The sequence below is a fragment of the Miniopterus natalensis genome, chromosome 10, assembly GCF_054644295.1.
Source record: "Miniopterus natalensis isolate mMinNat1 chromosome 10, mMinNat1.hap1, whole genome shotgun sequence".
Lineage (NCBI taxonomy): Eukaryota > Metazoa > Chordata > Mammalia > Chiroptera > Miniopteridae > Miniopterus > Miniopterus natalensis.
In genome coordinates this window covers 61,112,615-61,256,793 of record NC_142090.1, presented here as the reverse complement: position 1 = coordinate 61,256,793, position 144,179 = coordinate 61,112,615, and the positions used below count along the sequence as shown (strand labels likewise).

General features: G+C 39.5%; 2 protein-coding genes across 2 annotated transcripts; one reads left to right on the top strand and one right to left on the bottom strand.

The window, feature by feature from the left end:
- The first annotated feature begins 10,972 nt into the window (after positions 1 to 10,972).
- Positions 10,973 to 21,886, top strand: PDK4 (pyruvate dehydrogenase kinase 4). The gene is made up of 11 exons (XM_016218907.2): positions 10,973 to 11,115; positions 12,013 to 12,154; positions 13,366 to 13,437; positions 13,589 to 13,773; positions 13,951 to 14,037; positions 14,489 to 14,566; positions 16,381 to 16,457; positions 18,258 to 18,356; positions 18,549 to 18,659; positions 18,959 to 19,072; positions 20,466 to 21,886. Exons 1-11 carry the CDS (start codon positions 10,986 to 10,988, stop codon positions 20,607 to 20,609), a joined length of 1,239 nt encoding a protein of 412 aa, XP_016074393.2. The 5' UTR covers positions 10,973 to 10,985; the 3' UTR covers positions 20,610 to 21,886.
- A 33,375-nt stretch (positions 21,887 to 55,261) lies between these two features.
- On the bottom strand, positions 55,262 to 107,462 carry ASB4 (ankyrin repeat and SOCS box containing 4). Its single transcript, XM_016218792.2, has 5 exons — positions 107,276 to 107,462; positions 97,565 to 97,864; positions 66,078 to 66,568; positions 57,045 to 57,158; positions 55,262 to 55,648 (listed from the first exon to the last, which is right to left on the bottom strand). Exons 1-5 carry the CDS (start codon positions 107,460 to 107,462, stop codon positions 55,460 to 55,462), a joined length of 1,281 nt encoding a protein of 426 aa, XP_016074278.1. The 3' UTR covers positions 55,262 to 55,459.
- Between the last annotated feature and the right edge of the window lie 36,717 nt (positions 107,463 to 144,179).

Sequence of the window (144,179 nt, the reverse complement as noted above, 5' to 3'; positions counted from 1 at the left end):
ACCTGATTGTGGACTCCTCAGGTCTGCAGCCTCCAAGCTTCTTGGTATGCCCAAAGGGGTTAGAAATAGAAGGCAGGAGAGCCACTGACCCAATTCCCTGTCCTCATTCTGCCTTCCAATTCAATCAAAAGTTTCTTTTGAATAGATAATCTGCCAAATTCTTCTGCCTATTCTTTTGCTACATCTATTTTAATTTCAACTCTTGAAATAACATTTATTTTCCTTATAATTAAGAAGTAATACATGTTTCATTCTTTAACATTTGGAAAAACATGAAAAAAAAAAAAAGCAATGTAAATATTGATAATTCTACTACCCAAAAATTACCACTATGGACATTCTGGGTATTTTCTTTATACATATGTTATACATACATTTGTGCATATAATATTCAAATTATTAATCATATATGTTTTTTGCCAACATTTCTTATAAACCCATGACCTTCTCTCCCTCATTTGGGCAATTGGAGTATGACTCACAGAAGGAGCCAAAAAGATTTATACAAGTTTGGGAATTCTGGGGAATTAAGATATAGGTTTTCTTTTTTCTCAGATCCATGAAAACTGTGTACTGTTCTATGATCCATACATTAACCACCTCTTACGGTTCATTTGAGCTACTGGCAAGTTTCCTTCAACTTTTTTCTATCCTGCAACCCCCTTTCCCCCCCAACCACAGAATCTCTTCTAGTTTGAAAGATAATAGTGGCAACCTTGATATGATTCACTGCATATTTATTGTGCTTCAAATTCCTTCAAGGCCTAGGCCTTTGAAACTAATTTTCTGTAACAAGACCCTAGGAACATGGCAAAAACAGAAATGGCTACATGGAGGGTTGGGCAGACAGGCTTGAATCAGCCCCCTAGTTTTCTGCAGCCTGTGGTAGAGTCACAAGAGAGGGGCACTGAAGAGGATGGATATGAGACTCTCATCCAATATGTTTCAGGAACAGCAGAATGAAATCTGCCCAGGTACCCAAGGGCAGATGAGGCCACCAGACCCAAATAGATCTTTTGGATGGGAATAAGAAATGCTGGAGCAGCAATTTGCATTAATAAGCAACCTAGGGCCAGATTTAATGAGAAATATCTCAATGGATGCTAGCATGGCTAGATAACACCAAGCACTAGATCCTGCCCTGCATCCACCTGCCCTGATACTTTGGGCCTATATCACCTCCTGGGAACATGCATGAAGCCCTGGGGAAAAGAATGGTCAAACCAAAGGACCTTAGAATAGACATTAAGCTGATTTATAGGAAAGCAAAAGAAAATGCCAACATTTGCACATTTGGCATTTATGGACTGAATTTTGTACCCACTCTTCCTATTTTGAATTGCTTAACTAGGTTTGGTTTACCTGGTGAGTAAAAGAGAGAGGGAGAGCGAAGAGTTTTCCCAAGAGTGAAATTATGCTGTTGGCCATGGAGTCCACAAAGGATAAGAGGAGAAGACCTGAGAGGGATGCAGGAAGGCAAAGGAGAGTCCCAGTGAGTGAGAGGTGTTGTTCTTGAGATGATAATTGAGTCAAATACTCTAGGAGCAAGGGAAGGGGTACTTAAGGAGTATGATGCTTATATTTGATATTTTGGATGTGCTGGTGTTAATTTTGAAGATAAATTCTAGGGTGTGATCATGGGAATGGGTAGCTGAGGTGGGCTGTAGATAGATACTGATAAGGTGAAGAGCTTGATGAATTGAGGGGTGAAAGTATTGATGGATTATTCATAGTAGTGTTGAAATCAATAAGATGACAGAAATAATAATGGCAAGGAAGTAGCCAGGTACTCCATAAAGGGCAGTGATAGAAAGGTAGTTAATGGTATTGCATCATGTCTTGTATTCAAAGATCCTATGATTTTAAAGGAGAATAGAAGAGTGATGTCTTGAATGCAAAGCAGTCAGAAATAAGGTGTGAAAGGTGGAGGACACCCCTCTCACCTTCAGAGAAGAAACAGAATGCAGGAAGTTTGAAGACAAACACTGAATTCCAGGAGGCAAAATGCAAGTGTTGGAAGAAGTGCAAAGAGAGTGAGAGACTAGGTCAGATTGGGGGAATCCACAAACAACCCAAAGAAGAAACTAGCCAAAGACAGATGAACTGAAGAGAATAAATGTCAGGTGGCCCCTGAGTTAAATCAGAGCTTGAGGCATCATAGGACTGGCCCCAGGCAGGCTATGAGGTCTGATGGTACAACATAGAGTCCATAGAGCCATTTAGCTGAACTATGTGAAACTGAATGGCCACTGTTCACATCGGCACCTAGATGTGTTATGACAGCCTGAGGGAGAGGGATCCTACCAGGAACACAAGGCTTAGGAAAGGCTGGGTGCTTGTTATCTCCTACAGTGCTATGGTGTGTTAAACGGGGGGGTGGAGGGAATAAAATAAAAATACCTGCTTATTTTTTAGTAAAACAGAAGCAGCAGAACAAGAAGCAGATAGAGGAGAGAATGAAAGTAATGAAGCAGGGGATCTAGGGCAGGTAGGGAAGAAAAGGAAAGCGGATGAATGACATATCATTTGCAAAGGGGATGGTTAAGGCAGCAGATTTTCATGAATCACAACAGGATTAGAGGGAATATGCCGAATGGAAAAAGTAGACAGTAGGTTGGCTTCAAGGAGAAGGGAATCACAGACCTTCATGTTTTCAGAGGTGAGGTGATGCTGATTCATAATTAGGCCTGTGAACTAGCCAAGAAAACGGGTAACAGAAATGCAGTAGGTGTCAAGGTCACACTGAGATTAAATAATTCCAGGAACTGTAAGGACAGAAAGTTAAATAATTCATCCACCTGACATTTGAACTTGCCTAGGATTATACTGCTTCCCAGAACCCCAATTCTACCTTTCAGTTTAATTACAGTAGGCCAAGATACCCATGGCTGGACCATCACCACTCACTGATTGCATGGCATTTGTTTCTAGAAACACTCTCTCCACCTTACCTTCCCAATCCTTCGCACTCAGGCAAAACTTGGTCATACCAGACCATCAAAACTGGCAATAGCATACTTAGCCATAGCAGTGGTCTAGTTCAACTCGATGTCCCTTCGTCCCAGAGTCCCATGGAAGAAGAAAAACATAAGAGCAAGTAAGTGCTGGGGAACAACCTTTCCCAGAGCAGTGTGTGCCCTATACTTTTGCTGGTCAAGAACCATTACTTGTTTTAGTGTATAAAGCACTGAGACATGCAACATGAAGAATATAATATGGAGGTATAAAGTGAGAAGTGAGAATTCCTCCTTCCACACACCTCCAATACCATGGCTGAGAGTTTGGGGTGGTTCTTTCCCAGACTCTTTATATGCATATGTTAACTCATATTGACATATATAGTTTCTTTTATTTTCCCCTTCTCCTTCCCTCCCCCTCACCTCTCCCTTTCCTTCCCTTTTCCCTTCCCCTCCCCTCTCCTTCCCTCCTTTCTTAAAGTTGTAGCATACTATATAAAAGTTGTGCCATACTATATACATGTTGATCTGTGACATGCTTTTACAATTAACAATATATAGAGAACAATTTTCTAACATAGAGGATGTCAGCCTAGATTCTCTGGTAAGCAGATGCTGAGATTGAAGTGCAAGACGGTTTAGGTTTTGTTAGTTAGTTAGTTAGTTAGTTAGTTCGTTAGTTAGTAACAAAAGCATACATTCACCCAACCTGGGGCCATATTAATCTGCTCTAGCAAAAATGCCATGTCTAGTACAGCAGTTGCTATCAGGCCTACTACTCCATTGGTTTATAGTAGTTTACAGTCATTCTCAAGGAACAACCCAGTTCCCACAGATGGATTCAGTGGAACCCATCTGTGGGATACAATGGAACCACCGCCTGAGATACTAACCAATCTCTGTCATTGGCACTAGGATACCACATTGTTTTTGTATTTGCTATCTTAGTCAGGAGCAGCTTCAGAGGTTTATGCTTGGTCTTCGCCACTATGACAGCTAATGTGGGATTATTCCAAATGCCAACTGCCAGGTCTATAAATTCCAGTTATACATACATCCAAGGACCAGAGAAATGACCTCTATCTCTGCCCCATATAGGACTAATGGGAAATATTTGCTGTGGAACTCCCAGCTGGGTTGGCTGAGGGATGGCTTGTGAAAGGTTAAGGGGGAGGAGACAGTATTGGGTAGGGAATGCTTTCAGACTGTTCCTACAGGTAATATTCCAATGAACAATCGTTTTTTTTCTTTTTTCTTTTTTTCTAAAACCTCAGTGGCTTCTGGGATTTAGAATGATTACTCTTTTTTTTAAAATATATATTTATTGATTTCAGAGAGAGGAAGGGAGACGGAGAGACAGAGATAGAAACATCAATGATGAGAGAGTCATTGATCAAGCCCACAACCCAGGCATGTGCCCTGACTGGGAATTGAACCCCGATCGCCTGGATCCTAGGTTGACGCTCAACCGCTGAGCCACGCCTGGCAGGGCTCCAATGAACAATCTTGTACATGTATCTTTATGTTCTCTGTTGGCAAAACTCTAGGATAGTTGTTTTCTTTGTTTTCTTCAAAATATTACAGATGTCCCATTTTCTCCCCATTGACCCCTTTCACCCCACCCCATCCTCCTCCCCAGTCCCTCACCACACCATTGTCTGTGTCCTTGGGTTATGCATATATGCATATAAATTCTTTGGTTAATCTCTCCCCCCTCTACCCCCTTCCTTCCCTCTGAGATTCAATAGTCTGATCCATGTTTCCATGTCATTGAATCTATTCTGTTCATCAGCTTATTAATTTCTTTAGATTCCACATGTAAGAGAGATCATGTGATGTTTGTCTTTCTCTGCCTGTCTTATTTTGCTTAGCATAATATTCTCCAGGTCCATCCATACTGTCCCAAAGGTAAGAGATCCTTCTTCTTTACAACTGCGTAGTACTCCATGGTGTAAATGTCCCACAGTTTTTTAATCCACTCATCTACTGATGGGCACTTGGGCTATTTCCAGATCTATGGTAAATTGTGCTGCTATGAATATAGGGGTGCATGTATTCTTTCTGATTAGTGTTTCAGGATTCTTAGGATATATTCCTAGAAGTGGGATCACTGGGTCAAAAAGCAGCTCCATTTTTAATTTTTTGAGGAACCTCCATACTGTTTTCCATAGTGGCTGCAACAGTCTGCATTCCCACCAGCAGTGTACCAGGGTTCCCCTTTCTCCACACCCTCGCCAGCACTTGTCATTTGTTGATGGCAGCCATTCTGACAAGTGTGAAGTGATACCTCATTGTGGTTTTAATTTGTATTTCTCTGATGATTAGCAACATTGACCATTTTCTCATGTGACTTTTAGTCATCTGTATGTCCTCTTTGGAGAAGTGTCTATTCAGGTCCTTTGCCCATTTTTAAATTGGATTGTTTGTCTCCCTCTTGTTGAGTTGTTTGAGTTCTTTGTACACTTTTAGTGGAAAAGCTGAAACATGAGGTACCTATCCTTAAATTTTTTTCGATTCTACCAATTGCCCTCCAAAAAATTTAGCCTGTTTTACATTATTACAAATAGTATAAGAGAGTGTTCTTTTCCCCCAGGACCTGCCAACATGAGATGTTTTTAGCGTTTTTTGTTATTTGTCAATCTGACAGTAGAACAATGATATCTAATTATCTCATTACATTTTCCTACCTACTCATTAGTTAGAACATGTTTCCATATGTTTATTACACATTTGTTTTTCTTCTTTAGCTAATTTTTCATTTCCTTTGCTCACCTTCCCTTATTTTGTAAAACCAAACATCAAACTCAGTTGAGATATTTCTGAGGGGGGAGGCAGAGGAAGAATGCTAAACCTGTATTTGGAGTTAAAAAAAATTCTTACTGTCTTTGCACAAAAAGTCAATATGTGTTAGGTTCAGGATTCACTAGCTTTTTTTCTGATAATATTGGAGCTACAGATGCAAAAAAAAAAAGAGAGCTGTTTTGTTTTTGTGTTGCTTTAGTGAAGGGAAGGCTTTGGTCTTGATAAGTAACTGTAAGGAGGTCAAGAATGAAACCGACTGCTGCTCCAAAAGGAAATACTGTGCACAGGAAAAAGCGTGAGATATACGTGTAGGCTAACAAGAGAGGGAAGCCTGGTGTACAGAAAAGGAGGAGAGACCCATCTATCATCACTTCTCAGCAAAAGCTTAACAGCCTTTGAGCTCTCACCTCCCCTTCACCAGTAATGACAGTCATGACTGTTTCCTCTGTGGTTTTCATTAATCCACAGTGTTCCCAAACAAACTCATCATTTGTGTCCCTGCTCCTCAGTCAGCCTATCCTTTCCTCCTGATCCTTTTGACTTCCCTGCTTCTATAATGAAATCACCTCCTCCCAGTAGTGCAGGCTTAGAACACCAAACATCAGAGAACTTTTAAGAGTTTTTCCTTCTCAGATTTGACAAAGATCCTACCACCAAAGTGGCTCTTCTCATTCTCTCTGCCATTGCCCCAACACTTTTCCTCTTTGTCTGCCTATGAACTTCTATTCACCCTCCATAACTCAAATGACATATCACCTCCTCCAAGGAAGTCTTCCCTGACTACTTGCCCCCCACTCCCACAACACATACTTTATATGCATCACACAGGTTTTCTTTAGATTATTTACATGCCTGTCTCCAATCCTTGAAGACAGGGACTATGCCTTCTTCATCTCTGCCCCAGAGCCGATATATCATAATGCTTGGTACACAATGGGTGTTCAATGAAGTTCAGTTACATTAAATTGTTTAACTGCTAACAAATTTGAGCAGAGAGAAATATGCTCCCTGCTTAATAAGTTTCAACAGTTTCATGTTGCCTATTCCAGGAATCTCAAAGTCCTCATATCAGCATTTAAGGCTTTCATGATATAACCCTGGGTGCCCATTTTCTCCTTCCTTGAGGTACTCTAGATAGCAGCCAGACTAAATTAGTCATCCTTTCTGCACGATATTCTCTAGCTCCCACATCTTTGCTTTTGCTCAGACTTAGACATACTTCTCCACTGTCTACCAATCATTTGCCAAATCTAGTTCACCCTTCTAAGATCATCACAAAAGCCAATTCTCAGAAGAAGAATTCCCTGATTCCCAACAAAGCTCTTCCTCCAAACACCCCTGAGCCTAGCATCACCACCATCCAGTACCATTACTATCACCACCAACATGACAACATTGAAGTGTTTTTTCAATGCACTTAATTGTGAAGTTTTTGCCCTGAGGATTAAATAAAAGTCCCATAAATTAAAAAAGAAAAAAGTTGGCCATTGTTTTCCATCAGCCACTATTAGTCTGAGACACTTGAGAGAAGATGCTTTTGTATCCACCAAGGCATCTAGTCCAGCTCCTGGAACCTACCATCCCCTAAAACACTAATTATAAGACATATCAGAGATCAAGTAGTGATTTCAGCCTGGCTTTCCCCAATGTCTTCACCAATATGCTTTCACAAGTATTCCCTTCTCATTCCCCAATAGAAGGATGTGCCATCTCCTATAATTGTCACTTTCTCAGAGAGAATGTCCTTGCCCACTAAATGGAAGGTAGTTCCAGCCCATTATAGTCTTCCTGTGCATTTTCTTCACAACCCTTGTCCTAATTTAATGTGCATACTTATAGTCCATTGCTTTGGTAGCACCCGTTTTCCCTACAAGTCTATAATCTCCATAAGAGAACAGATCATAATTATATTGTTTCTTGCTGAAATAGCCATTTCTTAAATAATCAGTGTTACATACACATTTTGTAAATATTTTCTCCAAGTTTGCTGATCATTTTTAAATTTTAAATATTCTATAGTCAAATTTGTTTATCTTTCCATCATGGCTCTTGAAGTTCCTCTTAACATGTATTTTTAATTGCTTCCTTGGGATATGTACCTACCGGTGGAAAAGTTGAATAGGCATCTCTTTAAGGGTCTTTGTCCATTTTATCAAATTGAACATGCTTAGCCCTCTGGCAAAAGTTTGACTTGCATTCTTAAAACTCTACCAGTGGCCTTATGCTATTAGGTTTTTCCAGGCAAGCTGGCTAGAATTCACTTAATGCTAGGTAAGCATACCTCTAAAATTTTCAGGAGCTGAGTGCCTCTAGCAGAGATGCTGTGTTTAGCACTGTGTACAAGAGGGGAAACTTTCATACTCTCCCCTGATCATTAGGACCAAATCATTTGATAGTCCTCTCATGGTTTACTTTTACTCAAATGAATGCACAGATTTATCCGTACAGATTGTCCCCAAATGATTCTTTTTGCTTTATTTCTATAGCAACTAGATCACCTCCAAGATCTGTGGTCAGCCTGAAAATATGTGTCACTCCCTTTCCTGGTCACGAGCTTAACCATGGTACAGGTTTCCCCTGCTACCCAAAAGTAAAGATTTTCTATGAAACCTTTCAAAAGCTGAAATGGCATAAAGTAAAGAAGCAATTACCATTAACTCATATGGAAAAATCTTTAAGAGTTCCCATACCCCAAAATAACCTACCAAATCATACCAAATCCACTTAATTACATCCAGTTTTAAGCTAACACCCTTGTAAACTCTCTTAGGCTTTTCTGATACCTTAGGACACATCTTGCTAGCAGATGCACAAAATAAATTATGATAAAGGGCAGATGTTCACAGGCAGTTCAAAGCCATGGCGCCTTGACGCTGAGACGTTGAGTGTAGTTTGTGGGGAAGTTGCTCCAGGTGCCTCTATTGAGCTTGCTGGAAAACAAACACTAAATGCTATTTTTGCTTTTTCCCTTTCCTCATAAAAGCGTAAGGTCCTCCTCCGATTTCTTTTGGTGAGAGAAAACAGGTACAGGTCTTTCAAAAAAACCAAAGTGATGTACCACAAACTTTCCGGAAAGCAGGGGATACCGGTAATGCATAGTGTCTTAGCCAACTGGGTAAACAATTTGACCTGGCTATTCCAGTCTAGCTACCATAAATGCTGCCAGTTATAACAACAGTTCCCATCATAGAGAAATGTCACTAAAGAATGTAGTCCACTGTGAGAGTAACCTGATAAATATTATTGGATGAGATGACATGGAGACAAAAGTTTGGTAACTTCAGTTCACATTTAGCCCTTAGCCATGCCTGTGATCATAAGGCTTCACCTGACCTTTAATCATCCATCACACAACACACAGGGGAATAGTGCTGGGTAAGCCCAGCCAAACACTCAGTGGGGTTTTCCTAAATTAGAACTGCCTGTAATATATCCTTTCCACTGCCTTTCCTCTGCAGATTAAAGAGTGTAATTCTTTATAATATATATATCTTGCCTATTCCAGGTCCCAAACACATGGTAAAAAAACAAAACACACACACAAATGCACACTTTTCTATTGCTTCTGTTCTTAGGATGTAATCCAGGAAAAAGAAGGGAGTTTTACCTTAAATTTACTTGCTTCATCAAAGAGAGTTTTATTTGATCCTTTGGCTCCTGGAACACTTGTTGTTGTTTGTTTTATCAAGTTATGAAAATATGTAACAAAGGATTCAGGATACAAAAAAAACCCCACAAATCATAGTAGTATTAAGACCCATCTCCAAGTGGAGATGCAATTTGTTGCTGTTCAAACCATGTTTCCCCAGTTTGAACAGCAACAAATCAGGGTAGGAATCACCAAGATGCATCCGGCATCGTCCCAACCCTGATACCTTTCAAGGGAGGGAGCCCAGGGTGGAGCAAACCATGTGTCTCAGTTGGTTGAGCATTGCCCCATGCACTGAGAGGTCTGGAGCTTGATTCCTGGTCAGGGCGCAGGCCTGCCTGATCCCAAGTGGGGGCATGCAGGAAGCGACCGATGGAGGGTGATGGTTCTCTCTCATCTTTCTCTCTCTCTCATCGCTCTCTCTTTCTCCCCCTTCCTGTCTCTCTCTAAAATCAATAAAAAAAATTTTTCTTTAACATAAACAGCTGCAATACAATGTTGTGAGAATGGCCATATTTGGAAGGGCGGAGAGAAGCAATCAGGAAAGATCTCTTGCAGCACATAGTTCTTACGCTGGGCTTTAAGGCTAGAAAATAATGTTTTGGGTCAAGATTTGGATTCAGGACATTTCATACAGGGGAACGGAGCCAGCAAATTCTTGATGGGAGAAAGAGAAAGCCAGTCAAGTTCACAAGCTGATCCTTCTTTTAAATTTTGTTTTTAATTAACAGAGTTACACCCACTGGAGAGAGAGAAATGAAGAGCCTTTTATTGCCACAGGAAAGTCAATGTATTTTGGCAGCTTCTCAAGCCTCAGCGAAAAGGTACCTGCAGTTCCCGACGCCCACCATTCTCTCGCGGGACGGGCCCCTCAGGTGGCTTCGCCCTCGCGCTGTCCAATGGCAGAGGAGCCCATACTTTTGAACGCAGCTCATTGGCTACTGTAAAAGCCCGCTCTGAGCAAGAACCAATGAGCTCCCGGAGCCCAGATTCTTGGAAATAATTCCTGGCCAGGAATGCGTGACATTGAGACCGCCTCGCGCTGGTAAACAAGGACGGGCCTGGGCGGGCCTCCAGCCCACGCGGTCCGGGGCCCGGTCCCAAGCGGCTGACCTGGAGCCCACTGACCTCCAGATGCCCCCTTCGGCTCCCCGCCGCCCCCTTTCCCTCACACGCTCGGGCACCTGCGCCCGGTCCCTCGGCTGCGACCCTCGCCCCGGGGGCGGGGCCCAAAGTTCTTCATCCGAGCGGATTGGCGGGGTCCCGGGCTCTGGCCCGCCACCAAGTCCCTGCGACTCCTCCCCCTTGGGGCTGGGGAGGGCGGGGCGGGGGCGCGCGGGGAAACAAATAAAAACCGCGCGAGCCGGCGGTCGTGCAAGACCCGCACTAGAGTCTCAAACAGCCCCTCACTGCTCCTCTGACTCACCGCCGGACTCCTCTTCTCCCAAACAGCCCGGCCCCTCAGCCGCCCGCGGTGCACAGCCGGCCGGCACCTCCGCGCGCCCCTCGGTCCCAGGCTCTGCGCTCGCGCCCTCCGCCCTCCGAGCAGCCCAGCCCCTTTCCCAGCCGGCGGCAGGATGAAGGCCGCCCGCTTCGTGGTGCGCGGCGCGGGCACGCTGAGCCGCGCGCGGCTGGTCCCGCGCGAGGTCGAGCACTTCTCGCGCTACAGCCCGTCCCCGCTGTCCATGAAGCAGCTGCTGGACTTCGGTGAGCGCGGGGGCCGGGCGGGCGCCGGCGCGGGGGGCTCGCCGTCGCTTTCAGTCCCGGCGCGGGGAGGGCTGGCGCGTGGCTGAAAAGCAGCTGGGGCCCCCTTCCCGCTGAACCCCGGAGCCTCCCCGCCCGCGCACCTGCCTTTTCCCGCACCCGGCTTCCCCTTGACGGGTAGCGGCCGCTAGCAGCTCCGCCGAGGCTGGACGGGGGGCGCTCAGCTTTCCTCCTCTTTCCGTCCAAAGCGCCCGTCAGAATACTTTTTGCTTTCGGTCAACATTTCACCACGAACGGGAAACTTTATATCCCCTCGCGGCACAGCACCTCCTGGGGAAGATTAATAATATTATAGAGCAGCCCAGAGTCACTGAGATTTTACCCCTTGGCCACCCTGCACAGGGTCCATGGTGTTCCTAACAAATGTCTTTGTTTCTTTGCCATCAAAGCTTGTCTTATATTTGCATCACTGCTGAAAATATTTACAGACTTTCTGCAGTAACCTTACAGGGAAGATGTCAAGGATTTAAGTGTGATATTAGTTATTACTGGCCTGGAAACATCACGACTTCCCCCCCGCCCCAGTTTCATATCTAGAACTGAGCGTGCGGCGTTGCTGAAACCCCGCACTTTTATGAACATTAAGAGCGGTAGGACAGTGTGACTTCTTGAAAGTGAGTCCTCTTAAAAACACACGCACAAAACAGTAATTCTCATATTGGTGACTTTAAAAAGAGAAAAAGAAAAGATACTTCTGAATTATCTATAAACACGAAACCAACCAAGGGTGAAATATAATTTTATCATATATGTGTGTTTAATATTGGATAGTTGATGCTATTCAAATATATCATTTAGACATACTTGTTTCTAAATACTAAATAAATGTTACTGATACAGGTTCGGAAAACGCATGTGAAAGAACTTCTTTTGCATTTTTGAGACAAGAATTGCCTGTGAGGCTTGCCAATATCCTGAAGGAAATTGATATCCTCCCTGATCGATTAGTAAATACCTCTTCCGTGCAGTTAGTTAAAAGCTGGTAAGTAGTGAACCGTTCTTAAACAGTCTCTAGTTTTAAGACAGTTATCTGAGGATGAATTCTTATAATTAATATATTTACATCATAGTTGGAAAACAGGTGGTCTGAATAGTAAATACTTTTGAAACATGTAAAGAAATTTTTTATCAGTTTGGACTAAGTTATCATAAGGGCAGTTATAAAACTAGAAACAGACATTTTTATCCTGAAAAAGTAGATTCTTTCACAATATAATTTTTATTTCTAGAAGAAATATGAAAACTAATTGACAGTTATAATTTATTTTGTATTTTAAATAATAAAAGACAGTTTGATATTGTAAAAAGGAATCCTATCTTAGAAATAGATATGAATGACTACTATTCAGAGAGGGCCACCTGATCTTTTTTTATTTACAAATCAATTAATAGAGCAGGCCCTGGGTTCAAATCCTGATTCTGTCTCTTCCTCATTGCTGTGGAATTCTTGGCAAGTGTCTTAAATTCTCTATGCCTCAATTCCCCCATTGATTATTGAGGAGAATGAAGTATATGTCTCCAAGGGATATTTGAGTGTAATTAAATGAGGTAATCCATTAAAAAGCACTTAGAAAAGTACCTAGCACACAGCCAGCACTCAGCGTCAGTTATTGTCATCTCATTTTCTAGATAAGGATATTGAAGCTTAGAGAGATTAGATAACCCAAAGGAGCAGATTTTCAGAGACTAGAGCCAGGATATGCACTGAGGCGGATGTGCACCAGAGCCTCACCCTAGTCCACTGACTGCACAGTTTATTGTTCATTGACTCAAGAAAAACATGTATTATGTACCCATTAAATATTGAAATCTGAAATACATATTCAATCCATACTATTTATTGCTTTCAAGACTTCCAGTCATCTATGAATGGAGTAGGAAAAAATATGAAGTCTTTTTTAAAAAGTTGTTTTTAAATCCTTTTGCTATTTAAAAAAAGTTGCCAAACAAAACAGAAAAATGAATACTGATCCTGATCTGGAATAGTTAAAGAAATATAAATTTTAACCTAGCTAGTTAAGGGTTAAAGTTGTACCTTTTTTTAAAAGAGATATTATTTTAAAAATGTCTTGGAGTTGTAATTTTAAACATAATACTTTCTCTTTTCAACTCATTTGAAAAAAACACTCTGTTTTCAGCCGCTTGTATCTGACTATTCAATTTAAAAACTTAAAACACACCTGTCATTTACAGGTACATCCAGAGTCTGATGGAGTTGGTGGAATTCCATGAGAAAAACCCAGAAGACCAGAAGGCATTATCAGAGTAAGTTCTATGCATTAGAATAAGTGTCTAAAACTTTGACTATTTCCAGACATACTCTTGTAATAAATGGTATGTACACTTATAATCTAAAAAATACAAGTGAGTGAACCTTACTTGAACTTTCACTAAATGTAAATGTGTTTTGGCTTAGATTTGTAGATACTCTCATCAAAGTTCGAAATAGACACCATAATGTAGTTCCTACAATGGCACAAGGAATCATAGAATATAAAGATGGCTGTACAGTTGACCCAGTCACCAATCAAAATCTTCAGTATTTCTTGGATCGATTTTACATGAACCGTATTTCTACCCGGATGCTAATGAACCAGCACAGTAAGTTAGTTTATCATAATCATGATATACAGAGACGGGTGTAGAGTATAAGCCATACTCTAACTAGATGTTTTACTATTTGGTGGGTCACATTCTTTGTCAGTGGTAGTTCTAATCATTATTATCCTGATTTTCATGTAATATTATGTAATATTTTTTGTATTTATTTTTCAACAGTCCTTTTATTTAGTGACTCAGAGACAGGAAACCCAAGCCACATTGGGAGCATTGATCCAAACTGTGATGTAGTAGCAGTGGTTGAAGGTAATTTCTAGATTTCTTCATTTCCCTTATTGAAAATGTTCACTATATGATTGACATATAGTTGAGGTGACTCTTTGAATGAATTGATATTCAGAGTTTTCCCTTTATATTTTTATAAGTACTGTCATGAAGTTCCTTTGCTTTTGAGGCTCAAGAGTTTAAACATGCATTTATAATATAATAAAAAATCCAAACATCAGTGGTTAATGTGGCATATTTTTATATATTGTATTTAATCTCTGAAGTGTGCATATTCCTATTGCTATAGTTATAACTTAAACATTGTTGGAATTCTTTCTTCAAGAAAATATTTAAGTATTTTTTTCATATACATAAACTTGTACTCTAATGAATATTTTAGATTAAGTGTAATGTACACACTGAAGATCACTTGAAAATTTTACTTGACACAAATTCATTTCAACATTATGATAAAAACTTTCTATTCCAGATGCCTTTGAGAGTTCAAAGATGCTTTGTGATCAGTATTATTTAACATCTCCAGAATTAAAGCTCACACAAGTGAATGGTAAGCTCTAAATAAAGTATATTTTATTCTATGGAAAATTAAGTGTTCTCCCAGTAGATTACTACTGTAAATACAGAGCAACTTCTGTGTTCCATTTTTTCCCTTCTGGACGTGCCTCGTATTTGTATACTTCTCTTTTGACGCCAAGGTTCTCTTTATCTCAGCTGGAAAGTTCCAACTGAGCATATTCAGTTCCTAGTGAGGATTTGTAAAGAAGGATTCTTTGAACAAATAGTTTGGGATATTTAGTAACAACTTAGTTCCAGTATCTTAGATCAAAGAAAGATTCCTTACTACAGAATAGGGGGCATAGTAGACCAGATGTAGGAGGCACCACTTGATGATATCCTCCTAATGAGGTTACTCCTAAGATCTGGAAACAAAAATACTTCAAATTGCACTATAAAGAAATAGGCCAGTCACAGAAGGACAAATAACCGCATGATCCTGCTTATATGAAGTATTTAAAGTAAGTCAAACTCATGGAAGCTGAGAGCAGAATGGTGGTTGCTAGAGGCTGGAGGAAAAGGGGAAATGAGTCACTATTCAATGGGTATAAAATTTCAGTTATGCATGATGAATAACTTCTAGAAATCTGTACAACATAGTGCTTATAGTTAACAATACTATATTATACACTTAAATATTTAAGAAGGTAACTCTCATATTAAATGTTCTTGCACATTTTTAAAAAATTATAAGTATATACCAGTTTTGGAAGCAGAGCACACTTTATTTAACAGCTTCAATTGTAGGGTATCTGAAAAGATACAGTCTTTCCACATTGACTGAAGTGATTACATGAGGAATGCAAGGCACTATTTTATCCTATTTCATAGTTGCTTCTCAGAGCATGTCAGTGTACTTTAATTGGAATAGCATTCTCCTTTCAATTCAAAGTAAACATCTTTTCCAAATAATACTTACATATAAACAGTGTTTGTTGGTGGTGAAAGTGAAAATCAAGTTGCTCAAATTATGAGTAGCCTAACTCATGCAATATGATTGATTGCTAAACTAAAAATAAAAGTACAAATAAAGATTGAAAAATATCTCTAAACATTGACAGCATTGTTGCATAACTTGTAGATAAATTGCTTGAACTGTTTGGTAAAAGAAAGAGGGCATTGAGCCAGACCTTGTGTTTTCTGATTCAGACTTTGCCAAGGCCTGGCACACCAAAGAATAATACTTTTATTTTTCTTTTCAAGCAGTATTATGAGGTTTTTGTTTTTCATGTTTTCTTTAGCCTCTTGGTGAAATTTGAGCATATTTAGTCTAGAAGATTTAAATGTTTGGGTGATAAAAATCAAGAATAATCAGACATGTTATTTTCCCATGCATTATTGTGCAATTTTCCATGTGTTACTTCATTTTCAAAATATGAAAATTACAGCTAGCATTAATTTTGATGTTATACTATAGATACATTAACTTTTTCTTCTTTCTTACAATGTATGTAACTTTAACTCTGAGATTGTCCTGTACAAAAGTTTTGAAAATAGAAGCAAATAATTCATATAATCTAACTTATAGCGCCCTTCTTGCACACTTCATCCACTTTATACATTTGTAGAGAAATGCAAAAATTAATTCTAGAGCACTAGGTAGCAACTGTAATAGCACTGTGAAAATAAGCCAGTTGTGTTTTCTGTTTAAGAGGGAAGGAAGGTTCTAGGGTAGGATTTTGAAGTGAGGAGGATGGGGAGTATTGCAATCCTGTTTTGAGTCTAAAATATTAATCAAACAGATATGGACATTCATTTTAATGGAATATTTGTTTGCCGAGTCTAATGAGTTTAATTTGTTTCTAGGAAAATCTCCAGGGCAACCGATTCACATTGTGTACGTTCCTTCTCACCTCCATCACATGCTCTTTGAACTATTCAAGGTAGGACACTTCACAGTGATTGCAAGTTTGTTTGTTTTTGACATTCACTGGTTACATTTTAATTTCCTTTATCATTTCTGACTAAACAACAGCCTACCTCTCTTTTCCCAAGCAAGCTTCCTGTGCTCCTAACAGGAGACTACAGTTAATGTTTGGAAGGGTACATAGAGTTCCTTGTAGTATCAACGAGATTGAGAATGTGCAATATGATTGATTGCATAGGATGATTCATGATGTCTCAAGGGCTCCCTAGTCCCATTATTTGTTCAGGTGTCCAACAAAGCACTAGTCATCCATGCATTCATTAAGAAAGTTCATGGGGTGAATGCTTCAGGGAATGAGGTCTTGTTTCTTCCACCCCCACAAGGCTGATCCAATTCCAAATCCAGAGGTTCAGGTTCAGAATTACTCTAAGTGGCAAGGTCTCAACCTGAGTCTAGACTATACTCAGAGGAAAGTCCGTTCCTTCAATGATCTACTTTAATGTGCATGTGAATCACCTAGTGGTTTTGTTAAAGTGCAAATACTGATTCAGTGGGTCTGGGCCGGGGCCTGAGATTCTGAATTTCTAATAAGCTAACAGGTGCTGCTGCTGGTCCACAGTCCCATTCTCCATGGCAAGATTGAAAGGCAGTGCTTCTCACACTTCCATGTGCTTCAGAATCACCTGCAGGGCTTGTGAAAACACAGATCCTTACGCTCCGCCCCAGACAGAGATTTTGATTCTTTAGATCCGAGAATTTGCATTTTTAACACACTCTCAGAGGACGCAGATGTTACTGGTCTGGGGTAGCCAGGTGCTAAAATCAAATCCTGTCCTGGGTTCTAAGACCAAACTGCATCTCTGTACTTACATCAAAAGATAGAAAAACACCTAAAGCTTTGTGATGCTTCCAAGAGTCCCCTGAACTGGGGAGGAGGAAGCCTAGAGAATGTGAAATTTGCTTCTAATTTTGATATAACTCTTCTCAGAATTTACTGTTTCCTAACTTATTCTAGTATTAGCACAATGAGGTATTGATTATACTGCAAGCATCGGATCTATTTTATTTCACTTTAGCTAATGATTAGAACTTAATATTAAACGGAAAGCAGAAAGCAGATAATTTTCTGGAAATTTAGAGAGGAAAATGGGTGAAATAAACCAAAACTGTATCTGTATGAGATTCATCCAGTTGTCTGAAAACTTGAGTTTCTTCTCTGTTAAAGGACAAAAGATACTTTTTGATGATTTGATTTACTGTTAAATTGAGTGGTCCAACTCACAGATTTATTTTGCCATTACTGGTAAAAGTTAAGGTGATAATCACACGCAATTGAAATTTAATTTAGAATTACTATCCTTTTAAATAGTAACAACTTTTTCCCCAGCAGATTTTATAAAAGCCAATAAATTGGTTCAATGATTCACTCTTCATTTGTGATGTAATAGTTTTTGGTGTTTGGATATAAAAAGGAATGGAAAAACAGGAAAAGAGTGAGACAGGAAATAGACTATAAAAAGCAATTTCTACATTTAAATTAAGCTTACAAATAAGAACTTGACAACTAGCAGAATTGTTCTTCTATTAGACATTACTCCCAGGAACTATAATACGTGGTAAATGAATATTTTTCATTATATATCCTACATGACATATTCATAAAGGACTATTTGCAGAGCTGTTTTAACTACGAACTTAAAAGAAACAGGAACTTCAAATTACCCTCTTGCTGCTTTTATTTTAAACATAAAAATGCAGATATTTGTTGTCTCTTATTCTTCTGCCATTGAATTTCATATATTTTTGTTTTCTTTAGAATGCAATGAGGGCAACAGTTGAACACCAGGAAAGCTGGCCTTCCCTCACACCAGTTGAGGTGATTGTTGTCTTGGGAAAAGAAGATCTTACAATTAAGGTAACCATCTATTTTTCTTTTGAGTCTCTCTTGAGAGAACTTTAAAAGTCACCAATAATAAAGCCCTCTGCTTTGAGCAATAGATCAAAGCCGTATACCAGGTGACTTTTCAATAAAGGAAAGACATTTTTGTAGAGACAAATGCATGTTGTTTTTAATGTATAGCTCTGATGACTCATTTGTTTGTTTAAGATTTCAGACCGAGGAGGTGGTGTTCCCCTGAGGATCACTGACCGCCTCTTTAGTTATACGTACTCTACTGCACCAACGCCTGTGATGGATAACTCCCGGAATGCTCCTTTGGTAAGACCAATTATATGGCAAAGTTCATCCCAGTCCACCTAGTTCTAAAGGTAGAGCCAGGATTACAAGGAAGTATTTAGGCAAGTTAATCAGTTTAAATAGGGTGTGGGGAATATGAGAAAGAATGATAAAGTAAGCTAAACATGGTGAAACAATTCAAGGGGTCTCTGATTGGAAGCAGAAGATGTTTATCTAGATTCTAGGATACTAGTATCAAGCAAAATAATAACTCCTTCCTACATTTTGTATTCTAGTGATCATGGCCATCTCTTTACCAATGACTGATCTTTTCTCTCTAGGCCGGTTTTGGTTACGGATTGCCAATTTCTCGTCTTTATGCCAAGTACTTTCAAGGAGACCTGAATCTCTACTCTTTATCAGGATATGGAACAGATGCTATCATCTACTTAAAGGTATACTTTAAATTCAATAGAAAAAACCATTTCTGGAAAGATTGCTTCTTGTATAGCCCTGAGTTCTATGGTCCATAGTGAAAAGCCCCAACTGAGTTAATGCAAATAATAACTACACATAATTCTGTTTCCTGTTTGGTATGCATATATACTGTTTAATATTAAATATGGTAACTTACCAACAAGGAGGTGGAGCCAGACTATCTACCTGAAGTAAAGCAAAATTGTTGCCCAAGAAGCCCTTAAGTTTCAGAATGAGGACATGCTCATGTGAATTTTTTAAGGCAACTCCTTTGGCATCTGCGGGCATAGCTGTACTTTTGTTTTGCTTCAACTTGTGAGGAAAAGATGGTAATAATGTTCCAGCCTCAAAAATAACTGACATCAAGTTATTCAGACCTTAAGCCGACATTAGAAATCCAGGCAAAAGAAAGCTGACTGCTCACAAGTTGTCAGCAAGATACCTGGCATTTTCTGTTTAAACTTTAAAGCTTGGTAAATGTTTTTTCTATTTCTGATAAAGCCTCCATTTATTTATTAAGGTCACTGTCCTGATTCTGTTTATCTTTTGCCAGCTATTTCGACTGAAAATATATTTATATATATTAGCAACTAAAACATTAAGCTTCTAGGCTCCCATTCTGTACCAGGGAATTATTTGCCAAGTGGCCTTTGACCATCTGAAATAGCTAATGCATTCATATATATATATTTTAAAGCATGTTATCTCTCAGAATTTTTTTTATAGTTTATTGATTTTTTTTTCTAGAGAGAGAGGAAATGAGGGGGAGAGAGAGAGAAACATCGATCAGCTGCCTCCTGTATACTCATAACCAGGGATCGAGCCTGTAGCCCAGGCATGTGCCCTGACCAGGAACTGAACCAGCAACCCCCTGGTGCACTGTATGATGCCCAACCAACGGAGTCACGTCTCCCAGAGCCCATTCATTTCTTAAATGAGCCAAAGTCTTCATAGCATTGGGAAAGATTAATAGCCTATAGATTTATAGTATCTGATTAGGACTCCTACTTTATCACCAATACAAATGTTTTGCTTGGAAAGGAAAGCTTTGCTATTCAGCTCTGTTATATCGGTAATATCCAAATGAGGGACATGTGTGAATATTGAACGCAAATTCTACTCCTTAATTTAAATTGTGTGTACACTGTTGCATACCCTATAGGGTAGAGAGAATATTTACTTTTTAATTTCCTTTTATACAATGCCTAACATACTGTGGGCTTCGATGTGCTCTTATTACTAAATTAATTAGAAGAATGAATTTGAATGGTTGGCAATTTACTTCTGAATTTCTTTTGAGTAACCAGTTCAGGTACAATCTTGCCATGAATAATTCCTTTGGTTTGACTTGTTTCCTTACTCTCTTTTCAGGCCTTGTCCTCTGAGTCTGTAGAAAAACTCCCGGTCTTTAACAAATCAGCCTTTAAACATTATCAGATGAACACTGAGGCTGATGACTGGTGTATCCCAAGCAAGGAGCCAAAGAACCTGGCGAAGGAAAAAGTGGCTGTGTGAAGAGGGACACTTGGGACACTTGAAGGGATCAAAGTGGGTCTGTGCCGGTGCTGCTTTCTGAATGTCTGCATGTGAACCCCTCTTCCCTTGAAAACAAACAACAGCAACAGGAACTCCTTGTTCAGAACCCCAAGGGGAGAGGAGCAAAGCTCGTTTCTGTGACCCAGGAGAGCACAGAGCGGGGCGATGGGAGCTAACGGGTGGCCAGCTCTTTATTCTTTCAACATAAAATAATGCTTGGGCTTGTATCAAACCTGAAGAAGATGTAAGCCTCTCAGTTTCTCATCTCTTTATCAACGGGCATGGAAGCAGGAGCCAAGTGAAGATAGAGGTATCAGTTTCAACCGACTGATGGTTTAGACCTTTGGTTGATGTCATAAGATATTAGTATTTATTGAACATCAAGTGTCAACTATAGCAGAATTTTCCTGCCATTCAAAGGAGTAGGGCTTAGTTTATACTATATGACTAGAAATGTATGTAAATGTCCATTTCCTATATATCTATGCCCTCTAGGGAGGAAAAACTGGTGACTAAAATAACATTCACTTTGAATGACAAATGAGTCAAAACATTTTATTCAAAGTTGTGGCCAAGGCATTGAGCCTAAGTAAAAACTTAGAAGAAAGCCTTTTCTGATAAATACAGAGCCTTTAGTATGCTGCTTTCTCTGTTCACATGACACATAGTAAGTGAACACTTATTGCCAGGTGCCTAGTCTTGGATGAATTTTGAAATATGCACTGAATTCAGAATGTTGGCGGTTGGAAGGAGAGAAGAATTGCCAAAGTGAGAACAAAACTCTCTCTCATCTTGCTTTGTTTATAGATGAAACACAAGACTGGAATAACTGACGTTAGGGAAGGAAATCATGCATTCAGAGCCTAACTCAGAGAGAAGGGCTGTTCTCTACCCTGCAGTGGTAGCAACCCAAAGGCATCCATTTTCTAGGTTTAAAAAGATGTGTTTTTGATATACTTAATTATACTCTCTACACTCTGACATTAACATGTCTGTAAAAAAAAAAAATCCTAATTATCAAGTAATTCAAGAACAGTATAATTGAAATACTTCTTGGAATGTCTTTACCAAGGAGCCTGGGAGTAAGAGGATTTCTTGCCAGGATATTTTCATTTGTGAATCATCGAGGTTGAGAGCGAATGAATGACAGCTGCAATGCATATGGAACTTTTGGGGAGTTCTGGTATAATATGCAGGCTGATAGGGCAGTCTCATACATTGCTCTTAGAAAAGGAGTGAAAAAACAAAAGAAGGAAAAAAGGAAAGGAAGGAAGGAAGGAAGGGAAGGAAGGAAGGGAAGGGAAGGAGGGAGAGAGGGAGGGAGGGAAGGAAGGAGGGAAGGAAGGAAGGAGGGAAGGAAGGGCATTTTGCTATATTCCCCACAAATTATTTTAAGAAATGATCCATATTTTCATGGACAAGTTATTGGCAAGAGGATGACTTGGTGTCTTTCAAAACAGTATGGCTTCTGTAAATGGCTCTCTCACTCTTGCAAGGTAATAGGCTTTAATGGGAAACTCATGTGTCACATTGATGTTTAAACTGGGATATAGAAAAAACTAGACTTTCTGCATTGGAAAATAATCAGTACTGTCTATGTGTTACACTAACATTTGTGTTTAATTGGCTGTGGCCTAGTGTTGTGGTGCTTCTGGGAGTGGCCATAGAAGCCTCAAACTATTTGTTGCAAATTTCAGATTTTATCATCAGAAATCCTAGATGGGGACTTTTCTTGATGATGGGATTCTGGCTTGTGCATTTATTAATTACACAAAATGATTTGCAATAAGTTATTTGAATTTTCACTTTTTACTGAAATTTAAACATTTTTGCATGTAAATACTTGTATTTACCAAAGATTTAAAGCAGTTGATTAATTAATTAACCCAATCACTGTGAACTATCATTAAAACACTAGAGAAAAAGAAATGTTATCTCAATGACATCAGCTGTGTAAATGGAGTTCTATAAAGTAGAAATAGACTACATTGGTATTTGTAAAATTTATGGAAGAGCTTTAGGATTCTACTGAATATATACTGAATGTTACAGACCCACTTAAATTATTATTGTATAAATTGTATTTTTGCCTTTAGGTTATGTACAGAGAAATGTGATAATTTTGATAATAAATATTTTTATTACAATAGTAGACATAGTCTTTTAAAGTTCTCTTAAATTAATGGCAAAGTACTAAGAATTTGAGGTAAAGGTTTTCCTCACTTTACATTGAAATCTAATTTATCTACATATTGGATATAATCTTTTAAAAGTATTAAAAGCAACTTAAAATCTTAATTTTTAAACAAAATATAAGTACTTGATAACAGTCCAGAAATTTCTAATTGTTCTTTGCTTTCTTGTGTATGCCCCAATAACACATAGATAGTACAATGTGTGTTTATCTACATGAAAAATGATTATTGAATCATTTTTATGATACATATATTCTCTATATATTTTTGGTAAATTTACTTTGAAGTTTCACTTAATGACTCTATTTACATAACAAATACAGTGGAGCATCGAAATAATTACTTAGCTAATTTAGGTTCCCAAACAACTTCTGGATTAAATATCTGAATAATAATAAAGTAGAATTAGGATACACATTACTAAATTAAGTGGTGGCAAGTTTTGTCTTTGCTATTTCCACACTGTCACTAATTTAATTCTACTCTATCTTTAAACAACATCCTTTGCCCACCTCCACAGTGCCCCTATTTGGTAAAATTTTGCAAAGAAAAAAGAAAGGGAGAGGATGGAAAGGAAAGGAAGGAGAGAGGGAGGGAAGAAGGGGAAATTCAAATAAAATAAAATTAGTGGACTGAATTTTCCAAAACTAAATCATAAAACCTTGTCAGAATAATCGTATTTGAATAAAAACTGCCATCAACCAAGACATTAGACCCTAAAGAAACTATACTAAAGCACTTCATCAGGGACACTCGACACTGCACCTCATCTGAAGGAAGTACATGTGCGTATGCATACACACAAGCAAGCATGTACACATGGGATTTAGTAGTAAAGTCCCTTGGATTAAGCTGCTTGGGAGGTAGGGAATTCATTCACTCCATAGGCTCAGAATCTTCATCCACATTTCCATAAAAACTGGAAGACATCAAGTTCCACAATCCTTCATTTAGACACACATATATCTTTCTGACACAGTCAATGTGTATACCCCGAAAGATGCTAATTTTCAAGTCCAACAAAGTGGGCTGAATCAAAACTATCTTTATACTGTTTCTCTTAAATTTCAAATTTGGCAAGAAATGGTGGGAGCATGTGACCTTAGCTACAATATCATGTGCAAAGACAGAAAGAGAGATCATGGTGAACTGGTAGCTTGTTTGGGCATGGACCTTGATAATTTCTTTCCATGTTCCCCTACTATACTTTCAGGTATTGCACTTACACTTCAGTGTGCACCAACAGTGCAAATGTACTTGGTCTGTCCTGGTGAAACAATTGAGGGACTTTCATAATTTCACAGGAGCCTATGTAAAAAGTCCCTAAGCCCTCAACCGTGAAGATTTAGAGCAGTGGAATGCTATCCCTATTAGCATTCTATCCATACATATCTTTTTCTGATTTTCCACTTTTTACATTACATCACAGTTACTTAGGCACTCAAAGAACATTCTCCGGGTAAATAGCTGAATAAACACGTAAATAAACTTCTGCCCGTAGAACAGCATCCTTACATTTAAAGGCAGATTGGAACTCTGTGTTAAATAAATGCACATCAAATTTTATAAGATTTTTTGCTTTAAATGGTATATAAGAAGTTTTACAACATTGTAGAAACTCTGTAAAACTTTCTAAACTAACTTTTTTGAAAAGTTAAATTTCAACTGATTTTTTTTTTTTTTAAATGCTCTTCATTGGTGGCCTTTGGCCACTGGAAATTATTCATATTTCAATAGAAATTAAATGCTGGATAAAAATTATTAGGAGTAAGAAAATTTCTTGGCACTCAAAGAACAAAATGGGTTGGTGTTTCGGGTTTTATAACTATTCTTCCCTTTTATTCAACTTGGATTAAATGAAAACTATTTAATGGAAATGAGCAACTGTCTTTTAGATTTTTCAGTTTCTACCCAAGTGCAAATAAACATTAAAAGCTACTCAAAACCAACAGAAATGTCAGTAACCTTGAAAACATGTTGGACTTATTAAATGATGTGAAAATTATGTGAGATGTCTTTGTGATAAATCCAGCAACAAAATAATAGTTTGTCAATGAATTATGAGACATCATTTTTATGTTTACTGCTACTATTTAACATAATGAAAATAACATAGGACTGGTTGTCAAATAAAGCAATATAGCTAGGAATTATTTATTAGTATACAATTTCCCATAAATGTAAAGGGATGCTTTAATACTTAAGACAAATAGTCTATTGAATGACAAAGTCTTCAGTTTTAAAATCAATTCCATTAAAACTATGCCCTTTAATGTGTTTCCGGCCCCAAAATATACTTTGATAGTTTTGCCTTTAACTCAGTCTTTTTTTTTTTTTTTTTATGTTTTTATTGATTTTAGAGACAGAGGAAGGGAGAGGGAGTGAGAGACAGAAACATCATCAATTGGCTGTCTCCTGCACACCCCCTACTGGGGATTGATCCCCCAAAACAAGCATGGGCCCTGACTGGGAGTCGAACCAGGGACCTTTTGGTGCATGGGACGATGCTCAGTCAACTGAGCAACACTCTCAACTCAGTCTTTTAAATTCATTATTAAGGTCAACAAAATTTTTTTAAAGTGTAAGTTTGTGATCTGAAAATAAAATAAAAATTTGAAAACAGAAAGAAAAGCCTTCTACTATGTTCTTTATGTATTTGCATTGCAGTTTTCTCTTCTAGCTAAATGAGGTCTAGTTGTTTAAGGAAGGCACTTCCAATGCTAAGGTTTTTAAATCTATATTTTCTAATGATTCTTTAATGAATACTCAGCCTCCAATCTCTCTTCAGTCCAAACTAGGCTTCTTATAGTCACTATTAAGCTCAACTCCTTTACTGGCTTCCCAGTGCCTAAGAATCTGATATTTATAGTTTTCTACAATCCTACCTACATCCCAATCTTACAACTTATATCTTTCATTACTGAACTGTTCAGTATATTGTCTTCTAAATAGAGAACAAACGTTATTTCCTTTTTCTCATTGTAAATATGCCTGCCTGGAAGCCCTTTCTCTCTTCTCTGTTTGTTTGTTTTTTCCAAATGCTGCTCAACTCCACCTCCATAGACAGAGCATCCCAGTTTAAAGTGCCCTCTCTTTCAACTTCCTCCTCTAAACTCTCACATGCTCAGGACGATTTTAGTATTTATTACATAATTCCTTAGGTTGCTAGCTAAATATTATAGAGATGTAAAATCCAGAAACCCTACTAGATTGTGTGTTCCCTACAACCCAGGACCATGAATTACACATACCTACTTGAAACCACAATATTAAACCTGTTTCATGTAGAATAGATATTGAGCAATATTTTTTGATTAATATATTTTTGATGAGTTGGGAAGACAGAAGATAGCAATGAAATAATTCTTAAGTGAGCAGATTATTCTACTGATCTAAAACCAAAGCAACCCATTTTAATAGTATTTCTAATGACCCACATCATTTCTTCTCAACCTGGGAAAGATTCACTTTTATTTCCAGATGGATCATGGCTGTAATATATACACACAAACTAAATTAAATATTCTATTTCAAGCTTAAGACTTCATCTTTGCCCTCCTGGAGCTCAGAGTTCCATTAAACAGTTAAAGAGGCACAAACAAGTGAGAAGTTGACCAAAGATTTTAATAACAGTTCAAGTTAACAATAGAGGAGATTCCAAAATTTCTAATATACAGAGTCAGGCAAATGCACTATCATTAATTGCTGTAGAAATCTGAAGAAGAAAAGGTGATTACAGCCTAAAGTGAATAGGCCGAAAGAGGACAATTTATGTGAGGGAAATGGGAGGACCACGAAGAAAGTATCTCAGGAGAGGTTGGGAAGGGTACGTCTGAATGTCTGGATGTGGTACCTATGGCATCAAGGAGACATTTACTAGGATAGTAAAAGGATCGAAAGAGTTCTGTTTGCTAAAATCTTAAGATCATGTGTTTCACTGTCAGTTTATTTACAAAATGCAATGTGGCAATTAACACAATTTTCTCAAATGGGAAATTAATTTAACACTCAAATAACTAAAGAGAGCATCTGTGGTATGTTCCTTGACGTGTGAAAACAGCAGATTTTCACCTGAGTGTCACAGTGGTCAGGCATGTAGACTCTGCAGCCAAACTTCCCTAGATTTCCATCCCTGCTCTGCCACTTAATAGCCACGGAAAGTTACATAACTTCTCTCTCTGTCTTAATTTTCTGATGTGTGAAATGGAGATAATATTACAGCATCTTCCTTAGAGGGGTGCTGAAAAATTAAAATGAGTTAATATATGTAAAGCATATATAACATTCCTTCACACATACAATTTGTGTAATATTAGCTATTTTATAAACATGTTCTTCAAGTATTAAATACTGGATCCTAAGCTCCTATACAAAGTTGATAGAAAAAAAAAATGAAGTACCATCCTTCAGGTGTGAGTTCATATAATGTGAGCATGCACTATCATTGGTAACACATTTGCTCTAATATCCCTCCTTGCCTGATTATGACTCCAGGGTTAGATTTTTAGGTCAAAGTATAGTCTGTGACCTGAAACTGCTGAGCAAGGCTGAAACCTGTTCAGGCAGACGTCAAACCTGGATCTTGATGTCTTTGGTAATGCTATCCAACCAAAAGCTGGGTGAATGGCGGGGCCAGGTGTTACATAATGCGATTTATGACCCCTTCTAGGTCCCTTTCAGGTCACTGCACAAGGCTGTACCTCCATGAACACTGAAGAGAAGCTGGCTCACTACACATTATAAATCAGCACATAGACAAACACAGCACTTTACCAAAATAATTGTTTGTCAAATGGATAAAAAGAAACTTAAGCCATTAGAGTAACAATTAGGCTTCAGTTGTTTCCAGGCAGCCTCTTTGCTCTTCTAGCTATCATATTTCATCTTGTGAGATGATAACAAAAACAAGCACAAAACATGAATTTTTAAAAGCCTTTGAAAACAGTTCCCTGGCTTATTGGAAAGTAGATAATGTTTTCTTACTTTTTTTTTAGAATATCTCACAATAGTTCTTTGTAACTAAAAATATACCTGTAGTTTTAGTTGTATGGAGTCAGATGTGATTCTTATTTTTACATAATCCAGATAGTTCCGGGCAAGATTTCACTTATCTTGCATTAATTTAGGGGTAATTATTTTAGGGATAAAGCTTACCCGTTGAACTTGAAGACATGATTTCTTAAACAAAGATAATCTGTGGGTTATAATATTGACTTGATTTTCAAACTATAATTTTCATTGGACCAAAATAATGATTTCATGTATTAGAATACAAATTGGTTTCATTAGACTTCTTCTTCCTCTGAACCTTTTTAAAATTGAATACTAAGTAGGCAAAAAAAAAAAAAAAAATTCTATAGAACTTACTATGTGACAGGTATTTTCCTAAGGATTTTACATTCATTCATTCATTTTTTTCCCTTACAACACATTATATTAACTCCTTTACATAAATGTATTTCTTTTATCCTCACAACATCTGTGATTTAACCCACTTTACATCTGGGAAACTGAGCCACAAAGAATCTGGTAAATTGCCTCTATCAGGGACAGAGCTGGGATTTGATTAGAGGTGCCATGTACTCCAGGGCTTTGCTGTATACTTTGCTCTGAGGAAACTGTGTTTCTTTGAGGAATGTACCTGGCACAGCAACTAATCAGAGTGAGGTCATGCAAGTGAGTGACACTTAACTAATCTACAGGGGACAAGGAACACTGCCACTGGCTGCATCAGCACTGAGCCTAACCAACCAGTTGCTGGCCCCTGGATTTCTTCAGATAATATGACCCGAAGGCCCTATGTACTTGCAGAGCCATGGAAGCTTTGCATTGTTAGGCCAGCTCTCACTTTCTCCTTGCTCACACTTAGCTATTCTGCAGGCATTGAGGCTTTGGACAAAAAAGGGGTTCCATGGAAAGTAATTTCACAGATGAGTTGATCATAAATCCCTAACTGGGCAGGTCTTGGTGGCTAGTCATGCCCCAGGCATATAACTTTCAGTAAAAGGTTTATTTTTGCCTTAAGCAAGCCCTGTCCATTGTTTCTGTGCATCTAGTTTAGTGCCTTTTTGAAATGCCTCTTTTCAGACCCCTGCTTCTAGGCGTGACCATCCTCAAGAGAACACAAAATCTTGTTAACTATCCTGTAATCCAGTCCATGCCTTGCTTTCTCCCACCCTTCATGTAATCTTCCTTAGATTCACTCCTTAATTTCAAATGCATAAAAGGAACTGCAAAACTGTTATTCTTTGGAGCACTTGAGACCTTGCTTTCCCGGAATAAGTCATCAGTTTGGCTCAAATAAACTCTTATAATAATTCTCTACAGGTTTGGACATTCTTACATCAACAAGGCAATTCACTTACTTATTCAACAAGCAGTCAACAAAGATTTCTTGAGCACCACGTGCTGCCAGGCACTAGAAATACTGTCATGAGTCACAAAGATTCCTTTGCTCAAGGACAGTATAGTCTATTTGTGAACATAGAGATTAAACTTGTAAATGTTGATATGTTTTAATATCAATATTTGTTCATACCATCTTGAGAGTTAGATACAGGATTTCTGGGGCAGGGATAAACTCTTTGTACTTATTTGTAGTAAAAACTGCATCAGTTCCCTTGGTTCCAATTTGTCCCCCTTCTGGGGTGATGCAGTGAGAGCCAGATGTCACCTTATACTTACTGGAGTCTGTACTAAGGTGAAGAACTCCTCACAAATCTGAGAGTTAATATAGAAGAGGGATGGCTGTTCTCCCTTTGTGTGACAGTGAAAGGAAACTTTGCTCCCTAAGGTACCCAAACTCTCTTTTGGGAGAGAATAGGAAGTATCCATGGTTCTTATCCTTTGGAATATAACACACATTTCTCAGAGTTTACAATTCTTTGAATGTCTCCAGGCCTCAGGGCCTTATCCCTTGAAATAAGCACATCTCCAGAGAGGCAAGTCTCTTACTATTTATTCAGTTATCTTTAAGTTTCAAGACCTAGCCTTTAACATAAGTCCAGGCAAAATTTTCCCTGAAAGCCCTAACTATGCAGACACATAAATATGTTCACTTCTTGACAATTATGAAGACAGTGACCATCCCAAAGGATACATTCAGAGTGTCATGGAAAAGTAAAATAAGATCTAATCTACTCTATAGTGGGGAAGAGGTGAATCATGGAAGATGTCCCTGATGAGTGACATTTAGCATGAAGTATGGATAAAAAATTAGAGTTAGCAAAAGGGAGGGTTAGTGGAGGAGGTGTAGGTGGGGTGTAGCACACAGGGTGCAGCATGTAGAACGATTAAGGCAGATAACTGAATGGTGGTTTCAGTGAAATGAAAGAAGAGCTGTGTGGCTGATACCTGGAGTAGAAATGAAATTCGTAGGTAATGAAATCGGAGACATAAGTAGAGAACAAACCATGAAAGGCCTGGTAAACCTCGCACATTTCTTTTACGATCTGTTAGTAAGAAGTCAAGAAAAGTGTTTAGGTGGAGATAGTGGAAATGATTTCTGGTTGTTATTTTTAAAAGTCAGTTGGAACTACATTGTGCAAAATGGATTTGTTTGAAAACAGAATGAAAAATGGGGAGGGGAGACAGCAACAGTACATTTATGGCAGTGAGAATAAAGAAATGCAGCCAAATTGGAGGAATGTGTGGGAGTTGGAGTAAACAGAGTTTGGTAATTGATTGGATGAGAAAGACAAATTGGAGTATTGCAAAAATCCGAAGTTGGAGCATGAAGGTAGATGGTTGTTCCACTCACTGAGACGTAGATATCTTGAGGAGAGGCAGGTTTCAGGATGGAGGTTATGAAATTGGTTACTTTCGTGTTGGCTTGAAGTGGAGTTAATGATGTGAATCAGATCACATTTCTTCCCAGCAAAACCCCTGCAGTTCTTTCCCATTTTTCTTGGAATCAAATCAAAACTCTTTGCTATGTTTTGAAGATCTGGCCTAACTTTCTCTTCAGACTGACCTCCTACCACTCTCCCCCTGACTCTTTCCTCTGTAGCCACACTGGCTTCCTTGCTGCTCCTTGAGTTGGCCAAGTGTGTCCCCACCTCTGCATGTTTCTTCGGTCTTTGCTCTTTAGACAGGCCCTTCAAGAGGAAAAGATAGTGCCATCTTCCCCAGGACAGTGACTGCTTTGGTCAGGTGCCTTTGTCAACAGGAGAGTGGAATATTCCGATAGTTCAAAGCTGGGTCATGTGTCTCCCCACAGGGGTAGAGGAATGGGGTGTGGAGACAGTGGGCCCAATTTGAACCGTACAGACTGAGCAGGATAACATGAAATAGGTAGAGATGTTTCCCTGCAGGAAAGGACGGTGGCAAACCAAAAGAAAGTCATCACTGCAGGAAAGGCTGAGGTCAGAGTGGAGGTGGAGGTTAGGAGGGATTTCCAGTAGCTCTGGGGAGAAACAGGTCCTCCTTTACAGCAAGTGGTAGGTGGATCATGTATTTGACTGTGAAGTTTATTTGTAGAGAAGGGAAAGATGAAAGGATCAAAGGTGTGAGGACAGAGAGATTTACTCCAGGTATGCAAAGCTGGTACAACATTCAAAAATCAATCAATGTAATCTACCATGTGAACAAGCTAAAGAAGAAAACTCATGTAATCATATCGATTAAAGAAGAGTAACGACTCTGAAGTTATAATGAACAAGACAGTGTGATGTTGGTAAAAGCAAAGACACATAGATCAATGGATCAGAAAACAGAGCATTCCAGATAGACCCAAACAGTTAACTGACTTTTGACAAATGTGCAAACGCAATCCCATGGAGAAAAAATTATCTGTTCAACAATTAATGCTGGAACAATTGGGTATCCGTATGCACACACACAAAATTTCTTAGACAAAAATCTTTCTTACACAAAATTTAATTCAAAGTGGATTATAGACATAAACAAAAAAAGCCACAAAACTGTAAAACTTTTAAAGGAAAACAGAAGAAAAAATAGGTGACTTTGGTTTTGGTGATGAGTTTTTAAAACATAACATCAAAAGTCTGATCCATGAAGCAGAAATATTGATAAGTGGGATTTTATTAATATTAAACCTTCTGCTCTGTTAGGGGAATCTACTGAGCACGTTCTAGAATGACAGTAACAGAGAGGGGTTTCTGGTATGACAGTAACAGAGATTGATGGAAGACAGCAAGGGGGAGATTGGCAGGAGCTGCAAAGTTATAGGGTATTTTCATGAAAAGGTGGAGGAGCTGTGACATGAGGAAATGAGGAAGACATGGACTTTGGAACTGCACATCTTAACCCTGAGATACTTGTGTTATGAAACCTTCAGGAGAACTGATTTTGAAATGTCAAGTTCATATGAATGTAATAAAGTAAAGGAATGTTCACTTAGCTGGTGTGTTGGGCCAAGTTTCAGAAGACAGAGGGAAAGAAGTAAAAGGACTGATATTGTCAAAAGAGATGCGTATTATGAAGGTCAGAACACAGATGATGATAAATTGAAGGTCTTGCATCAAAAGATTACTGAGGAAAATAGGGTTTATGAAGAATTGTTATTTTAGTCTTGATCAGTGCCTGGAGAACAGGTCTCACAGAATTCAGACTTAGAGAGAGGCAGAGTGGATCTGATGGTGGGGAGGGCTGGTTGTTCTTTTCTTGATCCCTGGGGATGGTGATAGCTATGAAGGCTGCCGGTGAACCTGATCACCCTTGTCCACCCAGGAGAAGGGGGTTGATGGGCATTTTTGGCAGCTTGGGTTCCTCATATAAGGATGCTTTGTATTAAGTCTTTGCTGCAGCCCTCTCCAAAGAGGTAAAAAGGGAGTTGTTGAAATTGAATGTTTGTTTATTATGCTTCATTATGTGCCCAGGACTGTGAGAGATATAAAAGAAGCTTAAAAATTATAACACAGCCTATATGTTCATAAAAAATTAGAAAGCACTATAAAAATGGTATTTAACTAACACTGGAAAGATAGTCTCATGCTTAATAAGTAGCAGGAAAAATTGAGATAAATGTCATCAGGGTAGCTTCCTAGAGGAAAGCAGAACTTCCTAGGAGGATATTGGGGTTTTGAAGAAGTTTAGAATCTGGGTAGGAGAGAAAAAACTTAGAAGCAGACAGCAGAAAAGGGGGAAAATGTAAGTAATAATCCCAGGGCCAGAATATGAAATATGGAGTGTGTGTTTGAGTGAGTATTGTGTGTGTAAACTCATATGTATTGAAGTTGACAGGGGAGGAGGGAGGCAGTAAACTAAAGGTAATAAATTTTATGATGGGGAAATGTGAAATAAAAATTTGGGGTAAGTAGAGATGATCAAGGATCTTGAAAAGTGCAGACATGATCTGACACACAGTAAAAACCCATACTCGATTTTGACCAAGGAGCTGAATGATCAAAGTAGCATTTTATAAAAATTAGAAATGCATTTGTATACAGGATAGTCTGGAGAGGAGACAGGGAGTTTTACAGCTCTGTAAAAGTGTCTTTGCAAGTCAAAATATTTTTCAGTCTCTGTAGAGCTAAGTTAAAGAACTTCCAACAACATATCATTTTCTTTCTTTCCTCTCAAAGGAATGCTGACATGGTGAGCAAAATAATTTCACCATGTCTTTGTATTTTCTTTTTCAAGGGAATATTAAATAGCTGCATGTGTTATTTTTATCTGATGAGCTTGTGTACAAGGACTTTAACTTCCATCTAGAAATTTTGTGGGAAATTTTCCTCTCAGCATGCAAACTAGTTATTTTTACTTGATGCACTAAAAATTTATTTCCAGTTGGTTAGTTTATATCTTTTAAAAATATTAACCTTTTCTCATCCTTGGAATTTTTTTAAAAATTAAATTTATTGGGGTGACATTAGTTAATAGGATCATATAGGTTTCAAGTACACATTTCTATGATACGTGAGCTGTATATCGCATTGTGTGCCACCACCTAAAGTCAAATCATCTTCCATCAGCAGATATTCGGCCCCCTTTACCCTTCATTACCCTCCACCCCCTTCCCTCTGGTAACCACCTTCTTGTTGTCTATGTGTTTCAGTTGTATATCCCACATATGAGTGAAATTACATGGGTTCTGAGCTTTTTCTGACTGACTTATTTTGCTTATAATATTTTCAAGGTTCATCCATGTTGTCGTAAATGGCAGTCCCTCATCCTTTCTTATGGCTGAGTAGTAGCCTCTAGTGTATATGAACCACACCTTCTTGATCCAATTCTCCATCAAAGGACACTCCGGTTGTCTCCATGTCTTGGCCACCGTGGAGAGTGCTGCAATGAACACAGGGGTGCATATATCTTTGTGAATAAATATTTTCAAGTTTTTCGGGTAGATGCCCAGAAGAGGGATGGCCGGGTCCTATGGTAACTCTATTCTTAATGTTTTGAGAAACGGCCACACTGTTTCAGTGAAAAGAACCCTCATTCACTGCTGGTGGGAATGAAAAACTAGTGCAGCCACTCTGGAAAACAGTTTATATCTTACCATGGAGCAATTGATGAGGGTTCCCTCCCTAAGAATTCAAATAACTAAAAGTTGAAATCCAAACCTTTAAAATGAGAAGAAATTGGGTTACTTGGTGAAGACTGGGGAATAACTTAAAACTTTTCCCCCAGTGAACATACATTTATCTTATCACAGCTTTTATCTCTACTAAAGATAATGCAAAAACACACACTTGCTTTGAGCTATGATTTCAAGGAGAACCCCAAAAGAATATTCTTTTTTAAAATTTATCTTTATTGTTGAAAGTATTACAAATGTCTCCCTTTTTTTTCTCCCCATCGATCCCCTCCACCCTGCATCTGCCCCACCCCCAGTCCTTCCCCATACTATTATCTGTGTCCATGGGTTATTCATTTATAGAAGCAAAATAATATATAATTTTTTCAAATCTTTATTGATTTCAGAGAGAGGAAGGGAGAGAGAGAGAGAGAGAGAAACATCAATGATGAGAGAGTCATTGATCAGCTGCCTCCTGCACACCCCCTGCTGGGGATCAAGCCCGCAACCCCAGAATGTGCCCTGACCGGGAATCAAACCATGATCTCCTGGATCATCATAGTTGAGCAATGCTCAACTGCTGAGCCACGCTGGCCGGGCAAATGAATATTCTTAAAGGATGTGATTGACAAGGAGACAATTCCGAGAAGTTCTCAATTAAATTACAGCAAGCCTGAGGGTGGAAGAGACAAGAGAGGTTGATCAGTTAACGACTGCAGGGCAAAACCAACAAAAGACTGTTTACATTCCTGAGTGTATGTTGGAATTAATTTCTAAGTGGCTATTCTTGCAACTATCTAAAGAGAATAGCCAGACACCAGGGAACATCAGACGGCTCTGCTTCTTGCTTATGCATAAACTTTCTAGACTGTTGCCTCGAACCAATCCAAAAGAACAAATGTTTCTCCCTTACGAACTATGCACCTATCCCAGAACTAGCTGGGCTACACCCTCTCTCACTCCCTTTATCTACAGCCGACATAAATTCTTTCAAAACAACTTATATCTTTCTTCCCCCTTCTAGATGTGTAAGAAAGCTGATCAACTCCAGGACCACAGATGTATTGTCTCCTCCATCTAGCTCTGCTGCTGCTGCTGGTTCAGATTTCATGCCCATGACCTGGTGCTTTTCTGGCAAGCATATGTCTCAATAAACCCATTGTTTTGGAAAGGCTTTTGGCTGTGAACACTTTTGTTTAATATGATACACTGGAGCAAATTATTAAGGAATGTTATAGATCTTCCCAGAAGAGTTTCGCTTAGGTTGAGAGGTCCAATTTGAGTTTAGGCGAAACTCAAATATATCACATGCAGACTGTGGCAGAGGTCTAGGGAAATGAGAGTTAAATTAGGTATCGATTTAAATATTAAAAATAAAACACCTTTTGACTTTTACATTTAAGAGACACTCAGAGTTACCAGCTTAATATTAAAACCTACTACAAGTGCTTTGACTTCAACTTTTAAGCATTGGGTTCTATTTGCACTGCTCTGAAACTCCTCTTTTGGAAGGTAACGGCGAAGGTCCTCCCCTACTGTGTGAGTTTCCAGGGGATGTAGTAAGAAAGTACTGCAAACTGGGTGGCTTAAGCAACAGGAACTTATTGTCTCACAGTTATGAAGGCTATAAATCGGAAATTAAGGTGTCGAAAGTTGATTCTTTCTGAGGGATGTGAGAGAGAATCTGTCCCATGCCTCTCTGCTACCTTCTGGTAGCCTTGGGATTCCTTCACTGGTGGATGTCATTCTTCCTGTGTCTTCAGGTCACCTTCTTCTTTCTGTGTTCACAGTTCCCCTTTTTATATGGTCACAGTTATATTGGATTAGGGCCCACCTTAATGACCTTATTTTAACTTGATCATCTGCAAAGACCTTATTTCTAAACAAGATGACATTCACAGGTACCTAGGATTAGGACTTCAACATCTTTTTCATGGACACGAGTCAACCCATTGCACCCATCATCATCTACCTCACCACTCACCATACCGCAATTTTGGCACCAAGAGAGTTCCAGTGCTTCTGAGGTGGAGGAAATTCAAGTGTGGGGAAAGTATCGGGTGAAACAGGAACAGAAAATTGCTGACAACAAATTTAAATTCTTAAAAATATTGAATGGCCAAAGCAAAGTTGGCAGGAGCTGAAGGTAGTGGAGATTTTGTTAGCTTGTATAGAATCTTGAATGTTATGTTAAAAATTTGATCTGATAATTATTGGACTTATTAAATCCCAACTACTATATTAAAATTTGGATTACAGGTGGAAAAACACAACAACATTGGGTAGATTGAAACTATTTGGTGAATATCTATGGACTATCGAGGCTCACCAGTTTGAAAAGTCTGCACCTAAAGTCTGCCAGGCCTAAAATACTATGGCTGCTATTTTGGTACTTCTCCTGTAATGTTCCTATTTTCTTCACAGGACCTACGTGTGACTTTTTAAAAATCTCTTATTTAAAATATGATATGAGGAAATTGGTCTTAATTCAACTTAAAATTTTATTTACCTTGGGGGGGAAAAGGCTGCCGCTTTAAAGGAAATTGTATTAAAGCTTTAGCTTTCTTTTTCATCCCAAAAGAGAAAGAAAATCACTTTATATATCAAAACTATGCTTCTGGGAAGATACTGTAATTAAACCTAATTTATAGGAAACAACCAACAGCAAGGAAAATATTGGATATTCTAGAAAGTTCTATGAAACCTCATGTAGAGAAAAATCATGTAAAGAAAAATCTCCAGAAGTTAGCCCATTTTCCTCTTTTTGCCAGAAAACAAGGCACTCTGAATTGATATTACCTTGTAAAAAGAGGAGCCAAAGACATTTCCTCTTTATCAACCCACGTCCAACTTCTCAAAATCTGGCTCAAAATATCCCCCTCCATAGGAGCCCATACTTCACTAATCATTTCACCACTCCTTATGCAGCCTTATTAACTCTTCATTAATTCTTGAATGTTTTCTATGACTATCCTAATTCGTGCCTTTCTTTACTTATTCTGCACATACTATGTATGATTTCCCCTCTTCCTCAAGCTTTTAAGAACATGGACTATCTCTTTTTTAAGATATATTTTCTTAGTTGAGCTTAATACAAGGTCTCTGTAATACGTGCAGGTGGAGATGTGGTGGTAGAGATGAGATGGTGGAGATGAGGTATCCACTCACCCTCCAGCCCTTTCCTGTGTTAAAGAAAAACCATGGGCCTCAAATGGAATCATGCTAAATAAGCCCATGTACAAGACCTAGATTTAATACCTGACCTAATTGCAGTTTCGACTCCTTCCAGAAATGTAATCTTAACCAGTCTGGAATTGTCTGGTCAGCACCAATGAGGTCATCTGTCCTGGGCCCTCTCCATCCCCCAGAGGAAGAAGAAAAAAAATAGACTTCTGCGATTCCCTTCCCCTCAAAAAAGAAGACCTAGCCTAAAATAATCTTTTCTTTCATATGTTAATAGGTCCCTTGCCCCACCCTTCTTCCTATAAAAACCTTTTATTTTGTACAACTCCTTAGAGTATCTCTCTACTTGCTAGGTAGGATGCTGCCTGATTCATGAATCATTTAATAAAGCCAATTAGATCACCAAACTTACTCAGTTAAATTTATTTTAAACACCTGACTCCATCAGCAGTTCTCCCAAGTCTACCTTGCCTTCAGGAGGCAGCCCAAGATTTTCCAGGGCCAATCTGCTACACGTCACTCCTCAAGTTCTACCCTAAAATCATAATTATACTCCTCCTTACACGCTGTTCTCTCTCCCCTGTCCATCCACAAAGAATGGACTTGGTCCGGGTCTCATTCTTGACTACTTGGCTGATGAACAATTTATGCCAAGTCATTAAACAGTTGTCTTAAATCAATGTGACTTACTCTAATAAAGGAATTTAGACACTATAGTCACTTAACGGAGGATGATTTCTGAGCAAGATGATTTTAATTAGGGATTCAGTGTCAACTCTCAATTTTTCAGAACTCCAGTACAGCATGCCATTAAGTACCAAAGCATCAATATTTTGTTGGTGTTAAGGGGAGCAGTTTGCTTCCCTGAAATCTGCTTGTTTGGAATATTGATTATTTTAAGCTGGTTATTTTTTAAGAAAGAGAAGACTCTGGAAGAACCTTTCTTCCCTCTAACTGCCTAAAAGAATTTAGATAGAAGACCTGCTCCAGGAAGAGAGCTATTGCCATAAATAATGTTGATGTAAGAAATGGCCAAACTTGAAGAGAATTTTTAAAGAGTTTATTTGAACCAACCTGATGATGTATTCCAGAGAGCAAGCTCTCAGATGTTCCAGAGAATAGCAGTTTTGCAGGTTTTGTTTTGTTTTGTTTTTTTATGCATTTGAAATTAAGGAGGAAATAGGAAGAGTACCTGAAGGTGGGAGACACCAAAGTGGGGATCAGACTGCAGGTTAGTTAAGATTCTGTGTGCTCATGCTTCAGAAGGGGCCTGAAAGGTGTCTTAACCTAGATGCACAGAAGAGTAGACAAGGCTTGCTTAAGGCAAAGATAAACCTCTTATGAAAGTTATATGCCTGAGGCATGGTTCTCTGTCAGGACCTGTCCAGTCAGGAACTTATGACCAGATCACTTTGTGAAGTTACTTTTTATAGAACCTCATTTTCTTCCACAATAACCACAGCTAAGTATGACCTAAGTGAGCAGACAGAAAGGAGTCTAGCAAGTCTGTTTGTTAGACTCCTGCTTGTGTCCTGCTGTTTCTGGTTGACAAGGCAAGAATTTGTTCACGTAATGGTCTCATTTACCTGTAAATTGTCTTCCTTCCCTTTGAAGCCCCCCAAATCATTCCCTTTCTCCTTAGCTCAAGATAGCATAGAAGCTTTAACTGCCCAATTTGTCCCAGTCCTTATAGTTTTATGAAACCCCCCGTATGTACATATGTAATAAATTTGGCAATCAGTTAATCTGTCTTATGTCAATTTGATTATTAAATCAACCAGAAGAACTATGAGGGAAAAGAAGGGAAAATTCCCCCTCCCCCACAGTATGCTACCATTATTTCAGTATTTTAAAAATCTGAAATCTGAAATATTTATGCTTTGAGAAGTACCTAGAGAGTTAAACCCAGCATTAAAAGGGAGACTTGATAATCTCTCAAGGTATTTGAGTGAGTGAGTGAGTGAGTGAGTGAGTGAGTGAGTGAGTGAGACTGGAACACTAACCCAGATTTTCCCAGATCAAATTCGCTCTAGTTTCACTTCTTTTAAGAAGCTGGGTGGGTTTTTTTTTCCTTTTTAGTGTTTCCTGAATATGTAAAGAAAGAAAGCCTTCCTAAAAGAGAATTATAAAGAACAAAGACTTAGTCTTACCCTTGAGATATCTGCACTTCCAATGGTGTCAGTTTGATAGGGAACATAATCAGTGTCTAATAGTGGAAACTTCTTATCTGTCAGATGGATTTATTTTGTGTGTTTGAACAAAGGCTGTTTCATAGCACAAGCCAAGAGCCAGGTGTCTTGCAAATTGACTGCTGGGCCTTAGTAACAAAAACTATAGTCAAGAAAATATTAGTCTTTAATAAAAATAAAAATTTCTAAAAGATTGCCTTTATAGTATCACATGAGATTATTTGCAGATAAAAGTTCAGGGAAAGGTATTTGGATTTAATTTATATTTATCTCCTCACTATTCCTCCAACTAGTATAAAATATGCAAAAGCTTTTCCAGTGATTGAAAAAATTTGCCCAAACAATAGGCTCACCACTCAAGAAGACGCCATTGATACATATTGTTCTTAATATCATACTTGCCAAAAAAAAAAAAAAATCAAATAATTCATTTTGTTTTCAAGACTGATTTTCTTCATTTTATGTAATGTTTAGCTTATTTTGTATATTTACTTTTATTGTTTTCCCCTATCATTAATTCAAATTAGAATAATAATTTATGTTTTGGAAATTTAACTTTTGTTCAGTGTTATGTAAAATGTACTTATACATTTTATATGCAAAATATATCAAATATTTAGTTTCAATAATTTTACTTTTTTTTTTGAATTCTGAACACCGTTTTTAAATAAACTATAGTAACACCAGGATAGCAATATGTTATGAAATACATGCAAAAATGCCAGTATGTCATTCTGCTCCAATAGTGTCTTGATTTTCTGTGGCTCCTCCTAATACTATCTAATAAATGACCATCAGCTCTAGATGGCAGAACATGCAAATGAATGGTCAGTGTATTTTTTCTGATGCTTCCCTCCCAACCTGGGGGTGTCTTCTGACCCTGCAAACTTAGAAAGGGGAAAACAGTTATTTCTGGAACATCACCTGTGTGCCTAGGCCTGTGCTACATGCTTTACAAAATCATCTCATTAACTTTCACAATTATTCAATGTGGTCCTTGTCAAAACTCCCATTTTATAGTTGAGGAAATGGATGCTGGGCAGGTTGAATAGCACATGAAATGCTGCATTTGTTGTTCAATATTTAAATGATGTAGATCTTTTCTGAATATTAATTTTCTTTAGGTGACTAGGAATAATATCTTCCATTTGTGTAGCACCAAGTGTTTACTTGCTAAGCATTTTTCATTTGTCAGCAGTTTATTGAACACTGTGAGCCCAGGAGGGTTCAAGCCGTAGGGTTTTGTTTTTTGCCAGTCACTGCTTGAAAACCTGCTACATCGAATCTCCCCTTCCCAGGACTTTATGACATCCCCAGCAGATGCCAGTTTTCTTACCTTTTCAGGTTGTAAAACTTACATTCCAGTGCCATCCACTTCAGTCTTACCCAAATTAAATGTTCCTCTCCTCCCATAGACCCAGGGACAGGCCTGAGGCATGGATGTGGCCAAAGAGAGGGAGATTCTATTGATGCTTCACCCTGCATCTTCCGGGGCCCTTTCTATGTTAAGGACAGAGAGACAGAATTCACAAAGGAAGCAGAAATGCTTTTACTTACCAGTTGCTGTTGTGATCTCTGACCTCCCCCATGGCAGCCATTCAAACGCTGCCACCCCTCTTGGGAGACACCTGATGATCCTCTGGAAGGCCCTTTGGGAGCCTCTCGGGAAATCAACTCCAGTGGACCTTTTCCAGGCTCCCTCAGCTCCCTTTCCGATATAATCCTCCCTGCAGACTTGCTGCTGGGGCTCCTTTTCTTAGTGAGTCACAGTTTAAGGTAGAGTTTTATCACAGTAACTCAAGCCTTTCATGACATCCTCTTGACCTACAAGAGGACTTGTGAGCTCTTTTCCTGCCAGATAATGGAGTGTGTCCTGTTTTCCCTACCCTGAGTGCTCTCCCTAAATCTCTTTCCCATTGCTCAAATTGGCACTAAGAGCAGTTCAGCAAGTCCATTGCATAAGTCGGTAGCCAACTGAAAAATAAAAATCCAGGAATAACTTCTTGCCAGCACCTGCCACCCCCATCTCTATACATCATTTTCTTGGAACACCCCAATGGGCTTCATTTAGAAGGCCCCCCCCTACACACACCCCCACCAGTGGAACAAAAAGACACCAACTCTGTCGGAGGCTGAAGATTTACAATACAATTGTTCCCTCAAGGTCAGATTAGTGACTAGAGAGTGATAACTGGGGCAGCAGAATGAATTTACCTCTTAATAAATCCCAAACATCTATTTATCTTCCACTTCAGAAGCAATTCCGAGACAGGAAGAAAAGTCCCACTCCAAATCGTATCACAGTACTGTGTACACAGACTCCACACCCCTCTGCGTGACAGGTACTGTTAGACCTTAAGAAAGTGAAGCACAAATAATGTTATGCTATGAGGGCAGGGGCATTTCCATCACCTCACATCATGCTTGGCGCATAGGAGGGTTCAATAAATATTACTGAATAAATATTGAATAAATAAATAATATGAATGACTAGCCCAAAGTCATGCTTTGGAAATGTGAAATCACATTCAAACTGAGTTGTTTTTGACCATCAATATCTCCCCAAACGAAGTGTCATCCTCACACTGACACTGATTATAGCCACAGCCCAGTGTCATAGCAACTCCTCCGGTCTGACTCAGACATATCATTCAGTGAAATATCTCATTTCTCTCCCCATATTAGAATCTAGCCCAGGGAGGGTTCCAGCCACATGCATGTGAAACCAATTAGCAGGTCCCAAGCCCAAAATGAGCTTATCCTGCCTGGGCTTGACTTTCTATATTTTGCAGTTGGCTATGGTTGGTGAAATCTCTCCATGGCAGAATCCTTAACATTTACACAGCTCATTCTCCCCTGAGCTTTTCTATTTTCAGTGGCTTAATAAGCAAGAAGGGTCTGTGAAATTTATCATCTCTTAATTACTGTAAGTTCTCAACTTCAAGGCTATAGAAGCTGGTTAGTTGCAAGTAGGGACTTTAAACTCAAAAAGTATTGGATGGATAGCCCTAACCAGTTTGGCTAAGTGGTTAGAGAGTCGACCTGTGGACTGAAGGGTCCCAGATTCAATTCTGGCCAAGGGCATGTATCTCGGTTGCAGGCTTGATCCTGGCCCTATCAGGGCACATGCAGGAGGCAACCAATAGGCATGTCTCTCACATCAATCTTCCTCTCTCTCTCTCTCTCTCTCTCTCTCTCTCTTCCCCTTCCACTCTTTCTGAAAAGCAATGGAAAAAATATCCTCAGGTAAGGATTAAAAAAAAAAGTGTTGAATGGATGGATGGACAGGTGAATGGAGTGAATGCCTATATTTCAGGTAGTTGACACCATGTGAATGCATCTTGGTTCGTGTCAATTTCATGAACCAAAAAAGTAGTTAAATATTAGAACTTAAAGAACTATGCAAACAGTTTCAAACGAGAAGCTATACCTTATACAAATATAGGGAATATATAAAAAACTTAAAAATATTTATTTAAATTGACCCTTGATTCTTACTATTATTAGAGAGGAAGAAACATTTCTAAATATTTGGTTTTAGGGCTGGCCAAGATGGAGACACTGAGGATTTAGAAAGACTCTGGTGAAGAGAGCAAAGACACACGTGTCACTTCTGAGAGAAGATTAAAGTTTCCTCTCCACTTTGCCTGCACTGGCAGGATTTCAGTTAATCTTTGTGTTCCTTGCTGAAGCTAGAGCACAGGGAGGGCAGCAACTCAGACTTTGCCCGGACCTGTTTGAAATGGGAAAATATGGTGGTTATTTTCCTTGGGTGCTGCCTCCAAGGTCCGTGGCCTGAGGCTTTGAGGTGCAAACCAAATAAACATAGAGAGAACATATTTGCATTTGGCTTTAGATAGCAACTACAGTTATCCATAAATGTATAGTCATCTCTAGTAATCATTTAAGACCTAACCGAGGGGTTGAGAAGTGCAGGGAAACAGTGTGTACTCTTGGTGTGGAAGGAAGGCTAAAGGAGCAAGGAGAGGCCGTGGCAACCCAGCACCACACAGTGTCCCCTTCTGAGGCGGTAGAGAGGCCTTGATATCTATTCTTGGCATTGATCTAACTCTCTCATAAATTTCTGGCAACCTCCCAGAGAGAACAACATGTTCCCTGCTGAGTGTATAAAGGGCTTCAAAAACATGTTTGTGTGAGCAGCCCAGTAGGCAGGGCCTAGCTTAGTCCCTCCCTGTCACCTACTGTCTCTGGGGTGTCAAGAGGAAGTCTTGGCTCAGCCGTATTGTGCAAGTCCTCACAAGCTGGGCTGGCCCCTGGGTCCAGGCTGGGCCATTGCTGGTGGTTCTGTGATGCCCATTTAATTGGCGCAGAGATAAATTTTTAGGGAACCCAAATGTTCCTGGAGACCGTGGTCCAAAAAGATATTGTGTTGCAGGGAATAAATATAGATTGAGTTTCAGCAAACCTCCTGTTATGGTCACAAAGGCCTCCTTTGGAAATTTGCACCTGTTTTCCAGGGTTAGATCTCGCTAGGCATGATTACTCACCCTGTGGGAGCTAAGATAACGCAGATTAACACCAGCTCTGGGCACTGCCAGTTTGAAGAGACTGACTCACACCCTGCTCTTCACACTACCTTTTCAGGGGAGTGAAATCAGATCAGAAGGAGGGATTAGTCAGACTGGCTTGAGGTGTCCCTGAGGGGCCTCCTGAGGTTTCCAGGAAGTAGAAAACGGGTTATCAGAATGACCATGAGCTCCTGGGCCCCACGGGCAGGCAACCTAGATCCACTTCTTCAGAATTCGAATAGCAGCCAAAACATTGTGGAGTGTCTATGGAGAGACTTAGAGATCATAAGATTGCATCATTACAGACCTATTCTTGAGGACAAGGTAGATCCATGAAAAAAACAGGGTCACCATAGAACTTTCTGGGAATTTCTCCATCTTCTAATGTATCCAGCACTTTCTTTAACCACTCCTAACACACCTTATCTAGTATGGTCTTGCATTGTAGTTTACTAAATACATAGTCTGAGACACACCCTTACTCCCCAGTAACTCTCTTTGAAGTGTCATAGTTTTACTGGACTTCTCCATCCTGTTGTCCCATAAGCCCCTCAAATTCAACATGATTAAAATTAATCTTATTATAAGAGACAGCATAGTGGTTTCAAAACCCAACAAAACAAAACACATTGGCTTTGGTATGGGAGTTTTTAAGCCTGAATTCTATCTATACCTCTTAATCAGCTGTGTGATCTTTGACAATTGCATAACCTCTCTGTACTGCAGCTTAATTATCAATAAAGATAACAGTACATTCCTCATAGGATTGCAGTGAGAATGAAATGAGTTAAAATAAGTAAAATAATTACCATCATTATATTTGCCATAAATAATAATTAAAAGAATTAATGAAGTAACATATTTAATGATGAGTCCAATATTTAATTGATCAACTTACTACAAACAAAAAAAGCCAAAATACTAGACCAAATACACGGAACACAGGAGTTATTGCGTAAATACTCAATTAAGTGAATGCTTCTAGGAAATGTTCCTGCCACACAGTAAGCCTGGGACACAGACGTATGCAAATGTGTTCACGGAACTGCTCTTATACTGGTCACAACAACACTACCAAGCCCAGGTGTTTATATCTGTGAAATGTGGCCACCCTGGAATCTTCTGAGAACTCCTTAGTTCAGAAAAGTTTCTTCAAAACCCCAAGACTGGCCCTAACTCCCTGAATTGTCAGTTCTCTTGAAGTTGCCTTAGCATTCATCTTTTTAGGTCTTTGCCTTTGATGAAACTTTTCCTTTAAGAAATCTGCAGGCTTCTTTCAATCTCAAAAATTTCATACGAAAACATGTAAGATAAAAGATTTCAAAAATCGCCCGTGACTTGTAGCAATTATGAACCTTGAAAGAGACAGGTCATCAGATGGTTCTCACAGGCTGCTCCAAAATTAAAGCTAACAATTCCTCTCATTCCACCACCCCCTCTTAAACCACTAACTTCAACCCAACACTCACACGCACGCACACACACACACACACACACACACACATGCTGTAAGTAATGGGGGGGGGGGGTAGAGGCCATGTATCTCATCTCCCATCCTGCATTTTTCGTGTCAGCAAAAGACTGCATTTTTATTAACTGGAGAAGTTAAATCATGGGGACTTTGTTCTCGGGGATACCAGGAATTGCTAAGGGCAGAAGTGCCCCAGTGGAAATAGGATTAAACGAAATATTGTGTACTGAATAAAATACCCCCCAAATCATTTCTCCAACTCAGCTTAGAGAAAAACAGTAGTCAGACTTAGACCCTATACGCTGCAAAATGCTGGATTCTCTTCAATTGACCTGTCAAGAGAAAACACAGGTCCTAATGAGTGGAGTGGACATCCCCACCCAGCAGGCCAGGCTTCTACACAATCACCCCGCAGTGAAGACCCCGACACAGACCTTCCCCACAGCTCGTCAGTGTCTCATTCCTAATTACCAAGAGAGCCAGGGATCATTAGTCTTAGAGAAATGAAATGAAACACAAGGAAGACAGTAACATAATAAAAAGAAATGAAGAGGACCGAGAGATGATAAAGGAAGCCAGGACATTTTCCTAAAATACTCAGTGATGCTTTTGTGACAGCATGGATGCCCCTGGAGAGCATTATGCTAAGTGAAATAAGCCAGTCAGAGAAAGACAAATAGCATATGATCTCACTTATGTGTGGAATCTAATGAACAAAATAAACTGACAAAGTGGAGACAGACTCATGGATACAGAAAACAGACTGACAGCTGTTGGAGGGGGTGGGGGGGTGAGGGCTGGGTGAGAAGGGTGAAAGGATTAAGCAAAGAAAAAAAGAAAGACTCATGGACACAGACAACAGTAAGGTGATTGCCAGAGGGAAATGGGGTAGAGGGAAGGAGAGTGACTTGGGGTGGTAAATACACAGTACAATATACAGATGATGTACAGTACTGTAGAATTGTATACCTGAAACCTGTATAATTTTATTAACCAGTGTCACCCAAATAAATTTAATAACAAATAAATGTTAATAAGATGAAATACTCAGTGATATAAAAGATGTTGCATCAAGAAATAAGAAGAGTAAAAAAACAAAGCCAAAACATGAAATATAGAACTTGAGAATCTCAGAACTGAGCAACAATGTTGACAGTTAATAATTAGGTGACCTTGGTCAAGTTACATAACTTTTCTGATTCTTATTTCTTCACATATAAAATAAGGATGGTAGTTAGTAGTTACCAGTTGTTGTGTCAGGCATTATGCTCAGCACTTTATAAGCATTATAAATAGAGATCTAATCATCATATTAGATTAATCACCACTGATAGATAATATAATGTTCATTCATTCATTCAATAGTTATGTGTTGAATGACTACTAAATGCTAAGAGTCAAGATTTAAAATATAACAAATGGCAAAATATTTGAACAAACAATCCACCAAAGGAGATCTACAAATATTCCATAAGCACATAAAAAGCTGATTAACATCTTTAGTCCTCAGAGAAATGCAAATTAAAATTATAAAGACATATCACTACACACCCATCAAAATATCTAAAATTAAAAAGACTGACACCACTAAATGTTGACAAGAATGTGCAGCAACCAGAACTCTCATATATTGTTGTTGGAAGTGAAAAAAATGTGCCGTACTTTGGAAAACCGTTTGGTGCTTCCTTATAATGTTAAGTGTATGCCTACTGACTGAGCTTCCCATTTTTACCCAAGCAAAATGAGGACATATCCACAAGAAGACTTAAGCAAGAATGTTTATAGCATGTTTGTCTATTGTATTAGCCAGAGTTCTCTAACAACACAGGAAATGGCTCATGAGATTGTAGTGGCTGGCAGTTCTGAAATCTGCAGGGCAGGCTGGCAAGAGAAGACCCAGAGAAGAGTTAGTATTTCAGTTGTGAGTCCAAAGGCTGGCTGGATGCATAACTTTCTTTCTTTGGGAACTTTAGTCTTTTTCTCATAAGGACTTCAACTGATTGGACGGGGCCCACCCATGTTATGGAGGGTAATCAGCTTCCGTAATATGGAGTATTATGAGTTTGGGTCAATTCAAAGTCAATTGATTTAAATGTTAATCGCTTCTAAAAAATGCCTTCGCAGCATCATCTAGATTGGTGTTTTACCAAATATATGCCTAGAGAAATTGACATATAAAGTTAATCATCACAACCATCATTACCTCAAACTGGACAACTCAGATGTCTATCATCAGAAGAATGAATAAACATATTGTGGTTCAATGGAAAAATACTAAGCAATAAAAAGGTACAAACTACTGATACATGCAAAAATATGGATACATTTCCAAAATACTACGCTAAGAGAAAGAAGGCAGACACGAAAGGATATATGCTGTATAATTCCATTCTTATGAAGTTTAAAAACAAGTAAATCTAACCTCTGATGATAGAAATAGTATTGCCTATGAGAGGTGAGGATTTCCTGGAAAGACACAGAAAGAAACATTCTGGGGTGATAAATACATTCTTTATCTTAGAGTGTTGATTATAGAGTCTATACATTTTGTAAAAATTTATCTAATTATATATTTAAAGGTTTCATATTTTGCTGTATGTAAATTTTACTTTAATTAAAAAATAAATAAAACTGAAGAGATTACAGTTCCTTCCTTTAAGGAGGTCCCAGGTTAGTCGGAGAGACAGATCTACAACATGATGTGATGAGGGAGGCACTTCCCCTAATTAGCTTATTGAGACTTTTAAACAAGTAGGTGGGGAGTGGGCACTAGTATATATAAACTATACAGAGGCAGAACTTATTAAATGAGTCATTCAGTCCTGTACCAAGGCAAAAAAATATATTTAGAGATTATTAAAAAGCAACTAAAATATCATACATTGAGAGAAGGCCTATCTTGATCTATTTAGATGTGTCCAGTGTCTACAAATGGGCGGGTTTCCTCCTGTGGGCTGCAATACACACTGATGGCATATCACTGAAGAGCTACATCAGTATATTCTATTCACATTTGTTTGTGAGATGTGTGTGTGTCCAAGATTTTCTGGAATCTGTGGGTCTATCAGTTATTTATAGAAATCTAGAATTCGGCTGGGTCAACTGAAAGTCTATGCTTTAAATGTTAATCATTTGAAAATCAAACAAAGTAGGACTATAATAGTAATTTATTAAATGTTAGCCATGTGCCTGGCATTGTACTCAACATGCTCAAGATATTTTATTTACTCCCCCATCAACTCTACCATGAGGTCATTATTGCCCCTAGTTGCAAAGGGAGAACCTGTCTCAGAGGGAGTAAGTGGCAGACAGGGACTGGAACTCCGGCTTAGCTGACCCCGTTTGTACGTCTGTGTGACCAGCTATTCTGCTAGATTGTCTCAGAAAGGTATTCTCTTGTGCTTTTCCAAAAGGGAGTACCTCTAATTCCTTACTGACAGAGTTTTCTGACTGTGTAGCAAACAATATGTGGGACACCAGGAACCCAGATCAGATACGGGCATTGCCAAGGCAGACCGAAGCATGCTAGCCTCATTTTGGAAGGTCTCCTCCTTGTTACTTCTTTAGTAGTTTTAGCTTCTAGCTTGGCCCTGATCTCTCTCCTGTACTCTATTGCTAAAATGAAATCAAACTCTTCCTTAGTTGTGGCTTTCAGACTGGGAACAAAGAATTAAAGAATTAGAGGAGAAAGAAGCACACCATTTCCCAGTTTCTGGGTAGCTTTAGTGTCACCTTCATGCAACCAAAGTAAAGTTTTTCAGAAGACATCGGTCCCATCAGTCATTGGCAATCCCCAGGGATACACCAGCATGGCCTATGCATTGCTCACACTGAGGTCCTGGCCACGGAAACAGACACAACAACAACAAGAAGAAAAATGAGTACAAGAGACAAGAAGGGAAGGGAGAAAGAGAGAGGAAGGGAAGCAGGAAAGAAAGAAGGGAAGTTAAATGGGTGGGATTACTAATGAAGTTGTTTGTTTCAGTGCTACACAGAAAGAAACTACCTGCATTTTTTTTCCTTCCAGATTCTGTAACCACAAGATAGAAACCCTTGGTTCTAAGATCCCTTCCTGATTCCCAGATATCTTTCTAATGAAGGGCAGAGCAAAGCTGTTTGACACTGCAACCAGGACATTAATAAAAGTAGCCCACAGAATACCTTTTTGCCTTCCTTGAGCTTTCCTGTTTAATTTTCTTCTGGGCTGCATTTTTAGAATTGAGAGAGGCCAGCCGTTCCACAGCTCTCATCCATGGCAGGCAGAAAGTTCGCCTACACTGCCTCCTTCGGGCACAACTGTGAAGAGCAGAGAGCCATTGGCAAGTCACCATGCAACAGTTTGCCTCAGAAAGTTTGTACCACAGGAAAAGCGTTGTAGTTAAAATGCAATAAAAAACACAGGTCACTTCTCTGTCCAGTGCTCATGAATGTCTTAGAAACTCTATGTTTACATAATCCCTCCACATACCAGACACAGGTACCATCTGAACATTTATTGAGGTTCAACTACATCCAAGAAACTGCTTTAGATGCTTTACATACGTCATTCATTTAGTTATCAAAAGACCCTGTAAACCAGGTAGTTTCATCATTACTATGCAAATAAAGAAATTGACAGTTGGATTAAAAAACTGGCCCAATTTTACACAGATATTAAGTGGCACAATCAGGATTAAAATTCAAACTATCACATCTCAAAATCCATAACTTCCCCCTGTGCCACACTGCATGGCTTTGCAGTATATATATATATTTATCTGAGAACTAGCCAAAGGTTACTCAGAAACAATTTGCTCTGCCTAAGCTTTCCCTAATGGACCATCCTAAGCAGAAGCCTGTCATCTTCTCTCCGACTTCAGCAGTATTGGGAGTCCCCGGGCCCCTGCAGGACTGCAATTATGTTCGTGCTTCTGTAAGCAATTTATCACTTGAACACTGCCTTGGCGAGACTTATAAGCAGTCCTAGAACTCCAAATTTTGCCTCTGTTCCTTCATCCTTTATTGCAGCTATTTTAAACCAGTGTGCCGCAATAATTTTTAAAACATGCAATATCTGACTATTTAGTCAGGGGCACTGAGCTCTTTTCCCTTAGACTGTCAAATGGAAAAATGACAACAGCCAACAACAATAGCTATCCGGTGTGAATGAATCAAACTATACTTATTTTTTTTGTCAGATCGGCAAAAAATATATTTTTTGATGTGAAGCAGAATTTTAGTAATTAGTTTATGTGTGCCATGAGATGAAAAGGGTTGAAAACCATTGCTCTAATGTATTGGTAGAGAGATTTCTTTTTTTTCTCTTTTTTTCATGCAATTAAAAATTATTTTAGCTTTTTACATTAAAAAAAATCAAGATTATAATCCTCGTTTTGCTTGAGTAAATCAGTCCATATGATTAGAGTGTTTTACATGAGAAAAGGGTTAATTAATGTCATGTTTAGCTTTCTCTTTCATATCTAAATCTTTAGAATTGTTTGTTTTTTTACATGGAAGAGAGCGGAGGGTATTGGTAAAGGCTATTATCTGTAATAAGCATCATGAAGATGTTCTGAAAATTATAAAATACTGTATGAGTGCTATGTGGTTTTATCATAATTATCATTACTACAAAAGTTATAGGGTTGAAAAAAGAGTAATTATGATAATAATCATATTGCATTGGTTTCCCATGGTGCTTCCCCATGGTCAAGACATTTCATTTGATCCCACTCAGCCCTGCCAGCCTCACCCTCTACTCCACAGCAAATGTTCATCTTCTACTACAGTCAAGCTTGTCTAATTGGTGATGGTAATACTCATTGTATATTCCAACTCTAACCTTTCACTGAGGCTACTCATTTATCTTAAATGCCACCCTTTCTATTGCCCTACTCTTACTTAAATAATTACCCAAACCCCACCCTTCACAGCTCAAGTCCACCTGCCTGACAACTGGTCCAATGTGACCTCTATCATCCCTCAACATCATCAGCACTTACCAATACCCAGGCTCTCACTAGGTGTTTGTATCTTGTGTGTGTTTGTGTGTCTGTGAAGATTCCTAGAAAAAATGACTTACACACTCAATAGGGGTGATTGAAGAGCACTTCATCAAGGAGTATTTATAGAAATGTAGGTAGCAAGGAATGATGAAGCACCAAGACGAAGGCAACAGGAGGAAACCTTGACTAGCCTGAGGTCTGAAGGAACAAGTGGAGGAAGCAGTTACTATAACCCAGGGAGAACAGTAATAGCGTAGGAGAAGGGCTCCTAATAGGAGCTGTGGCCTTGGAAAAGGAATTCAGCCACTATCAAGAGGAAGCCCACCAGGGAAGTTGCCAGGAAGTGTCCCAATCTCTGTATCCTCCTGTCCTTCAGCCCCAGCTGGCCTTCCCATACACTGAATCCACCAAGAAGCCAGGGGGGCAAGGAGTTCAGCAGATGAGGCCAAGAAAGTCGGTTCTTGAATGTCTCCCATTTCTAACTTTCTTGAATATCTTCCATCTCAAACTGAACATTTACCATCTCAAACTTTCTCAAATGTCTCCCATCTCTAACAATTTGGTTCTTCACCAAGTTGCTCACTGAAAAATGTCTCAGTTGTCAAACAAAACTTCGATTCTTGACCAGACAACCCTTTCATGCTGATACCTGTATGATCTGTCACACGTCTCTTGGGCGACAAAAGAGAGAATGCATGAGTATGAGTCAGTTTACTGCTAAACTTCACGTTGTTAACATCTCAGGAAATTGTGCTGTGAATATTTTTGTGGGTTTTTTTGCTTTTGTTGGTCTGGAATGGATTAATTCAATTTACATTATTTCTAAAGGGAAAAAAATGATTCGGTTTTCGAACAGCTTTCCAGTACAAATTAAGTTTGAGAACCAAGGTTCCACTGTAATTGGATTCTTTTAAAAATGTTTTGAATGTGTGCCAGTTTAAAACTTCATGAAGTGTTCACAAACAATCAGATGAACAACAAAAACATAAGGCTCAGTTGCTTTTTCCCACATTGCTAACCCACTGCAAATGGTTTGCCACTTTCTTTATCCCTGTAATCAGCTTTGACTGCTGTGCTATTTATTAGAAGTCACTGGGTTCAGGAGGGCAGGACAGAGTGGCAATGTAACGCTATGTGATTAAAAAACCGAACACAAGTGTGTCTAGATCCTGAGAAAGGGAGAAAACCAGATAGGCGATCTTATATCAAAGATGCTTCCTCACATGAAACTTACAAAAGAGAGATTTTCTTTTAGGCTCTTAAATGACTATTTACAGAAACTAACAAAAGCATCATGAGGATATAATTTCCTCTGCTGCTATTGTCCAGAATTGTGTGAATGATGATAATGAAGAAATTTGAAAAACCCAGGAGGAATGAGACAGTGATAGAAGAGAATGACCCTATAATTTCTTTACTGTTAATAAAACACTGTTGTTCCTACCACAATAGCTTGCATTTTGTGTTTACCCTTTTCTTTTTAAATTTTTTTAAGATATGTTTTTATTGATTTCAGAGAGAGGAAGGGAGAGGGGGAGAGAAATAGAAACATCAGTGATGAGAGAGAGTCATTGATCGGCTGCCTCCTAAACGCCCCCTACTAGAGAACTAGCCCTACACCTGAGCATGTGTGTGCCCTGCCTGGGAATGGAACCCTGACCTCCTGGTTCATAGGTCGCTGCTCAACCATTGAGCCACACCAGCAGGGCGTGTTTACCCATTTCTTTCTTTTGAAAATATTTTTTATTTCCAGGAACATCTCATTCTCTTTTTCTTTCAAAATGCCGAAGAAAGCCATGAAACATGCGGAGTTCTTCAGTGCAACTGCTGAAAGGTCAGTTAGGGAAAGGTCTCAGTAAATTGACAAACTCACGAAGATGAAAACAGAAGAGCTTTATTTAAGTCCTCTCAATAAAAGATCTAAGATGAGGAAAGAGAACTTTAAGTCCATGAATAAACAAGAAGTCGTGTGTTATATATCAGATTAACACAAAATGTTTAAGCACAGACAAGCTGACTGAGAAACAATATTTTCCCATGGGAGGAACATCGCCTCTCTCGTCCGCAGCATCGGTTTATTGCCTAAGTCAGTGCATCACAAATCTGTCCGCCAGAATATTCCTGAAGGGGTCAGCAGCGTGAGCCTCCCCTCAGCATCCTACCATGTGTTCTAACAATGTGATGCAAGCGAACTCTTTTCTGAAGGGTCACATTTTACATAAACAATTCACACAGATTCTATTCCATATTATAGGTCTTGTTTTAGTACAAAATATTTCTCCCAAATATTTAAGTAAAACTGATACTTTGAAAAGATTATTGTATCCACTTAAGGTTTTTCCTCCATGGCCCTGGAATATGAGAATGCCAGTTTAGAAGCACATTCTAAATGGAATATTTCACATCATCTCTACACAAAACTCAAGCATCTAAAGTTAAATAAGATGGAGAACCACACAAATAAAAGAAGCCTGCTTACAACTTGCAAACTTGTTTGTGTGTGCTTAATTACTTCTGCTCTGACATCTAAAAAACAATACTAAATGGTCAGCAAGAGCAAAAAAATGAAGCAAGTTGGCCTCATAAACCATGAGGTCCAGATGTTCATCATCTATATTTCTCTTTCTGCAAACCACGAACTAACAAGCCTATCTACCATACTTCTCTCTCCAATGTTTTCAAACTTTTGTCATTTTCAAAAACGTCTTTTTAGTGTTTGCTTTCTGTAGCCAGCCATTGCCAGCAAAGCGCTCCTTACCTTTTAGGTAAAATGCTCTGAAATGTCAGTCTGTTACATAAAAAGACCCATGTAATCAACTTAAGTCTTTCCCTTCTCACTAAACAGGAAGTCATACTAAGAGAAACAATATCTAGATGGGGGAAGAAACTTAAGGTGACTACATTTCGGAGACCCCCCCCCACCCCTACTTCACACAATCCATTCACTCTTTATCTCCATGCTTAAAAGAAAATCACACTTCATGTCAGAAAAAGAACTTTGAAAGGCAAGCACTATGAATGAGTCAGCACCTGTACCCTTGCCCCTGACATCTGACATGGCAGTTCCCTGCTTGCATGTCCGGATCCTCTGCTACATGGTGAGATCCTGGAGGGCAGGAGTCCTTGTTTCGGGCTCATCTTTGCATCTCCGGTCTCTGGCTCAATGAGAGTGTGTTGAAATGTCCATTTCTGACTATTAAGTGGACTGGTCTTTGTTTTTCATTTCTAAGTTGACTCAAAGATCTCCCTGTTTGACTAGGCTCACCTGTTTTCATCACTAAGAATCAGTTGAGGAGCTCGGTGTGGGGATAGGAGTTTGCATAACTAGGAACAGTCCTTTCTGCTAAGTGGGAATGGGGGAAGCCACCAAGATTAAGAGGCCGATCGCAAAGCCTGCTATTCTGCCCAATGAATGGTAATGTAAACTTATCACTGATAAGGGAGATTGGTTGTAAAAAAAAAACCTCTGGGTCCCGTTTCAAATGAGATAATATAGGAAAATTTTTATAAAAATATATCAGGCACCTAGTGAGAGTACCTCTACATGTTAGTTACTATTTTTATGTCTGTATGTTCTGGATACATTCTTGTCTTTGAGAATGCCTCAGCTTTGCTTCTGGTATACTTCCCCTCACCACGAAACCCTAGGATTAATGATATGACATCCTGTTCGTAAAGTGTTCTGAAATCCCTGAAGTGTTATAATCAACCCAAGTACCATTTTATTTTTATGTAAACTGTGTTCTACCCGGTGAGTCCACTTAAATATCTGGGATTGGGAATCTCTGTCTCATAAGACTTAATAAATGATTCCCTCTGGCTCTAAAAGCAAGTACTTTTTCAATGACAATGGGAGGGAAAGCAGAGGAATTACTCTGTGACATCTGTTGTGTAACACTCTTCGAATGGCGCATCTCGATAAATGCATGAGAGTCCTTGGAGAGTTACTGCACACGGTGAAGAGAGAGTGGTAAAAATCCCAGTATCTCTGCAAAGGAAGGAAATACAGGCTACAGTCAGAAAAGCCCCACAGTTGACATCCATAGAAATCAGCAATGATGAATTTAGGCCTGACTTTATACATAATGGCAGCTTTCTAGGGTCTCAGATAGTAAGACAAAATTAAACTTGAAATTGAGATGGGGAACTGAGGGGTTGGTATATAAGGAGATAAGAGAGAGGAGGGGGTGTAATATTCTACACTACAGTTCAGAACCCAGGGAATGGAATAAAATACACTCATGTGAACTGCCTGGACCAGCGTAAACCAAAATAGCAATTTTAAATTAATCTAAATACTATTGTCAACTCTTTACTTGTCTTGTGTGACCCATACATTTAGATATTTTATCAATGAATGAGGCTGAGTCAGATTAAATAACCTTTAAGAGGTAACATAGCTAATAAGTAGCAGAAGAAGACTGCACCTAAGCCATTGGCCTCCAATCCTAGTATGCTTTGCACTCTGTACCTGATACCTCGCCACAGGTATAGATAGCCTGTGACTGCTAAAAGCCAGAACAGAAGGCTCGAGGGAAGAACTGGCTTACAACGGCAGCGAAGTCCATAGGTAGAGTGAGGACTCAGCTTTGCTAATTACTTTTTTGTATGATCCATCACCGAATTTTAATACAGTTCACCCTTGAACAACAGGGGGTTAGAGGTGCTGACCCCCTGTGCAGTCTCAAGTTCACATATCACTTTTGTTTCCCCCCAAACTTAACTACTTATAGTCTACTAATGACCTGAAGCTTTACTGATAACAGTCGATTAACACATATTTGGTATGTTATATGTATTGCATACTGAATTCTTACAATAAAGTCATCTAGAGAAAAGGCAATGTTATTAAAGAAACCATAAAGAAGAGAAAATACACTTATCAATACCATAAGTTTACATGGTCTATTTATAAGATGAAAAAAAATCGTGTATAAATGTACCCATATAGTTCAAACCCATGTTGTTCAAGGGTCAACTATACTCAGTTTTCTGCCTACTAGCAGCTTCAGGATATTTTAAAGTGAATAAAATTATCTACATGAAACACTTTAGTCTTCCGGTAAAAATACTCTATGAGCAATCCCTAGTATTATTATTGTTTAATTCACCAAAATTGATGGGAAGAAAGTAAAGCTGCCACCTTTATATAATTGTTCAACTTGCCCTTAAATGGACAAATCTCCCAAGACACTCCCAAGTGCTATGTACTTGATGCATATACACTTCCACGCATACATTTTATAACATTTTGTCTCACATTTGAGGAAGTCTTAAAAGCATCCTCAAAACCTTTTTTTTTTTAAATTAGAGTTTTCTGCACTTCCATTGTAGTCTGGAAGTACTTTATACTGAAAACCAGAGGAAGTGAATTGATTCTTTACCTCCAAGTCATCATCAGGGATAGCCCGTTTCCACTTTACGTTCCACCTGATGTGTTCATAGGCATTGACTACAACTTCGATTGCTTTGGGACAAGAATGGCAAGCCTGTATTACCTGCAGAGGAGGCACAGAGGTTCATTTATTTAATGCTCATATATGATTCATTCATTCCACTTACAGAGCCATCATAAATTTATTGATCTATTGGGGTCCCTCGAGCCCTGAAATGCTTTATTTAAAAAAAAAAAAAAGTTTGTATTGATTTCCCAGAGAGTGTAAGGGAAAGGGAGAGATACATTGATGTGAGAGAAGCCCGAAACCTGGGCATATGCCCTGACCGTGAATCAAACCAGCAACCTTCCGGTGCACAAGACAAGCCACACCAGCTGGGGCCTGAAATGCTTTTGAGAAGTCTCATGCCTTTGAGTGCTCACACACACTGCCAGCCCCCATGGCGGGTGGGAGGATTAATAAAATCAGACAAATTTCCTTCACCATTCAGGAGTAAGTGAAAAAGAAGTTCTAACAAGACAGGAGCTTGATGAAATGCATGCCCTGCCCTTCGCCCTCACACCTCCCAACAGCTCTGCGTCCACCAGACCTCCTGCTTCTTTCTGCCGAGATGGCCCTGTCTCTAGAAGTCCTTTGGGGTGTGGTCTATTTTCATTTCAAAGTGACCCAGCTGGCTTTTCAAGGTGACCCACAACTGGTCCACAGGGAACCTGTACCTCTGTCCCATCATCATCAACAAAAGCACTCATGACTCCCAATTTCGTCACCTTTTCTTCCTTTGCCACCAGACAGGCAGCTTCTGCCACAGACTTGCTCCTTTACATTTTCTCATCATGAGTTGCACATCAACTCCATTTCCCCCTTGAAACTTCAGAGAACATACCGAACTATCTGCGGAGTTCCCTGAAAACCTCTCTCACTGGACATAAGATGAGAAGGAAGCCCCAAAACCCTACCATTAGAAGGAAGGCATGCATCTGCACTTACTTTCTTCAAAGAAATGTTCTTCCTAATTCCCTGGTCCTTCTCAACCTCAACCTATTGTCACTGGGCAGAAGGTCACAAAACTGGCTTTCTCTGTCTCATTTACCATTCCTTCATATGTGGTCCAGCATTGCATTTTTCAAAGTGGTGGTGGGTACCTAATGTCCTGGGTCCCTGGGCAAAACTGAGACAGAAAGATTATCATTTTAATACTGATTTAAGTGTGTGTGCGCGTGTGTGTGTCCGAGTCACCTGATTGGAGGTCAACCCGAATGGAGGGCCAATGTCAGAGCGCTAAAGATAAGAGCAGGTAAGGTGGAGCCAGCTGCCAGTACACCTGGAATGCTAGTCTGAAGAGCTAGGGATTGTCTTAACAGGCAATAGGAGACTATTACATATTCTTAACAAAAAAGGGTTATAGTGAATCAATTAATTGCATTAGGAAGCCTTCTTGGGCACTGTATTTAGCACTATGACACTAATTCTGAAAAGTTTATGACCTGCTTTTTGTCCTCAAGGAGTTTACAACCTAGATGAAGAGAAAATACATAGATATTTGAAGTTGGAGAGCAATTTAGGCCAGTAAATAATAAGGGACTACCATAAAGATCATCAAGTGTCTCTTGAGCACCATGTGCAAAAGCACAGAGGAGAAAACAAGACTTTCAGTGCAGAGAGCAGTGAAGAGGCTGAACGGGATGCACCCAGTGGCTTCTCAGCTGGCCTCACTGTCAATCATGAGAACCAAGGGTAAGTGAAGCTTGAGAAAGAATAGTGGGGTTTAATGACTAATCAGATATGGGGAATAAATAATGCAACTTTATAGCTTGAGATCAAGGACAAACAGGAGTGCCACTGATTGAAATGAGTACATTGGAAGGGCAGACTAATTTGGAGATGGGCAGATTAATGAGCAGGATATTTCAAATGCAGTATCTTAGTGGCAGTCAAAAATTGCAGGATATATGCTCCAATGGCAGGCCAAGGTGAAAACGGAGATTTGTGCACCATCAAAGAATGTGCTGGCTAAAGCTATGAGGCTCAATAGTACTCTAAGTGGGTATAAATGGTAAAGATAGAGGACCAAGGTATGAGGAATGTGCAGCTACCAACAGGTCACTGAGTGTATGGTTGGGAAGAAACATGCAGTAACATCATTATATAGTGTTTCCACCATACAGACACAATATGTTTAAATAACATAAACAGCATAGATATGTAGAGTAAAATAATTAGGAGGTAAAGGGTTTTGAATATTTATTACCTTTGTTTTTAGTATACTTTATTTGTTGGTTTGTCTGATTTAATTTTGCACAATGGTTGTGTCTAACAATAAGCTCAGAAAATATAACAATTAGCTCTCGTGAGCTACTGTGAACCAATGCCAGCACATGACTGCTTTCAGTTGTCCCTGTCTTTAAGAAGCACAGTCATAAATCCTTGTAGATTAAATGTATATATTGAAGCCCCAAACCAGTGAAGGCACCAGATTCATCCTGTCCAGTGGCTGTGTCCAAATAAGCACAACATAAATATTTGTTTAATGAGCAGATCCATTCACATACATATTCTGGGCACAATGCACAAAGCTAAGCTGCTGACAAATGAAGAGTAATCTTATATCATCAAACCATATGGGGGTAAGCAGGTGGGCTGGAGCCAGAGATCCACTGCTGTGGGACTTCTAAAGAGTCAGCATTTTTGAGTCTACAGAAGGTGTAACTCGAAGGATTGCTATCTGAGTACGTGGCTGTCAAGGTAGGCAGGTAATTTTCCAGGACCTTGGTCTTAGAAAATTGAGACAAATGGGGATGATCTTTTTTCTGTAGCTGAGGTGAGGATGGCATATATATAGCTCTATGCAAAAGAGACAGAGAAAACATGAAGCTGACTAATTGCTTTAAACACTAGTTATAAACTACCATAATAGTATCATAGAGTGTTAAGGTTGCAAGGGGCCCTAGAGATTATCTAATCCCCCTAATTTGGAAATATGGAAATTGAAACCCAAAGAGGTCCACAGTAAGAGGAAGCATGGTCTTGGGTTTTCTTTATCTGAATTCATTGCTCTTTCAAATATATTCTCATGATCTTATTTTAATCCTTAGGTGATGACTGGTGAAATAAATGGTTTTAGGACACAAATCCCATTACAGAGGCATTTTAAAACAAGAAACACTCTCTTCCATAATTATTTTAGGTTAAATCTTGTTGAAATTTCAAAAGCATTCCCTTACAAATACAAAGATGTTGCTAATCACATGAAAATAGCATCCCTCCAGCCCTCCATACACTTTCTTCTCTAACGACCTCTAGATACCTCCTTTCTGGAAAGATAAGTCACAATGAGAAGCATGTTGGTAATCACTTGATTAACCCAAAATAAATATTTAAATTTAAAAGTTATCAGTACAAGGATGATAGTTGAAATTAATCCAAGGCCTGAATCAAGAATATACTTATACTGGACTTATAAAAACAAAACAGCATGAAGAAGTCAGAAAGCACATGGTTTAGGTTTAGTTGTCTACTCAGAAAACTGACCTCTATGCTCTGCATAAATTTCCAGGCCACTCTCATTCTTCATGGAAGCCGCACTGGATATATTTAAAGACCCAGTGTCCACATGCCCAACACAGGTACTCTGACCCTAGGTATTCCTCACTTCTCCCTTCTTGCCAACACTGAGGACACAGAAGAGACATGGATAAAAGTTACTCTCCTCTTACATCATAGTACCTACTTCTCAACTTGGGTTTCCAGATTTAGCAAATAATAATAGTAAAGGTTGTCCATTAAATCTGAATTTCAGATAGACAACAAATAATTTTTTATTATAAGTATGTCCCAAATATCACATGGTACATATTTATATTAAAAATTACTTATAATTTATCTGAAACTCAGATTTAACTTAGCACCCTGTATTTTATCTGGCAACCTGTTCCCAGCAGCTATTCAGAACGTGTCCCGACTAAGTTATGGATACAGGAACGTACTTCATTCACAGGTTAGGAGCCTAACTTCACACATTTGGTGCTTCAATTTGCACCTGGCCTACTCCCATATATCACTTCTCGCTTTTCATTAAGGTAAAAAAAAAAAAAAATCAAGTAGTTCTTAACCTGCAGTCTTTAGATACACAGAGTCCAAAGCTCCCACTGCTGTCATTAGGTTTTGCTAACGCTGAGGACTAAGTTTTCTGCTGACAGGTCTTACAGCAAGAAAGGCTCCTTTGGCCTCACACCTTTCAGCTACCTTCACCGGCACGTTAGGCTTCTTCCAGAACTAAGACAGCTGGACACACCTTCTTCAGGCCTCGGTAATTATTTCACAAAGCAATAACAACAAAAAAGAGCCCTGAGAGGCAGCAAACTCTAAATCCTCACTAGATGCTGACTGCTGGGAACCCTGGCCATCACCTGAGAAAGGACTGGTACGGGGTTAGAAGGGAGAAGCTTCTGCTGACTCTTTCCAATCTGGGAAACAGAAGATGCCCAACGAACTTCACCTTCTGTGTGTCTCTGGTGTCTCTACTCTTCCTTCTTGGAAGAACAACTTATCAAAAAAGCTCTTTCTACAGCGGTGGCAACTGGAGAGGATTTTAGATACATTACGTCATCATCTGACGCCTAAACGCACAGGTTACAGAACAGATTCAAGATAAATCTCCTTGCCACCCCTCCACCGCAAGTGGCCCCTCTGAAGCCACTTCAGCAGAAAAATTCTAAAGCTGCTTCTGCCCTTTGATATTAATATGTTTGTGTGTATCTCGGGCTTCATACACAGCATTGTTCAATGGCAGAAATCATCCTCACCTCCCCCAAGCCCTCACATGCCTTTCCCTCCCCTAGAAAAATGCCTTTCTTGCCCTAGGAGAAAACCCAATCTTGGCTCCCTGGGGTGCCACTGCTTTCTGAATTATGCTGAGAGAGAAAAAAAATCCAATGTCCTTTTGTACCCTGAAAAGCAATTGCAGACCATATTATTCTTTTCCCCCCCTTATGTTATTTATACATTGGCTTTCAGTGAAATGCACCCTCTACAAAGTGTTTTGTATTTGGAAGACAACATCTTCAGCTCTGACCTTGTTCCTTGTAAATAAGGAAACCGAATTCCCCATCCACGAGAGAACAAATCACTATATCTTCTGGATAAATGAGTCAGTCATTTCCTTGTCCTAAAGATGACTTTCTCTGTGGAAAGTCGGGCTGCGGAGCAGTTGTTCTAAATCATTGTGAAGCATCTGCATAGTAAACTGAATAGTGTTTCTTCAGTCTTCCTTTGGAAGGCGGCCAGTTCTCTTCCGCTGCTGGGTAGCTGCAAAATGTTTTATAATACCAGTCATCCACCAGTGGCCAACTCTATCAGAAACCTCTTTAGCATACACTGAAAAGTGGATATTTTTACCTTCATTTCTTCAGATGAGAACATTGGGATCAAATAGATTGAGAAACTCCTTCAAAAATCATACAGCAAGTCAAGGCCAAGCCAGGACTCACACTTGTGGTTGCTAAGCCGCCGCTCCTAACACTCCTCTTGTCCCCTCTCAGAGCTGCTGCTGTGACGAGGACCTGGGGGCCTTCCTCACATCTGCCAGACTTCTTCCCGGAGAAGAGAAACTCTCCCTAATCTGGCTCTTCAAGGGGAACGAGGAGAGGGTCTTTCAGTTACTTTCGCAGAGACTTGTTCCATCCGCAGTCAACCAGCAGTGAGTTTCGGGATAAAGCTCAACATTTAGTCTCTAGACCGTCTCACGCATTGTCTCTCCCAGCTGGGCAGGTCCCTGTGGGTCAGCCAAACCCAGGAGCACTGTTTCCAGCACTCAGCAGACATGTAGCAACAATAGGCACAGCCATCATTTGCTGCTCCCTTCAACATCAGCTCCACCTGCCCTGTTTCTATCTCAGGAAATGGCTCCTTGGTTTCTTCTCTTCCTTGGGCAAACATCCTTGAAGCTGTCCTTGACTCCTCTTTTTCTGACAGCCCACAAATAATTAATCAGCAAAGCTCACGGACTCCCTCTTCAAAACATGCCCCGGATCTGACCACTTCTTACCACGTGCCCTAGAGTCTAAACCACCCTTATCTCTTTCCTAGATTATTGCAATAGCTTTGCCCCCCTAGAGTTATTCTCCAACAGGCTGTCAAGAGGATCCTTATGGAATATAAATCAGACTATAAACTCAAAATCTTTCAGTGACTTCCTCTCTCATTCAGAGTAAACAACCAAGGACATACCCATGGCCTACAAGGCCACATATGCGGTCTGTAAACCACCCCCGTATACGCCTCTCCACTTCTCTTCCTCCTTACTCACGCCACTCCAGCCACTCCGGCTTCCCGCTCCTCCTCAAGCATGCTTAGCTGGCGGCTGCCTCAGGATCTTTGCACCTGCTTTTGCTTATACCTGGGATGCTATTCCTCCAGGCGAGGTATTCACATGACTTGTTCCTCCACATCCTTATTTTCTCTAATTACCTTTGTAAACAGCACATATACAAACACCCCACCTCGCTCCCCAAAAAAGGCATTCTCTTATTTTATATTGCTTTACTTTTCTCCACAGCACCGAACAGATCAGAGTATATTTATTTGTTGTTGTTTTTTCCTATCTCCCACTAAAGAGTGTATTCTATGAAGGCCTTTTTTTGTTGTTGTTACCCTTGTTCATTGCTCTATCTCTAGCTCCTAGAACAGTGCCTGGCACATAGTTCAGTAAATATCTGTTAAAATAAATATATGAATGAACTTAACCACTTATTCTCTGTGACTTTCGGAAAATATCTCAATGCTAGTACCTTTTAAAAGAAGATAATGCCAGTGCCTATCTCAGAGGTTATTATAAAAATAAAATAAAATCTGTGCCCTGCCAGGCGTGGCTCAGCAGTTGAGTGCTGACCTGGGAACCAGGCGATCGGGGTTCGATTCCTGGTCAGGGCACATGCCCGGGTTGCAGGCTCGATCAATGACTCTCTCATCATTGATGTTTCTATCTCTCTCTCTCCCTCTCCTTTCTTCTCTCTGAAATCAATAAAGATATATTTAAAAATAAATAAATAAATAATAAATAAAAATAAAATAAAATCTGTATAAAGCCTATTTAGAACTTAACAAAGAACATTATTGTAACATTATTATTTATTTTTGTTTTCTTCATTATAATCATTTGGAATTCTCTATAAAAAATTTATAAAGTTCCAGAACATTATGAGTATTATATATAATGCTAACAGGAAATGACTTAATTGTCTATTAAAATACTGGCAACCAAGAAAAAATCCCTTATGAGATCACAAAATTCACTGACGTCATATCTACATCTGAACATCCCCTGGTTGTCCATCTGGAATTTTCCCTGACTGAGTGCACTCCCCTTAAATTCTTTAGTAGAATCTTTCTTCCAACTAAGCCTCATAGTGCTAGACTTTCGATCAGTTTCTGATATTTTACCAAGGAAGGCAGAACTGGCTGTGAACTTAGGAAAACTGTTGACTAGCTTTCTGTGGCCCTACATTATTTAATTGGTTTATACCTGAAACTCCTCTGCTTCTTGTTAATTAATTTTTTAGAATGAGTGAGATCCTAGGAATGGGGCCATGTGAATTTATTTTAAGGTGAAATGCATTTTAGTTTCCAAATTAATTATCATCATCAACCCATCAACCTAATTCCTCTGTCATTTACTACGGCATATTAAAATGATCTCTTTATGTGTTTGTGTCTCCCACTAGATTCTAAGCTACGTGAAAGTAAGTACCAGGTTTTAGTCATATCCGCATTGTTAGCATCTGGTCCCTGCTAACCCATTAGGGATTATCAATAAATACTGTTAAAAATAAAGGCTATGCAGTATGATATTACAAGAAGAGACACTAGCACCAAGCGATGTAAGGTTGAATCCTGGCACTGCCGCGGTGTGAGATCAAGCAACTTGCTTAACTACTCTGTGCCTCAGTTCCCTCCTTTATAGAATAAGGATAATAACATTATTGATCTCATAGGATTGCTATAAGAATTAAATTTAGAAATTCAAAATGCTTATAACAGTGTGCTTAACAAATAAATTCATTATATATAATAAACACAATTATCAGTACTCAATAAACATCAGCTTTCGCTAAAGAGAAAATTGAGTGACCGGGTCATGTCACCTGATTTCAAGGCAGGCTCGGTCATCTTCAGCTGAGACATTCTGCTGGAGAGACGGCAAGTGCCTGCCTGCCCGACACCACTCGCCTCTCTGCAGACCCAAAGCGGCCTCCTGATCTCCCGCAACTTGGCCCCTCCGGAAGCCACGGCCGGTTCACTGGTGCTCACCCAGGACGTGGAAGATCACCTGCCGCCCTGCGATCAGGCCCTGATCGCAAACACACTTGGCCCAGGACGAGGCAGCTCGAGCGGGAAGCGTCCGGGGAAGGTCAGGGAGAGGATGGGAAGCGGTTAACCCAAAGACCCAAGCCTCGGGCTGGAGTCACTTGGAGGGACGCAGGGAAGGTCAGGGAGAGGATGGGACGCGGTTAACCCGAAGACCCAAGCCTCCGGCCGGAGTCACTGGGAGGGACGCAGGGAAGGTCAGGGAGAGGATGGGACGCGGTTAACCCGAAGACCCAAGCCTCGGGCTGGAGTCACTGGGAGGGACGCAGGGAAGGTCAGGGAGAGGATGGGAAGCGGTTAACCCAAAGACCCAAGCCTCCAGCTGGAGTCACTGGGAGGGACGCAGGGAAGGTCAGGGAGAGGATGGGACGCGGTTAACCCGAAGACCCAAGCCTCGGGCTGGAGTCACTGGGAGGGACGCAGGGAAGGTCAGGGAGAGGATGGGAAGCGGTTAACCCAAAGACCCAAGCCTCCAGCTGGAGTCACTGGGAGGGACGCAGGGAAGGTCAGGGAGAGGATGGGACGCGGTTAACCCGAAGACCCAAGCCTCCGGCCGGAGTCACTGGGAGGGACGCAGGGAAGGTCAGGGAGAGGATGGGACGCAGTTAACCCGAAGACCCAAGCCTCGGGCTGGAGTCACTGGGAGGGACGCCGCCTCACCTTATGGAACTGGGGGGGGTAGATGCGGGCGGCCCCGTGGTTGAGCAGGAGCTGGTAGCAGACCTCGGGCTGGGCGGCGGGCCGCACGGAGGTGACCTTGAGCACGTACTGGATGGCGGCACAGCCGTTGATGTCCATGAGGTTGGCCTCGGCGCCCGCTTCCAGCATCATGTGCATGAGCACGTGGTCGCAGTTCCAGGCCGCCTTGTGCAGCGGCGACTTGAAGTCGTCGTCCCTGGCGTTGACCTCGGCGCGGGAGTCGAGCAGCAGGCGGCAGAGCAGGTGGTGCTCGCGGCTGTACTCCTGCTCCTTGAAGCGCAGCGCCCAGTAGGTGGCCACGGCCAGCGGCGTCTCCATGCGCGCGTTCACGCTGTCCACGAGCGCGCCGTGCGCCACGTAGAAGGCCGCCAGCTCCCACAGGCCGAAGTGCGCCGCCGTGTGCAGCGGCGTCTCCTCGTCCTGGTTGTTGGTCTTCATGTTCACGTTGGCCCCTAGGGGGAGAGCGCGGAACCAGGTGTTTATTTATATTTATTATTATTATTTTTAAATATGTCTTTATTGATTTCAGAGAGAGGGAGGGAGAGGGAGAGACAGAAACATCCATGATGAGAGAGTCATTGATCAGCTGCCTCCTGCACCCCCACTGGGGATCGAACCCGCAACCCGGGCATGTGCCCTGCCCGGGAATTGAACCCCGATCTCTCGGATCCTGGGGGGATGCTCTACCACTGAGCCACGCCGGGCCAAGCGCCCGGTGTTTAAACTTATTTTTACATTATACCGGAGGACTCGCTGCTTCCCCTTTAACCTGACTGCGGCGCAATTGCCCGCTCTGTCCCAGTTCTCTCGCTGGGCCCCCGCTGCAGCCGCTCCCTTGAAACAACAGCGCCACCTCCTGGACGCCCAGCGAGGCGCTGGGCGGGGGCGGGGTAGGCTGCGGGGGGAGCGGAGAATGAAGGGCTTCAGGCTGCGCGTGGATCTCGGTTCTTTCCCTTAGGTAGGTTGGGAAATACGAAATGGTTCCCGCAAGGAAGAGCTTTTATCAACAAAGTAGCAAATGTCACCGAAAAGAAAGCTTATATCGCCATCTTCGAAGCGCGTACAAGTTGCTTTACGAATCATCAGTTTCTCTGCATGTTTCACAAAATCGTGTTTTTCTTCTTTCAGAGCAGAAAAGCCTGAAAAGTTTGGTCCGGGAAAACTTGAGTGGTGTGAGTGTGGCCCAGCCCCCCAGCCCTCCGACTGAAGACGGACCCACAGACAGTCCTAAAGCCGCCCAGGTCTGTGAGGCTCCCTGGGAACACGCCTGGGGGAAAAACAAAACCCACAATCACTTTGACCTCCAAACTAGCCTGAAGGTCATGTTTTTCAATGAAAGCCGTGGAAGCCGGTATAATGGGAACACCCACTGAAAGAAAGACGGTGATTTAGAGACTGTAGCATCTTCGATTTATGGCTAACAACAGCTGTTGGATATACAAATTTTTAGTACTTGGAAAGCTCCTTAGGAATTATTTAATGCAACCCACTTATGTAGCAGGCCAGGAAACTGAAGCGAACTTTATTTTTCTGGTAGGAAATGTTCAGTACTAGAATGGTCAGCTTGAGAAGCTGAAATTTTCCTTCTTTGCCTAATTTAATGGGGTGAACCAAATGATCCCTAGTGGGCCTACTCTATTATCGATTCTATTGGAAATTTATATAGCTACTTCAAGCATAAATCTGGAGATACTTAATATATTATTATTATTACTATGCTGGCAACAAATATTTATTAAGCACTTACTGTGTGCAACATTCTGAGCTAAATGCTTTTCATCTCTTGCCTCACCGAATCTTCCTAGTATTCCTCTGCAGTAGGTGCAAATTTTACCCTAATTTTACAGCTGAAGAAATTCATACTTAGAGAGGCTAATAATCACACCAGCTAAGAACTAAGAGGTTGGAAAGCAGACAGCCTGGCTTCAAAATCTCTTACCACGGTGCTATTCTTTCCATTTCATTACTTTTCTAGAAGAAAATTTGTCTGGACTTTTATTTGGTATTTGAAAACTTGCAAGTAGTATGGAAATCATGCTGCATTTTATTAATTTAAAAAAATCTCTTCTTCATGTTTTGCTCCTTTCTGCCCCTCTTTATAGCATCTTCTGATCATATGGAACATATCTGAGAAAGGAAGCACTCCCACAGGCGTGCCCAGTGTCCGGTACAACATCACACCCCAGTGAGGTTTCGGAGAGCACACTGCTCTGTACACTGAGGCCGTCAGCCTGCTAACTCGCAGGACGCAGAATCCTAACCAAAGATTGTCACTCACGGGGCCCTCTGTGTTCATCGGTATTCTGCCCAGAGAAGCCTTGGGCAGACCTCCTTTCGGGTCAGCCCTTCTTTTCTCTGCAGTGCAGTGCGATGAATGAGAATGTCTTCCCAGAAGCCGCATTCACGGTCACTTCACACGCTGGAGCGTTTCCAGGAAGGAAGGGAATCCAAGGGTCAGGGTGAAAATTTTACAGGCCAAGTCAGAACAAACCACATTCTTTATTTTTAAATGTACTTGGACATGTACAACTGATCCTTGACCTCTTGGTACAACTAGACAGTCTGCGCAGTCTCCCCTTCTGAATAGATCCTTATTTTTATACTTCTGAATTGTGTATTTGAGTGCCTTTATATTTCCAGGGAATATATAAAGTAGGATCATTTGACCACTTTCTAGTTTTAGATGCTGTGGTTTATTCAAGAAATTAGAGACTGTAAACATCAATTCTTGGGAATTTTTAAAAAATGATTTTGTTACTGCAGAAAGACAATGTATGAATGTCCTAGAGCTGGGGTAACAAAGCAGCACACACTAGGTGGCTCAAAACAACACAAATTTATTCCTAGTTCTGGAGACTAGGAGTTGGAAATTAAGGTGTGGGCAGGGTTGGCTCCTTCCGAGGGCTTTAAGGGACAGTCTGTCTCATGCCTTCTCCTAGCTGGTGGTGATGGCAGGCAATCTTTGGTGTTCTAGTTGTTCCCTACCCCTGTCAGCATTTGGTATTTTTGGTCTATTTAATTTTAGTCGATCTGGTGGGTATGTAGTAACATCTCTTTGTGTTTGAATGTTTGTTTTTCTAGTTAACAATTCTGTTAGCCATATTTTAATATTTTTATTGACCAACATTGCCTTTTGTTTGCTATTATAAGCATTTCCATGTTGTTATATAATCATTTTAAATGTCATTTAAAAATAACTATGTAATATTCCATAGTGTGAGTTTACCTTACTGTTGGGTGTAAAGATTTTTTTCTAAAGTTTTGCTCTTATGACTAATGCTACAATTAATAAACTTGCGTGTAAATTTCAAGATTATTTCCTTGGTATAAGTTCCCCCCAAAATAGAATCATTAAGCTGAACTATCTGAACTATTGTAAGGGCCTTTATGAATAACTGCCAAATGTTATATTTATATCTCTCTCATCGATATGGAAGAATGCTATTTCACTCACCAGCGTGTTGCTATATATATATTTTTAAATGTTGCTTGTTTAGAAGTAAAAAAGGGTCTCTTTTTTAAAAATTTGAATTCATTTCATTATTAGAGTTTGAATACTTTCTCTGTAATTATTAACAAGTGGTATTTCTTCTTTGGCTAAATATCCAATTTTTTGTCCTTTTATACATTGAAGGCTTTCTGTTTTGTTTACATATATATGAGCCCTTCATTAAATTAAAATGCAATCCCATGCTTTCATAATTGTTATAAAATTTTAAACCAGTTTATTTGGACTTTCTTAAGATGTTAAATTTAGATAGTCAAATTTAAACAAGTTTTTTTTTTTAGATACTAGAATCCACTCCTCTCAGAGGTTCCAAAACTATCTAGATTAATTATAATTTAGCTTTATGCAGATTTTTTAAATGTTTAATATGAATTGGATTTATCTGGAACTTATTTTGGTGTAGACATCAACTTCGGAAGAAATGACATTTTTACAATACAGAGTCTTTCCAGCCAAAAACATGGTTTCTTTCTCTAAAAGGTTTTTTTGTTTTTACATTATATAAATTACACACACACACACACACACACACACACACCAATTTTCTGCAGTAATTTTTATTCTAGAGGAGCAGGGTAGATTATTTCTGAGGCAAAGTAATGTTTAATGGGAGAAAGCATTTCATGAACCTTTTAATTTATGAAAGATGGTTCCAGAAGTAGTCCGGAATGGTAGCAAATGAGGCTGATAAAAATTTTAAGTTCCACTGCTTGATAAAAAACAAGGACTTTTCAGATTTCATCTGTGGGCAGAGGAGACATGGATTTGTGTGCACCAAGAATGGGACAAAGAGGGGAGATAGGATAAGAATTTGAACAGAAAGTGGGGGCTGGCCATGGGAAAGGTACCTGGCCAGTGAGGCCAGGCCCAAGGGCGAAGATAATCCTGAAGCCAGGATTCCTGAGCGACACAGAGCCAGACAGCGCTGCGCCCCCGCACTGTGTCACTGTCTCCTTTCATTGTCCCCCAGTAGAGAATAATACCACGGATCCTGGCTGTGAGACCTTACATTTTCTTATTTCTTTCCAAAGAAAATGAAACTGCCCCCAGTGCCTGTGGTTAGGTTGGTGGATCGTGGCTCCCTCTGCTGGGCTTTGTTACTCCCCCAGGAGACGAGTTGGCCCTCAGAGCCATCCACGTTCCCCCCAAATTCTGTTACCTCCAAAACTACATGACACTGGGAGCAAGAGGAGGCCTCTGTCACAACAAAAACCGTCACCATGCTTGCCTTAGTTTCCTTTTTTCCAAGATTAAATTTTGCAGTAAAAACCCAGCCCATTTCTTCTTTCCTTCCTCCCTTTCTCCCCGGAGATAATTACTAAAGTTGATTTTTGTCATTCCCTTGTAAACTTTTGTTCTTTTGTTTCTCATATATTTATCCATAAGCAACATCTATACTATAGTTCTGTGCTCTTAAACACCGTGTGAGTGGTAGCTCGCTTTTGCAATCTCTTTTGATCAGGGACATCATGTTTGGAGAGGGGAGTGAGTTTTTGTTTGTTTGTTTCAGTTGCTGAATAGAGCTATTGCATAATTAAGCTACAGTGTAAACCTTCCTCTACTAAAGATAGTTAAGTGTGTGTTTTTTTTAGCTTTTTCGTAATAACAAATACCTTTCAAATTGTGTAGGAGTTTCTTGAGAGAGAAATAGAATTACTGGGTAGTAATGTATGAACATTTTCAACTGTATTGAATTACACTCATCAGTGCTTATATCGATTTATATGTACATCAGTACATTTCCAACACTGGACACTGTCAAGCAGATTACTGTTTGTCAATTAGATGGTGTGAAAGGGTATTTTGATTTAGCTTGCATTCCCCTGGTTACCCGTAAAGCTGGGAGTCTTCTCATATGTTTGCAGGCAACAAGATTTCCACCGGTATAAATTGTCCATTCATAGCCTCTGCCCACATTTCACTGGGGTGTTTGTGTTTTTCTTATTTTTCAGGATATAAATAAGATCATTACTGAGAAAATAATAAAAACTTTATCGAAGTCAAAAGACTTAATTTAAGTAAATGGCAAGCTTTGCTATGTTCATGGATAGGAAGATTCAATATTACAAGGATGGCAATTCTTCCTGAGTTGATCTACAAATTTAATGCAAAGAAAACATTATTTTCTCCAAATCTCCATAGAATAAAGAGCGAATCGACTTTGGAAAAAAGTGAAAGGAATGAAAAGGAAAGAAGAGATGGTGAAGAAGGGGCACTTACCCTACCAGATATCCAAGCAAACTATAATTAAAGCACTGTGGTATGGATGCACAGAGGCACAACCAGACCAATGAAATGAAATAGAGAGCCTAGAAACAAACCTAGTTACAAAAAAGCATCTGTAATGACAGATGGGGCAGCACCAATCAGCGGAGAAATAATGGACTCTTTAATAAAAATATTGGGACCAAATACTAGCAGTGTTATAAAAGCACAAATTTGAGTTCACGTGGGAGCGGGCACGTGTGTGTGTGTGTGTGTGTGTGTGTGTGTGTCTGTGTCTGTGTGTTAAATTTCAGGAAAATCAAAGGCAAGTGAAAAGCTAAATAATAAACTTCTAAAATATAGACTTATCCAGGGGATCACTTTGTAAGTTCTGTGAATGTCTAACTACGATGCTGTACACCTGAAACTAATATAATATCGAATGTCAATAGTAGTTGAAATATAAAAATAAATAAGTAAAATAAACATGTAGGAATTGGGACCGGAGGGGAATGGGCAGCCCTTCGTATTTAGTCACTGTTTACTAACTTTTAAAAAAATTTATCTTTATTGTTGAAAGTATTACAGATGCCCCCCTTTTCACCCCCAATGACCCCTTCTGCTCCACTCCCGCCCCCTCCCGGGGCCTTCCCCACACTATTGTCTGTCCATGGGCTATGCGTATATGCATGTAGGTTTATTGCATATAAACTTCCCCACCCGCTTCCCTCTGAAATACATCAGTCTGTTGCATGCTTCAGTGTCTCTGGATTTTTTTTGTTCATCGGTTTATTTTGTTCATTAGATTCCACATGTAAGTGAGATCATGTAATACTTGTCTTTCTCCGCTGGTTTATTTCGCGTAGCACAGTACTCTAAATTTTATCTGAGACTTGTGTTAGAACTGTTTGTTCCAGCCCTTTACTAGATCTAAAACATTAGGGTGCTATCTTCTTGAATCCTCTACTTCTTTGACCTCCCCTCCATCAGTTTACCTTGTTTGTAGCTCACCAGTAAACCTGAGTGTGTAGACAGTGTTGATGGTTTTCACTTCTTTGTTAGGTCTTCCAGCTATAATGTTTTTTGTTTCTCCTTTCTTTGTGCATAGCTTCCTTAAACATGCTACGTTGCAGAGCCCACCACCTCTGTTGGGGGACACGCTCTAGATTTAAATTATCCCTTGACTCAGGAATGTACCTTCTTATCTGACCTAATGCCCCAGCACAAATGTCACTGGGCATTGATTTTTCCGCAGTTCTACATATAAAGTGTTTCTTTTAAGGAATGAGTTATCTTACCACATGTTCTGGATTCTCTAGGGGTTTTACCTTTCCATTAAGCAACCTACACCTTTGGTCCCAACTGGCCCAACATGGAACATTTCACCTATTTTTGAAGTGCTCTCATCTCAAGACTGGCACTTATTCTGCAATTATTTATTCTGTTTTTATTCCATGTTAGGTACAGAGAGACATCCGCGTATAAATGATCAAGAGCCCTGCTAGCATATAACTTACATACTAGTTGAAAGACAGAAAACACACACACAAGTACATATGTGAGAAGATAATTTCAGATAGTGACAAATACAGTGAAGAAAATTAAACAGTTTGTAATGACAGTGATCATTAGGGCTGGCTCCTAAGGAACTGACCTCTGGGAGTAGCCATGAAATATCTGGAAGAAAAACATTCTAGGTGGAAAGAATAGCACGTGCAAAGGTCCAAGTGGGGGGACAAGCATGGCATGTTCAAGGAACAGAAAGAAAATGAGGGAAGGAAGATAGAGTATAAAGTAGAAGCTACACGTATGATGTTCGACCCCTTAGGCCATATAAGAAGATTGGGTTTTATTATTTCACTTAAAGCAATCTATTTGAATGTGACACTTCTTTTTCTTTCTTTTTTATGTCTTTATTGATTTCAGAGAGAGGAAGGGAGAGGGAGAGAGTTGAAACATCAGTGATGAGAGAGTCATTGATCGGCTGCCTCCTGCATGTTCCCGACTGGGGATCGAGCCTGCCACCCGGGCCTGTGCCCTGACCGGGAATCGAACCACGATCTCCTGGATCCCCAGGTCGAAGCTCAACTGCTGGGCTGAATATGACACTTCTTAAAGTTTGTAGTAAATTTTTAAGTGAGGGCACCTTTTGGCAAATTTTCTAAGAACACAAACACCTGAGGCTATTTTTATATTGTCATCCTACATTAAAAACAATATTTAAAGAGTATAGAATTCTTGGGTAATTTTCTCCACAATATTCTGTAAGTTCTACTCTTTTCTGATACTGGACATTATGAAGAAATGGAAGTCCACGATTGTTCCTTTACAAGCAATCTACTTTATATTTATTCGCTTGTTTGTATACTTTTTTTATTGTTGAAATTTGACATTTTATTTAAGATTTATCTAGGCTTATGTATTTTTAAATTTTATTTTGCAGGAACCACACCTACTCAATTCATCTCCACATGAATGTGTTTTTCTACACACACAAAAATTGTTTCTACCCTGTTTTGACATATTGGTCATATTAAAAAAAGAAAGCATGCTTTAATAATATACTGGAGACTATAAAACCTCTTTTTGCTTAGCGTTCATCACCCAACAATTATCGAGTTATGGTCATTGAAAAGAACTCTCCTCTCACGATTTTTTAAATCCTAATTCTCAACTGCATGTGTGAAAGTGTAGCCAATTACACATGGCTTCCTTTTTAACACCACCTTAAAAATGTACGCTTTTCTTAGAAAAGGCACTGAGACGGGGTGAAAAGTATTGAGTCTCCTTGGTTAGAGTGGCCCCCAATATGTGTGAGAACATAAGGAAAAGTGGATTGTTATCACTGGTTGTAATAGTAAAACTTGGAGAAGGAACTTGAATCCATTTATTAACTTGAGGTAGGAGTTTAGAGTCTTCATTAGCTCCCTGTTTTGTCAGAGATGTCTCCATTCTCAGCAGCTTAACTTCACCTGCCTCTGTTCAAAACCGCACTTGTACAGGCTTTTGTGCATGTAAAAGCACATTTGTTCAGCATTCCTTTGTGAAAATATTAATAACGTCTACTATTCTTCAAGCATTCACTCGGAGTTTTACATATATTGTCTCGCTTGTTATTAACAATAAGCATTCTTCAGAAACATCTATTATTCGAAGATTAGACATTTTATCATATTCAGGGCCTTTCATTTTCTGCGTGCTCTGGGATTGTTTCTCGGGGCTGCTGCTTTGTCAAGGATGCAATTCTGTGCAGTGTCAGGTTTGTTATTAACTGTCACCAAAGCATATTTTCAGTTGGCTGCTTTGTTCTAGTTTCAATTTTGCCCTTTCAATCTACAATCTATGGCAAATATATTGTCCTGTATCTTTCAGTCTTGTCTTAAATGAAATCTTAAATGCAATACCGTTTCCTCTAAGGCCCCATTTCTCTAATTCTCACATTCTCCTGGGTCTGGAGCTGAGAACTACCCTCTTCTAGATCAATCATGACTCTCTCACCCTTATGTGCAACCCCTCATCCGGGAAGGTCTGTGTCCCCCGTTGAGGTTACTCTTGCTCCCTTCTTATCTACGATCTCGAAAACTCTTAGTCACTCTCCGTTTTTCAGTGAAGACATAGGTATCTGGCTCAGTCTCTCTTTCATCTCTGTCCTGACATCAACTCGAAATACTTCTGCAGATGACCCATCCAACACATTTGCACTCGGAATTCCGAAATCTGGGGCAGACTGTATTACCATTTCCAATTACCTTGTTCCTGTTACCAAGCAAGGGCTCACTGCCCAACGTCCATAGAAGACAATATACTATGGCACCTGTTTTTGAGAAAATAAAAGAGCTTTATTGCAAGGTCAACTGGCAAGGAGACAAAAGGCAAGGCTCAAATCTGTCTCCCCGACCCAGAGTTTAAGGGGTTTCATCACCGGGTCTTTCTGAACAATGAACCCTTTGCTTCCGTGCAGACGTCCATATGCCCTTGCTTAGGATGTTTCCTTGACCTGCAAAGGCCTTAATTTTTTTTCTTTGACTGATTAACTTTATTTATCCTTCAAGGTTCAGTGCCATGTCTTCCAGAAAAACTCCCTGAACCCCCAGGCGGTGCTACTTGCCTCTCCACAGTAAAAATATTATTATCACTCTAAGGAATAACAAATTTGGGTGTCTTCTTTCTCATGTTAAGATCTTTGAGAGCAGATGCTATTTCTACTTGTCTTTGTGTCCCTTGTGCCTGGTACTTTCATGCATTTGACAAATGTTTGTTGAGCCCCTACTTGGACCACTACTGTTCTAGGCTCTGGGAACAGCATAGTAAATAAGCCAGACAGTGTCCCTGACTTCATGGAACTTACATGCTAATGAAGAAGACAGACAAAAGATGTAATATATATAACTCATCTATATATATTATATTTTACATATATATATATGCATGAACAGGTTGTGATGTTATATAAAATAAAGGTGAGTAAAGTGATGGAAAATGATGGGGGAAGATGACACTTTTAATGCAAAGACTTTCTGAGGATGTCACCTTGGGGCAGCAGGGAAGTAAACTATCTGAAGACAATGGGGAAAGGCTTTCCTGACCAAGGAAATCGCTGGAGAAAAGACTCTGAGGTAGGCAGGAACAAGCTGGGTGAGTTCAGAAAATGCAACGAAGGCAAGTGTGGTTGACAGAGGTGAGTAACAGAGGGCTTGGTAGGAAATAGCATTGGTGACGCAGGCAGGGCTCGGGCACTGTCAGGCTCCAAAGGTCACAGAAAGACTTTAGCCCTATTCTAAATGTGAGGGAGGCACTGGGAAGGGGAATGATCTGATTCACCTTTTGTAAAGATCCCTCCAGCTGGCTGTGAGGAGGGCGGGCTATAGAAAAGCCAAGAGCGAAAGCAGAACAATCCTTGAAATCCCTCTATTGCGGCCCAGGGAGAAATGCGGGCTGGGGTGCTCCCAGGGTAAGTGGTTTGAAGTTGTCGGACTGGAGGTATATTTTGATGGCACCAACGTGTCCTGGGGCGGGGGGCGGTGAGGGGTGAGGGAAAGTGAGGAAGATGCCTCCTACGCTTTTGGCTTCAGCACCTGGAAAAACAAAGCTGTCCTTTATTAAGATGGAGAACACCAGGCAGGGGCAGGAAGGCCAGTGCCAGCCTGGATGGACATGGTAAGTCGGAGTGGAGACGGGTTTTTATGTGGCTGGATAGATGAGCTGGCTTTCAGAAGAGAGGGTCAGGCCAGCACACACAAACCTGGGAGTGAGCACCACTGGGTGACATTTGAATCGATGGGGCCAGATAAGGTCACCAGGATGAGTTTCGATGAGAAAAGTGTATCGTCACCCGAGCCCTGGGACCCACCAACTTTTAAGCATGGAGAACTGAAACAAATCCAGGAAACAGGACCGAAGAAAGGCCACTGAAGGCATAGACAAGAGCTTGGCCCTATAAATGCTATTAAACCAAGCCTCTTTTTCACATAGTGTGTTCTCATAGCAAGTTTCTTCTTTGACAGCTACCTGTATTTTTAAAAACATATTGAAACCATGAAGCAAATATCACAAACTCTTTCCTTCTGTCTCCTGAAGCAAATCTTTTTCATATCGAAGCTTATCGCTCAACTCCACAGAATATTGTTTCTCACCCCCTGGGATAGAGCTTTTTTCTCATAGAGCCCATGTTTATTTATTCGTATGTTTGTTTTTAATTTACTCAACCTACAGGAAAAGGTATCTTTCTAGACGTGAGCAATCCAGATGCGGGCACTGAGCTCAGACACCTTATAGTTATTTTATTTTTTATCTTTTTCATTCCAAAAAAACCCCCACAACATTGATTAAAATTCAGTAAAATAACCACAGATAAAACTGAATAACTCAGACTTTGTAAAATACCCTATTGTACTACTTCGTGCTAATCTTGTTGGGCTCATAAAGTCAGATGATATCTTATGAAAGGGATGGTGTTTATGCTGAAGAAAATGAACGCTGTTGTTGTCATTCAACTGGAAATAAAAGGCTAATCCCAGGAAGATTCTTGTTATTATGTCTTTTTTTTTCCTTTCTTTTTTTTAAGGCCATGCATTTGGAGAAAGTGAATAATGACTTTTTCTTCTACCCAGGGGCAAAATTCTGCCTGTTCTGGACTCAGAGCACCGGTGGCCGAGACAGCCTGGGGATGGAGGTGAATGGCCTGGCCTCACAGGGGCAGGCCTGGAATGGGACGGGTGTGACGAGGTAGGAGTGGGAGGGACACCCCACCGGGAGCGGGAGCAGGTGGGACACGAGGTTAGCAGACACCAATCGCATGAGAAGGAATTAGTCAAGCAACAGTGGGCCTTCCCTTTTCCAGGGCTGCAGCACAGCAAAGCAATGATGATGAAGCCCTTCTCTGGAGCAGCCAGCACTCTGGACCACGAGGGAGGATTTCTTTAGCCCAGAGGGATCACCTGGGTTCCTTTTATTTTTTAAAAAGGAATTTTTTTATTGATTTTTTTAGAGAAAGAGGAATGGAGAGGGAGAGAGAGAGATAGAAACATGGATGAGAGAAAAAAATAGATCAGTGGCCTCCTGCATGCTCCCCACCCAGCATCGAGCCCAAAACCCAAGCATGTGCCCAGACACGGAATCAAACCAGCAACCCTTCAGTGCATCCTGGAACAACACCCAAACAACTGAGCCACACCAGCCAGGGCACCTGGGTTCCTTTTGCATCCAGTGGCTTACAGTGAGAACTATTGCTTGAACGGAGGTAAATCACTGGTAGGAATTCATATCATGAAATGGGACTTAGGGAAAGACTTCTGCTAATATAGGGGTACCTATGTGTGATAGTATCTATGTCCAAGATGATGAAACTAGAGGTATGATTATATAAAGGTTTAGGATGTCCCTTGAGGTTGATGGAAGAGGGAAATTCTTTCCCTCAGCTCCCTTTGCATTTCTGCCTTTATCTCAGCTCATGACCTGCTTAGGTTTCAAAGAGGCCATGTCCCCTTCAAACTTTGGATGGAATTAATCAGAGGACTTCAAATTCTTTTGTCTGTTTCTTGCAGAAAGGCAGTTTCAGAATTATCGTGTCCTGAGTTGCCAAGGTAACGTTCCTTCCCTGTGGGCCCGTGTGTCTTTCATAGACTCCCAGTTGGACCTCTTTTACCATCTTCATACTTGAGAGCTCTCTAAGACAGGTGGTGACTAATCACCTGAGAATACAGGATCTTCTCTAATTCCTGACATGTTGAATGCTGTGAGCTGTATTCTCAATGGACATAGACTGATAAAGAAGTTGAGCAGAAGGAGAATCTGTCCACCCTGAAGCCCAACACTGAATGTTGGACTCAACCTGCTTTGCTAACTCCTGGGGGAGCCATCTGTCCTGTTGTCTTTAAGAGGGTATCGCATGTGGCAACTCACCAAAAATGTACATTCCAGTCCTTTCCTTTTCATGATGTAATACATAGAAATTTTATTCATTCTTTGGTTTATAGTTTGTTCATATATTTAGTTTATATAGCAGTTGTAAAAGGTTTTTTGTTTTTGTTTTTTGTAAGTTTTACCGTATTTTTGTAGATATTTAATAGTAAGTAGATGTATATTAGTCTGGCCTGGGTTAGTGCAGAAGAACCTTGTTATGGCAAAGAAGTCATAATGTCAGTGAGACAGTCATTCAAGTCATCAACTAGGGACCCAGATGGAGGAAGCCAAGAGACAAAACTAAGGGGAGTAGGGGAACCAGCATAAAAAGAGGTACAAGGAACTGGAGTCAGTATGACATTGAAGAACTGGTCAGGTGTAACTGAGGCCATGATGGTCGAAAAGGCAGAAAGTGAAAATATGGGGGAATATAAAGGGCCAAGATGTGATCATGTGGGTGGGTGGTTTACCTAGAGGGAGGTGAATGTTGTTAGAGTTGAGGAGGTCTGGGAGATGTGAGGGTGACTTTGGATTGGTAATCTATGTCAAAATTGAAACCCACCCTGGGTGATGGGACTAGGGAAAAAGACCAAAACTGAGATGCAGGTGACCAAGTCCTCAGTAGGAAACAAGTAGCATTATAGTAGATTACAACGCCTACAATGGGAAGAAGGTGAGTGTGCTGGTTTCTTGTGGCTGTTGTAACAAATTACCATACATTTAGTGACCTAAAACAACATATTATCTTCTAGTTCTGTAGGTCAGAAGCCCAACACAGGTCTCCGTGGCCTGATGGCTGATTTTATGTGACAACTTGGTTGGGCCCCGGTGCCCAGATATTTGGTCAAACATTATTTTATCTGGATGTTTCTGTGAAGGTGTTTTTTTTAGGAGAAATTAACATTTAAATCAGTGGACTTAAGTAAAGCAGGTTACTCCCCATAGCATGGGCAGGCCTCATCCAATCAGTTGAAGATCTGAATGTGACAAAGACGGATCTCCGCTAAACGAGAGAGAATTCTGCCAGTATATTGCCTTTGACCGGAACTGCAACTCTTCCCTGGGTGGCCTGCTGGTCTACCCTGCAGATTTGGGATTTTACTTCCATAATCTCGTGAGCCAATTCTTTAAAACATTTCTCTATTTCTCTCTCCCTCTTTCTGTTAGTTCAGTGTCTTTGGGAAAATAACACTGACAAATATTGTGGGCTAAGATCAAGAGTTAGCAAAACTGTGTTCCTTCTAGAGTCTCTTTACAAGAATTGTTTCCTTGCACTTTCCGGCTTGTAGAGGCTGCCCACGTTACTTGGCTCGTGGCCTCCTCCCTCCATCTTCAAAGCAAGCAATGGTGAGTAGAGTCTTTTTCACATAAAATCTTTCGGACCTTCCTTCCATAGTCACATTTCCTCTGACCCCAGCCAAAAAGAGATTCTCCAATTTTAAGGAGATAGGCCCACTCAGATAATCCAAGGTCATCTCCTCATTTCAAGGTCCTTAATTTAATTATATCTGAAAAATTCCTTTTGCCACATAAGGTAACATTTTCACAGATTCCAGGGATTAGGACGTGGACATCTTTGATGGGTCATTATTCTGCCCACTACAGTGAGATAGACTGTGCCCTCGGTTGGGGAGGTGGAAGAATGATTGATGTACATATTGCTAAACGCAGTTCTTGCTGCTCCAAATGTGAATTCCATTTCTAACTATATGCTCCAATTTCATTCTTTTAAGCCAGTATTTCTGTTCTGTGATATATTAGTACTGTAAGGTGCATAAAAAATAAGGCTCTGTTGTTAACCAAGTTTGCGTATTCTTCGTGCCTTTGTATATTTGCAATTCACATTAACATATGAAAGGTTCTGAGAAGCACTATGGTGAGGAAATCTGTCTAATTTCATTTGGGTTTTCCCCAACGTATATGACCAAGGAACACTTTTTGTAACACCTGTCAACAGTCCCGGAATCAGTGTTTAATATAATGGGCGTTGGGAAATGCATTTCTAGACAATACAAAGATAAGAGGTGGGAAAAGATCCACACATGAAGATCCATGAACTCTTGTTTGAGTTCCCTAGAATCAGTTTGGATTATATTCCCACTTAGTAAATGAGGGCTGATATTCGAAGAGGTTACATCTTAGGCTCACTCATGTCGACAGTGATTGGGGTGGGAAGGAAGGTGTAGTCAGGATGTAAACCCAGGGTGTAGTCAGGATGCAAGCCCAGGCAGCCTTACTCAACCACCTATCCGCTCAAGCACTATATTTGAATTTGTCTTTCAAATCAAGCCGTATCTGAGCCCCTTGGGTCAAGTACCACCACTGATCTAATCGGCTGTGGTGGGGAAGGACCCAGTGATACAGAACATAACAACCTAAGCGTTCCCTTCATGAGAGGCTGTGAACAAGACAGTTCTAGAAGGGGCTGAGCCGGTGGCAGTTTTATTGACTGATAACATCCAGTCTACAAAGGGGAGAAGAGTCACAGGGGGCAGCAGGGCAGTTCCAGGAGGATTCTAAGTAGTAAAGGAGAGGCAGCACCACCTAGTGGGGAAAGCCGGGCTCTGCACCGATTTGCGCTCAAAACCCCGCCTCACCATTAAGCAATTTGTCTACAGCTCAGTGTTTTAATCTGCAAATTGGGATAATAGCATTAACCCCATAGGACAGTTGAGATGATTAAAAGAGAATACGGATAAAATGCCAGGCATGCTATAGAAATGCCATATCCGGTTATTACTTTTATTAAAGGAATTATTAAATCCAACCAGACCTTTTCTGGGGTCTTTTATTCAAGCTCTTCCTCCTGCCTCAACCCAGGTTAATTCAACTTTGCTTTAAGGAGTGAATTTCCTTCCTGCCTTTGCTGCTCAGTTCTTTGCCTTCTTAATTAGGGTGTGTCTAACCGCTGGCTGCCAGGGCTTCTGAGGCTGCTGGTAGCAAAGGCAAAGGATGCTCCCGGGCCTCCCCAGCAGTATTTAGCCCTCTGTGGCTCTCAGTGGGGTGGGCTAATACCCCTTCTTACTGCTAGTGAGATGTTTTATCTCAGAAAAGAGAGGGTCCTTTCTGCTTCTGTACCCATTAATTTCCCAATTAGTAGGAACTTCAGGAAGCTGGGTTATGCTTGTGTTTTAGGCTCCAATTCTGGTGCTTTGGCCATTTCCCCATTTGTGTATTTTCATGGTTAGCTTAAGGGAAAACTGAGATGGCTCTTGTTTGATTTAGCCGATTTACCTCCAAATCTGGGCCCTCGCGTCTCCTCCTAAAATGGTTTATTATTTATGGAGATCACAAAGAGAACACTTGCATTTCTGTTTATAAACCTGGTATCTTTTGCTAAATGGTGTTTAAAATGTTCAGGGGATAATAAGATCCAGGCTTTTCTAAGTAAGAAATAAATCAGAGAGGTGCTGATAGAAGAAAAGAAAGAAGAAGTAGTGCAGGCCCAAGGAAAATTCATCCTTCAATTTCTGGTTTCAGAGGCTTCTAGTTGGAAAGCAAAGATAATACGCCCAGTGCAAGTCATACACGGCCTTTGATCAGAGAATTTAAAGTAGGGAGAGCCCGTGGGAGAGGGAAACCTGTAACACTAAAGTGAAGAGGGAAGGCTGTAATTAACACTCCCTCTCAAGGAGCACTTGGGAACCCTCTGGGCAGCAGTAAGCAACCCAAATTTAACGCAGTAGACCTGGGATAGTCATACAGGTGAGAACAAAACATTTAGTGTTCGGATTTTTTTTTTTTTAAATTCCTGGCAGCTAAGTTTAGTGTTGGGGATATTTAACTTGCACTCTTTGCTTCTATTCATTTTAACCTTTGCTTTATCACTTTGTTAGAGGTAGAAATTAGAAATTGATCAAAGTGTTGCTTTTAATTAAAGAGTTTAATTTTAAGGAAAATGAATTAATGGATTTTTAATATATCTTTTTCAATCACTTAGCACTCCTTTATTGGAGCAAATCCAGAACCCACCCCTCCAAAAAAAAGGCATTATACTTAGAAGGAAAAGATCAGCTTCTGTGTTGAGGGTCTGCTTTGCAGCTCCAAACCCTCTACGTACCAGGAAATGGCAAAATGGGGATAAATTACTGCTTTGGGGAGAGCCCTTCTGGAAGAAGCATCGACAGTTCTCCATATCTTTTAATTAAACACACTTCTAATATACCCTGAAATCTTCTCATAATTTTTTTTTCAAGAAAAAACTTTTAAAACATCTTAAGGTGGTGATTTTATTTACTTTTTGGCTAATGAAACTCTAATACAGCATTTAAACTTCTCTTTTCTGCACACACTGTCAACTTAACACGCACTTTTCTCCTAATTTTTTCATTAGCAAAATGTATACAACATTCAGCAAAGCTCAGTAGGACCATCATGGACTCAAACCACACAGAACAGGGCCCTGCTAGAATCCCACCAGTTGTGTGAACCGGGGCCTTATCCAAGTTCTCTGAGTTCTGATTCCTCATTTATAAAATGAAAAGGAGAACATGCACCTCACTTGGTTGTTGCAAGGATTAAATGAGACATTTTCTTTTAAAGTACCTGACATTTCCACACCCTAGATGCTTAATATACATTATTTTCCTTCCCGTTTTCCCCTTCACAGGCACATATACCAGCAACATCAATTTCCTTTGTATAGAAAGCCGATGCTGTTAACTTTATTAGGCTAGATTTTCCATTAAGCATTTATTCTTATTCATTAGCTAGAGGACTGACGCACAGAGATATTAAATTATTTACTCAAGTTTAATGAATGAAATTGAAAACCTTTTTCCCTGCTTAACATGACCATGCCCTTTTCAGTATGCAGAGCGTTGCTGCATTTATTCAGAAGCTTTCGCTAAGTGCTTTAGTTTGGAACACAGGATTAATGAGCCCAGAGACAGGGCGCTTGTCACCATGGCAACCCCACTAGCTTTGCCCTCTTCCAAGCTCCAAGAGGGGATGCAGGCTTCACTCTGGCCTGAGGTATGTAGCTGGGTGTTCTTTTTCATGTATTTGACTCCCCATTGCTGCCTCCAATTACTCCCTAATTGTCTTGAAAAAATAAAAATAAACATCCTTGCTTCTTTGGGGCTCTGCTTTTTCATCTGCACTACCTGCCCTCCTTCCTGAATACATGTATCTCCCCATCAGTTTCTGAAGACTTTGGAACATTATGCCTCTCCACACAAATTCTAGGTGACTTTAATGGCCACACAGATGACTACCCAATGCCCTGGTCTCTCAGTGCCCGGATCTCATTTTTTTTCCAGTGACTTTCTGCTCTTCTTTGACCTGGTGACTCGCACCCACAGTCGGACCTGGACTGAGTCACTACCTTCAGTTGATCAGGCTCCAGAAATTCCGAATTCCCGCATTCGATCCTCTGACAATAACCACCCACCTTCCCATCTTGGTTTCATTGGAACCCCTCTCTGTGTTCTCTTTGTCCATTAGATGTACCTGACTTTCCTTCCCTCCTATCCAGCTTAGTTCCATATTCCATCATTTCAATAACCCTTTTGCCCACACCTTAAACTACCTCCAACTCTTCATAGCACCTGCCTGGTCCTATGCAGCTGAGAGCTACATGGCAAAAATTACACTACAGGTGAGGTGCCATCTGTACAAGTCTGGTACCACCATAAAGTCAAACATAAAAACTCAACTGGGTCCTCAAGACTGCTCAGCAATCCGCCATTTCTCTATTTAACTTATTCCCTCATGCTCAACAATTGCCTCAAACCCCTTTTACTCCTCAATCTTTTAACCCCTTTTCCTCTTTCTTCACTCTTGTTTTACATAGACGATACCTTTCAGATGGAAGCTTCCTTAAAGCCTTACCCCCACACGTTTCAACTCCCATCCTCTCATTTTTTGCTCCAGCTATACCAGCACAGGTGTTCTCTTCTCTAGAGGAAATCCCTCTACTTGGTTCTAGATCCCATGTCCCAAACTCAGAATCCTCACATCGTAAATTATCTTTCCTCTCTGTCTTCAATGTCTGGTCCACTAGGGGATTTTGCCATCTTAAAAAAATAAATAAATAAAAAATTAAAAAGCTCAGGTTTCTGTCATTTTAAAAAATTTTCTCAGGCCCACTTCCCTTTACATCTATCTTCACAAACACTATTTAAAAGGCTTGTTCACCTCACAGACAACTTCCTTTTTAGTTATCTATCCTTTCCATCCTGATTTCTCTATTCATCCCTCAACTGGCTGCTACGGTCTCCAAGTCCTTCCATGTCACTAAATCCAATGGGAACTTTTTAAGTCTCAACTTACTGGATTTCTCAGTAGCGTTTGACATTTCAGGTGTCTCCCTCCTTCCCGACTTAGTCTTCATAGGAGAAAAGGAGCAATGAGTGCAATAGGCCATAAACTCAGAGTCCTTTTGCCAGTAATGTTGGTGAAATTACTTTGGTTCAACCACACTCCCTTCCCTAGCTCCAGCATTTGTTCTTACTTGAGCATTCAATAAAAATTCAACAATCAACAACCAATATGTACGATGCGCTGGACTATGCTGAGCAAATTCTGCTCTCACAAAATGTATAGTTTAGTAAGGGAGGAAAGTAATCAAAGAGTTAAACAAATAAAATATTAAGTGTCACAAAGGAAAAGTACAATGTGCTACAAGAAGACAGAAAAACATAGGGACCTGCCTTAGTTTAAGGGAATTCAGGAAGAGTTATCTTTGAAACTGATGTCTGAACTAAGGCCTTAAGTCGGAGTAAAAGTTAGCTCAGTCAAGAGGAGAGGGCAGAACATTCTAGAAAGCATTTACACTACATTTGCATTCCCAACCCCTTTCCCCAACTTAGCACCTAGAATACTGGAATCAGGCCTTGACCCTCCAGGAAGAAGCCTGGCAGAGTTTTCTTTGGAGGATCTTACCAGTGTAAGAAAAGAGATCTACAGATACTAGGTCAGGGATTTCTCAGGCAAAAGTCCAGCCACATCCCCCAAAGTGAAGCTAACAGTTAGCTAACTCCACCTTTATACCTAGTTTCCAAGTCAGCTTTTAGTCACTCAGTCTTAAATAACAGCATACAACCAAGGATTATCAAACATCTAAGGATAGCTTAGGTGGCTGACAGAGACAATGAAAAACAGAGAAAAACAATCTGGAGTAAATCTCCCAGAAAGTAAAGCGTAAAAATAAAGAAACATAAAACAGAAGAGACAGTATAAGGCAATTAGAGCAACAGTCCAAGGGTTCAATATATAAATAATAGCAATTCAAAGAAGAGAACCTACAAAAAATAGAAGAAAAGAATTCATACAGTGAATACAGGGTGGGGCAAAAGTAGGTTTACAGTTGTTCTTATGGAAAACAATACAATAATTAATCAATAATACTACAGGAATAAACTCTATGTCTCGCATACTCACAACTATAAACATACTTTTGCTCCACCCTGTAATTCAGGGACATTTACCAGAACTGACAGACAAGCACATTTTGGGGTTGAAAAGACCCCATACAGTGGATGCAAATAAATGCACCAAGGCAGGCTATCATTGAATTTTCAGAACATCAAAGACAAAATGCAAATTCTACACACACACCCCACACTCCCCACCTCATCGGAAGATAATAGGTCACTTAGAGAGGATTAGGTAATAAAATGGCTTCTGATATATTAAAAACTGGCTGGCAATGGAGCAGTGCCTTCACCACTCTAAAAGAAAATGATTATCAATCTAGAATTCTATGCCAAGTCAGGGTAGAATCAATGCCTTCTGGGGCATGTGTCCTCTCTTGCAAACTTTCTCAGAAAGAAGATGCATGCAACCCAAACAGGCGACAAAACAAGATACAAGAGGTCCCAGGATCCAGGAAACTGGGAATGCAACGTGGCCAAGAGGCAAAGGGAACCTCCAGGCCGACTGACTGGGGAATGGGGTTCCCAGGATGAGCGTAGCTGGAGCAGGTCTGAAGGCTCCAGAGGGACTTTTGCAAGAAAACACACTGACAAAATAAGCGTTGAATTAAAATATTTTCAGAAAAGATTAAAACTATTGGCAAAATTGGGGGCGTTAAAATAGTAATGACGCATAGAAAACAAAAGCAAGCAAACAAATAAAAAGAGACAATTAACTCTAGGGAAAACAAAATGTTGTACAAAGAAGGAAAAGGCATCCTGGTTTCGGACAAGCCTCATGGTTATAATCTAACTGCCTCGTGAGAGCAGAAGCAGGACAGGCACCCGTAAGGGGCAGGGGGGTGGGTAAGAAGGGAGAAGCCAGGTCCTCACCTTCCACTGCCACGAATCAATAGACCACCAGAAAACTGCTTGTGTTGCTACTTATTCCTGTCGGTTCTGTGCATAAAGAAATGGTATTTATTTAGCAACATGGAGATAAATATCCAACTCCTCAGCGAAAATAAGTGGAAGTGATCGCCTCTGAGGAGGGCAGAATCAAGAACTGCATTTTTTCATATAGTATCTTCTTAATGTCTTTTAATCAATTTTTATATTTCTTCCACCCTTTGGTTGAATATATTTTCTGGGGCCCTTAAGTTTCTGGGGTATTATAAATCTATCTTTTCTTGCATTATAATTTCTCGCTGCTTATTTCCGGTATACAGAAATGCAATTGATTTTTGTATATTGATCTCAAATGCAGTACCTCTGCTAAACTCAATTACAGAGTCTAACTATTTAACTTTAGAGTTTCTTGGTTGGGTTTTTTGGTTGTTGTTTTTTTATGTAGACAAACATAGTGTATGAATTAATGGCAATGTTACTTCCTGCTTTCCCATCTTCATAATTTTTTTGTTAATCTTCACTAGAGATATTTTTTTCCCATTGATTTTTTTTTTTTTTTTTTTTTTTTGAGAGTGGAAGGGGGAAGGGGGAGAGAGAGAGAAAGAGAGAAGGGGAACACTGATGTGAAAGAGACACATTGACTGGTTGCCTCCCACATGCACCACGACCAGGGCCTCCGGGGAGCAAACCTGCAACTCAGGGACATGCCCTTGACTGGGTGTCAAACCCACGACCCTTTGGTGAGTGGGCCGAAGCTCTAACCACTGATCCACACCAGTCAGGGCCCATCTTCATACATTTTATTTATTTTTCTTTTCTCTTTGGGTCGGCAAGGACCCCCAGGACGGAGCTGAAGAGATGTGGCGAGAGCAGCCAACTAGTTTCAATTCTGATGCTGACATTTCACCATGAGGTAGACCATCCACTTTACAAAGCACTGCCTAAGGCAGTGGTGCCCGAAGTGTGCTATGATTTCATGGGGAACATTCTTTCCCAGGCTGGAGTGCCTGCTGCCTGGCTGGGTGCATCACAGTGTATGCAGAAGAAAAAAACGATGACAGCACAATTAGAGAGAGTTAATAGATGTGGCAGACAGACACAGGTAATCTGATGGAGCGAACTAATGAAACAATATAAATTTAATGATAAAGTACAAAGAACTTCCCTGAATGACAGAAGGTACTGAATCTGGAAATTGAAAAGATACTTTATTCCACAAATTTGTTATACAATGCTTAATATCAATACCCATCTTAATTAAGCTACTAAAATTCAAGGAAATTAATTCTTTAGAAATATCACATAAGTGGTATTTCTGCCAAGAATATTTAACTTGGATCTGATAGTGAGAAAACAATCCAGTAAATCCAAATTAAGGGACATTTTGGAAAACAACTGTCCTGAACTATTAGAAATATCGATGTCATGGAAGAAAGAAAAAGACTGGGGAACAGTGTGGAATTAAAGTTGGTTAAGGAGGCACAGCTGTGTGTGATCCTGGATTGGATCCTGAATGGAAAAAACACACACAGATGTAAATGACATTACTGGGACCACTGGGGAAAATTAAATGTGGACTGTATATTATATAAAGTGCTATATGCAAGTTCACTCATTCACGGCAGAATGGTTGGAGACGACGCTTCTAGAAGCATCAGCGACCAGAAGACGTTTCTTTTTAGAGTCATTCTCTGCCATCCGAGAGAAGAGGCCTCTGGGCAGATGGAGGTCAAGAATTTGTTTATTATTTACTGTTACTATTACCTTCTATGTACCACAAATGATTTTGCCATATTTTTATAGGGATAAATTAATTTGTATAGTGATATAAAGTTTCCTTTAAAATTAAACTTGGAAGTAATATCAACTTGAAGACAATATTAAATTCATATTGTGCAAATGGTACTAACAGTAGAGCAGATGGGGCAAAAATCCCCAAGTTGTTTGCAAATGACTAGGATGGTCAGACTTGTGCCATTATGGGAGGTGATGGGCTGGTGAGGTGTCTGTCACGCCAGCATATCCATTTCTCGACTAACCTAGAAGAAGTCCAGTGACATCTTGCCTTACTAGGTTCGCACCATTGAATGGAGACTTTCTTAACATGCTGGTAACTTGTGTCACTGTCACACCAAGAACCAGGGGACAGTCTCTTAAAAGGCACGGCCTCTTTTACATTGCCCTCCTGCTACACTAGGAAACATTTGAATTTTTATGGCTTTCCTGCAGTAACAGATTTTCCTCCAACTGTCAGGATTTGCCTCATGCAGAGTAAAGCAAGCGGCTTTTCTTTTTCTCTGGCAAAAGGAAATAGGTAAAAACAATATGCTGCTTTTCAGCCGGCTAAACCTGACCTGACTCGCTTTATTCGTAGGGAAACGCAGGATTCGGCTTAAGGACATTTTCATGGAGGTAAATAAGCCCTCTCAACTGATGAACACTATTATACTAATACCAAAGGAAACAAAGGCCAGGAGATGGGGGCCATTAAGTAGAAAGGCCAACAGAAAATTAGCAGACAAAAATACAGCATGGGGACAAAGCAGGCTCTGCAACACAGAAAAATAGAGAAAAGTCCTTTAAGAGAAAATTGCGTGCAATTTTTTGGCCTCAATTAGCCTTTTCCACAAAGAGCACTTTTCCACAAAGAGCCCATTAAATAGGAAATGAAATTACATTGGTTTTCAGTTGCCATGGCATTGGTTTTTCCTCTAATGGACTTCTCTGGTCCCCAGTTTAAGGTTACCCTGACTTATTTTTCTTGTCTGAAGGCTGTCTCAACTCTCTCCGTCCAGCCACGAAGTGATGTATGTGATTCCTCAAAGTGCCTACCCCCTAATCCAAGAGAGAGAGGCTCTATCCCTCAGCTATCTGCCTAGAGACTGAGAGGGTAGGACTGACCAACAGCACCATTTCATTAACCATGAAATAGCAGTTTCCATTTATTTGATGGCATTGGTTCCCATCCATGTACTCAGGGCTCCTGGAGCCATTCCCAGATCAGTCAGAGACCATTTATTGAGTACCTCCAATGTGCCAAGCTCTGTCCAAGAGGCTAAAGACATAAAAATGCGAAAGAAAGGATGCAAGATGCTCATAGTCTTCTAGAGTTTCCAGACCAGCAGACTCTGCTCCAAACACTTACCTTCTCCTTTTCTCTATTTATCTATTCATAAAATTTCCCCCAATTACCTGATTCACAATTTTTTTTTTTTTGAAATATTTGCTAGGTACTACTCTTAAAAAAACATTTATTATCCTAGGGGGAAGGATCTAAAATAACATTTCCTCTTTTAAGTGGCTTTGTTAAGCTCACCATTATCTATGATATCAAATTTGACTGTGATCATTTTTATATTATTTTTCAACATGCATAATCACACATAATCTTTAGAAAAATAAATTTATGCAGCTCATACTCTCTTATAAACTTTTTTAAAAAAATCTTTCCATGTCAGTGAACATTCCTGGACAACATAATTTTTTTTTAATATATTTTTATCGATTTCAGAGAGAGGAAGGGAGAGGGAGAGAGATAGAAACATCAGTGATGGGAGAGTCATTGATCAGCTGCCTCCTGCACACCCCACACTGGGGATTGAGCCTGCAACCTGGGCATGTGCCCTGACGGGGAATCGAACCGTGATCTCTTGTGTCATAGGTCGATGCTCAACCGCTGACCCAGGCCTGGCTAGGCTACAACATTATTTTTAATGTCTGTGGTGTGGAGGTAATACTGCTCAAACCTTTTCTATTAGATACACAAATATTTTTTAGTTTTTCAATAATATAAATGACTTTCTGAGGGCAAAAAGAAATCAGACAATTTTTTGTGACTAAATAGACTAAAAAATGAAAACTGCCAGTATACACATTTTTAAATTGTGGTCTATTTTAAATGTATGCTTTAACCAATCAAATGCATGCAATAACCAAACCTTCTAATGCAAAAATAAAATACACTAAAACTACACTATTTTGAAGATTTTTACAGAATTAGAAAAATGTCTCTATTTCTAGTGTACTATAGATCATGTGATCGAGCACAATTCTGTTACATGATGAATGTCTTCTTGCTTTTTCTCCTCAGTTACCACTTTGACTCAACTATCGCCTTTTTGGTGACAACATCCATAGTCTGAATTTGAGGCCTCACCCAATTGAAAGCCCTGAACGAAATTAGGTACTCAGATTAGCACCTAGTCCCAGAGGTGAACTTTCTGAGTTAGAGACGGCTTTCAGCTTTCGGCACTGCCTCCCCGCCCATGCATTTACACTGCAGTGTGAAGGCACGTCCCTACAGGTGGTCAACATGCCCATTGTCATCTTTTGGATCTTTGTTAATGTAATAAACAACAACAGAAGTATCTAATTGTTATTTTAATTGACATTTTACTGATTACCAATTCAGGTGATCATTGTCCTCTTTATTTGTCATTTTTCTCCCTGAAATATGTAAATATATGTTCCTGTTCTTGGTCTGATCTTTCTTTCTTTCTTTCTTTCTTTCTTTCTTTCTTTCTTTCTTTCTTTCTTTCTTTCTTTCTTTCTTTCTTTCTTTCTTTCTTTCTTTTTCTTTCTTTCTTCCTTCCTTCCTTCCTTCCTTCCTTCCTTCCTTCCTTCCTTCCTTCCTTCCTTCCTTCCTTCCTTCCTTCCTTCCTTCCTTCCTTCCTTCCTTCCTTCCTTCCTCTCTCTCTCTCTCTCTCTCTTCTTTCTTTCAAATTTTTCTTAGTTGTTAACCTCCTTGCTTTAAGTTTTCTTTTTTTAAGAATAGTTTATTGATTTTAAAAAATATATATATCTTTATTGATTTCAGAGAGAGGAAGGGAGAGAGAGAGAGAGAAACATAAATGATGAGAGAGTCGTCATTGATCAGCTGCCTCCTACACAGATTGAGCCCACAACCCGGGCATGTGCCCTGACTGGGAATTGAACCATGATCTCCTGGATCCTAGGGCGAAGCTCAACAGCTGAGCCACACCTGGCCAGGCGGTTTATTGATTTTTTTTTTTTTAGAGAGGAAGGGAGCAGAGAGAAACATCGATGCGAGAGCATAACATCCATCAGCTGTCTCCTACATGCTCCCTACTGGGGATCGAGCCCTCACCCAGGGCATGTGCCCTGACTGGGAATCGAACCAGCAGGGGCTCAGTGCACTGGATGACGCTCCACCAACTGAGCCACACTGGCCAGGGCCTGCTTACTTTAAGTTTTAAGATTTCTTTATGTATGAAGGATGTGAGCCCTTTGTCATGTAGTCTCAAATATTTTTCCCATTTTATGATGGCCTTTTAATTTTATGATCTGTTTGCCACACAGACACTGAATACTTTTGCTTCACCTAATTTATCTTTCTTTCCGTTATGGCTTTGGCCTTTGATGCCATGGCTCTAAAGAGTAAGTGTATCTTTAATGGACTTTCACTCTTTCTCCTGGACTGTTATCAGCCTAATCCTTCTAATTGCTAGGCAGTCTCACTCTGTGGACTGGGATAAAGGAGGTGGGAAAGAACTGTGTCCTCCTGGAGAGCTGTGTGGTAACACCTCTGTCAGCCTGCGGTTGATGAAGGCATCGAAATAAAAAGTCAACAATTAAACAAATATATAATTTATTAACAATCTAAAACTAAAAAGCTTGAAAGTTTAAATTCATTAACTAAAATCTAAACTAAAGTTAAATCTAACAATAATAAATCTATAAGTAAATGTGAAAGGTGGTGATGGCCACATGTGGTCAGGCAGATAAGGCCCAGCTGATGATGCCTGACCTTCTCCAGGTGTCTCTGCACTAGGCCTTCTTCCCAGGGTGGGCAAGGAGGACTGTTTTCTCCTTAATTCTCACAGGTCAGTGTTCTCCCATCCTTTCCCCATGACCTTTCCATACCTTCCCCTCTCTCATCAAAATGTTCACCCTTTATGCTCTCACTTTTGGCTGATGACTTGGCCTCATACATTATTGGGGGGTGGGGGGGAAGCCATCAGATATGAACTCTACCATCATACCATAGCCAAATTTACAAATGCTCTGGCATTTAAAACATCTTTTACTTTAGCCCATCTGTTAAAATTGAGGATGTATCTTACGATTTCTCCTGCCTTAACTCCTCTAAGATTTGGACCTTTCAGTTATGCTGTCTCATGCATCTTCAACTGATTTCTTTCTATAAATCATTTCCTTCAGCATACGCTCATTTCCTTTATCTCTAACTGTAGATTATACTCTTCTGTGACCCCCACAACCCCCATCAACAACCATGCTATTCTTTTGTTTTTTTAGAGAGGGGGAAAGAGAGGGAGAGATCGATGTGGGAGAGAAACATCGATTGGTTGCCTCCCACAAGCACCCTGACTGGGGATCGAAACTGCAACCTGGGTAAGTGCCCTGAACGGGAACTGAGCCCACCACTTTTTGGCGTATGGGAGAACACTCCAACCAACTGAGCCACACCGGCCTGGGAATCATACTATTCTTATGCTAACTTTTGGAGCCAAGCTTCTTTTAACAATTATTAACATATGCCATCTCTAGTTTCTAACCTCCCATTTACACCTGATATCATTCTAATCTGGCATTAATACCCACCATTTCGTCAAAACTATTTTTGTCAGTGATAACTCTGTCACTTAATCTAATGAATGTCTAATTAAACCTCTCAGTAGCTGTCAGTACAGCTGACCACTCTCTCCTTCTTGAATTGCCTCTTTCTTAGTCCCTGTGATGCCAAAATATTCTTGGATTTTCTCCAATTTCACTTATCAATTCCTTTTACTCTCATTTCTTAGTTCCATTCTGTTAACATTTAAATGTAAGAATTTATCAGGGTTTGGTCCTAGGTTCTTTTTTCTCTCTCTACACTGTTTATCTAGGTGATTTCATCGATTTCTTTAGCTTAATACAATCTATAGGCCAACAATTCCTAAACTTGCAGCTTTAGTCCAGAGCTCTTTTCCGAAATCCATATTTTTATGTCAAGTGGGTCTTTGACTTAGTCCCTTTGATGTCTCAAAGAGATCTGAAACTTCTTGTGTTTAAAACTCATCTGAGCCCGGCCTGGTGTGGCTCAGCGGTTGAGCGTCGACCTAGGATCCAGGCGATCAGGGTTCGATTCCTGGTCAGGGCACAGGCCTGGGTTACAGGCTTGATCAATGACCTTCTCATCATTGATGTTTCTGTCTCTCTCTCTCCCTCTCCTTTCCTCTCTCTGAAATCAATAAAGATATATTTAAAAAATAAAAATAAATTTAAAAAAATAAAATAAAACTCATCTGAGAGGATTCACTTCTAGGTTAGAAGTGATTTTGAGAATTCATATAAATCTAGAGGAATCAAGTGAGTGGAGCATTAGCATTAGATTTTTAAAAATTATTGATTAAGAGAGGGGGAGGGGTTTATTCCACCTATTCATGCATTCATTGGTTGATTCCCATATGTGCCCTGACCAGGGATGGAACCAACAGCCTTGGCGTATTGGGAGGATGCTCTAACCATCTGAGCTACCCAGTCAGGGAGAATTGATTTTGACAAAGATAAAAGGTAATTCAATGATGAAAGAATAGTCTTTTCAACAAATGATTCAAAACAATTTTCAAAAACAACTGCATATAGATATCAAAACAACTGTACATCTACACACACAAAAAAAGAAAAAGTGAACCTCAACCCTTTCCTTACACCATATGCAAAACATAACTCAAAATGCATGAATCAAAGGCCTAAAAGTAAAACCTAAAAATTTTAAACTTCAAGAAGGAAAAATAGGAGAAAAATATTTGTTATTTGGGTTATTCTGAGATTTCTTAGCAAGAACACGAAAAGTACAAACCATAAGAGGTAAAAAATTGATCAACTGAATTTATCAAAATTAAACACTTTTGTTCTTTTAAAGACAGGAAAATGAAGTAAAAAATGAATTTAAATATTTGCAAACCACATATCTAATAAAGGGCTAGTATCCAAAATATGTAAATAACTCTCATAAGTCAATAATAAGAAAATAAATAACCTTAAAAAAGCCCCTAAAGATATGAATAGACATTTCATCAAAGTGAATATATAGCTGGCAAATAAATACATAAAAGCATATTCAATACCCTTGGTCATTTGAGAAATTAAAATTAAAATCATAATGAGATACTATTATAAACCAATTAGAATGACTAGAATATATATATATTTTTAATCTGACATTACCAAGTTTGGCAAGGACGGAGAGCAACTGGAACTCCTACACATTGCTGGTGGGGATGAAAAATGGTAAGCTACTTTGCAAAACAGCTGGGCACTTTCTTATAAATGTGACCCATCATCCCACTCCTAGGTATTTACCCAAGAGAAATGAAAGCATGTCCACATATGAACATGTGTGCAAATATTTATATCAGCTTCCCCCCCCCAAAATAAATTAGCTCAAACTTGAAGCAATCCAAATGCCCCTCTACTGGGAAGTTAATAAACTGTGTTACATCTACACCAGAAATTCTACTCAGCAATAAAAGGTCTAATTTACTGGTCAGTGCAACCACATGGATGAATCTCAAAAGCATTATGCTAACTAGGAGAAACAAGACTCAAAAGGCTACATATTGTATAATTTAATTTATATGACACTCTGAAAAAGACAAAACTATAAAAATAGAAATTAGATCAGCAGTAGCCAGGGGTGGGAGAAAGAGTGGGGGGATTAACTACAAAGGGCATCAGGAAGTTATTTGAGATGATTGTGGTGATGTTTTCACAACTATAGGTTTCTCTAAAATAGTGAATTTTACTGTGTGGAAATTACACTCTTGTAAACTTGACTTTTAAAGAACTGATATAAAGATCTTCCCCATATACATACTTATTCCTCAAATTTCCCCCTTAAAAAAAAAGACATCTCTATCCACACACTTTCTGAAGCCAGAAACCTACAATTATTCTTGCAATTTATTTTTCCTTCACTGTCGCCCCAAACCCATTTCTAATCCATCTTCAAATCACATCACTTCTGCTTCTAAATCATATCATAAACCAATCTCCTAATCTTCCATCCAAGTCTGCCCTTCGTGTGAATCACCGTCCCTTCCCAGATACACCATTGCAGTCGCTTCCCTGATGGTCTCCCAGCTTCCATGTTTGCCCCCCTCCAACCCAATTTTTATATGACTCCAGAATGATAATTTTAAGTGAAAATTAAACCATGTTGTTTTCTTGCTTAAAACTTCTCAGTGGTTTCATTTGTCAACCTCATACCTTGGCCTTCGGCAGGTCATATACGGTCTAACACACCCATCTTCTGACACTGCTCTCTCCCCTCTTGTCCTCCCACAACCCACAGCCATGGTGCTCTGGCCTCACTGGCCTTCTTCCATCGTTGAATATTCCAAGTTTTTGCTCTCCTAGCAACTTTGCACATGCTATTTTCTAGACCTAGACTCTTCTTCTTATTGGATATATATATATTTTTTTAATGGCTAGCTACTTCTCATTATAAAAGTTCAGCTTACATATCATATCTTCAAAAAAGTCGTACATTTTGTAATGGTTCACACATGACATTCTCTTTCATAATGCCTGTTTTGCTCCTTTCCCAATTGATAACTTTTTATTTATGAATTTATTTTGTTAACATTTACCTCACCTACTAGAATATAAGCTCCTTGAAGGCAGAAACTATTTTTTTCTTTTTCACTTACTTAGCACATTACCTGACATAACATAAGCGTTAAATAAATACTTGTTACATGTGTAAATTAACAAGCCTTCTACAATTAAAAAAAGAAAAGATTCCAATGAGATCATCACTGAATGACCTAAGCCAACATAACAAATCTGTCTCTTATCTATCGCCTATCTATCTATCTATCTATCTATCTATCTATCTATCTGTCTGTCTGTCTGTCTGTCTGTCTGTCTGTCTGTCTGTCTATCTATCTATCATCTATCTACCTATCTCTCTATTTTTAGGGGCCTTGAATCAGGCTTAAGGCATGGAGATACCTACTACATTGTCTGAGATAAGTAAAGATCACCAAGTTTCAAAACCATGAATGTCAAATAGATGACAATGTCAGCCACCCAGAAAAGCTTACCTCTCCAAACCAATTGCTTAGCACAGAGAATGGAGCTTGGAGTTGTACAAAAGTGTAAAGCTGTGTGTCCACTTAAGGAGTAGCAATTGAGCTTTGCTCCATGGTCACAAAGGATCTTAACACAATCCAAGTTGGCCATTTCACAAGCCACATGAAGAGGAGTTTTCCCGTTGGGTCTACAGTTGATTGTAGCATTGTGGTCCAGTAGCACCAGAAGACATTCCACATGACCAAACAAGACAGAGAGATGCAGGCCCGTTGCCCAAGAAGACTTTAATTTATAACTAGGCAACCAATAACCTGAAAAAGAAAGGGAAAGAAAGTTTAGTTTCTTGGGCTAGGATTTCTCCATGCTTTGTGAAGATTTTTACAGAGTATTTTACTTTGGTCACATTTATAAAATTGGAGGGAGAGATGGTTCAGAAGTTGTAAGCTAGTAGCCAATGGGTCTACAGATGGTTAGTTAAGTGTCATATTTGGATGTATAAAGTGGGACAGGTGTTCTTGAGTTCTTATTGTCTCTACTAGTCTCTATTACCTTGTTCCTTTCCTTACTTTGCCTTCATGGCTCTCCCAGGCATTTGAGTCTGAGACTTTCATTTATGGTTGTATTTTATTTTATATGGTGAGTTACACAAGACTCATATTTAAGAATTTTTAAAAATCCCAATCAGTCTTGAATGATTCCAAAGCTGTTAGTTACAAGCTTAAAATTTTTATTCTATCACAGCTCTTGTCCATATAGTTGTTGCTATTGTTGTCAATCTAAGGTGTGAATGTATTTGATGTCTTTACAAAACTTGTTACGCCAAGATTTTTTTGCCTGTTTGTCCGTTCACCCAATACCTTTTCCAAAGAAGAATTTAAGGCAACTCATACATTTTACACTATTTTTTTTTAATAATCTAGAAAATAAGGGCAAAAAAAAATAAGGTAAGAAAATAAAAAGAGGTCAAAGGTAAGATAGGTACACAAAATACATACCGTGTCTTGTATATCAGAACTGCATCACAAATTTGCTTTTTAACTGCCTCGCAGGAAATAAATAGGAAAACATATGCTATGCAATTTAACTATGCCCACAGACTATATACAAATTAATTGTTCAGGAGAATCATAGCTGTTCCTAGAACTGAGATCTTAGATAAATTTTTTTCCATTAGTTGTTGGAAATGTTCTCTGTCTCTCTTGTTTCTCTCTCTCTCCTTTTTCCTTCTAACCTCTGACTTCTAAACACTGGGCTAGTCCTTTTTATCCAAGTCTCCAATGATTGCCACATTTGACAAGCTATAACAAAAATAACTTTATAAACCTTCTTTCCACGTTAATACCTACAGCCATGACTTTAAGCTCACTATGAGTGGGGAACAGAAAATAAGTACAGAAAGATGAAATATTGATGGCAAGATGAAAATGCAGAGATGACTCAAGAGTGTAGAAGAGAGTCTAGGGCTGAAACAACAAAATACATTAAAAATTTTTTATTGATTTGAGAGAGAGAGGAAGAGAGAGAGAGAGAGAGAGAGAGAAACACATCAATTTGTTGTTCCATTTATTTATGCATTCATTGGTTGATTCTTCTATGTTCCCCAACCGGGGATCGAACCCACAACCTTGGCATATTGCAACAATGCTCTAACCAACTGAGGTACCCAACCAGGGCTCAAAATACATTTTAATACAGATAAGTCAGAGGTTTGCTTTTAGGCTATAAAAATTCCACTATACACATACAACACAAGCAGAATATGGTTTAATGGTCATTTATTTGAGAAAAGACTTGGGGATTTGAGTTGACAGTAATCTCAAAATGATCCAATAGTGGGATGAAGCTGCCAAAAAGTTAATACAACCTTAAGCTACATTAATAAAAGTGCAGGGCCCAGGGCAAGAGAAGTGAAGTTGTATTCTTCACTGATTAGATGAGGTCAGAATAAATCTAGAATATTGTGAATACTTCCGGGCACCAGTGATGAGCACCTAGAGGGCACTAGAGGGTGAGGACCATGTTAAAAGTGGGCATGGGGATCAGGTATTAAAATTCTCTCATTTAAGTGAAAAACACTACGAATGTGCTCCTCCTGGGTATTTATCCTACAAGTATAATCACTCATGTGTGAAATGCCCCGTAAGGGCCACCGTATTACACAACTCCCAGGAACACCATTGTCGTTGAACTCTTTGTGAAGGGTATGAAGCTCCCAGGAGTTATGAATCTTGGCAACCTGGCCTAGGGACAAGATCATGCACTACCACATGCACATGCACTACACTAAAGCACTGCTCTTGAGGATTGTGAACAACCTCAATCTTCGTCGATAGGAGACTGTGTACGTAAACTATGGTACATCCATACAATCGAATACTACAGAGCCGTTACAAAGAAGGGGACAGCTCTGTGTATACTGATATGGAAAAATCTCAAGACATACTGTTGAGGGAGAGACGCAGGAAGCTGAACAGTGTGCAGAGTGTGCTATCATATGTGAATATATTTATTAACACCTAGAACAAGAACTGGTTACAGTGTTGGCCTCCAAGAACTGCGGTTTGGGGGACAAGGCCATAGATTTACTTGTCCTTGAGTGTTTCCTTTGAGCTTTTAAATTTAGTACCTTGTGCATCTATTATTTTTTATAAAAATAAGTAGAATTAGAATAAAGGAGTGTCTCCCTGTCCAGAAGGGGAAAACGATTTCATTTAAAGAGGCCATTTATAGGGTCATGCACAATGCTCATTGATCCTGAGGGAATGAATGAGCCCAAACTGAAGCTTATTTTTCTGCAGCCCATGTTCTAACACACACACACACACACACACACACACACACACATTTTAATCCCTTTTCCAACCCATCAGAATTCTAGGGCCATTTTGCTTTCTCTTCTTCCCAACTCTCCCGTTATCTCAATCTGCTCTTTAAAAGGAAATCCAGCCCGGCCGGGCGTGGCTCAGCGGTTGAGCGTCAACCTAGGATCCAGGCGATTGGGGTTCGATTCCCGGTCGGGACACATGCCCGGGCTGCGGGATCGATCAATGACTCTCATCATTGATGTTTCTGTCTGCCTGTCTCTCTCTCTCCTTTCCTCTCCTGAAATCAATAAAGATATATTTAAAAAAAAAAAAAGGGAAATCCAAAGTTAATGCACACTAAGGTCTAAGAACTGAGGATGGTTTAAAGTGTGATCCTCTTAGGATTATCTGAATTTATCTAGAAATCTGTATTCAACAAATAGAATTAAATTCTAAGATACTAATTTGAGATTATAGACACTGAGAAGGGAAAATATTTGGCTATATGGACTTTTCCTGGCAAAGACACATAGTGTCACAGATAGCCTGGGCTGGGGAGTACCAACACTGGGCCTGTAATGTGCATGTGTGTGTAAATAAATATGCACACACAATATATGTGTCTATGTCCATTTATACATCTTTATGTAACTATTACATTGAATCTGTGTTCAAAAGAATTGTTAAGCTATATGATCTGCAACCTACTTTTGATAACGAATGAATCACATTTAACATTAATACTCAATCCGTCATTTTAATACTCAAACTTCCCCAACAAGCCCTTTGCAAAGGCAGCCTTTTTCTAACTGTCTTGGAAAGAAGCTGGTTCCAGGTCTGAAACCCGGGGTGTGTTTTGCCTGCCGATTAGCAGCAAAGATTAAACAGCTCTCTATGGCCGCTGCCTGGAAATTCATGCCTGCTTCTGCAAGGGAAGAAAAATGATCTCAGAAAGGAAGCAGCAGAGAGCTGATTAAGAAAACACCATTTTGATGTAAAATCAAAGACACACAGAATGTTAGCGCTGGAGGGAAGATTATCCAGTCCAAGCCTTTCATTTTCCAGATGAGAAAACTGCCACTTGTTCAGCCTGCTAGAACCAGAAGTCTCCTGCCTCAGTTCAAGCTAATGGACTAGGGCTATCTGCAGGGCAGGGTTTCCATCTATCTTTGTCTTTGTGGAAGCAGAAGAGGTTGAGCTCCAAGCCTGCTTCACAGACCTCGAGGAAGGAAAGCAGCTCCCGAGTAGCACCTAGAGAATCTATCCTGCCCGTTTGTTACACGAATCAGCCATCCTTGGCCCCTCAGTTTCATCTTCGTCTCCTATAATAATTAACTAGTATACTGGGCTGGGGCAGCCTTAGGTCCTGGAATTCAGCTGACCCCTGTATGGAATTGTGCCCCTCTCCTAGATGGGGATATACGTAGGTGGGTGACAGTAAGACACCTTCACTGGTGTCCCCTAGGTGGCTGAATGGAGAAATAGTAAGAGGCCAGACGGGTGGAGGCAATCAGGGGCTCCTGAAGGGTATCTTGAAGATGGGTTGCAGAACTTTGGTGGTGATGTGAGGGGAGAGGGTGGTTCTGGATAATTCAACTCTGAGCATAGTGACAGGAACAGCCCATAGCCAAGAGGCCACCCACATACAATCACCACCTTAAAATGAGGCTGAGGCCACAGGTCACTGTGTACCAAGTGTGGAAATGAGCAACAGTGTCTTTTCCGCCACACCTGCCCTCACTGAGGACCAAACCTGAGGCAGGGCCATCTTCAAACAACTGCAGTCACACGGCGCCTATTAACATCCTTGTGCGCATGCTGATAGGTCAAGAGATTTGAATTTGTCTTCCAAAATATAATCACCAACAATCACAGCATGAGGGAAATATGGTTAATCAGGCAGATTCATTTTTCACTCTCTCCTTGTTTCCACAGCAGAATCGTCCCAGGCTTTCAGAACCCAGAATGTGATTTATTTTTAGCATTTGTCTTTGAAAGGGCCCCCTCTGCTCACCTCTGCAGAGGCCAGGCTGCCGTCTGATTACGTGCTCAGACTGCACAAAAGACAGGGGTGGAGCAGAGCCTGGGAGCAAAGCCTTTGGGGGGTGGGGTGAAGAAGCCGCTCCTTCCCCCAGCGGCCACCATGCACACTCGGCCCCAGGTCGACAGTCTGTGCAGGGATGGCCCCTTGCAGGTGACCTCTGCTTGAGCAAAGAGCATAACTGGGAAGAGAACGCAGATTTTTTTTCTCCTATGCAAAAATCCCACAGAGAACTCTCAAATCCAGGCCATGGCCATGTGGATTTAGAGCATAGTTACCTTTTACCTTTCCCCAGGCCATGACATATTATCTGTATATATAATTTCCTCTTCATAACATCGGAGATTAGCAGCATGCACAGGATTTAGAGAGGGTCTTGACGAAGCCTCCACTTTACAAATAGGATAATAAATTGTACAGATTAAGTAGCATAAAGTACTCTTGTTTGTGTAACTAGCAGACAGAGATCAACTCAAACTCTGGTCTCCCCCCAAATCTTAAACAGCCTTCGATAATCTGAAGGCGACATCCAGTTCACTTCTTAACCAACATCACTTGTAAGTGAATTTTAGAAGTTTGACCCCTACAAAAATGTGCAGACTAATCGTGTGTGTGCTGAATTTAAACCAGAAACCTAAGAAAGCTGCCTGAGTAGCTGAGTAGAAAGCCCCTGGCTCGGGAAATCTGGCAAGGAGAGAAGTGTTCGGGCCATCCTTGGGAAGAATTGATCCTGTTCCAGTGCATGGGGGATGCACACGTCTCTGCTAAACCTTCAGCTAAGTCTGAGCGCTGCCACAGTTACCAGCTACAGTGTTATCTGAGTCCAAGGAACCCACACCCGAGAAGCTTCTGCCGTTACAGCCAAAGGTTACACACATTGCTCGTGGCTGGATTAGCAGACATTTGCTCCGACTGTGTCCATGTATTTACACAGTCTTGAAGGATTAGAGACCGTGGCACAATTCTTGGCTATTTGTTTATAACTAATATTTTCAGGATAAATCTTATAGTTCTCCTAGGAGATGGGGGGGTGGGGGGGCAATAAGCTTGACATGTAAAATTGAAACAAAAAGAATTTGAACATCAAAGAATGGAAAAGAACCCTAAGATGGTCATAGGAGAGCAGGAGAGCGAATTTCTGGCAAAGAGGAAAATTAGGTGAAAAAGAGATTATTCATTAAGAGAGTGGAAATAAGAGCATTTAAGGTATTTGGATGGCAGTTGCTACTTAGTAAAGTAGACAGAGTACTTGCCAGAAAGTTTTTCAGTGAAATCATTCATTGGTTATTTTAATTAAAAAATCACCACCAACCAAAGAACCTGTGGCTGTGGCCATAAACAAAGTACTTAAAGTGCATTAACTGATTAATAAAAGGACTCTGATTAGCCTTGCTGACTAGGGAATTTTATCCCAAAGAGGTAAGTGTAATGTTCTGCCTAGGTCATTTATAAGCCTAGACTCATACATCTGAACGAAGATCGACATGTGTAGTTGGAAAACCTTTGGAAACGGTTTTATAGATGTTCACTTTTCCACTATTCTGAGAACTAATCCGAAGAGCTTTGAGTCTTCTTAGAGACCCTGCTTTCACTCTAAATACTGCGTTCTTGGCGTATAATAAACTTTGTACCATTAACATCCTTGGACTATTCAACTATTTGTTGCATTTAGCAGTTAAAAAGTTGTTCATGTGTTTAACTTTTCCTCTCATCATTCCCATTTTAAAGTGATCATCTGGGAGATGTCATTTTGCTTACTTGTGTTTGCTTTTAAGACCCATATCTCTGCCATTCTCTAGGAGATATCTCAAATGGCAACCAAAAAGTTTTCGATGTTTGCTTTACAAAATGTGAGAGGACTTTTTTTAATTAATAAAATATGACCTTATCTGAAGATTGGATTGTGAAGTTTAAAACAACTTGAAACAATACAGTGAGATATGACTTTAAGAATCATGATGAGGTGCTGGGGGAGGCAGGACCCACAGTGTGAACCCGAGTTCTGGAAGCTGGCTTCTAAATCTGTTCTCTGTCACACGGGAAAGAGAAGCTGCTCAATGAGATGGGGAAGCAGAAGTGAATTTTCAGATGCTTGGTTCTAAATTTGCTTAGGAGGTCAACTTTTGATTGCTGGTGTGCCAATTAGATTGTGTGGATTTGAGGGAGCAATGTTTACATCCCAAGTTGATTTCTTTGCCAATAGAATTCTGAGTCACCTTTCCAAAAATTATAACCTAACTTTCATTCTGGCTTAGACATACTATCTTTAGGAGGGAAATATGGTCACTCTCAGAAATCCCGTGAAAAGTGCTATAATATGTCCTAAAAGAAATAAAAATGGTTTGGGATTAATTGTGCGGCTGTTGATTTTCTGCAGGACAATCAAATGTTGAAGATAGATTATATTATTAATTACAGGAGCAAATTTAAAGGTAGCATGGTATCTGCTATAGGTTTTACACATTGCCTTATTTTAAGCCAAAATTAACTGAAACCTGAAGGACGATTCTCAGACTTTAAAAGTAAACAAGTAATGCTCTGTTTTCGTATCTGGATGCTGGTTACATAGGTTTGTTTATTTTGTGAAAATTAATCAAGCCGCACACTTATGATTTGTACACTTTTCTGCATAGAGTTTTTCAAAAGTGCTTTAAAAAAATAAAAACCTAAAAAAACTAGTGCGTAACAATTCAACATCCAAGAAGTCCACTGTAGTTTAATAAAGTCTCACAAAACTTAACCCAACCACATAATCTTCGAGGCCACACACACAAAAAACGTCTCATTAGGATCATTCAGAAGGGAACTGCACTCTAACTAACTAACTAACTCACTCACTCACTAGTGTGGCCTGCTCAGCTGTTCCCTAGGAATTCCTCTGTGACTTAAGAAATTGATATAACCACTTTGGTCTATTTTGCTTGGCTAACAACTGGGATTCTATTTATCATTTCCACCCTGACTGAAATATTAAAGGATTGATAATGAGGCTGGAAGATGTGTGAAAAACTTTGAGGAAACTTTGAAGAAAGGTGAGGTTTTAATTCAGGTTTCAGGTTATACCCGTATCCATATCAAACAGAGAGGAAGGGTATTTCTTTCTATACACACACGTGTGCGTGTGCACTCACACATGCACACAGACACACACAGTTTCCTGCATGCACCCTGAAGATATGACCATAAATCCTATTATTCCTGCGCATATGTCCACCTGGGGTGCATACAAAGGAACTGTTCCTGTCCTTTCCCTGGGGAGTAATTTGCTGTCTCCCTCATTGAAAGCCACATCCCACAGTCCAAACTCTATGGAAACACCCGTTCAGCTCTATGAGGACCATGGAGTCGGCTCATGCTGACAGAAAAAAATTTAAAATGCATTTTCTTCTCAATCAGGGGTGATGACTCCATTGGAAGCAAGAGAAGCAACACCCCTCTTCCCGGAGCCTGGCCCTAAAACTTCCTTTCTCACAGCCTCAGAGCCTTCGCGTGATCAGGAGATGAGAAAGAGCAGGCTTCGTAATCAGGGGCAACCGAATCACCCACTGACTTAGACCTAAGTTATTTTACATTGGGCACAAACATGAGTTTTTAAAAAAACCCTTAAACATGTATTGAACATTCAGACCGTCTTTCACCGAACACATTCATGTGATGAAAGTAACCTCACTCTATAGTATCCACTCTTTCTTTTTAACAGAGCCCTCTATCAACTACTTTTTAAAAAACAGAACTCTTTTGTATCTTCCAGTCAAAATAGCCGTGCTAATTGATTATAAAGCCTTCGAGTAAAAATTATAAACACAGTAACTGGCCTTGAATATTCTATCCTTCAGAACTCGCAGAGTGTTTAAGAAATTAATGCAGAAATATACTCTTAGCATTCGTTGCTGAAACTTGATGATGATTTCTATATGAGTGGAAAGCATCTTAACATGAAAAAAGAATTGCTGCCTCTCTCTAAAGGCCACACACAAGACCTTTTATCATCTATTTTGTTTAAACAGAAGTGATGTTGAACATGGTGTTTGTTTGCAGTCCGCTCACCAGATGGCCTCGCTACTCAAGTTCCCCCATAACTAGCTGATTTGGGAAATCAGAATCTGTACTCTCCTAATTTATTTCTAATTCATTAAGCACGAGTTCCAGAAAATCCCCTGATTGAAAAACAGTCAGTTCTGATTTGCTGTCATCCTTAGATCTTCATAAGGCAGATAATCTGTGCTAAGAACATCTACCGTTTTAATCTGTTTATTCAAGGGAAAAAGTTCACTTTTTGTTTTATCCGGTTTCAGCTTTCCTGCCTAACGTGAAAGCTCATTAAAAGGATGAGAACCGTCAAAGTGCACCAAGGCGCAGCCCTACCCACTCGTTAGCTCTCCAAATGGGGGCCCAAAATCCTCCTGCTGATCGAGGTGGGCACAGAGATGATATATCTTTAAGTGGCTGTGTTAACAGAGAGTTATCTGCCTGTCCCCGAGCCAGTCAGACCATCTGGATTAAATCTGAGCAATCTCTTTAGCCAAAGTCTAGAGATGTTTTCTTTATTCTGTGTCACTTCAGGCAGAAGAAAAGTTAGAAATAGAGGGAAAGTGCATTACTAAATATGATTGGCCAGGATTTCAGATTCCAGGGGCAGGAACAGAGAAATTAAAAACACAGAGAAGAAAACACAATAAAAAAAATATATATGTACACATATATATCGACCTGTATCGCGATCTAGTTTAAGAGAAAAAGAAAAGATTAAATTAGAAATATTTTTAAAATGCACACTTAAATAATAGCGCTGCTTCTTTGAGATTGGGTGGCTGACGCTGTGCATTAAAAAATATCCATCTTTTATCGATGTTACCAATTACACCTATAATTTTTACCTTGTTTATAAGATGCCAAAACCATATTCTCATCTTCAACTTCAAAAACCGTGTCCACATCTATTTGCCTTTGGATTAAAATGGCCTTCAGTTTCCCGAAGTCATTTGACTTTAGAGCCTCGAGGAAGTTTCTCTTAAGGAGCCTGGCAGCTGCGGAGGCCGCGGCCGGGAGAGCGGGGCCGTCCATCCTTCCTCTGCCTCCCTCAGCTTCGCTGGGATTTATCAGGAGAGCGCACCAAGCGCCCGGGCACATGCTGCAGGGCCCACAAAGTGTCGGCTAATTTTATCCCGAAGTTATGCGGATCCGTTCTATTTATATAGGGATCATTTTTAACTTCAAAATACCCTTCTTGGCTGTCGCTGCCTTTTCAGGTCTTTAAAACTAGCTCTATATTAACTGATTCTCGAATAATATACCCTGCCAGCGCGAAGGAAAACCCTCGCGGTCCATTTCAGAGAGTGAAATGTCACTGTTATATGATCAAAGTAATCATGTGAGATTTAAAAGCTCTTAATGCTTCTTTTTCCCTCAGTGAAAACATCTGGTGCCCAACTGGAGGTCCAGCCTTGCTCTGTTTAACCAATAGCCCCAAAGAAAAATGTGTTCCAGTTGCCGGATACATGTGCTTCTGAAAAGCTGTAATAATTCTGTAATATAACTCTGCAAAATCAGGCATGGTCACACGCATTTTAAAACAAACGGAAAGTTTGCAAGTGACCTAGACTTGAACATTTTCAATGTCACGGAGGAAAGTGGAGTGGGATGATGATGACTGGGGATTATTTTAGGTAAAGAGAGACCAAAGAGGCAAAAAAGCTAAATTCAGTGAGTGAATGAACTTTATTTAATCATGTATTTTTTTTAGTCAGTTAGAAAAGACCATATAGGCACAATCGTGGAAATATGAATATGGACTACATATTACTTGATGCTGTGAAATGATTGCTCATTTTTAAAGGTATGGTAAACATATATGGTTATTTAAAAGAATATTCTTATTCTTAACTGATACATTAGGAATAAATTGTCATGATGTCTAAACTCTTTGCAATTTGTTCAGAAATTCAAAAATAAATATATATACATACACACACATATATACATGGATGTGTGTGTGTGTAAATAGAGACAGAAAGAGAAAGCAAATTTAGCAAAAAGTTGGCAAATCTAATGAAGGATCTATGAGTGTCCATTATATTATTATTTTTTATTTTTCTCTAAGTTTGAAATTTTTTCAAATAAAAAGTTAGGAAAATACTCAATTTTTAAAATTTATAAATCATTAAAAATTAGAAAAATGATAATAAGTATTAATTTGAATGTAAAAAATATCATATTTATGTACTGTTGGTGAGAGTCCAAATTTAAGATTATAACAGCATTTAATTCTTAGAGTTTACCAAAGGATGTAAAATATGGATGCAAATCGTAACACAATTTTTAACTTATTGCATTGATGTGTAAGATAATTACAAGAAAGTAGAAGTTGACAAGTCAAGTGTACAGCTCGTTGAATTTTTACAAAGTGAACATAACTGTGTAATCCACCCCCATAGAATACTCCCCCCTTCTCCTCAGGGGATACATCCTGAGGCCCCCAGTGGATCCTGAAACAGGACATTACTAAACACTGTTTTTTCCAATACATACATACCTTTGATAAACTTTAATTTATAAATTAGGTACAGTAAGATATTAACAATAATAACTAATAATAAAATAGAACAATTGTAACAATATACTATAATAAAAGATATGTGAATGTAGCCCCCCCCCAATATATCTGATAACTGGGAGGGCCACTAAGTTATTAATGGGTGGGGATCAGACGCAGTGTGAATACTTAGCACACAGGGGTGAGCCCCATGCTGGGCAGCTTGGAGCGGGGTGGTGGGAGGTTTCAGTGTGTCACTCAGAATGGTGAGAATTTAAAACTTATGAATAGTTTATTTCTGGAATTTTACATTTAATGTTTTTAGACCACTGCTCACTGAAACCATGGCAAATGAAACTTTGGATAAAGGGGGACTAATGTAGTTCAGGTATACGTAAAACCCCCGATACGTCTCCTTCCAATCAAAGTATACACCTGACCCCAGTGACAACCATTCTCTTGACATCTAACAATGTAGATTAGCTTTGCTTGTTTTTTCAATGTTTAAAATATTTTGTTAGTATTCTTCATTTTTAAGTTCTTGAGAAGATAAAATTTCAAGCTTAACAAGGTATAAAATATTTGTCCTGAAAAAAAAGATAAATGAATAAAAATATGTGTGTGGATGTTACATTTTTAATAATAGTAAAAAAAATAAGAAGCAATCTAAATACCAAAGGTAGAAAATTTGATAAACAAATTATGGCGTGTACAAATAATGAAATACATTTCAGTCATTCTTACTAGGTAGATCTATATTTATTTTCTTTTCTTTTCTTTTATTATTTTATTTTATTTTAATTTAATTTTATTTTATTTTACTTTAATTATCATCCCAGGATATTTCCATTGCTTTTCAGAGAGTGGAAGAGAGAGAGAGAGAGAGAGAGAGAGAGAAACATTAATGTGAGAGAGACACGTCACATACTCGAACTGAGAGACCCTTCAGTCCTTGGGCTGGGGCTCTGACCACTGAGCAACTGGCTAGAGCAGATCTATATTTATTTTAAAATATCTGTAAAATAAGCAATTTATAAAATAGTATGTGTAGTATAAATATCTTTTTTAAATGTCTATGCTTACATAATTCATGAATATATGTTTGTATATATGTATACAATTTGTATGTATTTATATAATGTACAAATGTATAAATACGTGTACTATAAGTACACATAAGAAGAAAAGTCTGTAAGCATCCATTACCAAATATCATCAGCTTTTATTTCTATAGGTAAGGTTACATCTGATTTCTTCTTTATCTCTTTCTCATTTTGTGAATTCATCTACAATGAGGAAATATCACATTTGTAATAAAAAGATGTTTCTGCACTGAACATATTAATGAGAATAACTTGTTGACTCAGAATAACGACAGGATTACAGATTCCATGAAGCAAGGAAGTGAGTCATTCTCATGGCTAGCAAGCCCAAATGAACAGACGAACAGTGAATGCATGAAGAATTATTCATCGATTATTTACAATGTCCTGGTGGCAAATAAGAGACGGTGCCTTTGAAGTCCTATGGGTAACTCACGGAGACATGTAGCATTTGTTGATAATGTTTTGTCCATTTTTGACAAAACTAAGAGAAAACAGCATTCCCGGTAGAAGAAACAGAGAGATCCAGGAGTTTTGCAATATTGGACGATAATTAGGCCACTAAAACTGACTCTACTGGAAATGAAGAGCAAATTTCACAAAATGGGGGAGAAAATCTTTTAAAATTCATTTTGAAAAATAACAGCAAAATTATGAGACCTTTTTTTTTCATTTAATATTTAATGACATTTAGGTTGGCAGCAATTGTATAATTCATAGAATCACAAAATAAAATGTTTACTATTTTCTGAGGAAGATAATTTTTCTGATCCAATTTTATAATAAAAGCCATTCAAAAGATAAAGGATATTGCTTTATGTTATTACTGATATAATAATTAATCATTGAAATAGCAAAGGATTAAGAAAAGCCCTAGGCAAAACTGATGAAGCTCTTGAGTGCTTTTGCAAATATGATCCTTTTTTATATTTGTTTGACAATATACAATCAATATTTAATTAACTATCTATTCCATTATTTGAAAATTAGAGTCAGAAGTTTCTTTGTTACATTGAGCCAAAATTTGCCCATTCATAATTTCTCCCCATTGGGTCTAATTATGAATGTGCAATCATACATTTATTTTGGACTTGTCCTGGATGAAGGCCTTTCTAACATTCAGAAATAGCATCAGATCTCTCATAATAACTTTTTCTGAAATAGTATCAGCTGTTCCTTATTTGGGGTAGTTTTCAGAATCCTTTTGTCCTGCCTGCCCCGTTATGGATCCTCTCTAGTTTATTGATGAATGCCCCTCTTAAATTTTGGTGCCTAAAATGGAACATAATATTCCTAGAGGGAGCTGACAACTACAGATTATGATGGATAACACTAGGGATACACTGCTTTTTTGAAACTATGGGGATTCTTAGGGGACACTTTACAAGCCTGCCTCATGTAATAGTTGTAATCCCTTCATTGGATACCTATTGAGCACCTACCATGTGCCAGACACTTATTCTGAGCACTGGAGATACAGCAGTAAGCCAAACAGACAAAATCCCTGCCTGTGCGGAACTTAGAATGCTAATGAATTTAAGTGCTAATGGAAGTTCTCAGATCTTTCCAGTATCCTTTACACTAGAATATGACACAAAGTTACAAATTCATTGAATTGCATACAGAAATAATATAGTTTGTTTATATCCAATGAATGGGTCTGATTCCCCTTATGGATTCTCCACCTTAGTGACAAAGGGAAGGGCAAATTAATTTTATTCCAATCTGATATGTTTAGCCTGATCCAAATATTTAGCAGTCTCTTAAGTAAATGCTCAGTCTCTTTAGATAAAATTCTCTTTGAAAGTTGTGACTTTCCTTTTAAGATGATTTCTGGAAATACGGGATATGTATAAAAACAATATTGAAAATAATAATATTTAACAACCAGGATAAATTAGAAGAGATTTTGGCCATAAATAACCAGTGTGGCCAGACCAGTGCATGCCAGGCAAATATCGATCGGTCAAGGGTAGAAGTGCAGCTTGTATGACCTCATGAAGGGATAGGGGGTCCGCAGATAGACTCGTTGGCCTCTGAGCCCTCCCTGATCTCCATGGCAGAGTAAACGCTTTAATCTGGCTCTCTTCAGATTTCTGGCTGCCACCACTGGAGCACTTGATCTTGGTCACTTGACTCCAATGCTGAAATCCTTAAATGCTGTAGCCATTTACTATGTTAGTCCAACGTATATTTGGAAACTCTGTGCCCTCCCTCATACTTCTTACAAAGCCCACAAAGAACGCACAGCTTTCTATAGCTGCCTTCTTGCTCTTTCCAGAGCCAGAATGGACATGGACCTAAGCAGAGGGCTGGACTTCTCCAAAGAGTTCATATTCTCCCTGATGCTGGACCGGTAATCTCAGTATCCTCAGACCTTCCAAGTCCCTTCTCCCCTTCACTGCTCCACTAAAATTCAACCCTGGATGAAATGTGTGAACCAGGATGAGAGCATGTCACCTGACCCCTGCCTCGATCAACCTACATCCCCTCTCATAATGCCTCAAGACCCCCAGTCTTCCTGGCCAGAAGGGTCCAGTTCTGGACTTTTTTCTTCCCCTTTAACCTTTCCCTTTTCTCCCTAGGTCAGCAAGTTTGTTGACCTCCCTCCATAGGTGGAAGGGTTGCCATCTTTGCCTTGTGGAGAAGACTCCATTATCTGAATCTTTCAGGCATTGACCCTGATAAAATGATTTCAAAAAATCCTCATTTCTTAATGCTTGATTTTCACAACTATTTTGTTTCTAAAACTTGATATTGACACTTAAACCTGATCAATAGCCAATTGGTCCTAGGGTGCTCCCATACTTTCTTTCCCTGAGTTAATAAACCTCAAAACTTGGCCCTGAAGGCTGAAGGCTACAAGGAACATAATTTAAGAATGAAATTTTAAAAAGCATTGCTTTAACATTTGGAAACACTACCATTTTAACCTAAAGAGAAGACTTTATTTTTTTCTCACAGAAGCTATGTCAATTCAGTCTCAGAGCTGTAAAAATAAATAAATCTAAACTTTGTGGAATAATGAGAGAACACAAAGCCAATATCCATAAAGAAATGTGTAAAATTAAGAAAGTCATTGGCATTGTGCTAAAAAAATCAATTATTGACCAATTTATCTGAGCAGCAGGGAAAAAACTAAGAGATTATTATTTGTACTTACAAAACAAATAGCAGCTTAATTAAACTGCCCATCAAAGTCATTCTAACACATAGGAAGTAATGTGACCAGTGCTAATAAAACAGATTTGAGACCTGCCTACATTATTTAGACCACGTCTTCAATTCACCACCTCAGAAGGCCAAGTTACACAGTAGACACATTTCAGCCTGTTTATTCAGTCCTGTCAGAAATTCCTGTATCCTCCAGCTCTTAAAAATGAAAACTTTACATGCTAAAAGATGAATATTTTATTATTGTTTCATGACATACCCACGACAGTGTCCTCTGCTCTTGGAACAAATGAAAAGCTTTCTGACAAGGTGATGCCATTGTGGCAAGTGGCCCATAAGACCCTCATGTTCTCCCTGGGGTCCCCTGGGGGAGGCAGCTGGCACAGAAGCCCAGCTGCTTGTTTTCTTGATGTCTGAGCACAACACAATCTAACCACTTAGAGTATTTTCTCTGGAACACAAATAGTTTCTTGGTCCCTTAAGCATTTAAACATAAATTTGATGTTATTAGCCAGCAATTACTTGTCAAATGCAACCATAGAGAAGAAATCAGAAGCCAAGTTTTCAAAAATATACCTATAGAAACCAAAATCTTTGAAAAAACAGAATCCCTTGGACCTCCCTGATTTTCCCAGGCAGATGAATTAAGATGTCCTTGACACCAGCTCACAGAAATGGTTGATACGGTGGTCCGATGTCCCTTTCTTCTGAGCTATTATATTTGCCTGCCATGTAGCATCTTACTCATTACATGTCACTTTGTTTTGTTTGCTATCGTTTCACCTGTTAGTGTTAATTATTTGTATAAAGATGTTTTTGGTTATAACACCAACAACTGGAACTGACTTGAACAATAAAGAAGACTTATTGGTTCACAGAATAGATGATTCCAGTTGTAACATGGGTTTCAATAAAGCTCTGATCTAGGGGTCTACAATGTCAACAGGGCTCTTTCAGGTTGGTGGTATAATTATAATAGTCATTATTTCTAGTTTACAAATTTAAAAAAACTAAGACCCAAAGACAGCAAGTGAATTATATAAGGTCAAACAACAAATAAGCAACAGAGCTAAGATTCAAGCCTACATCTTGAGACTCCAAACCAATGTTGCTGTTGAACAAAGGCTTTGTATATGTTTTGTTTAGGTTAATAACAGGAGTATATTATGATCATTGAATAACCTAGGGAAAAAAAATCTGCTTACATTTATCTTTTCATTCAATAAATATTTATTGAGAACTTACTATGGACCAGGCACTGTACTAGTTGTCTTTTGCTACATAACAAATAACGCCAAAATCTATTGGCTTAAAACAATAAGGATTTATTATGGCTCATGGTTTCTGTGGGTCAGGAATTCAGACTGGACTCCATGGGAAAGGTTTGCCTGTGCTACATGATATTTGAGGTCTAAGCTGAAAGATTTAAAGGCCAGTAGTTAGAAGATCCCCTTGCAAAATGGCTTGGTCACTTGGCTAACAATTTGGTGCTAGCAGTTTGTCCTGGTTCTTCTTAGAGCTGCTTGAATGTTCTCATGACATGACAGTTGACTGTGTCCAGAGTAAAAATTCCAAAACAGGAAGTTTCCTGGGAAGTCAGACAACAGCACTTCCACCATATTCTGTTGGTCACAATGAGCAGCCTGATTCAATGTGAGATGGAGATAAAAGAAGTGAGAATCCTCGGGATCCATCTTAGCTACCGCTGGCGCTTTTCCTAAGCCCTATAGATTCGTGAAGAAGAAACTCCCTTCCTTTATGGAGCTTGTATACTAGTGGAGAGGCTGTGGGGGATCAGACAATTAAAAGTAAAAATAAACAGACAGTAAAATAGATAGTTTGTCAGGTGGGAGTACGTGCCACAGAGAAAAATAAAGTAGGAAAGGTCTAAGATCACAGCCAGCCCATGATTCACCCTTGTACAGATCAGAGAAAGGTGTGCTCCTCTAGGCCAATAAATAAGAAAAGGCTGGTCCTTCCACTTCCAGGCTGGTCCTGGGGAAGTGCTATAGCCCTGGAAAACATCGCAGTTTCAAATATATGGTCAGAGAAGTCCTCACTTTCCCTGAGCAATAACTTGAAGGAAGTGAGGGAGTAAGTCACGCTGACATCTAGGAGAAGAGCTTTCTAGGCCATGGGAGCGGGAGGCGCGGAGGTCCTGAAGAAGAAAAGGTGACACTAAGAGGCCATCCTCATTAGGATCCCTCCACCTCTTTTCAAAGTCTTTGAAGTTCAATAAAGCTTGGGAATGGAGCTGATAGATATTCATTTATTTATTTTCTTATACTTCTTGAACACAAGTCCAATTCCCTCAAAGTTAAACCTAGAACAGCATCTTCATATTTGCTGTGTCTGGCCTGACACACAGTAGGTTCTCAAAAATAACTTATAATTGACGATAGTTTTACATTTTTCATAGATAAGTAGGAAAGTGCACATTTTGTTTTATTTTTGGATATACAATATTGAAGCGGAGCAAACACAAAACAATTCCAAACCATATTAGGGTGTCAGTCCTCTATTATCCAAGTCCACTATGTTGCCCTGGATATTGTAGCGTGGCTCGAGGATTATAATAGGAATCTAGAAAACTAGTGCAATTAAAACTATACTTTTATAACAATGCAGATCAATTCTGTGTGCTAAGCATATTATTTGGTAAGACTATTTCCCTTGTTTGTAAAATCAAGTGAAACCATGTGTATAAACACGCTTCGTACACTATAAAGTATTCCAGAAGCATTCCAGGATTCCAATTGCTGCCATTCGGCACAATGTGCTAACACAACATCATAACTCTCCTGAGAGGAGCTAGAGGGTGTTGCTGTAAAAGAGCACTGGGCTGGGACCTGGAATGGGGACCCACTCTGGTGATAATCAGCTGTGTGTTTCTAATAATTCAAAACACCTCTCAGTGACGCAATTTCTTTCTGCTCAGCCATTAGATTTTGTTTCTGTTCCCTTCTCTCTCACTGAATATGGTGCCTCCTGGATATTGGCAAAGCTCGACAGCATTTGCAAAAGCAGAAGTCCTTGCCATGATTTTCTGAATTGGCTGCCCCTCGCCCTTGCAGGCTCAGGTTCCGTCTCCCGCCAGTTGGGGGCGCTGGAAGAACTCTCAAAGCCCTTCCAGCTCTAAAGTTCCACATATTTATATTCTTGGTGGTAATTACAAACAGAAAGCATGTGTTTAGCATAAAATCTATTTTTTTTAAATGCCACAAAGAGCTGAAATGCTTGCTTTGTAAATGGCAGGGCCCAAAGTCCTACTTAAGCACATCTTCGTTGAGAGCTCTCCTTGGGGCTTGACATCCTCTGTTTGGCACGATCGAGCAATTCATTAGCCACTGCTGCACCCTTCTTGGGACTAATATCAGTGAACAAACCAGCTGTCTTTCTTGTGAGAGTATTTAAAGTGAATTTGCAGTGAATCACTCTGAGCTTTGCTGGAGCATCTTGGTCACTGGCACCATGTGACATTGTTCCCTTTCAATGGTTCCCTTAATGGGTGGCGGATGACAGAATGGCTGGATTGACACAAGCAATAAATAAGCACTGGTCCACCTGAATTTTGACAGACTGTTCATTTAATGTCATCGTTGACTGTGAAAGACAAGGTTTCTTGAGATAAAACATCCCTGAACACACTGGGTGGCCATTAGCTCTGTGCTCTAGGTCTCCTAGCAACTGACTTGCATTTACATGTCCTTCCAGCACAGTTAAGCGTCAACACCAGCTTGCACTGCCATCCCTCACCCTTCACAAAATCAGCTCGAGGGAATAATTTACCATAATTTTGTCTTAGCAGAACATTAACCTCACCACTGTACTCCAAGCAGCGTTTGCATCCCCTTTTCACGTTAGACAAATTTCTAAAGAAGAAGGTGTCATTAGGGAAGAAAATTGCCCATCCCTTTCAGGTGTTACAGACATTAGGCTGTTCTGAATTATCTTTTTCTAATATTCTGGAACGTTCTTTAAGACCTCCAGCTCACTGATGCCACTAAGCTGTTGACCAGTTGCAAAGATTCGTCAACTTGGCTTTACGTAGGTAGAGATACCTAAGCTGTGAATGCCCACAAGACGCAGGAAAGCCCTTACGCTGGAGCTTTGCTGAGGGCCACACCTAATCTCGGTTCCAGCAGAGAAAATTTCGCGTGATGAGTCATGCTGACAAAGCTGTAGTTAAGGCTGGGGAAGGGAGAGAGAGGGAGTGGGAGCACATTTACAGGAAAACCATAGGGAAATAATCCACCTAAAGAAAAACAACATTCTTGTTTTGGGAAAAACTTGTTTACTTGTCAAGTAGAATCACAGGATTATAAACTGGAAAACAGTTTTGACTTAAGTGTACTTATTCAAGAAAGAAAGGACTGAGACCAGATAGTGTGTGTGACTTGCTCAAGATGACATAGTTAATTAGAGGCAAAGTGGAGCCGCCAACCTGATGTCAAGAATCATACTTTAGTTTTTGTACCACTTGATTCTGCCTCCCGACAGTTCTTGTTCTCCATCTCCTCTCCTTAAGCTGACTTATCAGGGTGAAGAAAATATAGGAAGCCACATTGGTGTCTATGGGAACGCTATCATACGCTCTTTGAAGTGAAGACATTTAGGAAAACTTTACAAATTTATAAAATAAACATTATTTTCTACATGTGATATTTTTGATGTGGCCACTGTATACTTGGGGGAGTCAAAAGCTGACACAGGGTTCCCCTTTTGGCAAATATTTTTAAGGATGCTGTTTTAGAAAGAAACCCACAAATGCAGCTGCAAACAACAAAGCACATTTTAAAGCGCGAACATTTTTCTGGAAAGAGAATCAAAATTAAAACCATGCGGCCACTGGTCTTTTTCTGACCTGTCTTGAATGCATCGGGCCGCTTGATGGCAGTGTTCCTCGGGGAATGAAACTGAAAACCAGCTGCAGCATCGCAGGGAAAAAATCTGAGCCAATGCAGATAAAACGTGATCGAGATGAAATTACAAATATGGATGAAAATTGGGGGGGGGGGGGAGGTATCCACATAAACCATATCTTTTCTGATCCTATTTTCCTACAATGTATTTCTCAGTTCAGAATTTGCCAGGGGTTTATGATGTTACAGAATGCATTTCAAGACATGAGTGGCCAACAAATACGTAAATATAAATTAAACATTATTTGGAAGCGGGGGGGAGGGGAGGGTTGTCCGTTTATTGTTTGCTTTCACACAATGGTGTTAAAAAGAAGAGCACCTAAAATAATAAACTAAATATGCTTTGTACCGTGTGTCTTCAGATTCTTTCCAGATTGTTATTGTTTTATGATCCTCTGCCTTTGGGTGTGGGAAAGCAAGAAGAGCTTGCTTCTCATGCGGACAGTTTTTCTCTTCGGCTGAAAATATTCCCTATAAGACCAGAGTGAGATCTCCCGAGCCTCTCCTAAAGAGGCGTGAAGCCGCAGACCGAGGTTAAAGCAGCAGCCACTGTCAGTCAAGGCCCCAGGCAAGACTGTGAAATCAAAGATTTGTTCCTGTTTCCCAGCTCTGTTCCTTTCTAGTATCTATAGGCTGCCTCTTGATAGCTCCAGGGGGTAAAAGAGCTAGGCTCAGCCTCTAGCTCTTTCTTCTATTTCTTGAACCCTCCGAGGTGGATTTTGTATTTTAAACATGGGTTGTAAGCTTTCTGTAAATCTTAAAAGAATGAATATCAGTCCCCTGCAAGGGAATATTTTGGGACAGGCATGCAATGTACACCGAACTCATACAGCTAATAGCCTTGGCCAAACGCTATCTGATGACTCTCGGGGCTTGGCGGTCAGCCCCCCCACCGAATACCACAACTCCACAACTATCGAGTTGTCATGATGGATCTGACACTGACACACAAGGGAATAAAGATGAGTAGGATGCAGCCCCGCCCGATCTCAGATACTTTATAGTCTCATCAAAGACATTAGACAATATCGACTACACAGCAAGGCAGAAGGGGATGTACTGTGAGAGAAACAGAAAACACAGGAGGTGCGGGGCTGGGGCATTGGAGAAGGGAGTGCTCACACCTTTTGGTGTAAGGAAAGATAATCGTTTAGCATAACTTATGATCCATTCTGTTCCATTGGCAGCCTGGATTATGAGAGTGGCTCTCAAACATGAAGGCACTTCAGCATCATCAGGAAGACTTGCATCACACGGACTGCAGAGCTCCAGCTCTTGACATTCTAATTAAGTTGGGGTAAGACCCGAGAATCTGTTTAATGCCAGTGCTGCTCCTCGGAGGACCACGCTTAAGAACAACTAGCCCTATGGGTTCTATAGAATATTTGCCAGGCTAGAGAAAGTCACCTCTCTTTAGAATTATACTGCAAAAATACCTCCCAAGTCCCTCTTCCTTAATTATTGTTTCTATATTTCAATGATAAAAATATCAGGTAATTTTTTAATCTTAACCCCTTGCCTATTTGGGATAAAAAGCATTTTACTGTTGAAAATATGGTGTGCGTAATGATATAAAATAAATTTTTAAATGTGTTTAATCTCTGCCATAGAACTCATTAATTTAAAACTGCATGTTAAGCAATCATAGCCAGGATTGGGGGCTAGAGTAATTTATAATGTTGAAAGAAATACACAAAAACAATAAAGGCACAAGGAAAACATTTTATTTTATTTATTTGTTTGTTTGTTTATTTATTTAAACATATCTTTATTGATTTCAAAGAGAGAAAGGAAGAGGGGGAGAGAGATAGAAACATCAATGATGAGAGAGTCGTCATTGATCCATTAATCTGCTGCCTCCTGCATGTTCCCTACTGAGGATGGAGCCCGCAACCCAGGGATGTGCCCTGACCGGGAATTGAACCAGGATCTCCTGGATCCTAGGTCGACGCTCAGCCTCTGAGAAATGCCCGGCCAGGCAAGGAAAACATTTTAAATGATAATAAGCAGCTTGACTGATGATCTCATTTGGTAAATTTTATTTCTTTAAAACTATCAAAACATACAAGTTATTATTAAGGGCTGCAGTCTATATATATATATATCTTAATTTTATATTTTAGCAAAAAAAAAAGAAAAATACAAATAGCTAAGATATATACAAGGTGGGACAAAGGTAGGTTTATAGTTGTATGTGAAATGCAGAGCTCCTTCTTGTATTATTATTTATTCTTGTATTATATATCTTTCCATGTGAACAGCTGTAAATCTACTGTTGCCCACCCAATGTCTGTGGCTGGGACAACAATAAATTGACTAGCCAAGGAAAGCTAAAGGGTTGAAGTTCAGGACACAAATACTCTTGGAAGCTAATGTGAGGTCAGGAAACTATCCACCTGACCATGTGATCTTCAGTCTGGGCTGTATCAGTTACGACGTTCCTCAACTTTTAGTAGATACCATACATAAAAACCCACCTTTACAAAGAAAAAAAAAGAAAAAAGCTCAGGATTTACTGACTGTTAAATCTGGAGGGAGGTTTTGTGATCATTGACGACTTTATTTTATAGTTGAGGAAGGTGAAGTCTAAAGATGAAAAAATATGCCCAAAGCCACCCAGTTTCTCCTTTCCACCCCCCATCACACCTAGCTTGCTCCCCGGTGAGCAAGCCCCCTTGGCGTCTCCTTTCTTTCCCACACCACTCGGCGGCAGTTGCTTACACCAGCCCTCCAGTCCCTCAGCATTGTTCTCCATCTGTTGGCTCTGTCCCTCCAACAATGATTGCAAATGCCTCAAAAATGGGAGCCGCTTCTTCATCCCCACCCTGAATTCCCCTCGGATACATGAAGGGCCTGATTATTCCATTTATATATATAAAAAAAGGAATCTCCAAAGTACAAAAGCGTTCACAATAGGGTCTGTATTCTATAGGCTCTTTCAGGTTGCAAGAGCCAGGGCGACCAATTGCGCTTCCCTCCTTAATGGGGGTTTATTGTGAGGACACACAGGCCACAGCCTCCGCAGCTGCACACGCAGCCAGGCCCCACCGGGGACTCTTCCCCGCCTGCTATTGTCCTGGATGAACCTGGAGCTCCTGCAGCCCTGCAGCTGCCCTCCTGACTTAACTGCTTACCCTCTCTGTGCCTGGGGTCCTTCACCTTCCAAACGGAGATAATAATAACGGCGCCTACCTCATTGGCTTGTTGTGAGGCTTAACGAGGCTGACATGTGTAAAGCCCTTACAAGGACACCTGGGGCAGAGGCAATGCTAGGAGATGTCAGCCGTCATTATTAATTCAGCGCAGCCCCACAGATCTCCTTGAAGATGAGGATTCAGGCTCCTCTGAAGGAGAGAGGCACAAAATTCCCTTTTTGTCTTCTTGGAGAAGTTGCCCCCCCCCCAACCCCACAGTTTCTGCTCACTGGTATCATTACTGCCCTGGTGGAGAAAATCAGCTCACTACCCTTCCCATCAGAAAAGGCCTCGGGAGCCACCGATTCCATGGAAACTTGCCACTGGTGAGCAATCGTTTATTCTAGTGCCAAACAGCTGGAGCATTGAGAGAGGAAATAGAGGACTTATCAGATTGGCTTCCTTGTACTGAGGCAGTTTGATTTTCTCTACTTGAGGAATTGTTTGAGCAAATCTTGACTTAACTATAGCACACCTAAATTATACAAACTCTGCAAAAGAGGAAATACAAATTTCCAGGAGGGCTGGGCGGGCGATGTGTGCATAGACCTGTGTTACCGTGCAGGAGCGCCCCTTGGGGCCAGCTACAAATCTTGCTGAAGTTAAACGTGGCTTGTCGTTCTGCAAAGAGGGTCCCTTGTAGCTAACCCTGCTGTTTAATTTCGAGCCTGTCCTGAGCCTTTTTGCTCCAGGCGATGCACGTAGGCGTTGGCAGAGAGCGTCATCAAAGGCCCTGTTAGTGAGAGCTGACTGCTGAAAAGTATTACATTGCAGTCAAATGCAAATTCACTGACAGGCAACTGCAGGTTTCTAGCACTGCAGTTCCAGAGGAATCACAGGGACATAGAATCTTGTCTCCCCTGGAAGATCTGAGCGACAAACTTCCCCAGCTTGCTCAGGTTTCCACACAGGACTGGCTACAGCATTTGTGGGGCCCAGTGCAAGACAAAAATGCAGGACCCTTTGTTCAAAATTATTAAGATTTTTAAGATGGTGACAGGAAAGCATTAATCCAAGTGCTGAGTCATTCAGAGCACAGAGCCCTGGATAACTTGCCCAAGTCACGGGACCATGAAGCTGGATTTGATTCCACCTGTCATTGAAAAACGGCATTTTCCACTGTGATTTGAACACATCACATGGCCTATGGGGAGAGAACGTGAGTGCAGACATCAACCTGCTTGTCCAGTTCCTTCAGCCCTGGGAACCACAGGACAGGGGGCTGGAGGAGAGAATCAAAGTGGCACGTGTTGCCCCCATTTTATTACTGATATTATAAGTCCTCACCACCACTGCACGTCCACACACCTCCCTTTACTGTGAGTCTGAGGACACTCACATTCCCTCTCTAGTCCTTGTGCTTTCTGCTCTGTATCCAGTAAGAGCACTGGCTCAATCCCACTACTAGTTGTGCAAACTTGGCCACATTGTTTATCTTTCTGTGCTTCAGTTTCTTTATGTATAGAACTGTGGATAACAATTGTACCTGGCTAAGGAAACATTACGTGAGCAGACATAAAATATTTAGAATTGTCCCTGGTACATAGTAAATGATCTCCAGGTGTTAGGTGTTACTAACCTGCCACCTTTGCCCCAGTTACCTCAAATTCTCTGTTGCTATCACCACTGGCCTCTGGACTATGAAAGTTTATGTTGGAGCATTCCTCTACTGAAACAAAAGGTCTTTGGGCCAGGACTTCAAATTCATTAAGGGCCCAAAATGCAGACATTTGTTTTTATTTCCAAATGAGGTCAGATACATACATTTGTTCCTCTAAACAAATATAATTGCTAAGTGTCCATATATTAACTGCAGTACAGCCTTACATAGGCGTTTCTTCATTTTTAAATATACTAGAGCCTGAAAAAGTGGAGCTGGCGCTCACAGCAGTGTCAAAGGTCCTTGACACAGCCACCCTGACCTTCCTCCTCTTTCCTTTAGTTAGAAAGCCAAGAACTGGAATCCACATTGTTTTGCAAATGAAAGCGCCCACAGGAAAGGGAAGGGAAACTCACGGGGGCCCCCAGAGCTGAGTTCTGGGGATCAAACCTCTCTCGGAGCCAGCCCTGTTTTCTGGGGGGGCACACATGTGTTTTTCTGTAGTATGTGGTCAAGAATGTGCATTCTCCCCAATTTACAGGGCTGATGGAAGTTGGAAAGGATTACACACTTTAGAAAACAGTAGGAATGGAGCCAAGGGGAAAGGAAAAAGGGAGACCTTAAAGAAAGCTTTGAAATGCCTGGTATCTGGTATCAAGGAGGGCTAAACATGGAAATATGGCATAAAATAAGAGTTGAATTTAAGGCTAAAGAAGAAAACAAAAACTTGAGCTGACTTTGTAACCAAGATACTACACAATGAGTTATTGTGTAAATTTCTTTCTCTTGTTTGGTAATAGATTAGAAGGGAATTTGAAATAAAACATATAAATATCTTTCCTAATGGGGCCTGGGGTGGGAGAAAAGCCTACCTTTAGTTTCAAATGAGTTCATGGATGGGGCAGTGCTTTGAGAGTCCTATTATGCAACTGCGAGCATTGTCAGCCTTCTTGATTATATTCAGTCACCACAGCTGCAAAGCCTGTCCAAACAGCAAACAGGAAATGAGAAAGTAGCTGCACTGCAGCCTCCAAAGGTTTCATCGGCCTCCTGGAGATGCGGGGGAATCTTGAGCAAATCTGTGCACTCTCTGCTTTATAGATAAAAGAGAATTTTATTGTGCGAGTTTATAAACATGGCCCTTGCCGCACGTGTTTGTTCATTTCTTAAAAATATTTTAATGGAAAAAATAGTATTTTATCTGCTTAGATGTATGCTATCTTAGAAGTCTTAAAAAATAAGTATAAAATAGCTCTAGCGGAAGCATAAAGATGAGAGTTGATTTCCTCCCATGGCTATTTCTTTAGATGTTTTTTTATTCTGAAATGTTATTTTTCTTCTTCTTTTCAAAATGGTGCCCAGAATCGAGACACACTCTGTATTTAAATGTTTGTGCCATCTTTCCATTGCTATTTAATAAATTGTGTGTGCTCAGACATTTAGTGGTCAGATTGCACTTGTAAGAAACTAGAACAAATACTCAGCTATTGTATACCTGTAATTTAGGAGAATGTATTTAAAATTTAAAAAAAAAAAAAAAAACTTTTCCAAGAAGAGGCTCTATGCATAGTATTAGGATGGGCTACTCAGATTCAGAATCTGTTGCCATGGTGACAACCTGGGCGCCTGTGGGCTCTGTAAGGGAGGCTAGTGTGGTAATTATATAAGCTGAAGTGTTGTTGAATAACCCCAGGAAGGCAGGACTGCCACAGTGCAATTTCTAGAAAACCACTATTTTAAAATTCATATATCATGACTTCTTTTATATGGAAATCTACCACGTTAGTATTTTTTATATAAATCCTATACAACTGATATAGTGGAAAATAAAAGTTGCTAAGTTTTAAACATCAGAAATAGGCCAAATGAACCATATTATACACTAATGAATTTATTTTCAACAATTCTATTTTGTTCTAAATGGACAATGAACCACAATTAAAGGGCTCACTGTTTCTCATAATATACCACATGTGACTTAGTCATTTGCTTTCATCTGTAACATATAATAATTGTAAAATTGTAAGTAGGTCATTGATTAGAACAATAAATCAATGCCACTGTTTAACTAAGTAAACAAGTTAAATTGGTTACATATTTTTCCATGAAAAACATATTTAAAAAGAGGAATTCAAATGTTCTCATTCCTTTTCACATTTTACATTTAGCATTCTCACAAGTGGTGCTAGTCCATGCTTCTAGGACAAAGATTTCAACCAGTGTGCCACAGCATTGTAAAAACGTGCAGTACCTGACTATTTAGTCAGGGGCACTGACCTCTTTTCCTTTAGATTGTCAAATTAAAACAGTGACAACAGCCAGCACAACAATAGCCATCTGGTGTAAATAAATCAAAATTATACCTATTTCCTTTGTCAGATAGGCAAAAAAATATAACATTTTTTTGGTGTGCCGCAGACTTTTAGTAATTAGTTTAAGTGTGCCATGAGATGAAAAAGGTTGAAAATCGCTGTTCTAGGATACAGATCATTATTTGACACACCAGAAATTAGTTTCTGCTGATGATGTAATGTCATCATTTTTTCATTCAACAAATAGTTATTTAATGAAAAAACTAGTTATTTCACCTTGAACAAGTCTTTTCACCTCCTCAGGTCTTCAGTTTCCTTATCCATAAAATAAAAGTTTATACCGAGGGCCTTTCCAGTTCAAAAGTTCCATCATTCCAAAACTTGCAAGATAAGATAGTCTATAAGTCATTTAGTACTTTTACTTTGAACGAAGAAAAACTATTTATTCAGAACCGATCATGTGCTGACACTGTGCTAGACATTTTACATATATTACCCTTGGCATTGTAAGGTAGGTACTACATTCCCATTTAACAAACAAAGAATCAGGTTATGTCATTTGAATCTCTCCAAGTCAGATTTCAGGTACTTTGCATTATACCACACTCTCCCCACACTAGAGAAGAATCTTCAGCTATCTGTATGGATAATGATTTTTTTTTTTTTGCGATGACAAAGAAATAGAAAATACTATTGTATGACATGTCAAAAACTCTGAGAGCATTGATTTTTAAAAATTATTGAAGGACTCTAGAATCAAAGTGACAAAAGATTAAATTGAACCGTCAAGAAATAGGAACTTCCAGATTCATCCAAAGGCAATGTGATGTAAAAAGTGGACACTACTCAGTGCAAAAACAATGCTAAAAATGGGACTTGGACGTTCGCTTACTGCTCATTAGTACCCACTTATGTCGAGTCATACTCAAGTGATTAATCATGATGGATCTGGGTCTGATCAATTGAATTCTATAAAAATTAAATGCGGGTAAAAATAATCCTTATAATGAGCACTTAAAATGACAGATATGACTTAGTGCAAGCTTTCTTCATTAATCTGAGTGTTTTTCCTATTAACCCTCTGAAAGCACTTTCTCTCTCCCTGTATTTGAAGAAGAGGCTCATAATGATGCTACCATTCAATACGTGTCCACATTTATTTGTAAAACCATTGTATATTCCACAGGCTCCTTCCATTACGAACATGGTCATGTGTCCAGTAGTTTTATGTACTCTTTCCTGAATCAATACTGGCCCTTGCCTGTTCTGTCCATAGAAGAGGCCCCCAAATGCTTTGTAACACAGTGAATGCAATTCTGCCTCTTTATCTTAGAGACTCCTTTGCTTCAAGTCCCAATGTTATACCCCATCTCGTTGGTTTTTTTGTTGTGTGAAAGAGTGGTCTGATGACAGATTTCATTTCCCAGAATTTATTACCTATTGTGTATATTGCGGTTCAGTCACAATGACCCCCATCTGCATTTAGGTTGAATGGGGGCCCCACCCTGACTCAATTTAATAAAAAAAAAATAATGAGGCCACTCAAAGCTCATAGCTGTGTCAGCACTAAGAAAAGGGTCTATAATCAATGCAAATGTGATGTTTCCCTGCTTTGTGGAGTGCAGAGGTTTGACACCCATCTCTTTTGCTGGATCAAATCAGCCTCCCTCTTTGCTTTGAGAATCTAATGAAAGGTATGGACTCTCTTCTTCCCTCAAAAAAAAAAAAAAAAAACACAACAAAAAGCATGTGGCTGGATAATTTATTGAAATGTTAATTGGTGGGTTGTTTCATGCTCTATTTTTTCCTCCCTCCTGTTCCTAGAATGTGGTCAAGCCTCTTGAGATGTGAATGGTGCCCCTGAGGTTGTGCAGAGCATAACCTGCCAATCCATTCATGGGAGGCCTCCCAGAAAGTTCAGGAACCTTTGTACTGCCTGAGGATGGGCCTGAGAGAGTACCAATAATGACCAAGCCTGGATTTGCTGCTTTCCAAGGCGGATGGGACCTTAAGGTCAAGTTTAATTTGATTTAAAGTTTATTAAATAATGTGATTTTTTGCACACTTATACGTAGATATAAGTTCCCACCCTCTCTATAGTTCTATGCACCCCCCCCCCACACACACACACACAATTTTGCACAGTATTTCTTAGGATTTGTGACCCTCATTCCCAACCCATCCTACCTCTCCCTGAGGTCAATAGTAAGACCTTTAACATTTATTAAGTGCTTACTATTGAGTTTTAACAAAGAATAATTCAAGTATTTTTCATGAAGAGGAATAAGGGTTGAGAGGTTAAGTAACTTTCTCAAGGTCACAAAAGCTGCATTGACGGAGGCAGAATTTGAACCCAGACATGCGTAGGGGAGCAGTAAGCTATATTGTTGCCACAAATGCCACCACTCTAGGATGCTATCCTCAGGACCGCATTTTATTTCTTTTATTTTCTTGAGCTTCTTAAAAACACCCTTTAGTTATCCACGACCTTGACCTTAGTCAGAATGTACCCAATTCCCTCGCAGAGATCAGTCACTATTCACACTCTGCCATGTTAAAGAGTCTTCTGCTGCATGCTTCTACCTGCTAGGTCCAGCTCCCCACCTGACCACCCCCACCTCTCAGAAGGCCTGTGTGGCCTTGACTGGCCATCTCACCTCTCCAGACTTCAAGACTCCTCATCAGTAAAATCGGGACTATCATAAAATCGATGACATGTGACTGTTGTGTGAATTATATAAAAAGCAGGGCACAGTAATTACTTGGCATAGGGCTTAGGACATAATAAGAGTTCAATAAATGGCAGCTCATTATTATAATTAAACAGCACTATTCTAATTGTGATGACTTGCCCTCAGTTGACATGTCTTTAAAAGCAGACAAAGGTCTTCAGTGACTCCTTCGGGATTGGAAACCCTTCCCTTGCACTCCCATAAGATTTCGAACATAATTCTTTGTTGCTTTTTTGATTCCATAAAAATGTGGTTTTCACATATTTGTTTTCCCTAACTATACTGTTAGCATCATATTGATCTTTGACCTCGTGGTGTTTTGTATTAGGAGCCAGCACTAAGGCCAGGGACTCTAGGGGGCACCATTCATGTCCTACTAATTGTAAATATTACCTCGACACACTCCCCACAGCTGTCCCTTGCTATCAATCACCTCGGCATGCTCAGATAAAATATGGCTATAATAATGATGATTCTGTATATACGAATACTAAGTATAAAATCATATTTGAAATGGAATAGAAAAGAATGAAGTACTGCATTTTCAGCTATTTTCCCCCTAGTATTAATCTTTTCCTCCCAGCTTTATTGAGAGATCATTGACATATAAGTACTAATCTATCTTCTGATTCTTCTAAGATGTCATTTAATTTTCTTCTGTAACAGAAATCATGGGATATAGTAGTATTCCTAAAGGTAATATGCATGTAGCCATTAAATGTAATAAAGATTTTGTTAGATATTCTTTATAGGATTGAATTTAGAATTTAATATGAAGGAAAATAACTTATCATTGATAATACACACAAAACATCTTACCTTTCTCTAGTTTGTGTAAATTAAGATCATTATATGTCAAGATTGGTAACATAAAGTGTGTACAAAGCTGGTGCACAGAACTCCTACACCAGCAATTTAAACGGGTTCTCAAAAAGCTGAAAAGAATCCTGATTTCGTTCAATTCACTATTGATGTGACTCATGGAGAGAAAGGTTGACTATTAACAAAATTGTCAGGCTTGAGGAAAGGTTTCAGAGAAAGAAAATAAAAAGCATTTAAATTTTAAAGTGTAAATCAAGCTGTTAGCTTTAGAACAAAATATAATTCAGGCCAGGCTAATTTCAAATTTATGATAATTTCATTAGCTGCATTGAAGCTTTCCTTGATCCAATCTGTAAAAGAGTAGTTTGCTAATTAATAATTACAAAATATGGGAGATATTTAAGGCATTGTTTTCAAGCACTATTTGCATTTGTTGTTTTTAAGCACCATTTGCTCACAAGCTGCTAATTATAATTTTAATTCACTTATTAATAGAGGTCTAACAGAATCTCTAGTAACTTTTTTTACTGTTCATTACTGATGTTATTGTAATTACTTTAAAATTATATAAATGCATTTATGTTCAAATAATATGATTCAGAATTTTTCATGTAATTAAACTTCATTTTCGGGTATAGGCTATGAGTTAGCTTTTAATTTACTCCGAAAGATTTAACTGACAACCTCTAAATTCATATTCTCAACTGTATAGTGAAGGATTACGCTGCCATGAAGTAAATAAATAAAACATTCTTGTAAACATTGAAAAGCTGTCAATGATTTTTTTATTAGGGTACAAAATTTGTATCCATCTGTTTTAAACTCACACTCATCCGGTAATTTGTTTAAGATATCTAATGCAATAGGATGTCTTTCCACTTTAATTAAAGTCCTTACATGCCCATGACTGTCATAACTTACTTTTATACATTATGTTAATTTCAGCGGGAAAACGGTAAGAGTAATTATTATAATGGGTGATTAAGTTAAAGACAACCTATAGCAACCCACAGTTGCTTTTTTTTCTATCTCAATAGTTATAGAGAAGCCACTGACCCTCCGGTCTCCCTCTGAAACCTCTGATAACACATTTTTAGGAGTCCCCCTGGGACCCGCCTTCCTTCTCTTTTCCCCTGGCTCCCTTGGGACCCTCGCCTAAGTTCTTTCTCTCTCCTTCCCATCCACCTTTCATCTCAGCTGTTGCCATGGAGTCAACCACAGTAACGATTCTCAGATCAATAGCTCTCTGGTATGTTCACGAGCAGCTCAATCCAATAGTTCAGGTTGTCTCTGTGCTATTTCTTTGCGTATGTAAAATAAAAACTACCCCAGCCTTAGACATTCAAATGCTTTATTAATTGGTGCAAAAATTTTTGCTGAAAGGAGTATTGCTCCGCATCTGGTTTTGTTGTTCTCAATAAGCACGATTTGTTAAATGAGCTTTAAATGATTGAGTTTTACATTTTATGTCCTTTACATAAAATAAATTTACAGAAGTAAATGTTCTTTATGCTCTGGTTCTAGGTGATAGGCCAATTCCATGTGGAAGCCTCTCCCTTCTACGAAGAATAACTAGAAATAACAGGAAAAAAATGTATGATTTAAAAATCTATTATCACAAAGGAAAACATGAGTGCATAGCTTTGGAGGAATTCTAGAAAGAGTAAAAATATATGGAATTAGATATGAGGAAGAAGATGATTGAAACAGCTACTTACTATAAAGGGTACCACTCTGAAGACTGCTGGTTCTAGAAAAAATGGAGTAAACACCATTCCATTTTATATCTCCCACTAATCACAGCAAAAAATCTTGGACCAAAAAAAAAAAAAAGTAAGACACAGAAGACTCTGAAGGGAAGAGGAAATAAGACGGGACATCTGGGGACCTCAGGACTTGAGGAACAGCCTGGCAGTGAGTTCCCGGCGCTTTTTCTTGCCCCATAAATACCTCAACCTGGGTTCTAGAGAAGCTCCCAACCTAAAAAAATGAACTGTCACAGACAAAAAATATCTCCAAGGGAAGTCTGCTTTCCCTAGCCAGAGCCTCAGGAAAATACTGGCCTAACAGAACAGAAACACTTTAACAATACCTGGCTTTTCTTGGCATGAACACTAGAGCTAAAAGATCCACACCCCTCCTTCACCACCATGGGCACCGCAGTGGCAGAGCCAGTGCACAGAGCCCTGCCACTCTTTCCCTCCATAGTGATGAGGAGAGTGCCCTGCGGGCAGCACTCTGACTTCCCCATGCCCCCCTGTAGCAACAGGCGGTGCATCTCCCTGCAAAATTTGGGAGAACTCTGACTTTCCGCCTGCGATAACAGGGAAGTGGGCCTAACCCACAAAGCCTGTATGTAGAACTTTGACTTATGAAGTCCCCCTTCGATTGCTCCCCTTGTGAGTCAGAGGGTGAAACCTTGTCTTCCAAACTCTGACATGCAATGAAGAGGGGGTACCCCTACGCCTACCCAGACAGTCCTGAGAGACTGTGGGATGCATGCTGTCACTTGGTAGCACACAAGCAAAGCAAGGAGAATAACACGGCAGAACTTGATAAACTAAACTGACATTTGAACTATAGCACTCAAAAAGAGGATTAGGATATGCATTCTAAACCTAAATAACTGATAAAGAAGATTTAATGGGGAGCAGGGACCTATAACACAATACTCAAGATGTCCAGAATAGCCTCGATGGTGTGGCTCAGTGGTTGAGTGTCGACCCATGAAACAGGAGGTCAAGGTTCAATTCCCAGTCAGGGCACAAGGCCAGGTTTCGGGCTCAATCCCCAGTGGGGGACCGTGCAGGAGGCAGCCGATCAATGACTTTCTCTCATCATTGATGTTTCTATCTCTTGCTCCCTCTCCCTTCCTCTCTCTGAAATCAATAAAAACATATTTTTTAAAAATATCCAGAATACAGTACAAAATGATTTGTCCTACCAAAACCCACAAAAATCTAGACTCAACTGAGAAAAGACAATCAGAGGTTGATAATATCTAACAATAACTGGAATTGTCTAAACTGATTATTCAAGAAACCGTCCAAATATACTTTAACAAGCAGTTGTGAACACTTTGAAACAAATTTTAAAAAATAGAAAATATCAGCAAAGACATAGAAGATGTAAAGAAAAACTAAATGGAAATTCTAGAAATGAAAAATACAATAAACTAAATTAAAAACTCACTGGATGGGTTCAGTAATAGAATGGAAAGGACAAGGGAAAAAATCAATGAGTTTTAAGATAGGTCAAGAGAAATTATTCTATTAAAAAAATAAAGAAAAATAGCCCAGCCCATGTGGCTTAGGAGTTGAGCATCGACCTATGAACCTAAGGTCATGTTTCGATTCCCAGTCAGGACAGATGCCCAGGTTGTGGGCTTGATTCCCAGTAGGGGGTGTGCAGGAGGCAGCTGATCAATGACTCTCATCTTTGATGTTTCTCTCTCTCCACCTTTTTCCTCTCTCTGAAATCAATAAAAACATACTTTAAAAAAAGAAAGAAAATAAAAAATAAAGAGATCTAATATTCATGCCATCAAAGTCCCAGAAAGAAAGAAAGAGGAATGCATATTTGAGAAATAATGACTAAAAACTTACCAAATTTGATTAAAGATGTAAGCCTACAATTCAAGATACTGAGTGAACCACAAACATAATGAACCCAAAGAAATCTAAGAGAAAAACCTTTGAAAACAATTAGAAACAACAACAATATATTCCCTACAGAGAAACGATGATTTAAATACTTAATAGCTGATTATTCATTACAAATTATGGAGTCACAAAATTTTTCAAGTGCTAAAAAAAGAATTGTTGACTCCAAATTTTATATTAAGTGAAAATATACTTCAGAAATAAGAATTACACTTTTTTTAAAGCTAAGAGAATTTATCACCAGCAAAATTAAAGAACAGCTAAAAGAATTCTTCATATGGAAAGAAAATGATACCAACAGGAAACAAAGAACATTGAAAATAAAGAACAGCTTAATGGGTAAATATATGGCTAAATTCAATAGATTACTTTTTTTTTGCAATGTTTAGAAATTGTGTTTAACAGTTAAAATTAAAAATTATAACAATGTCTGATACAGTTCTCCATGAATGTAGAAGTAATATTTTAAACAACTATTATGTCATAAAAGGGAGGGCAAAGTGACCTAAATGATGGTGATGTATCCACATCCCACTTGAAGGGATAAAATATTTATAATAATAAACTATAATGAGCTATATATACTTTATGTAATCCCTGGAACAACCACTTTAAAAACTTTATGAAGAAATAGACTCTACATGAAAAGATAACACTATAGATAAATCAAAATAGAATACTAAAAAAAAAATTAAAAATGCTCAAGTAGCCCAGAGGAAGACAGGAAGGGGAAAACAGGAATAAAAAACAGAGGGAACCAACAAAACAAGTAATAACACAGCAGACAAATTCTGACATATCAATAATTACCTTAAATCCAAATGGTAAATACCATACTCACTACAAATGTAATGATATAAGTAGGTTAAAGGTGAAAGGATAGAAAATAGAGCTACTCTGGGAAACAGTTCTGGCAGTTACTTAAAAAACTAAGCATGCAACTATCACATGACCCAGCAATTGCCCTCCCGGGCATTTATCCTACAGAAATGAAAACATATGTTCGTACAAAAACCTATAGATGAATGTTCATAGAAGCTTTATTTATTACAACCAAAAGCTGGAATCAGTCCACATGTCCTTCTAAAAGGGAAAGATTTAACGAACTGTGGTGCCTTCATTGACCATAGAAAATTATTTAAAAATAATTTTCAGCAATTATTTAAAAATAAACTATTGATACAGGCAACAACTTGAATGAATCTCCAGGAAGTTACGCTAAATGAAAAAGTCAATTACAAAAAATTGCATACTGTATGGCTTTAGTTCTATATAAGGCATACTTCATTTTATTGCTCTTAGTCTTATACTGCTTCACAGATATTGTGTTTTTACAGTGAGATGTGTTGAACTTCTGACCTACAGAACTATAAAACAATAAATTTGTGTTGTTTTAATCTGTTAAAGTTGTAGTTACCTGTTATAGCAGATATAGAAAATCAATAAAATTAGTTATTACAGAGATGCGAATTAAAACCCTGATGAGATAACACTACACACCTATTAGAAGAGCTGGACTAGAAATTACTGGCAGCAGCAAATGTTGGAGAAGATGTGGAGGAACTGGATCTCTCCTGCACTGCTAGTGGAGATATAAAATGGAACAGCTGCTCTGGGAAACAGCTTGGAGATTTCTTCAAAAACTAAACATGCAGCCCGGCCGGGCGTGGCTCAGGGGTTGAGCGTCGACCTGGGATCCAGGCGATCGGGGTTCGGTTCCCGGCCAGGGCACATGCCCGGGTTGTGGGCTCGATCAGTGACTCTCTCATCATTGATGTTTCTCTCTCTCTCTCTTTCCCTCTCCTTTCCTCTCTCTGAAATCAATAAAGATATATTTAAAAAAAACAAAAACATGCAACCATCACGATAACCCAGCAACTGCACTCCTAGGCATTTATCCTAGAAAAAAGTGAAAGCTAGTGCTTACACAAAAACCTGGAACGTTCGTAGGAGCTTTATTTGTAATAGCCCCAAATGGAAAACAATCCATATGTCCTTTAATGGATAAAGAAATAATCAAACTGCTCAATCCTCAATTGGGGCACAAACGGGAGGCAATCAGTTGATGTTTCTCTCTCTCTTCCCCTTCCTTCCTCTTTCTCTAAAAATCAATTAAAATATATATACTATTCTATTCCATTTAAATTTCTACATTGTCTGACTTAACAAATAAAACTTTTCAAAGTAGTTAAATAACTCATATCGAATACATTATACTTATAAATAGGTGATTCTTAAATTTTCATAATGTTCCATTAATGTTTCTGAAACACAGATATTACATTAAGATCACAAGCCTAAGTAAATTATAAAATAATATATTTTAACGTAAAACACAAAATGTGTTTCTAACAATCTATTATTCTATAAGGCCAAGTTCTAAATATTACATTTATAGAGATATAAATATATAAAAATTATTAACACTAAATTATTGAAAACAGATTTGTTTCTCTTGAAAGTTATGTTCTTTTCAAAAATTTTTTAATGAATTTATTGAGGTTACACTGATTAAATAAGTTTCAAGTGTACAATTCTATAATACATCATCTGTATATTGTATTGTGTGTTCACCAGCCAAAGTCAACAGTTATATTTTTAATTTCAGATTTACTTAGGGTTGAAAGATGCTTACCTACTAAGGAAAAATTATGTTATCTCACATGATTTGGGGGTTACTTTACTATATAATTCTGAGGTTGTTTTCTTTGCTCAAAGAAGTTTTGTAACAAACAGAGGGTATAGGTTGTTATATATTGATTACTGTGACAATGATGATATGCACTGATCCTTAATTATATGAAAACTTGCAAAGCCAATGACTTCATAACTTTAAAAGTTGGCTGGCCACAGGTATAGTTTATATCCCTGGATTTGAGTTCTATCATTACTGGATTATCAAGGAAATAGAACCAGTAGAATGTATATATGGAGAGGGAGAGGGAGAGGGAGAGGGAGAGGGAGAGGGAGAGGGAGAGGGAGAGAGAGAGAGAGAGAGAGAGAGAGAGAGAGAGAGAGAGAGAGAGAGAGAGAGAGAGAGAGAAAATGAGAACTGGCTCATGTGATTATGGAGGTTTGGTGAATCCAAAATCTGCAGAGCGGGCTGGCAGGCTGGAGATCCAGAGAAAAGGTGCAGTTTGAGTCCAGAGGTAGTTTGCTGACAGAATTCCTTCTTGCCCAGGGGAGGTCAGTCTTTGTTTTATTAAGTCCTTCAACTGATTGGATGAGGCTCACCCACATTGTAATCTGCTTTACTCAAAGTCCACTAATTTAAATCTTAATTTTATCCAAAAACCCACTTTCACAGAAACATTCAGTATTATGCTTCACTAAATATCTGGGCACTGTGGGCCAGCCAATTTGACACACAAAATTAATCATCACAATTACTCATTTAAATCAAATTAGACTGTGAAATCCTACCCAGTTGGCAACATCACTTGATTACAATTTGCAGTCCTAAGGCAAAAATAACTAACAGTATTTCTATTTCATTCCGATGACCTTTGAGCTTGCAAGAATCTTACTTGAATTCTTTTCATATGGTCATGTGTTGCTTAATCACAGATACTATCTGGTAAATGTGTTATTAGTCTCTTTTGACGTTGTACAAACATCACTTACACAAACCTAGATGGTAGGTAGAGTCTCCTACACGCCTAGGCTATTTGGTGGAGCCTATTGCTCCTAGGCTACGAGTTTGTACAGCATGTTACTGTACAAAACAACACAAGATAAAATCAAGTGCAAGAGAAAATATGGAATCAGGAGACTCAATAAACACAAGACGTATGAGGCAACCAGCATAACCTGGCATATTGTTTTATAGCCATCTTTTTTATATATATAATTAAAAAGAGTACACTCTAAAATAAAGGTGAAGAGTATAATACAGTAAATACATAAACCAGTAAAATAGCCCGTTATCAGTATTATCAAGTATTGTGAATGATGCATAGTTGTATGTGCTGTACTTCTATAGGACCAGCAGAGAAATAGGTTTGTTCACACTAGTGTCACCACAAACACGTGAGTAATGCGTTTTTCCATACATTATGATTACAGCATTACAAGGCAATAAGAGTTTTTCAGATCCCTTGTAACCTTAGGGTACCACTGTCATATATGTGGCAAATGACTGTGCTGTTTATCAATAAATATACGTATTTAAATTATACCTTATAGATATTCAAATTCTATCTCTGAACGTGTGGTCACCTATGCATATTTCTCATGTCACTAGTTCTCACAGTAGTACTTCATTCTTTGGTGCACAATTTCCACTGTGTGAATGTACCGCAGCTTAACTGTTTCTAATGAACTGGTATTCGGATTGTTTCTATTTTTTGCTGTCTTAAAAAAATTATGCAATACATTTAATTTAGTAATATAATTTCTTGTGCATAAGTACAACTGTTTGTCTAGGGTGAATACTTAGAAATACACTTGCTGAGTCTTAGAGCATGCACATATATAGGTTTAATTGATTGCTGAGTTGCCTAATTGCCTTCCAGAGTGGCTGTACTATTTTAACACCAGCAATGTGAATATACAGGGCTGGCAAAAGTAGGTTTACAGGCGTGTGTACATGAAACATAGAGTTTATTCTTGTATTATTTATTAATTATTGTATTGTTTCCCATACAAACAACTGTAAACATACCTTTCCCCTGACCTGTATTTAAATCACCCATCAAACTATAACTGGCAAATGAAAATAAAGAAAAATGGATGTTCCTATACTCAAAGTGTAAACCCATGTAACCTATTTCGAGAACAGTTTATAAATACCTGAGAAAGTAGAGGATACATATATTGCATGACCCAAGCAATTTTATTCTTGGGCTTACATCCCAAATAAGCTCTAAGACATGTGCAAAACAAACATATATATGAACACATTTCCATTTTTTAATTTAAAAAATGAAAAAAATTTCTAATCAATGTGATACTGATCTATATGTTATAAATTTTTTAAATAAACATGATACATAGTATATTACTTCCATGAATAAATATGTCTTTGAAATAAAGAAGTTTAATAACTAATTTTATAAATTGGTCTTAATATTAACCAAAGACCTTATACAAGTGATTGTTGAATTTTTCTATATACAGAATAAGAAGATTTGTAAGCTCTACCTTAAGCATATAATCTGTTTTATAAGTTGCAACTTTAATAAACTACTAATTTTTAAAACCAAAGATGACCTCTGAAGTGTGTTTTCTATAGCAAAAAGCCATCCTCAAGGCACACAAAAAATTAGTTGACAATATTGTTTAGTAAACACACACTAATACCTTATGTTTCTATAGGTACAAATATAAGAAAATAATAGCCAATGAAAAGAATACATACAAAACTAAGAATGGTGTTTTCCCTCAGAAAAAGGTGAGGAAGATTTTAATTTTATCAGTAGCTCTTGAATATTTTGCCATGTGAAAGCATTCCTCTGTTGCTTGTGTAAGTAAAAATAAATTAAAGAAAATCCTTTGTCAGGTTATGTATACCATTTGGGTTCAATATTCAGGGTCAACATATGTACTTCCGTTTCTACGTTGTCTCAAAACAAGCCTATGTCAGATGGAGTTAACTTTACTTCTTTCGTATTAACTCAAAGCCATTCTCCTAGCACTACTGTTTCCAACCACCTCCTCACTTGAGGGGCTTTATGTAGTGAGTAAAACTAAAAAATACAAACAAGACTCAGAATGTAATTTTGATACTATCATCGAGTGTTTAGTTGTACTTGTCAATATTACCAAGGTGAGGGGTGAAACATCCTGCAATAATTTAGGGAATATCAACTAAAGAAGTACGAAAGTATGCTTGAAAAGGGGCTTACTTTTTATTTTCAAAGAGCTAAAGGAGGAGCTAAGACTCTTGTTTGTTTGCTAGCAAAACAACCTGCAGCCAGGTTGGGTGTGAAATGTGGGCTTTGGGGCACGGTCTGGAAGAAAAGGCAGAACAAAGGAAAGGTTAAAATCCCTGGCATTAAGTTTCCGTTTTAGAGCAAAACTGGGAGGGTCCTAAGAGTGAAGCCAAGTGTCCTTGGACCAGGGTCCCTTTAATTATCTATGATCCTGTCTTAAAGAACAAATTGGCAAAATAAAGTGGCAATACTGGAGCTGGAACACAACAGTTCTTAGAAGATGAGACATTTAATGAAGATTGCTGCTATCTGTTAAAAACTCGTGCTTAGAACATTTTATTAGATTGTAAAATTAAGAAATTTTAAATTTTATTTATTATTCTTTTTCTTAAGAAAGACATCAGTAGCACATATTGTCTTCCCTGGCTAAGGTTTCAGTAATACCTAATAGGATTACTAAACTCCTTGCTTAAATTATGTGTAAAAACTTGCCCAGCACAGGGGACACCTTACTTTGACCTGGAAACCACAGCCAGGAGCTAAAATATTTCACCCAATTTTTCTTTATTCCTACATGTTAAGTCTTAGAAGAGGGAAAGTCCCAGGCTATCCGGGTGAGACACCCAGTTCCCAGGAAGAACTTAATTCTGCAGGAACCCCAGGCGAGCAGTGGCTCCCCCCACCCCTTAGAGGGCAGTGTCTAGGGAGGCTGGAATAAAGGTAAGTTTTGTTCCCACATAGCATGTCAGGTACTATTAATCAATAGAAGGCCATTTGGGATCTATAGAGAAACATTCTTCAGTGCTCTCCTGGGACAATAAGAAGACACAGAGAATTTTATTTTTGCTGTTAGAAACCCAAGAGGGAGAAAGAGTTGGTGGAGAGATGGAATTGGGACAACTGGGCACAAGAAGGAACTAAGAACAGAGAGCAATGTCCAGGGATGGAGATGCCCAGGATGGTGAACTACAAGGGCAGGTAAAATAAGGGTGCTTAATAATAACTTGTATATTGTTTCGTTGGTTGAGCTGTGATGTGACTCTCCTCCATCTCCCACCTGCCTGAATCTCCAGTGCCTTATGCATTGTCTTGCTGGTTCTTTGTTGATCATTAAAAGAAAGGGAAGGGAGATACATACCACAGGGTGGAGAGAAGAGAGATAAGACACAGCAAGTGTGGAGAACTCCAAGTAAGCAAGAAAGAAGGTTGATATAACTGAACTTGGGGATTTCTGAACTCCATGCTGAGGAATCTTTGGAATGCATTATGTGAGATGGGGCTTGTACAACTTTTAAAATACATTGAAGAGACAGATTTATATATATCTATCAGTGTCAAAGAATGTAAAAGAAATTATTAGAAATTTATCATAAGGTTACAAACAACACTGAGGACTTATTTTAGCATCCCGGCTCCATCTCTACAGTCAATCATACTTCATGTAAACAGCCAATATGTTTTTAAGTCATAAAGTATTAAATCAACATATATGGTAAAAACGATCTGTGTCTGAAAAAAGAAATCAGCCTGCCTATAATTCCCACGTTAAAAGAGAGCTCATCTTGCCCCTAAGGCACCAAGGCAAATTCAAGTTCCATAGCTTCTGTGAAATACAAAATAACAGGAGGAAATGTATAGGCTTAAAAAAATAATAATGGTAATAATAATAAAACACTGCTCTCAGGTAAAATAAGTGAAAGGCAGAAAAGGAAATAGGTCTCCAAAATAATTCCTTAGGATTCTCATGTCGACTCTCCTAAAATAATATATAATAAAATCTAAATTCCTACAGCTTGTCTGTGCTCGCACACATAGCTATTTAGCAGAGAAGGTGGGGTTCCTGAAAATGGGAGCATTAACCGAGGGAGCAGATTCCTGGTCTTTACATTGCCTCCTCCGGATACAGCTCTTGACCTCTCCCACTGCCCATCACTGTCCCTTCTCTGACCCCAACAAAGGCTGCTTTCAGCAGCCACTCTTTAGAATGTTGGCCTGTCCACCTGACCAGGCTGTAGTCAGTTCATAATGTGCCTGACAGTGTCAAAGACTAGCCTCAGAACCTGACAGTCAGCTGGCTAATCTTTACTTCTGTTCTTCAGATATTTCTTTGGATGAGCTTTGAGTTTCTGTCTAAAACTGAAATCTACGGTGAAGCTCTTCCTTTGTTTCCTGTGGAAGGCCCAGGTCTATTTCCTGTACTCCTGTTGTTCTCCTGTAGGAGTCAGAGATGTTCACTAGAACAAAGAAAAAATGGCACAAAAGGGCACTTAAAGGAGGAAATTGTACATTCTTCAGAAAACTCGCCTACTTGAAGAAATTACCAGAATTGTCTTTCACCAGTTCTTTCTATCTAAGAGTGTATGGTTGTCCTCAGAATGTAGGAAAAATCTATGTAGTTACAGTATACTACACTGGACTTATATACATATATGTTATTTCAGTAAAAAATCACATTATAAACAACTGGCACTAGGCAAAGTAGAATTAAATGGAGTATGTATGTAGTGAAAGGCAATAGTTTAAAAAAAAAAAGACATCAAAACAGGGTGAAAGAGGAGCACCAGAAGGGGCGAGCTAAAAAGATAAGAGGTGGTGATTGTCAAATGATACCTTAAAATTGAGATTTTGGAGGTGTGATTACTGGCAATGGCAAAATCTTAAAGTAGCACCATAGGCATAGGTGGAAAATCAAGGTACTGATAAGGTCTTTGAAAGAAAGGAGGTCATGGAGCTGAAAAGTTGGGTCTGGAAAGGCTATACATGCGGGTGTTTAAATCACCAAGAATACTGGCTGTGTAGTATAAAAGGGATTGATTGTGAGCCAGGAACTAGAACGTTCCAGGAGAGATGGGAAAGTATCCAAGAGTTAGGGGTCAGTATATAACACAGAAAAATGAAGAGAATATTTAGAGAAGATGCTGAGGACATAGACAATTTTGTTATGACAGACAAGTTCCAGAGGACACAACTTAGAGTTTTGGATAGGGAGATGGGAGAAAGGACCCAGTCATATGAAAAGAGAGTCTGAAGGATGGCCATTGACTAGGGAGCCGGGGCTTCTCGTGGTCATCACATCACATATTAATAAAGGTTCTAAGGAGATTACACAGATGTTGGCAGGGAGGCGGTGAGTGCTGCAGAGAGAGTTCTTGCCAGAATGATGCTCCTGGGCTCTCTTGCCAGTCTTGCCAATGGAGATGTAAAGGCCAGAAGAGGGGTTATCTTAGGTCAAAAACAAATACCTCTGGAGGTTTCTCTCCAGTTTTCCCCACTGTCATGTTCTACACGGGTTCCGGTTCCTACGGAGGGAGAGCCAATAGGTTTCATTCTCCGTGGACAGGGAGTGAGTTTCAGGAGCACTGCAGCATGAAGGACTCTAAGGCCACATCCAGGTTCAGAAGAAAAGGCAAGTGGCCACCTCTGTGTCAGTATCTGCTCTCCCTAGTTTAAGCAGATCCCTAAAGCTCAATTCAACTCCTAATTCTTCACCTCACTCCCTCCTTTTCAACCTGCCTTCTAGCCACTAACACTCACAGGAAGCATTAGGATACCATTTCACTTCAGGCGAAAACCTTCCTGAAGGCCGTCTACTCAGCCTGCTCCACTCTGCTGAGGGGCCCTAAGTCTCCTTGTCCAGACAAGACCTCACTCCTGAGAACCAGAACTTGTCTGAAACTGCCTTCTGGGCTTTCAGTGCATCAGATGTGCTCTTCAATCCTCCCTGTCCCTGCCACCCCAAAGTGTTCCCCTCCCATCCCAGGTACCGTGCACCATCTGCCCATTTGAACAACCCAAGCCGCCTCCACCTCCTCCCTTCCCCCAAATCACATTAGTCACCCATTTCTATTCATTCAACCTCTAAACTTCCTTCAGTCTGCTCTCTTCTCCCTCCCCACTGCCTCCGCCTCCTTCAGATCTGTATCTTCTCTCAAGCAGATTTGGGAAGTCTACTCCAGCTCACCTTCCCCCAGCCAGCAAAGGGACCTTTGTAAAACCCAGATGTTTGTTCCTTTACAAACAGGTTGAAGATCAAAGTTCTTAGCCTTTGACACCACATGTATTTGTCCAGGGGCCTCTCTCACTAGACTAGGACCTCTCACAAGGTAGGAACGTGTACCTCCTTTATTTTGAATTCTCAGCTACTGTTTGGAGATGCAGAATGTGCTCAGTAAATGTTAATCGAAGTAATGCCGGCAGGCAGAGGAAACGTCTAAAAAGCAACATAGTTTTAAAGACTCTCATGAGAATGAGACAGGCTGAGCCTCTTTTAAACAAATGAGAACACTGCAGTTATTTTTTAAACCTCCTAGATAAGTTCTAAGTTTCTCTTCAGGCACTCCCCAAAGAGTTTCTCTCTGCGCCTGCAGCCCATGGTGGGAACCTGGAAAGCAAAGAAATCTCTGGGCCTGAGCGAAGAACCCAGCCCTGCACAGGCCTGACCCCAGCAGCAGTTCAGGGAGCCAAGCTTTTGTGAGTGTGTGCTCCCTGATACATCAAGCTCCCTTTCTCCTTTCCCTTCACCTTGTTTTCAGTAAACCTCTTTTTAAAAAATCTGTTTTTCCCCCTCTCCTGACTTCTGTCTTGAGGGAGAACCGGAACCCCTTCACCGGTGACGAGAGTTGACAGGAGATGGATTTCTACAGCTCTCACCACCAGCTGATTCATCTCTGCTCTCACCGTGGATAACAAAGGAATAGCAATCTTTTAATTTGATAATTAACAAAAAATAGATCAAGGGTGGAAATGGGAGTCTTAATATAAATTTTCTTATGTTGGATTCTGGCTCTATCATTTTTCAAGTGTGTAACCCTGGGCAAGATGCTTAACCTCTTGCCTCGGTTTCATCACTTACAAATTGAAATGGTAATAGTACCTAATTCAAATGGTTGTTGTGGGGATTAAATGAGGTAGTAGATGTAAAGTGTGTGAAATACACTGTGTATGAAATAGACAAGTGTATGAAATAGCTGTTCAATATATAACAACTGTGGTTGTTATTCTAAAAGAGGTTGCAAGTGTGGTCCATGAACAGAACACTAGAAACATTATTGCTATTAGACATTGGACAACAGGCATTTTCTAGAGTTGAGGCCATACAGAGTCAGCCTATGAAGGAGGCTGAAAGTTTTTGTCGCTGATGTCTCCAATTTTTCTCTCTCTATGTTTCTTATCCCTCTGTCCTCTCCCTCCAGGGCCTAACTGCTCCTGGAAGAGCAACCCTATAACCCCTCTGTAGAAATAGGATTGGGTTTAGTGGGGACAGGTGGGCCATCTGGTTGACTTTCAACATTATCTCAGAATTCATTTATTCATCTGTCATAGAGATACATTGACACAACTGAAAAAAACCTATTCATTTTAAACTTGAGTTTCATTACTGGACCGCTCCTCCTATAGTAAACAAGAAGTAAATATTTTTATTTACAAACATGTTTTTATTGATTTCAGACAGAGGAAGAGAGAGGGAGAGAGAGAGAGAGAGAGAGAGAGAGAGAGATATCAATAATGACAGAGAATCATCGATTGGCTGCCTCCTGCACGTCCCCTACTGTGGACTGAGCCCGAAATCCAGGCATGTGGCCTGACTGGAATGAAACCATGACCTCCCGGTTCATGGGTAGACGTTCAACCACTGAGCCACATGGCCAGGCATAATTATTTTAAATAAATTGCATAATTATTTTGTAGCTAGTATATTCCATACTTTTTATATTTGAGTGCGTGTTTGACCTCTCTAAACACCAAATTTACACTGTTCAAACTAATAATCAAAGAATGTTAATTTGTTAACTATAAATATTTAAAAATATATAGGACCATTTTTCTGTTATTGCATGTCTTCACTTTTTAACATA

Coding starts and splice junctions, on each gene's coding strand:
- PDK4 (XM_016218907.2), top strand. CDS start 10,986: ATGAAGGCCGCCCGCTTCGTGGTGCGCGGCGCGGGCACGCTGAGCCGC. Junction 13,438..13,588: donor GACCAGAAGGCATTATCAGA/GTAAGTTCTATG, acceptor GTTTTGGCTTAG/ATTTGTAGATACTCTCATCA. Junction 16,458..18,257: donor TGCTCTTTGAACTATTCAAG/GTAGGACACTTC, acceptor TGTTTTCTTTAG/AATGCAATGAGGGCAACAGT.
- ASB4 (XM_016218792.2), bottom strand. CDS start 107,462: ATGGACGGCCCCGCTCTCCCGGCCGCGGCCTCCGCAGCTGCCAGGCTC. Junction 97,865..107,275: donor TTTGGCATCTTATAAACAAG/GTAAAAATTATA, acceptor TTTCTTTTTCAG/GTTATTGGTTGCCTAGTTAT. Junction 66,569..97,564: donor TAAGCAATTGGTTTGGAGAG/GTAAGCTTTTCT, acceptor CTCTCCCCCTAG/GGGCCAACGTGAACATGAAG.